Below are 123,011 nucleotides of genomic sequence, written 5' to 3'. Positions count from 1 at the left end.
AATGCTTAAGAAATGGAAGGGGTAATCTCCCAGACATTTTCAAAACCATATATGGCTCCAGGCAAACATGGCTCCAACAGGCTAAAACAAGCCTGTCTTGCCAATACTCCAGGGATGAGGCAATACACAGGTATATAATAAGACAGTCCTGCAAATGGAGTGATTTTGACCTGAGAGGGAAATCTGTTGTAAGTGTTAAATCAGTGGCTTGGACCAAGATCAGCCATTGAAACCTTCAGAGTGAATGAGACTCAAGGTAAGAATAGAAACCATGGACCTTTTGCCCCTGTAATACTGGTTGGTGCTTATTAGTCTAGCACCAAGAATAAAATAAGGACAACAAAAGAATGTTTTATTCAGATACTAATGAGGAAGGAAAGCCTTTGCTTGACATAAATGGATGTCAAGAGAAGGACAATTCTCTTTTCCTGTTTGTCCACAGGGAATGGAGAGAAAAACTCAGATACACTGAACTGAGTTAACTGAAAACTGAGAGTAATGAAAAACTTGCAAGAGAATAACCTACTTCCCTGCAGCTTAACTTATTTTGTTGAAGCATTTACACGTCAGCAAGTAGTTTATAGTAAAGTCTTTTCAATCAGCAGAAAGGGCAGAGGACAGAAAAAGGCTGAAGATGGACAAGTGGATAGGAAAATAACAAATAAAGCCTCTCTCTGTTTCTCTGTCTCTCTGTCTATCTCTTTCTCTCTCTCTGTGTGTGTGTGTGTCTGTGTCTCTCTGTTTCCCTCTCTGCCTCTATTGTCTCTTTCTGTGTGTCTGTCTTGGGTTTAGATACAAATTTTTAGCCTGGTGGTGGTGGTACATGCCTTTAGTCCCAGAGGCAGGTGGATCTCTGAGTTCAAGGCCAGACTGGTTTCAGATCTCAGAGTGAGTTCCAGGGCAGCCAAGGCTATGCAGAGAAACCCTGTCTCAAAGAGAGAGACCGAGAGAGAGATAGAGAGACAGAGACAGAGACAGAGACAGAACAGAGACAGTTCGTGAGCTGTGCAAGGGGCTGGATACTGAAACATACAAAGACAGAGAGAGGGGGGAAAGGAGGGAGGAAGGGAGGGGAGGGAGAGAGAGGGAGGGAGGGAGAGGTCATCCTTGAAACAAGAATGCCCCCCTTATTGTGCCCAGGGGCAGCTTATATAGGGATCCTTAACTGATAGCCACCCCCAGCCAAACCCACCAGAAACCACTCCCCTGCCATCAGGAACTCCTGAGGGTCTCCTGCTCAGAGCAGCTGCAAGCATTACAACTTGTTTACCAGAAATTCAGGATCTGAGGGGTTCACAGCTCCCAATAATATTCTACAGCTAGGCACTGACATAATTCATCCCACTAAAATAAATACCTTAGCAGAGTGCCTGAAATAGAGCAAACTTTCAATAAGTATTAGTCATTTTATTGTGTCGGTGGAGCTATTATAGTAACTTTATTCTACAGATGAGATACAGGCTCTGTAGGTGGTTTAGCTTCCCAAGGATTTCCAAGCAGTCAGGATTTGAATATTAATTCACAGCTATTAGTAAATTAGCCTGATCCTTCTCCTCCCCACAGGCCACGTCTAAAATACTAGGAAATTTATGCAATATAAGTTAGCATTTAAAGTTCAACAGTAGTACTTCCTTTCTTTTTAAATCTGTGGCGAGGAAGCTCCCTAGATTGCAAAATTCGGAACCTTTCTGAGCAGTGTGGTTGTCTCTCAGGACTCAAATCTCTTCCTAGTAAAGATGGAGAGAGACTAGCGGCTGAGTAAAACAGACCATTCTGATGAAAGGGTGAGTGACTCACACCTGCCATGCCCTTTCCTAGAACCTAGCTCTACTAGGTTACCTGAGCGAGGTCCAGCCCTGCCTGGACTAGTTAGATAGCCAAGTTGGATGGCTACTTTTCATGAGCACTCCCTCTCCTTTGTCTGTTCTCTTCTCTCTTTCTCTCTCTTCTCTCTCTCTCTCTCTCTCTTCCCTCTCCTCTCTCCTCTCTCTCTCTCTCTCTCTCACACACACACACACACACACGAACACACACATCCAAGAGATAAGATAAAGTTTCCATAGTGAGCTGCGAACTCCAAGTGGTCTGCCCCAACCCTTTATCTTTGCTGATTAAAATCAGTTCAGCTTGCTGGACACGGTGCGGTAGGATTCCCTGTATTTTGTTGCTCCACTCTAGGCGACAACTGCTTCGGATTAGGTGATTTCCCCCCTTCTCTTTGAGAGTAAAACTGAATTCAGGAAAGAGGGGAGGGGGAAGGCAACTGGAGTGTAACTATTTTGGAGCCTCAGGAGGGGATTGGGCACTAGCGTCGGGAGTGGGATTCTTTAAATTCTCGGCTTTCCTCTTCCAGCTCTTTACAGACGCATCGGCCCCTCCCCAGCGGGCCTCCAGAAGTTATCTTTTCTTTGGGTGCGATTCCAGAGTGGAACCTGAAGCTCTCAGGTCCCGAGAAACCAGAGCAGGAGCCAAAGCGGCTGGGCAGGGCAGGGTGCGTGGGGTCTCGATCCCGGCAGCGGGAAGGCTGAACTGGGTCCTGGGACCGCGGAGGGGAGCGTGGGCTGAGGTCGAGATTGGGACGCCCGGGGGTCCTGTTCTCCCCCTTTCCAACGTCGCTCCCCCAGCTCTGCTGACGTTGCGGCTTCCTCCGCCCCAGGCCGAGCCCTGCCGCGGCCCGCCCTCCGCCGACGGTCCCCGCCCCGTCCGCAGGGCCGCCGGAGGCTGCAGCGGAGCAACCGGGGCGCGGCGCCCTGGGCTTGGATGGCTCGGCGTGCGCTCTGAGGGCCGGACTCCAGGGGTCCGGAGTCTGGGCGCCCCGGGGGGACGCGGCGAGAAGACGCCCCGGAGGACTGAGCGGTGAGGGGGGGGGGGAGCGGTACGGAGGAGGAGGTCGGGGCGCTGGGGCGGGGGCGCAGAGGATCTAGAGCAAAGAAGCTTCCCTCCTGCGCGGGACGGGTCCCTGCCAGGCAGCTAGAGCCACGTCTCTCGCTGTGTGCGGATTCCCCGTGGGCTGTGCACCCGGGCCCGCTCGCCTGACTCCACGGTCTTCCACCCGAGAGCCCACCACCGAGCCGGGTTCCACAGCAGCTCGGAGATCAGTAGCGAATAGCGGGGACTGGATGGGCCCCCGGACTCCCGTCCTCCCGCGGGATTGGGTGGGACAGCCGAGTGTCCCATTCCTCCTGTACACCAATTATCCAGGGATGGCGGTGGTCGTGAGCGCCTTTGCTGGCTCTGCCTGTGCGACCTCGGGACCGCGAAAGCCCGGAAAGCCGGTACTGAGGCACCCCCAGCCGAAGGATTCCAGCGCCCCGGCACTTCAGCAGTACCCCCGGGTGGCTGGGTAACCTCAGCCAGAAGCTGCCTGGGTCGGCCCCGCGGGTGTGGGTGTGTGTGTGTGTGTGTGTGTGTGTGTGTGTGTGTCGGTCGGTCTGTCTTGTCTGTCTGTATGTCTTTGTATGTCTCTGTCTGTGTGTGTTTCGGAGGCGAAGGGGGTTGAATTGGGTTGGGGAGCACTGTAAGCGATGCCACATGGCATCAGAATCTGTCTGGGACTGGATCTGAACTAAGTTGTAACCTGACAAGTTTCTCATCTCTCCTTTGAGCAGCAGCAGAGTCAGTTTAGGCCAACTGGCGTTCATAATGAAACCCAATCCCTTGCTTCTAATCCAAGAAGCCAGCCTCATTTACCTGAAATTCTTTAAGTCAGGAATTGACACGTTGGTTTCTAGGGACTTCCTAGTAGATTCTTGAAATCATTTGGTGTTTATTGCTTAGTCAACGCTATATTAGTGAAGGAAGAACCTCTCCCTAGAAATATTTTCATTATCTTTTCATGTTACAGAGTTTACAACACCTTTAATAATTTCTTCAGTTTTCACATTTTCTTAATAAATGATAATATTCATGAGGGTGAAATTTTTTTAAAAAATATTTATTATTATCATTTTTAAATGATGTGCCTGCGAGGGTGTGCATGTGCATCTGAGTGCTCGCAGAGGTCAGAGGAGGACGTCAGATCTGCTGGAAGTGGGCTTATAGGCCTGTGAAGGAGCTTCCTAATATGGGAGCTGGGAACTGAAACCCTGGTCCTATACAAGAGCTAGTACCAGTTATTGAGATGAAAAAATTTGGCTAGATATATGTAGAAGCTTTCACACCATGCTACTAAAAAGAATTACAGAACATTAACATGTGTGAAAAATAATAAAACGGAGGTCACCTGACTGCTTGTGCATACTGTTTTCCTGCACAAATGTGGTCACCCCCCTCTCTCCCCGCCTTTTTTTTTTTTTAAGTGTAGTGAAGTCTATCTCAGTCCAAAAGGAGGAAGGGAGAAAAGTTGGATCTAATATGCAATGTTATCTCAGGATGGCTTAGCCAAAGCACCAGCTACTACGGGGACAGGTAGGGGTGCACCCAAGAGACAGTCCCAGCTTTCTTGGCATTTCTACAGCTGTAGTAAAGGAAAATACTTGACTAAGCAACCTAGAGAACTTTCCTTTTGGAAGAGCCATTTTACTCACTGACAGGGATATGCAATCATTTTCAGTTTCAATAATTAAGTGAAAACACTGGGCTACAGCGTACATTTTAATATCCAGACTAAAAAGAGATAGTGAAATCACCCAGTAGAAGAATTTTTTTTTTTTTTTAGACAAAGTACCTTGAGGAGGAGGGAAATTGGCAAAAGGAAACAACCTAGGTCTTTGCATGCTCAGGATTTTTAGGTTCTCATCCTGGTCCTGCTGGGTGAAGAAGGGTTCACATTTCTCCCCAGGTTAAGGCCTGGTGAAGAGAGAGACAACATACAGGAAGAGTTAGGTTTGCCAGGTGAAGTTGGTATCGTCTTAGGGAGCAAACACTTGTGTATGTGTCTACTTTAGTATTCCTTAGCAGTCGTTCACAAATCTGCTAGTATGGCCCATTTCAGTGAGATAAGAGGTGTGTCTGATGCAGAAGGTTCTAGCGCTGTCCTGGCTGGACCTGGGTTTATCCCTGAGAAAGTTCTTAGCTTCACAGGAATTTTGTACTGCCTTATTATAGAACATGATTTCAGTCTCTGTGACAGTTTTAAGACCTGTGAAAATGCATTCTGGCATGAAACAAAGCTTTATTGTTTTCTTACTTCTTTATATTATTTGTGATAGACAATTTTGCTACTTATTTCTCCTTGTCTTGGTTCCTTTGTGCTCATGAGAGGAAGCACATAATTCTTAATATTATGATTTTAACAAGTGGAGGAAAAGGAGGGGAATAATTTTGGTTAATGCATCGATAAACTTTGTTTTCAAAACAGTTAAAGAAATGATTGGAAGACTGATTGATTACAGCCTACTTTAAACATTTTTTTCAGTCATTAGGATGTCTCAGTCCTAAATATAGTAAATATTTTAACATGTCTTCCCCTTCCGTTGTCCTTGGTTGTGTTTGGGGCAGGCCTTTCGGGGAGAACTGGGGCCTATGATGGTGGGAACTGCACCAATGGAAGCTTCACTCCATTCTTGAGAGGGGCTGGGTGTTCGCCATTCTGAAGGAGGGAAAGATACCTGAAAAGTTTCTGTGTCCGACAACCCTATTGAAAGGATGTCCGACTTGGGGCAGGACAGTCCTATACTATAGTTAGTGCCTTGAGATTTTCTCATACTGGAATTACATTATCTCTTCCTATTGTGATTTGTAGACTAAACCCCCCTGGAGGTCACTAAATTACTAGCAGATGTTTGGCCTGCACAACCCAAATCTGTGTACCTGTATACATGGTGGACATGGGAATGAAGCCAGCGTCTATACCCAGGGTACTCACAGGGGAAATTATCTTCCCATAAACTTCACATGATGAATTAGAGTCAGAGTGGGAAGCAGGGGTCAGAATGCCAGACTCCCGAGACATTGTATGCAGCTGTTTGCTGGTAGCAAAGACTGGAAATGAATGTTTCCCAAATCCTTCTCCACTGTCCCATTCTAAATGGAAATTCTCTTTGAAAATTAAACCCATTTTTCAAAGAAAATATTTCCTATGTGTATGATAAAAAATGTAGCACACAGGTCATTTCTCGATGCTCTTTGGTGATTCAGAGCTCAGTGCTTATGTGGAAGAGTGATTTGAGTAGGGACGGTGATAACATTTCAGAAATAGAAGAAAACCAGCAAAGTGTTGGGCAATGGGATAAAATTGGGCCATTACTTTAATTGCGTTAACTACTAAACTCTCCTCTTAAAATTCATAAGCATTTCTCAGCTTAAAGGACAGGCAATGTCCCTTGATAGATCAGGACAGCTTCCTGCAACTTAATGTTTTCAAATAGCCAATACTCTCTTGCATTTTGCTCAATGGGTCCTAATTCACATTTTAGCCTCGTGGAGATGGAGCGTGAGGTAGGGCGTGCATCTTGTCTTCAGTTTAGTAGATGGAAATCCTGAAGGTAGGAAACTCAATCAGTCATTTTATAGGTCATCTGTGACATACCTTAAGTTGAAAGAGACAAGCATAAATCGCACACATAATGTTCCTTCGTCCTCGGTACCTCCCGGTTCACATGCTAAAGGCTCACATTTCAGTTATCTATAAAATTGCTTTCTAATATTTTGTAGTTACTGCCCATGAACTGTCTGTCAGCTCCTGGAATGCTCGTGGACTTCTTAGGCTTCTGCAACTGTTTAGAGATCCGCTTTTGTCCTCAAGCCTGTCCTCTTCCGCCCCCCTCCCCACTCCCATCTCAGCTTGGTAAGGACCTCACTGCCAGGCCTCTTCTCCTGCCTGCAGACCCCTGGGCCGCATTCTCAATTCTTGTGAACTAGCTTTGGTCTCCAGCTGGCCTTGTTGTGCTATCAGTAGTGTTGTTAATTGCCACAGAGGAGAACCAGGGCCCGGCAGCCTGTTGAAGGGTTGAAACTCTGGGTCTTCTTTCAGATGCCCACAGAACATAAACCTGCCGGAGAAGACAGATTCTCAGAGTCTGTTAGGGTCAGAAGAAGAAAGAGGGTGGTTTTTAGTTGGAAAGAGAAGAAAAAGATTGCTGAGGCCATCTGTTTATTTTTTCTGAACGGAGGCATTCGTTCAGTTCTTTAACTCAAGGAATAACCACTGAATTTAATGTGGGTTAAGATCGTCCCTGGGTTTCCTTCTGCGTGTTTCAGTGCTCTGGGGATCATCTAGAAACATGATCTCAGGAGAAATGTTGAGCTGTTCTGAAAGGAGCTGAACTTCTATGCTCAGTATGATGTGTAAGTTCTGATAATGAGCAAGATATGCTTCAGTGTTTTGTACTTGAGAATATTATTAGATGAGTCATTATTAGGCGAGTGAAAATCTTGTTATAAAATGTAATAAATAAACGGGTTACTAGCTGTGTACATGGGTGCTGGGAAATCTGAACTCAGGTCCTTTTGCTTCTGTGGATGTTGTCCTGAGTCCTCTCCCAGACCTCATTAGCTTTAATTAGACATATGACATGTCTGCTGTGGGCTATTAGCATGAGCCTTGTCCTGGACAGAGTCAGAAGGCGCTTGCCACTAATATATATATACCTGCATACCCAAACAAACCTTTTGGGGGCTTATTTGTAGAGAGCGACTGTCCTGCTCAATTATTGTGGGATATACAAAGCAGAATATGAAGACCTTTTGGCGTGGTAGTGATGCAGAGGCAGGAGAATTGCCTTGAGTTCCAGGCCTGAGCATGCAGTGAGCGCAACGTCTTCCGGGGCTATATAGCAAGAACCCATCTCAAAAAGTCAAAATTAAACACAAAGATAAAAGACTTTTAAAAAAAAAACGAATCGGCCCCAGTCAATTTAAAGAGCTATCTATCATTTGACTCTGCTTGAGATAGTCACGGCATACACGCATGCCATAGGGTTGTAAAGCCGTATTTGTTGATCAGCTCAGGTGTTTACATTTTTTTCATGTGTGAGAACAGTAGGTGTGTAATGCATAGGATACTAATGGGCATGTAGCACACTGGCACATATGGAAGCTACTCTGGGAAAGTGGAACCAGCATCTTATAAATCCTAAAAAGAATTTGTGACGCGATTGTGCTCACCAATTTGTGTGTCTCGATGAAGTCTCAGGTGATGGTGCTGGCTTTCCTGTTCCTGGGGCTGCTAGAAAACGAGTGTGTTTGCTGACAACTCTGGGGTTCGTAAACACAGCAGTTTTCAGATTATGTCTTTAATGCAATAGAGATTGCTCCCTTTCGGAATGACCAAGAGAAATGGCAGAGGTCTCTTCTAGACTGGGCTATAGAACACAGTTCTAAAGCCACTTATGTCCAGAGGCTGCCAGTGACAAGAAAGCCAAGAGCAGAAGTCACTGATATAGGTCAAACATAGTCTGTGCCAAGCTTCACTCCAAACCAGCACGCACAAATCAGATCCGGAGTGAAATCAGATCCCAGGGCACAATGCTAACTCTAAGTTGCTTTATTGTTTGACTATATCTATTGGTGAATTTCTAGAATTCCGTGCATTCTCTGGAGAACCTTTCTTCTAGCAGGTTAGTGACATCATTAGGAGGTGTAGGAGGGTAAGGGGCTCCTTTCTCCAGGCCAGGGACAAATCAGGCAGGGGCCAGTGCGGGCCGCTGGTAATCACCTCTGCCTGTGTTTCGACTTCTCTTAAGCCTATGGGAGGGGCCCAGGCAGGACGGAAAAAAGGAGTCTGAGGGGGGTAAACTGGACAAGCTGTTTCCTCCGTCTTCCCCTAGGGAAAGACAAGGGGAAACAGCCACGAGGCAGCAGGAGGGTGTTTCTGCTGATGACAGCGAGGCTTGCTTAGTATTTTTGTGTCCTTTAGGATGATTTGGGAGGCCATTGAGGTGTCCTGGAAAGGTTATACAGCGTGGGCAAGATGGGTGCTGAGGGACTCTGGGGCCATGACTTCTTGAAAATCATAGAAAAGAAAAATGAATTATTTATAGGAAAGTAAGAGAAATGATCAGCTTCACTATTTTAAGTGAAAGGTTTTTGCTGGCTACAGTTTTTCCGTAACATTTTTACTAGAGCCTGGTATCAACTGGCTGGTTAAATTAATCCTGGTTGTGTAAGGGTTTTAGAAACCTTCATTCGGCAGATGCCGTGGAATCCTATGCTTTAGTTTCTTCCTCAAAGAACTATTTTTTTCCTTCATATTTAAAAGAAGTTAAAGTAACATTTTAATTATTAACAAATGTTAACTGGTAGACACATTGCATAATCACTGCCACAGTCAAATCGTCTTTGTATCCATCTTTGTCATGGTATTTCTCAGCTCTCTTAATTTCTTGTGTTTTTTTTTTCCAGTTGTTTTTAAGAGTCTTAGCACCAGACTCCACTGCTTCATGTGGACTTTTATTTACGGGTTTTAAAACTTTCTCTAACTCCATCTCTAAGGGGAGACTTTTGTTGTTCTGATGTTGTTTGTGTTTTGATAGATAGGCTCTCATGTAGCCCAAAGTGGCCTGGAGCCTGCTGGGAAGCAGACAATGACCTTGAATGTCTGAGCCTCTTGCTCAGCTCCCACGAGCTTGGGGTTACAGGCACATGCCACCATGGCCAGGTTTTATCTCCACCTTGTGCACCGTAGACTCAGATGGGTAGAGGGAAGAATCTCACTGGTCACATGAGCAGTGTGGGGTCTTCACCGTTCTTGTGGTCACAAGAGAGAAGTTGCCAATGCCAGAAAGGAGCTCTGGAAATTTTACATAGGAATGTTCATTTAAGACCAGAAGAGGGGGTCAGATCCTCCAGTAACTTAGGTACAGATGGTTGTGAGCTACTGTGTAGTTTTGGGGAACCAAACCCAGGTCTTCTGGAAAAGGGAGACAGTACCTCTTACCACCCCGGAGCCATCACTTCAGCCCACTTGAAGGGTTTTCTTAACAGCAGTATTTATGGTTAAAAACAAACAAAAACCCAATAATAGTTTTTAGAAACTGTCAAGTTTTTTCATTTTAAGAAGATAATTCAAAAGTATTGATTCCATGGTTTCTGGGTAAAGTTAAGATGGGATTTTTATGTGTGTGGGTTTTTTTTTTCCCCTACAGAAAGTGGAAAATATGCAGTCAGCTGAGATGAGCCCAGTTTGGGGATGCTGTGGGCTAAAGGAGGTCCGTGTCTTAGACAGTTGCTCTAAGTGCTGACACAGTGTTAGAGCCTGTGTGTGCCAGTTTTCACTTCTCAAGGGAAGTTGATTCGTGGAATCACTGAAGACCCTCAATTATCTTACTTCAGAATGTCTTCTTTTTGTCTCTCTCCAGTTTTATTACTTTTTGTCTTTCTCTGCTTACCTGATGTCTTTCAGAACTTAAAGTCTTTTCCCAGCAGACTCTAAGGACTGACCTACTGACTTATTCAACTGTCCCATTACTCTTTCTTATACACTAGTTTGAAATGTCCAGATCTGTCTCCCCCACCCAAAGAAATTAGTTATTTTGGGGGTCACATTCTGATCCATTTGTTATCTTTAGATCCTAAAGCTTTTCAGCATGAAAATGTGTGATTTAGTGTGATTTACATAGAATTACTCTATAGATGTTAATGAAAAGTAGCCCGAGTTTTAAAAGTACAGTTTCATTTCAACATGTTAAATTTCATTCTTGCAGTTTGAGGTCATTGGCCCTCTTCCAATATCTCTCTGTTGGGGACCGTGTGTAGGCAGTGAGTATTTGAGTATTTACCTTACTGAATTGCCTGGAGTGTCAAGCCCCTCCCCTCAGGGCAGCAGGGCCAGCAGCGCTGGAAAGAGGTCATAAAGTAAATCATTTTTTCTGAGACTGCACATTTTTATTTTCTGTGATTGGTAAAGCCTCATACCGTTGGTTCAGTGACTGCAAATATGAGAAGAGATGGATTTGTGTCATTTGGGAAAGAAAACTCTGATGTCTAACTTTGTCCAGTGCGCTTCTGAACTTGGACAGTCAGATGAAAGAACATTAGACCTGCGTGATAGGAACTTCGGAAGGACTTAGTTCTTAGCAAGTATTTGCCAGCTTCTTTTGTGCTTGAGGGCATGTCTGGGTGTGGCAGCAACAGGGGAAGGCATGCCAAATAGATATGATGTGGCTCATGGCCTTGAGGAATTTAAAATCTGCTTGGCTTTGAGACTGACTCTGAAGCTTAATGAGATCAGCTAAACAGTGAGCCGAGCACCAGGGCCACAGGAAGGAAGGGACTGGAGAAGATGACGGGACAGAGGGATAACAGCTGTGAAGGGAATAAGGACCTGGGCATGGAAGGGGTTTTTTCACAACAAAGGGAGGGTAGGACGCTGTTGCAGGCTGGCAGGCTAAGGAGCAAAGTACAGGAAAAGGAGGGGAGCAGAAATGGAATGGCCGAGTTGCAGCTTCCTAGCTCCCTGTATGTCTTTCTGCCTTCTCCCTTCCCCTCAGATGCTTTTCAGTGTTTCCATGCATATGTTGTGTGTGTGTGTGTGTGAAATGTATGTGTGTGTATATGTGTTGCTCTATAGTGTGCATATGGAGGTCGGAGTGTGGCGCTACACGTGATCCTTTCCTTACACTTTGGAACCACATGTCTCTTCCTGGCTGTTTGTTACTGCGCATGCCTGCACTTCTCCTGGTTCCAGCTCCCAGCTCATTGGCAGAGCACTGGGAATGTAGATGATTGCTGCAAGCCTGGATTTTTATGCGATACAGACACAGGACCTCAAACTTGGGCAGCAAGACCATTGAGCCATTTTCCCAGTCCTGCCGTACGTACTTTTCAAAGATCTGTGCTTGATGCTGTAGGCGGGACAGATGGCTAAGCCTTCGAGTCCCAGCAGTTTGTCCCTGAATAGGTGAGATCTGCTTCACATCCCTTTGGGATCCAGAGAGGACCGAGGTACAATGTGAGGAGGAGAGATGACTATAGATGTTAAAAATGCTCCATATGCATAGAATTAATCATTAGTGTATAACAGAGACAGTTCAATCTGTGTGCATTCTTACTTAACCCCTTTAGGGCCCAGTTCAGGTACCACTTCCTTACTGTGTCTGTCCTTCCTCACCCCCGCTGAGTGCAGTGTCTGTCTCCCGCTTGCCTGGACCTGTATGTGCGATTCTCCACGCAGCCATAGACAGCCAGGCCACAGAGGGCCTTCAGGTATAGGGGTTCTCTCCATTTCCTGAAAGGATCTTGTGCCGTTCTTCTTAGTGTGGCCTGCGCTGTGCCTTCTTTCTATTTGAGGTTGGAGAGAACAATGGAGTCTTAGGGTTTCTATTGCTGTGACAAAACACCATGACCAAAACAACATGGGGAGGAAAGGGTTTATTTCTTTTGCAGCTTGTAACCTATCATCTAGGGAAGTCAGCGTAGGAACTTGTAAACAGGAGCTGATGCAGAGGCCATGGAGGGATGCTGCTTACTGACTTCTCATGGCTTGCTCAGCCTGCTTTCTTATAGCACCCAGGATTACCAACCCAAGGTTGGCATTGCCCACAGTGAACTGGGGCCTCCCCCATCAATCTTTAGTCAAGAGAATGGATTACAGGCTTGCCCACAGGTCAACCTGGTGGAACATTTTCTTAGTTGAAGTTCGATTTCTAAAAAAAAAAAAAATAGCTCTAACTTGTGTCAAGTCGACATAGAACTAGCCAACATGAATAGGAAGATAGCTTTATTGGGAGTGCATCTGCAGTGGATACTCTGATATGTCCCTGTCCACTTTTTAGGTGACAAAGAGAGAGCTGAATGCTTTGGGGAAGGGGCAAAACGTGAGGTGTCCATTGTAAGGGTTTACTGATGAGTAAACCCAGTAGGAGATGAATGAGCAGATAGGTCTGCAGCGCTCAGTAAGAGAAATTGCTGTCTCCTGGCTTATGGCTAAGGATTGAGTTTCCTTAAGCTGTTGAGGAAGCTGGAAATATCCCTCAGACAATGCAAGTTACTAGTGAAGATTAATGAGAAGATGTAGACAAATGGTGGTTTCGAATGATGAAAGTGTCCCCTCCCCACAAGTCACTTAGAAAACCAGTGTCCTCATGGATTGAAGTGGCTGGTTCTGGCTTGCTTGTGGAGTGGGAGAATGTGACACTTGTCTTTCATGCAAGAGCAGGACAGGGAGTAGGTGTCACCGAAAGAGTCAGGTACCTCAAAAAGCTGTCAACTTGAAAGGATCCCAATGGTCCTTTGTCCACTTACCTCTCTTCATGTAACTGGGGCAGTTTTCTGGCCTCACATAAATTTGAGACAAGACATGAGAAGAACGCCTGAAAAGGAGTCTTCTCCAACACAGGCAAAAAGAATTCAGTCAGGTTTGACTAAAAGAAGTAGCTGAGGGAAGTAGAGACAGGATGGAAATGCTAAGGAGAGCATGGAGACTTAGGAAGAAAAGTTTACACAAGAGATTAGGGTTAGGAAGGACATAGAACGATGCTAACATTGTCAGCATAGGATGCTAAAGACATCTCAAAGGACAACTGACACATGAAAATGAGGACACAGACACCAAGTCCAACATTCCTGACCTTGTACACTGACATAAATATTCAACATTTGGCTGTTCCGCTCTGAATTGGACTGTTTCTCTTCCTCTTTCCTCTCTCCCCTCCTCCTCTTTCTCTTCCCTTGACCCTCTCTCTACTTTCCTCTTCTAGTCAGAACTTTCAGGTAACTACCTGCCATATTCAGTCACAGCTCTGGGAGCCTTGCTCATATTATCACACGTGATACATCTTTTGTACGACCCTGTGGCGTGTATATGCTTACCCCTTCCTTCTAGGTAGGGAACTGAATTGTAATGTCTGTGGGAGCTCGTTTTTAATCCTGTACATCTAGGTCATTCATTCATCCTGTCTTCCACATTCCTTGCCTCAAAAACGTGTTTCCCAATAGTAACTTAGCTATAAATATCATACATGTGTGTTAGCACAGTCTAACAGCAAGACAGAAGAAGTGGTAGAGGGTATAATTCCCTAGATGAAAAAGCTAGTCCTCCCTTAATTTAAATCTTAAAATTAGTAATACTAACAAACCCTCTCTACTAAACAATTAAAAATGGTAATTATCACTGGAAATAGGGCTAAAGGGACTGTCTTTAAATTTCAAAATAGAATGATGTGAATAAAAGCAATTATACCGAGATCATCCAGCAGAGAGCCCATTGCCTCTGGGCTGTATTAAACCTATATAATGAGCCAGGTGTTTTTAAAAAAGACCCAAGGAGACTCATGAAACCCCTCTGTAGGATGTGGGGAAATGAGGGCATTCTGGAAGTGCTCATGAGCACACCAGGCTTGGTGGTGGTGTTGACAGGCTTATGGGTAAAGCTAGTCCAGTCACAAGGCGGCCTGGGATGGGACTTAGAGGAACTCTTGGGAGGACACTGCCTGCACACAGTTCTAGTGAAGTCTGGTGATGACACCACCGAGCAGCCCTGGAGATTCCAGCATTGTGGTACGTTTTACCCCCACGTGGTTTGTTTTGATAGTCAAAGAAAGATTTTTATTGGTTCTTTCTTTAGCGTTCTATTTAGGTAGCTGTAGAGTTATATAAATAGTTATCTCTGAGTATTTAAAGGCTTACATCTTGACACACAATTAAATTCATCCATTCAGTAAATCCTTGCTGAATGTTTCCTGAATATTAAACACTCTCTCCCCCAATTCCAGCCATGCTGGCCTCCTGGCTGTCTCTGATGTACTTCTCCCACCCCTATGATATTCTAATAACATGTGAAGATGCCCTGGGAGGGTTTTCAATAGTGCAAGGCTTGATCTGAATTGTGACTGGCTAGGATCCAGCGTCTATGTTGAGAATAACTAAGGGAGGGAATAATTGAAGCCTGGGTGACTGTTTTGAAAGCTCTTGCAGGTAAAGTTTGGTGTGGGCTGAGCTGTTACAGCAGTGTTCGAACTGGGAAGACTTGAAGAAAGAGCGAACATTTGCTGACAGTTTAGTTCCAAAAAGAAAGATATGAACAGGGAGAAGGGAGTTTGGCCTGGATTTGCCACAGGGTTGGTTGGAATAGGAGATGGGGGTAGGTGAGGTGGGGTATGTCTGAGCAGGCAGTTCTATGTCTTTGGGTTAATTACATGGATGGGCCATTGTTTTACAAAGAGAATCTGTGGTATTTTGTGTTTGATGATGATTCACAGGAGGATGTTTGCAAAGTACAAAAAAGAAAGTACATGGAATTTTGAGGGAACTATAATCTGGAAGAAAAAAATCTAAAAAATAAAAAATAAGTACATGTAAAGATATTTTAGAATATGAAAAGGCAGCAGAGGAGGCAAATTTATTATTGATAACTATTTGAGGACTGGAGGTGGGGAAAGGATTGTTTGAGATGGCTGAGAGGATGGAGGTGCTTACCTCTAAGCCTGCCAGTCTGGGGCCCACATGCTGGAAGGAGAGAACAGATTCCTGTAGGGTGTCTTCTGACCTCCACGCTCACACTGTGGTGTGTGCATGCTCCCCCAGTAGATAAATAAACTTTAAGGTTTCTCATGGCCAAAGTATTGGGACACAATGCTCATAATTCTAGTGAGACTGTAAATGATTCCACCAAAGGGGTAAAAAAGAAACAGGATGTGAGTTTGGAAGTCCCTGTAATACCGTTCAAGTCACTGACTCTTTAGATGGACAGTGAAATTTATTATAATCATAGTTTTGTTGAACATAATCACTAGGTAGAGGTACTGGGGAAGAGGAAAGGCATAGGAAGCAAGCTTCCAGAGACGCCAAGGACAAACTTCCAGGTGTTCCCTCCATTGTGGGGCCATGTGCAGTGCTGCTGGCTGGGTAAGTGCACCTGAGCCTTGTTGCCTTTCTTACTCAAGTCATCTATGCATGCCACACCTGTTTGCTGATGCCAGCTACTCAAACCCCACACCCACCCTTACAGTGCAGATGGCTGATTAAGTAGTATCATTTGGCCACAAAACCTATACAAAAACAAACCTTATCAGGGAGAATAATCCAGGATCACAGAGCTGTCTCCCGTGGGCTGCTCCAAGGTCAGGCCTGAAGTCTGGCTTCTCTCCTGATTGTGTGAGGTTGAAGTAGCTGGGGCCTGGGGAGGTAACCCTTTCCTGGTCTGCTAGGCTGTTTTGTTTTGTTTTGTTAGAGGATACACTTGCAGGATCCAATCTCAGAAGTGATACACTGTACATACCCCAGTTTTGCATCATTTCAAGACATATGCAGCAAAATTCATGAGTGACCCAGAGACGCAAGATTCATGAGTGACGCAAGAGAGGTTAGATGTGTTTCACAACAGTTCCTTGAAAATCTGCGATGGACTCTGACTCATCCATAGGATTTTGCAAATTCTGGTCTAGAAGAAGAGAGAGCTGACCTACAGATATGTGTGGCATTGGCTGGGTTCCGGGAAGAGACCAGAAGATAGAAATGGAGTATGGAAATTGGTGGTTAGTCCTACAGCCGACTCCATCAGGACCTCTGTTTTGACAAAGTAGAGCAGTGTGGGATGTGAAACTGGGTGTAGAAGACCCAAGAACGGAGCGCATTGAGGGTGATTTCAAATAACCAGAATGAGGAAGCGTGGAATGGAAGATGAACTTAGGTTTAGCTAATGTATGTTCTCATTGATAGGAAGTAGAAAATTTGTTTTCATTAAATGTCCCATCTCTAAAAAGTAAAATTTCACACACAGACACACCCTCTCTTTGAGACAGTCTCCCTACATAGCCCAGACTGGCCTCGAACTCACAGAGGCCCTCCTGCCTCAACATCTGACTGGGACTACTGTTTCCTCATTTAGGGTCTTGTTCTGTGTAGGTGCAAACATTTCAGCAGTGTTTTCCTATAAGCTACAACTGATGAAACAGCATTAGATTTGAAAGCTTCTTTTTTCCTGTAGTCCCAAGGTTGTCAGCATGCACTTGAAGAGAAAGTGCTGTCTTGGAATCAACTGTTGGCTTTATATTTGTCAAAATATTTGGCTGTTAGGGCCTTGAAGAAACTGAAGATTTTTTTTTTAAATAAACAATGTGCTGCACCTATTTTGGGAGTAAAGTTCTCTGGTTTTGTGATGGCCCATTTCCTTGTGGGGTCATGGTGCACTTCCTCCCATTGGGCTGACTTTGATAATCTCCTCGAGAAGATAATGGTGGCTGCATTCTCTGATCTCTTTCTGACTCCTGCACATCCTTTGAATGCTTCAAATGTATCAGCCAATTAAAGCATCACGGAAACCCTGCGGGAAACAGGCGCATAGGTGAGGATATGATAATGTTAGGATTCAAATCCAAACAGATCCTCAGCTCCTCTGACTTAGGCGTTGATTATGTTAAAACACCACAGAACAAGCATTTTATGGATATATAGGTCCATTTAATTTCACATCAACAAGTTGAAGAATCAAGATAGCATTTTTAGCACATCTTAAATGAAGTAGGTCTAGAAAGTTTGAAGCAAACCATATTGGCCCCCATGAGGGCTCTCTTAGCTTCTTCTCAGCCTTCATAAATCTATGGGAGGGAGGAAGTTTTTCCTGTAGTTTTCTTGAACATTTCGTGGCTAAATTAAACAGGTGTTTGAAACTGTAAGATTAAACTTTAGCCCTTGACTTCCTTATTGCTCTTTTCTGACCTTTATTTTGAGTCTGCAATGCTGTAAGATTGCACATGGACTCAGCTCTTGCTGAGAAATCCAGAGCTGACCCTTTGAACTCTTCTACGAACATCTTTAGTTGTCATTTACAGAACCTTGAAAAAATAGATTATGACTTTTCTTCTGTGGCTAGGAACGATAGTTAAAGAAGTTGCTTTGGACTGAGGGAGAGCAAGTATTCACCTTGAGTGCCAGACAGTCATGCAGGTACTGCAGTTCACAAAACCCCACAGGTGCCCATTTCTTTGCTTTCTATCCCGTAGGTGTTTGGGATAGGGTGTAGTGATTAGTTTTCAGTACCTGACCAAGACTGCTTAAGGAAGGGAGGAAGGAAGGGTTCACTGTGGTTCGTGGTCTAAAGGTGAGGTCAGTCTGCCATGAGGGGGAGACATGGCGGGCAGGGGACAGCTGTGGCCACAGTGGTAGGAGTGTGAGCCAGCTCATCACATTGTGTGCACATTTGGGAAGCAGGGAGAGATGGATGCTGGTGGTGTTGAGCTTTCTCTCCTCTTTTCCTTTTTCTTTTGTCTAAGACCCATGGAAGATGTTGACGTCATTCAGACTTACTTGGTTCTTACCTCATCCCTTAAACCTTTTTGAAACACCTTATAGACAGAACCAGGAGTGCTTTTCTATGGTTATTTAAAATCTAGGCATGTGAGATTAACTATATCACAATAGGTATAGTTTCCTGTTTACTTGTGCGCTCGATGCCAAGCATGGAGTTCTGAGTTTAGCAGCTGCTGGCTGTGCAGCAGAATGAAATGACTTATGTATCATCCTTATTCCCATCACGGAAAGGGAGGTGATTTCCCAGATCTGGGTCACAGTGCATTGAAATGTATAATAGCCATCAATTGTGACATTTAAAAAATTCAGGATATAAACAAATTTTAATTTACTTTGCACGTAATATTATAATAAAAATGGCAAAAGTACCTTTGGGTCTTCTGCTGCAAGACCATTACTAAGAAAGGCAGTTAAACCTGTAGAGTGCACCAGTCAGAAGACCATGTTAGACTGCTGAGCACACTACAATTTACTCGTACTGTTCCTGGGAAGGTGTAATCCCTATAATTTTACTTCTGCCTGCTTTGTAAGTAAATTCAATGCCCAGCAGTGTCCTTACTGTGTTCCCCTGCTTCCGCCTTGAGCTCTTTGCCACCACAGAAGTGATAAGGATTTTGCTTTCTTTTCACATTTTAAGCGGTAATCACTCTTTCAAAGGCTGTCTTTAATTTTATGTAATTAGTAATATTAGTTAATTAATGGGTGTGTATGTACACGTGGGAGAGCAGAAATGAGTGTGCTCATCTATGTGTGCACATGCAGAAGCTAGAGTTTTCTCTTGGGGAGTTTTTCCTCTCTCTTCATTTTATTTATTCATTTGTTTGCTGGTATTGTGTTGAGACAGAGTCGCTCACTGAACCTGGAGCACCCATTTTGGTTAAGAGCGTCTGGCCAGTGAGTCCTAGAATTTCTGGGTCTACATCCTGTTAGTGCTGGGGTTATAGGAACACATTACCCTGGGCTCTGGGGATTCAAGCTTAACTTCATGTGTGCAGAGCAAACACTTACACATTACATTGGACCATCTTTTCAGTTCCCAGATCTGGATCCTATTTTTTTTTTGTTTTGAATTTTTTAATTTTACATACTAGCCCCAGTTCCTTCTCCCTCCCCATCTCCTGCCCTCCTCCTTTCACGCCTCAGAAAAGGTAAGGCCTCCCTTGGGGAGTCAACAAAGTCTGGTACACCAAGGTGAAGCAGGACCAACCCCCTCCCTCTTGTATAAGGCTGAGCAACGTATCTCATGGTAGGCAATAGGCTCCAGAAAACTAGTTCATGCACCCAGGATAAGTCCTGGTCCCACTGCCAGGCTCCCCCACAACAGATCAAGCCACATAGCTGTCACCCACATTCAGAGGGCTTAGTTTGGTCCCATGCAGGATCCTTAGCTGTCAGTCCAGAGTCCGTGAACTCTCACTAGCTTGGGTCAGCTGTCTCTGGTTTTTCCCAATCATGACCAGATCTGGATCTTAACAGTTCTCAGCTTTACAGCCATATGTATCAGACAGACTTCAACTAAATCTTACATATGGGTTGGTAGCTACTGAATCACCTACTCAGCTGGTCTCTGGTAAATAAATGGGTGATGGAGGCTTCAAATTTACATTAGAAAATCATCTTTAGACAAAATTTAGAAGAATTACTAGTCTCACCAAAGAGAGTTGATAGAGGAAAGCGGACTTCAGGTTACCTGCTAGAGATCCTACCAGGAGGCAGGGGTCAGAATGTGTTTTGATTGGAAAAGGCTACACTTAAAACCTAAACTGAAGCGTCGCTGGTGTGTGATGATGTCAAACACCATTATTACCTTCCGTGTGGTTTTGCTGTGTGGGCCCAGGGTTATAATTACTCCTTTAGGAACGTGTCTGACTCTAAAGGGTTCCAAATGCGGTCATTTCATATTGTGGAGTTTCGTGTGAAAATGGCTCTGAGGGGAGGTATGGTTCACTTTACCCTTAAATAAGAAATAGTAACTTCGCTCAGTGAATGAAGCTTTCAGGTTTGGCTAAGAGTGCATGGCTTTTCTTTTTCTGTTTGACTGCAGGGGCTCCACACACTGGGGAACATAACAGCAGGGATGATTATATGGTACCCAAACCATGTTTTCTTAGGATTTGACATAGTTAAGAGGAAGGGTAGATTTATTTCACTACAAAAATTTATGAGACATTTAAGGTTTTACTGGATGTTGAAGATTTGTTTTTCAGAGATTATTTTAAATATCTATTTACTAAAGCAGAAATTTAGAAAAAAAAGTAATAAGAACTTTTAAAAAATGTACATTCCCTTAATTAAACTAAGTGTGAAGAAGTACACAGGGATGGCAGCAAGATGTCCCCCAGGCATGTGGGAGGAGGTCTCTCTGAGGCTCATGCCCAAAATGGAAGGCAAAAGAATGTGTATCTCTGCTTGGCATGTGTTAGGGCTCTCCGCCTGGTCCATCACAGTTGGCCTAGAAGCGTATCGGAAATGTATCAAGGGAGGGAACTTGGAGTGGATGGAAGTGTGATCAAGGAAGGGGCTCAGCACTGACCTCCTCAGTGCTCAAGTTTCTAGAGCACTGAGGATACCAACAGCCAAGACCTTCTGCCGATGGAAATGGACAGACCAGCCTGGCATGCGTTAAAGTGCTCTGATCGTGAACTAGTTCCTCGACCCAGGGCAAACCAGAGCAGCTGCCGTGGGCAGAGAGTAGTGCATCTGGGTAGCAGGAGCTGTGAAGGGAATGTCCATGTGGATCATTTCAGCTTTAAAAACTGTTCTTGATGCAGGGCGGTGGTGGCGCACGCCTTTAATCCCAACACTAGAGAGGCAGAGGCAGGCTGATCTCTATGAGTTTGAGGCCAGCCTGGTCTATAGAGTAAGTTCCAGGACAGCCAAGGCTACACAGAGAAACCCCATCTCGAAAACAAACAAACAAAGAAACAAAAATCATTCTTGAAGACCAGGAAGGCATCTGGGACGGATGCTGGCAGTGTAACCTCCTCCCAAGTGCAGTAAGGACAAGTTGGCCCAGACCCTGGGCCCTTCCTGTTGTTTTTGTTCTGTTGAATTCTTTAATTGCCAGGCAAGCATCTTATCATTTTACTTCACGTCCATCTTCTGTGGAGCCGGAAACATTTCACAATCTGCTAGAAGGTCAGCGCATTCATTTACTTAAATACATATGTGGTATTGATAAAACAGTAGGTACTATCTCATTTCCCAGAATTAGCTGAGATGCATGTGACAGTGACTGAGCCAAGGCTTCAGACCCCACAGAGCACTGTCACTGGCTGTGGCAGTGACAGCAAATGTCGCCCCAGCCTCCATGTACCCCTTCCATGATCTAAACTGTTACTGGAAAATAGCTTCCCAGCCGTGCTGCGTTTCCCAGCCCCTGTTGCGTCACAGAGCCTGAACATTTACTGTATGTCCACCAGAACTGACTTGCCTTGGGAAGTAAGCAAACTTCCGGTTATGGTCTACTTATCTGCTACTCTTTTTTTTTTTTTTTTGGAGGCAAAAAACAACCCAAGCTAAACACAGAAGAGATGATGATTGTGGTATGTCCTTGTGGCACCTTAATGGACACTTTGGGAAACATTGAGAATGCTCAGTGAGACAGTGGCTTAGGAAAAGCATCAGTGCATTTAGAACCTTCCCTGTGAGTGATGTGCTTTGTTTGTATCCGTGCTGCACGGAAGACGTGGGAGCACATTGTGCTACATTTTAGTTCAGTGGCTGATGAGCCTGGTGGTCTTGCCCTGGCCAGTTGACAACTTTCTCATTTTTTTTTTTTTTTTGCCTGTGAAAAATGCAGTTTCTTTCCTATCTTTTGCTGATAGGTTAATATAGTCCTAAGTGGCTGGAACTTTTCATCTTTTATTAAAAATAAGTACTTATTGAGCTCTCCCTCCCTGTCAGGTTCTAGGCTAAGGGCATCACCTACACTTATTCACCCCATGAAATAGGTACCACCCTGTAAAGGAGGGAATGGAGGCTTTGAGAATCAAGTCAGCTGATCAAAACCAGCAGAGAGCACAGCGGGCATTTGCACTGGTGTCTACACAAGTCCCCAGTCTGCACAGTTAATCACTGTGCTGTGCTCCTAAGAGATTTGGCACCTATGAGGGGTTTGAATCCGTTTTCATTTGGGCTGTGTTTCACTTTCTTTCTGTTCTATCAACTGTACTCAGCCTTTTCCAAAGCATGAGAAGGTGAAAGGGCTTTTGGGGTACCATGTGCTTTATTCTGTACATAGTCGCTCACTGCTTGGTTCTCAGTTCTTTATGACATTCCTTCCATGCTTTATGTAAAGTTAGCAGAAGTGAAGCTTCCGATTTAAAATGTTTTGAAAAATCTGTTCCATTTAAAAAGCAAAAACCTTGGTTTAGGGTTTAAGTTCTAGTTCTGCTTCTGGAATGTATTCATTTATGGAGGCAAACAATGCTTCTTTGCCACATTGTTATTGTAACGTTAAAGATCCGATATGGGAAAGCCATTTTGATCCCAGCTCCACAGTTTCTGTGTTAGCAGTCATAGCAGCTGTGGTGGATTATTGGAACCAGGATTCAGCAGAATGATTGGGCTGTGTGGCATTGTGAAGAGCTGCTTAAGATAATTATAACTGGCTGGGCTTGACCGTGATACTGAACTGGGCTGCAGCTGGTGGCTGGCATCCCAGCGCTATCTGAAGTATCTTGTAGCAACAGTGATTCTTAAATTACTACAGTGTATCTACTGAGTAAGCAAAGACATAGGAATGTTTTAGTGATGTGTGTTGTGTGGGAAGAAAAGAATGAGGAAGACAGCTGAATTCTGCAAGGCAGTAGACTTTGTGGAGAAGAGGAAAGAAAAGCAGGAAAATTAGTCTCATGAGACCGTTCAGAAACACCCCGAGGATGGAAGTCTGGGTAAGTGATGCGCTAACGGGCAAAGCTGCTAAGTGTGTCTGGTCATTTTGCCAAATTAAAATGCCCCGTTCTGGAACTAGGCCAGAGGTTCCAGTGAGCAATCAGCTCCGCTGTCTCTGCAAGAGTGAGCTAGGGTGGGGATCTCTTGAGAAATCATCTCTAGATGTCTCCAAGTCCAGACTTGTGCATTGGAGGATGGAGGAGAAGGGGTGATGGGAGAATGAAGGTTCTAAACGCATTAATGCTTTCCCTAAGCCATTGTCTCACTGAGCATTCTCAGTGTCTCCCAAAGTGTCCGTTAAGGTGCCACAATGACAGATACCACAATCAACATCTTTTCTATGTTCATCTAGGGTTGTTTTGTTTTTAAACTCTGAGACTTGACTAAGTAGCCCAGATACGCTATTGTGGTTGCAGCCTTTCCTAATGTCTATTGAAATAAGTACGTGAAATTGGTCTACAACAGGCCTGCTTTGGGTCCACTTTAAATGATCTTGGAAAGCGCGCCTTTTAGTTTTAAAGTGTTCACACAGGGTGGCTAGGGTGGACCCCTGATGGAAAAATCCAAAGACTGGAAATGGCATTTTGTCTGCTAGAATTTGCTAGACATTTACAACTGATGAATGGGAACCAGGTGTCCTGTAGGTTAAATCAAGTTTGAGGCAGACTTCGGTTTCATTTTGTTTTAAAACATCACATTAAGGTTACTAAAGTTTCTAGACCTGGGTGTTTTCTCCTATTACTTTCCTGGCGAGATTTTTTTTCTCTTTCTTTTCCCTTCTTTCTTTTTTCTTCCCTCCCTCCCTCCCTCCCTCCCTCCCTCCCTCCCTCTCTCTTTCTCTCTCTATTTCTCTATTTCTCTCTCTCTTTCTCTCTCTTTCTCTCTCTCTATTTCTCTCTCTCCTTCTCTCTCTCTTTCTCTCTCTCTATTTCTCTCTCTCTATTTCTCTCTCTATTTCTCTCTCTATTTCTCTCTCTCTATTTCTCTCTCTCTCTCTCTCTCTCTCTCTCTCTCTCTCTCTCTCTCTCTCTCTCTCTGTCTCTTTCTTAATGGAAAGTTTTAAACTTGCCTTGGCTTCATATAAGGAAGAACAGGATTTCTTCTTGCTCATTTTAGTGGTGAGACTTTACCAACTCCCAAGCTGGAATTTAGTTCTGAGGTGGCGTCTGAATAATCAGGCGCCAGATTCAGTGCTGAGCTCCACATGTGCAGAGAGCATTCCCGGCTTCTGGGAGACTAGATGTGTAGACAGCTGAACCCGGCTAGCGTGTTCATTTGTGCCAGCCTAGGAGTAGCTGTGGGTAGGTAAAGGAAGGTCTTGTTAACTGGGAGAATGGTGGGAACCCGGCATATTGTGTGAGACATTAGGAAGGCAACGTGTAATTTGTGGCCGGTAAATGCCAGGCCCTTGCTCCTTAGCCCATCCGTTGATGTGTTTTGTGCAGATGTCTGTGGGTTCTGCACTGGCCTGAGTGATTTTCCCAGCAGGCTTTAAAGTGTAGCAAACCCCAGCCTTTCTGCTCTTCTGCCCTCTGATGAATGAGGAGAAGTACCCGAGGAAACTTCCAAAATGTTTGCAGAAGGAGATAGCATCCAGAGTCTTGATTGGGCTCTGTCTGTTTCTGGAACCTCTTTTATTGTTTGGGCAGATGCAGGCAAGTCTGGAATAACTGGAGGCATTGCGGCAAAAGTGGCCGGGGTCACAGGATGAGTTTGGTTGAGTAGGATATGTCCACCCACAGTCTTTCAGGACTCTAGGATAAATAGCCTCTGCTATCTCAGTGAACTGCCTGGGTATGCTAGGTAGTATGTGGTGTGCAACAGGGAAGAGGAAGCAGCAAATAAAACCTACCAGGCTTTGTCATCTTGAGGGAATGTTTGTACCAAAACTTGAGATGGAAAATTTCTGGTCTCTACATAATCTTTCCCTCTCCCCAGTAGCCTGAGTCACCCCATTCCTGCTGTACCATGTTCTGAAAAACCCAGCCTTTGAGAGAATCGGAACTGTGTGCATATGGGGCCAATTAAAAAAGAGCTTCCAACCTGTCCTCACCCGGGATGCTTGATTTCCCCACTCAGCTAATTGCACTGATGACAGCATCCTCTCTTGATTTTGAAGGTTCATATACACACGTGCTTTAAAAAAAAATGCTAGCAGTATTGTTCTCTTGAGGGAAGCAAAAGGCAGTCCCCTGGTGGGGGCGGGATGAGCATTCCTTTACTCCACTCACTTCTGCGTTGCCAGAGACTACACCCTCCTCTCTGTAACCACAGAAGACTGTTTCTTTTGGCTGGGTCTTCTGACCTTGGAGGATCTAGCCAGCCGCCTCGAAGCGTTGGGTGCTAGACATAATACTGCCAGAGCCCAGGAGTCATTTCTCTCTTATAGATCTGGTTTAGTATGACTATATTCATGTTTTTCTATTCATCAGAAATTCTGTTCTTGACCTTAAAACGCGTCACCAAACCCCTGCCATGACGTTTTCTCATATATGTATTTATATTCTAAGAACACGAAAGAATTAAAAACTACCCAAATAAGAAAGCCACAAGCGACGCCACGCTCTGCTCCGTGGGAGGCGGAGCAAGTTGAGAATGTGGATTGGATTTGGTATCACAGTTTAATTTTTCTCTCATCTGTCTGGGATGAGGCCATTTTTCCTTGGAAAAAAAATTCACTTGGGTTCACCATCAGCTTTTCCTTTTAATAATTGAAAACCACTGTTCATTATTTACGTAAAAGGTTTTTTTTTTTTTTTTTTTTTTTTTTTTTTTTTTTTTTTTTTTTTTCTTTCTGGCCTGCTTTCTCTAACCTTTCCCCTCATAAGAATTTTTGGAATTCCCTGACTTTTTCTCTGAGGGATTTTATGCCTGCTTTATCCCAGATGTGGGACATAGACCATGCTGAGGATGTGTGTGTGTGTGTGTGTGTGTGTGTGTGTGTGTGTCTTTTTTCCTTTGTGCATGTGTGTGCTTCTGTTTGAAGGTTGTTCTTTTTTGCTAGGGCACAAATATGCCCCTGGGGGGGAAGAAAGCGCTATAAAGAACAACTAGATAAGGAAATATGTGAGCCTGTTTCAATTATCTAACTTCCTGAGTGGCACCAAATTCCTATATGCAAAATGAAAAATCATACAGAGGTTGGAAATAACGAGGGGAAAGAGCATCCACTAGTCATCCAGTCTTTCCATACAGAGATTTTCTTTTCTGGGTGAAGACATGTCAACTTCCCAGTCCCAGAGCCCTGAGTCTGCACTTTGGGGGAGCTGACGTCAGTCCAGGGAGCTGTGGGCAGATTCTTCTGTCTTCTCTAGCTCACCTTCTGCTGCCACAAAGAGAATGGTCAACCTTGCTGAAACTGTTTTGTCCACACAGGCTCCCACAGACATGCTGATCCCAATGCCTGGTTCGGAGTATAAAATGTAAAGATGAGGAACATCATTGTGGCGAAGAGGGCTGGATTAAGAAACACAGGATTTTCCCCATTTCTCAATTCCTTCTCAGATTTCCAGAAGACAGATGGTTTACCACAGCCTTTTGGTTATTGTGGTTTACATATTAATGTCTAAAATACTATAAAAATCTCAACTTTTCTTCCTGATAATTTATGAGAAAAACATCGTATTTTTCCCTTCTCCATAAGTCCATACTTGTGTTTTCTTGATGAATTCCATCTGCTAGAGTGTGCTTATGTCTATAAAATCATACCTCACTGGGTTCTAGCAAGTTTCTCCCTAATTTAACTTTTTGCCGCCTGTTAAAAATTCATAAGATTACTTTCCCAATGTTTAGAGGAAGTTAGATAGCTGTCTGCTGTGCACTTCCACCAGGCATGACTGACAAACTCTATCCTGTGTGTCTCCTGTAGGATCGTTCGAAGATGGTTTGGCTGCCTTGGAGCTTTGGAGATCTGATGTCACGATGAGGACTCACACACGGGGTGCCCCCAGTGTGTTTTTCATATATTTGCTTTGCTTTGTGTCAGCCTACATTACTGACGAGAACCCGGAAGTTATGATTCCCTTCACCAATGCCAACTATGACAGCCACCCGATGTTGTACTTCTCCCGGAGAGAGGTGGCAGAGCTCCAGCTAAGGGCTGCCAGTTCCCATGAGCACATCGCTGCTCGGCTCACGGAGGCTGTGCACACCATGCTGTCTAACCCCCTGGAGTACCTCCCTCCCTGGGATCACAAGGAGTACAGTGCTCGCTGGAATGAGATCTACGGGAATAACCTGGGTGCCTTGGCAATGTTCTGCGTGCTGTATCCTGAGAACATTGAAGCTCGAGACATGGCCAAAGACTACATGGAAAGGATGGCAGCGCAGCCTAGTTGGTAGATTTTTGTCTTTTCCTTCTTACTGTGTTAACCTTGTGGCTTAAAGGAATGATTCAAGTGGTAAGGATCTATTTCTGGTGGTAGGATGATTGCCTAGCATGCATGTGTATGAAGTCCTGGGGTTGGTCCTGCCACCAAGTAAGCCAGGGGTGGTGTTACATGCCTTGAAACCCAACAGAAGAGATGGAGATAGAGGAGCGGAAAGTCAAGGTCATCTTTAGCTGTGCAGTAATGTGAGCCTGGTCTTTTGACACTTGAGCTTCTGTCTCAATTTAAGGAAGGAAGGAAGGATATCTAACAGTTTCCAAAGACCTAACATGCCTAACATGTTTCAATTTAGGAGCATGTTGAAAGGCAGCTTAACCAAAGGTATGCTGTGGGGGGGGGGGGGTGCAGAATTGAGCAACCAGTATCATCTTAATAGCTGAGAGTTCTTTCTGCATTGTTTAACATACATTTACAGTTACGGATAGAGTCATACTCTGAGGAATGCATCCTAAGTGATTTTTGACCTTGCGTGACTATCATGGAATACATTTACATAAACCTAGGTGTCATTTATATAGGATGTAGCTTATTGCTTCTAGGGCCAAGATGAGCAAATAATGTAAAATGAATTCAAGCACAAGACACGTGTTAAACCTAGGAGGCTGCTGCCTGCATAGCACAGCATTCATGTCCATGGTTAGTTTTGTATGTAAGTGGAAGGAGTACCCTCTAAAATAACAGTGGAATTATATTTCATAAACCCATAAATCAGTATCATAGTTGCTTATCAGACATTGTGCCCTATACACAGTTATATTGCTACCTTTTTTATGATTGACAGTGTCCTAGGCTTCTTTACACCAGCAGCCCCATGAACATGTGAGCAAAGAGCTCTTTGTGCTGATGTTAGGGTGGCTATAGGGTCACTAGGCACAAGGACTTTTCAGCGTGGTTGTGATCCTGCGCATGCTCTTTCTTGGAGCAGAACACCACTTACATGATACATGACTGTTTCTTATTGTTTCCTATTGGGCTTTTGATTGACCCCTCACATTGACTGAAATGTTTTGCCTATAAGGCGTTTCAGTCAATTAGCATTTATGTGCACTTTGTGATAATCAGGAGATAAAAGTCATTGTGATGGGATTGACTGGCAATTTATAAACAAGATTCTATTTAAGAGTCAGCAGAGGACCCAACCCTGTGGGAAAGCGAGTGCTACAGTACACACGTGTGAAGAATTCCGCTAATCTCATGGTTTACTCTTCAGGAGTTTAAGATTCAAGAGCCAACTTCCCGTTTCCTTTTGGTTACTTAAATTTGTTTATAATTCATGTTTCTATCTATCTGCTTTTTAAAAGATAAGGTTTGAGCTGACCAAACTGGGATTCTGTAGGTATTTTTTTTCCCAAACTCTAGCTTAATACACGTTCATAGCTCAGTTGCTAACAATGCTTACAAATTGTATGAAACATGGTCCTAAAACTATGTAAGCTGCCACTTGTCATATGCTTGGAGAGGACTAGTTTTAAAGGCTTAGGGACATCGGTAGCAGTCCCGTGGGTGAGTGTATCTTACATGAAACACATCTTGGTGTGACAGAAGAGGAGTAGCAATTTTCAGTCCCATGATAACTGTCTGACGTCTCATAGTGGACAAAATTATGGAGGAACAGTGGTATAGTAATTTGTAAAATTATGTAGTTATTCTATAAATGCATGTGATCATTCTGAAGCTCATGATATTTTAGGTTGGACCAAGCATTTTGTTGTGACTTGTCCCAAACATAGACCTTAGCTGTGTGTGTCATGTGTTCTGACTTAGAGTCACCCACATCAGACTGCATTCCAGTTCTGACACCAAGAAAGAAAATGAAATATGTTTGAAAACTTGCCTGATAATCTGAGCAACGATATGACATTATCAAATGTGACAGTAACTTAATGTTATACTAGGTAGAACAAAAAGCAATCCCTTTTTATCTCTGTTTGCTCCATTATAGCCTTTGTGCTGTCCATAGATGCTAGTACCTGTGAAATGCCCCAGAAAAACAGTTACTGCAAAAAGCCTGTTTCATCACACAACAGACTAAGAGATTAAAAAATGTCTTTGTATTGAAATTTTTAAACACAAATATAACAGTGTTAGTAAAATTATATAAGGCCAGTGCAGTTTCATAGTATACATATCTGGGTGTATGTATTTAATGAGCGGACACTTTCACTAGTATTAAATACCTTCTCTGACAAAAAAGGAAAATAAATAATTTCAAGTACAAATTTTAGCATTCACATAGTCTCTGGAAGTACAGATTGATTTACCGATCGGCAGAGTTGGGAAGAGATCTCCTAACTAACTGTGCTGTTACCCGGTGACCAAAGCCAGTCTGTCATTTAGTAGGCTGAACTGAACTTAGTAGGCCTGCTTTCTCTTGATCAGGCTAAGCTGGGGTTAGAAATTGAAAGTGAACTTTGATATCTGGGTTTTAGTTATAGATAATTGATCCCTTTCTTGTGGTCTTTAATGCTTTTATAGAAATGTTGACTACTTACAAATAGCCTCATTCAACCCTAGACTCTTACACATTCATTTAGGTGTGTGGTTAAACATCATTTTATGCAACTTAAAACATGACTGAATATTTTTATATTCCAGGTACCTTTCCTTAATTCTGTTTAATTCTGTACTTCATTATATACAAAAAGTGTACTGTGAGAGTTGTCATTGTCTTAGTTCGGATATAGTATGCACCTATCCATTTCAGAAAAATAAAGACTGGCTGTATTTAAAAATCAATAACAAATATCACAGAATTAAAAATCCCTACGATGGCTTCATATGTAGAATATATTTTCTATTTTCCTTAAAGAGCATTTCTACTCTTTTGAAAACTGACTACATTATATTTTTTTCACCTAATCAACTGACACTTTGAGCATCTACTGTGCTAGTGATATGGATTCAGCGTTGAAGAAATGGCCCAGTATTTTTTTAGTTTGTTCCTAGGATGAGGAATCTTACAGTGGGTGCTTCTGAGCATGCGGATAATGCAGTAAGGTTTTCATTCATGACTTATGGGAGCAGCAGTGCAAAGGGGCCAATTCTGGAGTCATTCTGCCCACATCCTGAGCTCTGTATCGCTTCAGATAAGTTTCTCAGTTTGAGCCTTAGCAACGCTGGCGTGTAACATTACAGCAGTAGCGTGTCTACCACAGAGGGTCATTAGTAGGATTAAGTGAGGCAACCAGTACATAGTCCTCTGAAAGTTCTTGTCATGTAACAAGGCTGGAAGAATAATGACAGCTGGTGCTAATTATTGCCTCTGCTGTTTCACCTAGGACATAGGCCCTGATTGGTGTATAAGAGTTATTTATAGATTTTTAAGAAGGAAATAGGTTTTTTGTTTTTGTTTTTTGGGTTTTATTTTTGTTCAAAGATTTTTATCACCATTTTTCAAGTTGTTCTCCATTTGCCTTTGACAATGCTCCTTTAAAACAGGCAACATTTGACCTCTGGGATCCTTTGTGTGTGCAAGAACCTAGTGGTAAGGCTGTGATGGAGGGCTTGCGGGAAAGTAATAACGGGGTATCTTTGGTTCAGTGTTAAAGCTGTGGTACTTTCCTGGCAAGCGGCAATGTGAAGGAAGAGTTTACTTTGACTCATAGTCTGAGGGTACAGCTCATCATGATGAGGAAGTCAGGAATCAGCAGCTGGTCACAGATGATGGCTGCCATGGTCAGCTAGCCTCTTCCCTTGTATGCAATCTTGAGCCTTCGCCCCGAATGGTGCCACTACTTTTTTAAGGGTAGGTCTTCCCGTGTCAGTGGACCTAATCAAGAGAATCCCTCACAAGCGGTCCAGAGGCTCATCTCGTTGAGGCTGTTAAACTGACAACATAAACCATCATATTTATTGAATCCATTGTATGTTAGTAAAGAGATTTGAAGGTTCACATCCATAGAGTGACTTTAGAATTTCAGCCATGGTGGCACTCACCTTTAGTCCTAGCACTTGAAAGGCAGATTTGGACAGATCTGAGTCTAAGGCCAACCTGGTCTACAGAGCAAGTTCCAGGGCAGCCAGGGCTACACAGAGAAAACCTGTCTCAAAATAACAACAGCAACAGTAAAAAAGAATTCGGTCCCTGCAGCCACTGTGAAAAGTTAAATTGAAAATGTGATGTAACTGCATATTTCTACCACCTATACTAACTATGCAGTGGAAAGGGAATCTGAAAGACTGCCGATGGCAGGGTGGTTGAGAAATGTGTATAATTCTGTGGGTCTCCACACCTGGGCACCACAGGAAGATGCACTTGCTTGTGTGTTCTCTCTGTCTGTGTGCAGGCAACCACATCCTTCCCAGGAAGTCTTTCCTGTTTTCTTGTTTTTGTTAATGCCAAGGTTGTGTGTATCTTACTTTTAAACCTGATTAATTAAAACAAGTTATTTCAAGCCTTTGAGATGGCTCAGAGGTCAATGCGTTTTCACCAAGCCTGATGACCTGAACTCTGAAGTCCACATGGTGGAAAGAGAGAACTGATTCTCACAAGTTGTCCTTTGACCTCCACATGTATGCCAAGGCATGGACATACATGCACACACACAAATTTAAACAAAATATGATTTAAGAGCCATGGAAGTACTATACATAAAATATTTTTTTCCGTCAAGAATTTAAATTCAAGCCAAGAAGATAATACTTTAAAAAGTGTGTCATAGAAATTTTACATGGATTTCCATAAAGATCAATTCAGAGAGACTTTAGGGGTAGCACATATTACTCTATCTTTCTTAAGAGTTCCTTAATGTGTGTGCGGTTTTGTTTGCTTACTTGTGCTTGCCTGTGCTGTGCCTTCACCTCCACAACTTTTTGCCCAAATTAAAGACACATAATACAAGACTCAAACTGAAGGGCGCTGAGGGAGATGGCAGTGCAGAGCTGGGAAAAGGATTGGGAGAGGAATGTCGCTAAGACACGTCACACCGTGACCACGCGTGACTCACAAGAGGACCCTGAGATTGATTTGTTTTATTTATTTATTTGGCAACAAGATGAGAGGCTTCCTTAGTTTTGAAGTTTAGAGTGTCCATGAATATAAAAAAATCAGGTCAGTTGCTCTGTAAAAGAACAATTATTCCTGACCCAGAGTTCATAAAGAACCTTCTAGATTTTCACAAAGACTCAGTACTCTCATAAACATCCTTTGACGTGTGTATCCTTTGACAGCTCCTCCTTTGCTGAGCTGTGTTGATGCTTTTCACGCAGCACTGGGCAGAGAACAGGAACTATGTTGTTTGGTGCATGCATAGGTTCCCTTCATGGAGGCTGCCCTGAGCAAATTTCACTAAAACCTGTAGGGATGGAGGAGGAGGAATGGAGTAGATGCATGATTTCGCCAGCCATGTTTTCCCCTGGGCTAGTTGAATTCTTTAGTAGACTTTTTCGTACGATAGAAAATGAAATGCCAGGCGGCATCCCTTCGTGTCATGTGTCTCATTAAGTCTTAGGCTGATGGATTGCTCTGACCTTGATCTGTTCAGTTATATGTATCTGGTGGTCTAGAAATTGAAGCGAATCAGACAAAAGGCTCACTCGCTTATTGGAGTCCACCAATGTCTAGTCACTTCAGAGAAGTGTGAGTTTACCATGTTCCACTTAATCATACGTGGAGATGGATGCATTGAAAAGAGATTTAAAATACGATTGTAACGGAGGGGATTTACTCAAGTCAAAGTCAATAGCTGGGAAGCATCCAGTGTGCACTTCCCAGGAGTGGGATTTTTTTTTGGGGGGGGGGGGTTCCTCGTAACTTGTCAACCCAGGGAAAACGGGCCTGACACATTCATCTCGGAGGAGATCTGTCCTCTGCCCTGGCTCTGCTGTTTGTAATTAACCACATGTCCTCTGGCCGATTTTATAGCTGCTGTAAACATGGTTTTTCATCTGTAAAATGTAGATGGCTCTTTGCGGCCATGGTGGTTCATGATGGGGACGAAGCAATGCACAGAAAACTCTTGAGATTATGTAATTGGCACTTGGTTTTGCTAAACATTTGCTATTTGTGGTATATAGGAAGATGTCACACTACAACACTGTCAAGCCTTGGGTGCACAGTATTCCATTTTAACCACTCTGGAGTCGGGTTTTTGAGGAGAATTTGTTGTGAATCCCTCTCCCTTATAGTATTTTTCTTCTTTATCATGAGACAGAAAATAAAACACAGAGAAAAGAAATGACTTCACTCTTGTGTTGGAGCCAGTTGGCTACAGGGGATCGGGAGAACTGGGAAGGGAAAGAACAAAAGTTGAACTTTTGGACAGAGAAGTCGTTGTACTTTTTTTTTCCTTCTACAACAGATTATTAAATCCTTGCTTATAGATGACAAGCTTCTGACATCTTAGGGTGTACTTGTAAAATAATATAGAACACCTAAATGGAAAAAATAAAAAGCTCTGTCGCCCTGAAATGAACCAGTCGGTGTCATTGCTCTGTGTACCAAGATGCACTGTGGGGCCTGTCTTAGCCCTTGCCTGCCGGGCTCCAAATGCAACTCCTTGCAGCGGCTTCTAGGGCCTTTTCCTTTTTTAAACTGCAGCCTAAGGCTGAGGATCAAAAGCGGGAGGGAGTAGCTGGGCCCCAACGCTTGGAGCCACAGCCCTGTGAGGGAAAAGATAGGTTTTCCTCTCATGACCTTCCAGTGAGAACGGCAGGGAGGTTTGCCCAGCAGACACCTGGAATCCATTAAAGCGGACTGGTGGAAACAAATGCCGGGCTGTCAGAAACCCAGCCTCCGGTGTTGGCTTTTTCTCATTCATGGTTTTCTTCTCCCTTGCCCTTCCCCCTCACTCTTTCCACCACTCTCTTTCCTGTTTCTTACATTTCTGTGACAGCTTTCTCATTTGGTGTAGGCTTAGATCGTTAGAAGCTGAGGGCAGATGGCTCTGAGTCAGTCACGTTCGTCAGCTTCTTTAAAGTTTACAGCATCTCGAGCAGTAGGACCCCGGACATTGGACAGTCCCTTCTTGACCAGCATTTAGTGAGCAGGTTGCTGCTGACCAGCATCACTACAGGTGGATCTGGAGGCCACAGGGGACCCCCAAGCTGCGGAAGAAGCCCAGTCAGGTTGGCAGGTGAAGGCGAGCTGAGCATCCTTGGAGAAGAGCTGAGCTTGTGTGAAGTCACCCTCTCCCTATGTATAGGATGATGCTCAGCTCCCCTAAGTTCTTGGTGCCCAGTCACCCTGAATGCTAAACTGTTCTCCATCTATTTCAAATGCAGGTGAGGATAAAGCTGTTTCAGTAATCCTCTTTCTACCCAAGTTTAAGATATTTGATGGTAGCTGTAATCACACTCACTTGGAAAGAAATACAAAGTTACTTTTCTCTGTAGGACTTGTTGTTTAATGTTAAATTCTTTTCTCCATCCTACCCTCCCTTTAAATGCAATATGGGTTTTCTGAATTGCCACAGGAGTTGGGCTTAGGGCCAGAAGAAGCTACCTTCCTTTTGTAATGGAGTCACTCACTTTGTACATACAGCACAGGTGACGTTCATATAAAATTCTGCACTGTCTTTACATAAAGATTTAAAGCATATCTTTAAATGTTTTCTAACACAGTTTTGACAAACTTGATGTTTGGATTTTATGCATTCCTTATTTCCCATCTTGAGGGAAAAATGTTAGTTGGCAGGTACTGAATATATCTGTAATGACACTTCACAGAGATCTTTAAAAAGTGCAGTGAAAATTAAACACTAGGTTTACCTATTGGATGAAATGAGAACTCTGTTCTGACATTGTGGCCTTGCCGTTAGTGCAGTCTTATAATGCTAAATGGATATTTGTAATAACTGCTGAGGTTGGTGATGTTACAGGTGTGTTCATTGGATCTGTTGATAATGGTACAAGTGTGCTCTTGGATCTATTGCTGATGTTGCTGATGTCTTTATGGGATCTGTTGGTAATGGTACAGGTGTGCTCATTGGATCTGCTAATGATGGTACAGGTGTGCTCATTGGATCTGCTAATGATGGTACAGGTGTGCTCATTGGATCTGTTGATAATGGTACAGGTGTGCTCATTCGATCTGCTAATGATGGTACAGGTGTGCTCATTGGATCTGTTGATAATGGTACAGATGTGCTCATTGGGTCGGTTGATAATGGTACAGGTGTGCTCATTGGGTCGGTTGATAATGGTACAGGTGTGCTCATTGGATCTGCTAATGATGGTACAGGTGTGCTCATTGGATCTGTTGATAATGGTACAGGTGTGCTCATTGGATCTGCTAATGATGGTACAGGTGTGCTCATTGGATTTGTTGATAATGGTACAGGTGTGCACATTGGGTCGGTTGATAATGGTACAGGTGTGCTCATTGGATCGTTTGAAAATGGTACAGGTGTGCTCATTGGATCTCTTGATAGTGGTACATATGTATTAATCGAATCTCTTGATAATGCTACAGGTGTGCTCATTGGTTCTGTTATAATGATAACAGGTGTGTTAACTGACTCTCTTGATAATAGATCTTTGGAAAGCCAGGTAGTTCATTTTCTCTTTGGCATCTTCAAATTGGTCTTTAACTTTTCAAGTTCTAAGGCTTTCTCAATTAAGGCGGCACATTTTAACTATGCTTAACAGCCTCGTCCATCCTTTCTTTTTCTTTTAATGTGCTGTCTTTGAACGGCAGGAAGATACACAGTCTCCCGCATACATACACCTGTGATCTAGAAAGTACGTTTGTATATGACGGCCTGTGTGAGTGTACCAGAAAAAGAGAAGCTTGTTAGTGACTGCAACATTCATCAAGGAGGGGAACGAACACCACCATTGGGATCCCAAGGGTGGGGAAAGGCTGAGACAAAGTATGACTGTTTCAGCATTTGGTCCTTCAGAAGACAGGACCCAGCACTCCTCCCTGCTGCTGACTCCCTGACTTGTGTAGTCGCCCATGTGATTCTGAGGTCCCCTGAGATTTACGTGATTAAGGAGAAGCTTGTGAAGAATGGGCCTGGGAAGCTGGTGACAGACTGTACCTACGTGAGATAGAGAGTGTAGGAAGAGAGTCAGCTGATGGGAGAGAGACGATACTTCACTTTTTTATGCCCTTTTTATGGCAGTATCTGTTTCTTGTGTCTACTCAATCTGCCTCATTTGCCTGTATCACCGTATGGCAGATGACTGTTTGCCCCTCGCCCTGCTGTCACAAGGGCACATGGGTGCTGCAGATTAGATCTGAGCTAACCACTAAGGCTCACATGGAGGAGGCCCTCACACAGTAGCACTGTGGGGAGTACTGAACACATCAGGAAGTAGAGCCTTGCTAGTTGGAGGAAATCTCATGGGGCATACTCAGGAAGGCTACCCTGGAACTCCAGCCCCTTCCTCACTGTTTCCACCTGCCAGGGCACGAGCCTTACACTGTACCGTATAGTCTCCACCATCATGTTCTCCCTCTCCAGAGGTCAAGACAGTGGGGCTGGTGACTGACTGTAAGCTGAAGCTGTGAGCTGATTATTTCCTTTGCATGAGGTGATGTCAGGTATTTCATCATCCTGTAGAGAGCTGACAGTTAAACCTTCGATGAATACCTTCGTGTTTATTGTTGTTAGGCCTCCACACTACAGCCCACGCTGCTGCTTACAAATTCACAGTCTTCCACTCGTCTCCTGCTGCGCTCTGCCCACGCCTGTTTTCCCTCTTCCTCCCATTGTTCTTCCTGGACTCTCGAATGCAGTTTGTTGAGGTCGGTTCTGTGGCTATTGAATGAAGGTGAATTGCCACCCTCACCACAAAATGTGTTCATCCGGAAAGAGCAGCTTTTCTGTCTTCTTCTGACTTTTAAGCATTTTGTAATTTTATTAATTTTATTGTTTTAGTGACTATCATGTTGTTTCTCCTGAAACAGCTTGCACTGCCATCTTCTAGTATGACCTGGGCCTGAGCAATAAGTTTTCTACTTGCAGAAAGCCAGACTCACCCATATCTTTACTTCCAAGACTATCAGACTCCACGACTAGACTTAACTGCTTCCTTCGTGATGTGTATCCATCTCCTGCAGCTCTCTTGAGTGTTTTGTTTTGTTTGTTTGTTTGTTTTAATTCAGCACACTGGTTGTGCTAAGAACTAGAGCACACATTTGGTTGTTTCATCCTGAGTGTCTGTCCCAAAGAAACTCCTTTCCAGAAACCTCTGGGCTCTGCCTCTACCCTGACAGTGCCTTCAGATGCTCTGTAGGACATCTCACCTGAAGTATAGCTTTGGTGGATGTGCCAGTCTTCCTCATTGGCCTGTCCACTTGCAGAGGGCCCAGAGGACCTAACATAGTGAACCTGCTGCAGACACCTCTAAGCGACACTGAAGGAACAAGTGACTTGGCTCCGAATGGGTGACTGGTTTGCCAAGAGCAGAAATCCCGAGGCTTCGTGCAGCTGGGAATGTAATTTGGAAACTTGCACACTGTGACTGCTCGTGTATATTTGGCCCCACTTTCACTCTGAAGGCACAGCTGACACCAGTCTTTGGTCTAGTCTGTCACCTGGGATCCCAGAAACAGAGGTGGCAGGACTGTCAGGATTTGCTCTCACTCACTCCTTCTCCCCAGGGTCTCGGGTTCCCCGAGACCCTTTGCAATGCTCTTCTCCCAGGGTTCTCTCTTCCCGAACCCTTGAGCCTTGGAGAACTTCATCTTATATGTGTTCCCATGGCAAAGCTTTAAAACCACCACCTCCTGCCTTTGAAAAGAATGTTTAGGGTGTTCCAAAGAAGGAGGTTCTACATCATTGTAGTGAAGGCCTAGGACTACAGAACCAGACAGGGGTCCAAGCTCTGGCACCTTGAGCCTATTACTTAGCTTTTCAGATCAGTTCCTATTCTGTAAATTTGAAGATAAATAATATGTTTATCTTATATTGTAGTTTAAAGGATTCAATTAGTTAATGAAACACTATTGTTGCAAGTATGTTCTTCCCAATTGAAATAACTGACCAAATTGTAACATACTCTGCAGAAGGCTCCAAGGCTGTAGGATGGTTAAAAAAAAAAAAAAAAAGGTCGCATGTGCCAGAGAACAAAAACTTGGAAGAGTTTTGAGGTCCCTACCCAGCAGCATAAAGCAGAGTCAACAGTTGCTGTGGGTAGATGCAGAGATGTTCACACTGGAGCTACATAGAGAACTTGAGGGCCTGTGGGCCTGTGTGTAGAGTGCCAAGGACTGACTCTCTCTCTCTCTCTCTGTGTGTGTGTGTAGAGCCAGGGACTCTCTCTCTCTCTGTGTGTATGTTTGTGTGTGTAGAGTTCCAAAGACACTCTCTCTCTCTCTCTCTCTCTCTCTCTCTCTCTCTCTCTCTCTCTCTCTCTCTCTCTCTCTCTCTCTCTCTCTCTCTCTTTCTCTCTCTCTCTGTCTCTCTCTCTCTCTGTCTCTCGCTGTGTGTGTAGAGCTCTAGAGACTGTGTGTATGTGTGTGTGGTGCAGAGTGCCAGGGACCTGTTTGTCTGTATGAAGCACTCCAGGATTGTGCATCTGTGTGGAGAGCTCCGGGGACTGTGGGTGAGTGTGGAGATCTCTGGGGACTGTGGGTGAGTGTGGAGAGCTCTGGGGACTGTGGGTGAGTGTGGAGATCTCCGGGACTGTGGAGCTGCAGATAGAGCCCCAAGGAATCATCACATCACCCATGTTTGGGTGAGCTTTCTGGTGTTGCAGCAGCTGCTTCTGAGTCATCCATGCTCCTGCTATTGACCCCAACAGCAGCTCATTGGCTCACCAATTTGGAAATAGGTGCAATCATTAGTTTGTTGTGGACCCCCTTTTGGGGATGAGTTGATCTGTTGGCTTGCTCCAGGGAAACTATCACATCACAACTGTGTGACGCGAAGCTGTATGTTACTGTGAGCTCTGTTCCCTTGCTTGTATGTTTATTCTTTTACAAATTAATGCCAACAAAGACAATTTTATTTGTAATAAATACATTATTTCATGTAAGTTAATCGCAACACACTCAATTTTAAGCATTTTGCTAAGTAGCGAAGATAAACATATGCACAAGTTGCACATCTGTCTTGCCTAAGGTTCTTAGATTTTAACAGAAGAGAGAAGCTAATAGACAGTATTGATGCAGATGACAATATCATCAGCCAAGTTCAAGACGTGCTTGGCTGAGGCCTGAAGCCAAGGGGCAAGACTTTCTAACTGGGACAAGAACAAAAATCAAGTGACAGAAGGAGAGAGCCATGCTTGAATGTCCCAGGCAAAAGCAACTGGATGCCTAGTAGCCTGGCAATGCAAGAAAGCAATGCAAGGATGCTTTTAAGGAACTGAAAATTTACAACAGGAAGGAGGGTTCTTCTGTGAGGTTTAGAGTCTGGAAGCAGCTGCTGTAAGACCCAATGCACCAACCATGTGAAGGAGGTGGGACTCTTCTTAAGGGCACTGTGAGGCCCTAGAAGGGTTTAACAGGATGGTGACATGATCCGATGTGTGTACGGGTGACATTTTCACTGCAAAATAAAAACGCCAAATGAACAATATGTGGCAGCTATAATACAAGTCAAAAACTGGGGATCCCAGTCACAGCCCCCCTGTCAGGGGGAGGGGAAGAGACAGACAGCAAGAGCGAGATCCTTCTACAGTCATCTCACCCTGCTTCTGCCTAGTTCAGTGAAGGTGAAATCTTTGCACACTTTGTTTTGCGGTGGGGGAGTGGGGATGAGCTGTCTCACTATTTTCTAGTTTCATCTTGAACTTCTGGAGTGATTCTTCTCCATTAGCCATTAAGTACCGCCATTGCAGGTGCGAGCCACAACATCCGGCTTCTGTCTGCTCCTTTTCTGAGGTGTGAACGTGTGAGTTGGGTAGGTGCTGAGGATGTAAGAGGGCTTTGCAGACCAGCGTTCCACCTCTGAGCTGCACTCAGCCCCATCTTTGCTCATTTTTAACGCTGTACCCTTCATTTGCTTTCCACTTTGTGGAAGAACTTGGACTCTTTGCCCTGCCTACCTTCTCACAGTCTGAACCTTGCAGACTCCACACCATGGTGGTTCAGTGCACAACTCCACTAGACGCTGTGGCTTGACCCAGTTCAGCTCTGATCTTGCAGATGCATGGTCAGTCTTACGTTCTGAGACAGAATTGGTGTTTTTTCATGTAGCAATCTGTGTTTTAGGTACAGTCTCTGCTCACATATAGGAGTAGGAGAGAGGTCAAGCTGGAAAGTGTTAGACCTTTCTGAGTTTATTCAGATAAAATCCTCGTATCCCATGATAAGAAGTTAACATTGATGAGAAAGGATAGTTATATCTGAGAACCACAGGGGGCAAAGAATTTATGTTTCAGATGCTGGAGGAATGAGAGGGCTCATCACTGAGCTTATAATACTTGGAACTGTTGGAGTATTCTGAGAAGAGGCTTTGGATATACTGAGCTTTAAGGTGCCTGTGGACTCTCAAGACATTGCCAAGTTCACCTCCTCAGACTTTATTTTCAGTACGTCGATTTGCCAGCGTGTATGTTGCAATTGTGTGTGTGTGTGTGTGTGTGTGTGTGTGTGTGTGCATGTTCTGTTTCAGCATGCATAGATAGAATTGTCACCAGGAAACATTATGAAATAGGAAATGTTCCTTTAAATATAATAGGCATTTTTTTGTGGATGGTGAAAAATATTTAGAAGGGAAGTTCAAAGGTCTGGGCTGTGGATGCACCGTGACTAGCTGTTCAATATTCTGCCTTGACTTCCCCACAGTGGTGGACTATAACCTGGAACTGTGTGCTCAAATAATCCCTTGCTACCCTAAGTTGCTTTTTAAAAAAAGGTTTGTTTATTGATTTTATCTGAGTGCTCTATCTGCATGTACACCAGAAGAGGGCACCAGATCCCGCTCACTATGGATAGTTAGGAGCCACTGTGTGGTTGCTGGGATTGAACTCAAGACCTCTGGAAGAGCTGCCAGCCCCCTAAGTTGCTTTTTGTTGGGTATTTTATCACAGCAATACAAATATAACCAATACAGAATTTTTGCCCTAAGAAGAAAAACATCTATCAATTTGGTTACAATTTTGCTGTAATCAGAATTGAGCTTTGTTGCTTCTCATTGTCTTGTGCTTTTTTTTTCATGTTAGTGGATCACACATTAAAGCATATAGGATGATAGCCAAATGTTAGGCAGCACATGAAGAAAGAATGGAGCAGGTTTTAGAGAGCTGCAGTGTCAGACTCTTTAAGTCATGTTCGTTCCTGCTCTAAGAGTAGATGAATTGCTTACACAGCAGATATGCATTCTCTCACAGTTTGGGAGTGGGGACTCTGAGGACAAGGTATGTCAGAGGATTGCTTCCTCCTGCAGGATCTGAAGGAGAAGGCCTCTCTTGTCATTCTCTCGGGTGGCTACAGAAAATCATGACAATAAACACGTCTTGCCTCACATTCTTGCACAGGTCCATTGTCTTAAAAACAATTCTTACATCTTCCTAATTGCAGTGCAGCTCATTTTGTAGGTATATTAAGGCTTAATGAGTTTTATATTGTGTTTGCATTTTGTTTAACTATTCAGGGTTTACTTAGTGTTTTTGTTGCCTGGACACTTGGGTGATTGGTTGCATCATCCATACGCGGGTCTCATGTTTTACATAATATTTCAATGTACATTACAGACATATAATACACGAAATAATATCCTTTAGAACAGCTATGCACAAGATAAACATGATGGATTTATACACTGGAACCAGATTATGACTAACTGAGAACTCATTGGCCTAGGCATGCGTATTTTAACAAGGCAAAAGCTATTGGCAACTGAACCATTCTATGTACTATTTTTCAACTTTATACAACTCAAAATGGTTTTAGTAGGGTTGTATTCCTCTACTGTAGGGTAGGATTTCTTTCCTTATTAATTTTTTGTAGCATTTTTACCCCTTGTTCATGGTTCTCTTCCTCCACTGTCAACATGATGATATTATGTCTCTCTGCTTCTGCTCCATTGCTCCATCTCCTAACCACTACCAGAGGTTCTTTGCCTTTAAGGACCCATGCACATAACAATCTTTACTAACTTCCATCACACAGTCCTTTAGCACATCTGTAAAAAATCATTTTTGCCTTGAAGATATAGTGTCGTGATATGTCCTCTGCTACTTTTAATTGCTAAGCCATCTCTCCTGTGCAGATAAACATTTAAAAAGAAAAAGAAAAAAAAGAATACTATTAACAACAAATCTTGGCACAGATGTGGGGAAAGGGAAACCCATATTTATTTATTATGTATAGCTAACTAACAAAAATTATCACCTATGTTGACTAAATAATAATTGAAATACCTAAGATCCTTTATTCTAAGCATTTGTGTTAATAGTAGTTATATAAATGAAATAAACAGTTTCCATGACTTGAATTATGCCCCCCCCCCAAAATTTCATGCTAAAGATCATGCCCTCATGTGGACAGTTTTGAAGATGTGATTATGTTAGAGGTAGTTAGATGTAGATGAGGTTATGTGTGTGGGCCCCTCATAATGGGATTAATGCCCTTATGAGAACAGACACTTGAGTGCTCGCTCTTAACCTGATGCATCTATTCAGAAGCTCAGGAAAAACCTTGTGAGAACACAGAGAGATGGGGGAAGGGGGTGTCCAGGATCCACCCATCAAGGAGACAGGTCTCAGGAACACCTCATCATGACGACTCACTGACCTCAGACTTTGTTTGCCTGAAGAACACTGAGAAGTTACATTTCTGCTGTTGAAACCATTTGTTACAACAGCCCAAGCTAGACCACGCTAGGAAAATCTATATATGTTCTGTGAGCCTTCAAATGCTAAATATTGGTATTTTCCAGATAATTATATTCTATCTACTATCTACATCGATGAAAACTATATGAAAAAAGAATCTGAGTAGTTTTGACATTTTAAAATCAAATCTAGAAAATACATACACCAACATTATTGTCAGACTTCTTTTTATCACTATGTAATCAAGTAATTTGTCAAATCTGAAGCAATACAAACTTCATAGATTGTCTGCTACTGTCTAATGTATGTGATGGGTAATTCAGAAAGCATTTATGATGGTACAAAGTGGTCTACAAATAAAATCATTATAATAAAAATTGATCTTATTAGGATGTTAATTTTGGAAAGATACTTGTGCCTTTTTTCTTCCTTTCTTTTTCTTGAACCCAGGGCTCACATATGCCAGGAAAGCATTCTACCTTTGAGCTCCAGTGATAGAAATAAAGACTTAAAGGAAAAAATTAATAAGTACTTTGTGAAAGGGGAGGTGCTGGTTTCACATTCTTACAAACCTTGCTCGTCTGCTTTCTCAGCTGATGTGCATGAGAAAAACGTAGCTTCACAGCCGTGTGCTTGAAAAGGATTTGGGTAATCTCTTCAGATATTTGTGGATATTTGTCTTTGCTACTACACTAAAACTAGTTCTGTAAAAATTAGTGGCAGTATGGAATCCACAGGTGGCGGCGTTAGGAATAGGTGGAGAACCTCTGCTTTAAGGTCGCAGCGTCAGGGAGGTGGAAGAAAATTGATAAATGCTATAGGGTGAAAGAAAATGTATAAATGTCTGCTTATTTTCTTAACAATTCCCCCACTTAATTAGACTTTTCCATAAACTGATTAGCTACTGCCCAGATCACACCGAATAAGAGATATCTTCTTGTTGCATCCATGGGCCAAAAACAAAATTCTTTTAGTTTCTATGACCATAAAAGTACAGTTTTATTGCTGGTCTCTGTAGCTGCGGCTGGATAAGACTATTAGGGGAAGGATTTCGATAAACGTCTACAGCTATCATGGGCCAGCTTTGAAAATGATGCTGGGATGACAGTGCCGTCAAGTTTATAGGCATGCTTTGTTGGGTGGGAAACTGCTTGAACCGAACAAACTAGAATGCCCAGGACCTAGAAAACATGAGAGAAATTAGCCCTGCAATATTTTACAAAGGTTGGGAATTATATCCCATGTTCGATTTGTAACAATAGAGTAACTGCTTACACAGGTATGTAAGGACTCGACCGGTGCTAGCAAGCTACTGACAACAGCGCTGTTGCCGCTAGGTGTAGACACTGCTCTTTATAGATACATCGTTATATGATACGATGACACAGAGTTGGGCACAAATAACGTGGCCTGCCAGTCTCGCCAGTCACTTGTTCCCCACTCCCTGACAATGGCATAGCCTTACGCTTTGTTTTGTTTCTAGAAGCAGGAATGTTTTTCCAAGCATTACAATGCTGGCAAGCTGAATGGCCACAGAAGGGCATCATTTTTTTAATATGAGCAAATGAATAAGAAACATCAGACTTTGTCTTTTCAGTACCAGGCTGTGGTACCAGGACAGCTAATCGGAATGATGAGATTACTGTACATGCAAAGAGATCCTGCCAAATGCCTGGTTTCATAAAGACCACATAATTGTTGTAAGCAGTGTGGCCTGGTTTCGGACATCAGTTCCTTCATTTTTCCTTGCTTTCCAAAACCACTTATTAAGAGTTGTCTGTGTGCCACACACAATTCTCTGGTCGGGGATCCCATTGTGAATGGAATAGAAAAAAGACCCCTTTTAAGACCTGAATTCTCCTATGGGACACACACATGTGCACGTGCACACACACATAATCAGAAAAACAAGGGGAGGGGGTGGAACTTCATTTCAGAGGAGCATTGAAACTCTGACAGGGCGGCCAGGTCACTTCTCCTCATCTCTGAGTCAGTCACATCAGTGTCTTATCCACTCCTCCTTCACGGTGTTGACCTTGTTCTGTCCAGACTGCGATGATGTAGGCTACCATACTTCATGTTAGTCGGCTGAGGAAAGTGAGATCAACGTGCCTATTCATCTGTTTTGACAAGGCACCCAAAAGATCAGCATGTAGGAAGGGGGGGGGGCTTGCCATTGCATGTTCTGTTCTTTATATGCCTGAGTGTTTTTCATCTACCTCTCATTAAGAATGGAAAATCTAAAGAAAAAAAAAACCATCCTAAAAGTCTCAGTGTAACCAGAAGCCTGGGAGGAGAGAGGCGTGTTAACTCTGTCACCTGCATGTAAGACTGGCTCTGGAATCTAAGGTCCATTATGGGTCCTTAGCCCTCTTGGTTTATCTCTGCATTTGTCCCCTTTGTGAAGATGGATGAACGTCGTGAGGCTTGCACTCAGCTGTGGATTATTTTCTTTACAGGTTGGTAAAAGATGCTCCTTGGGATGAAGTCCCGCTTGCCCACTCCCTGGTGGGTTTTGCCACTGCCTATGACTTCTTATACAACTACCTGAGCAAGACACAACAGGAGACATTTCTTGAAGTGATTGCCAATGCCTCAAGCTACATGTACGAAACTTCGTACAGAAGAGGATGGGGGTTCCAGTACCTTCACAACCATCAGCCCACCAACTGCATGGCCTTACTCACGGGGAGCCTCGTTCTGATGAACCAAGGTGTGTGTGATGCTAACAGAGCCAGGGAGGGCCTTGCCTGAGCCCGTGTCAGTCAGAGCTGCCATGATGGAAGCATGAGCATTTTTTTCTGACTATTCTTAGGAACATGTTTATTCTTGCATCCTAATTAAGCCACAGATGAAGTAGTATCCAGGGCTTCTCTTGGGTTACTAAGGACACATAATATCTTACATTTCAGCTAGTAATACTAGCCTGCAGGTTTTCTAATGCTGGCCAATAACTGTCCCAAACCACACCCCTGCAACACGGGATTAGTGAGGAGCTTTCATTCTTTTAGGGAATTCTGACAGTAGGAGATTGTCAACATGGAATAAATGGAAGATTTAATAGCTTTCAAATTTGAAATGCATATTCCCAGCATGCACAAGCATGAACCAAATACAGCTGTCACCCCCATCACACACACACACACACACACACACACACACACACACACACACACACAAAGAACCCGTCAGAACACCTAGCCTAGATAATTTGGGTCAGAGTTGGAAGCAGTTTTCATGGTCCAGTAGTTACTTTGTGTAATACATAACATTACTTCTATGACTCTAATTTAGTTTTGACCCCCGTTGAAATTCATGGCTAAGACTTTATTTAAGGAAAACATTAATAAAATCACAGTAAATGATTAAATATCTAAAATATCATTGGAGCTTGGAGATCTAGAATAATTTAAGGCCTATTCATGTTGCCTATACGTAGCATTTTATATGGCTGGAAATGTACCTTAGTGGTAGGGTCTCCTAGCATGTGTAAGCCTTTAGGTTCAGTCTCAAAAATAAAAGAAGACAGGAGAGAAAGAAGGAAAAAAAAATGAGAGAAAAAGAATTAATTAATTAACATTTTACAGATTATCCAACAAGAACTTGCTGTACTCAGCTTTCTTTCTGTTTTATTGGTCAACCATCGCTTTTAGTTAAGTCTCAGGAAAAGCTTCTACTGACAACTTGAATCTTGTCCTGGATGACTTGTTTTGCAGTCTGCAGAGTACTTTGGTAGACACTGTCAGGAGAGATAGCTATTGAAAGAACAAAAAGGGAGCCAGGTAGTGTGATATCTACAAAGCCACAGCCAGGCTTTAATCGTTTGTCTATCTGGCTGGAGATAGAGGACACAGGGAAGGAAAGGAACTGTGGCTTTAGGGACTGGTGATGAGAAAGGGTAGGTGACTGCTGGAAAGTGGGGATCTGGGTGGTAGCAAGAGCCAGACTACTACTAATTGTCACCTCTATAACAAAGTGTGAGAGTAGGATGGTCCTTAGGGACTGAGGGACATGGCTTAGCTTGGGACCCAAGTCACCGCTGACCCTACCAACTAGCCCATTGCCCATCAGCCTGTGGTAGTGTGGTCATACAGACATGACACACATGCTTGTGGAGTAAGGCACAGGCTCCACCCATCTTAGAAGCTCACGCTTATCCTGGCGTAGGGTGCTTTTGAAATGAGCCACCCAAGCAAGGATGGCATCGAGCCTTGGTTCAGACCAGAGTTCTGTTCATTCTGAGTCAGGTGCCCAAGGTCTCGCATAAGCCAGCTTTTCTGTGGATTGGGGACAGCAAGGGGTAACTGGCTTGTGGAAAGGACTAAGTCAGGTTCTGTTCAGTGCTGTGTAGATTGTAACATAAAGAAGTATTGTTACCTAAGTGCAAGAATTCTCTAGAAAGTCCATGTTTCTCCATCCAAAAATTGTATAAGTAGTCTTCAGTGGGAAAATCAAACAGTGTGGTCATGTGAAGGAATGCTTGAACATGGCTGTGCACCTTGCCCTTGACCACCTCAGGATTCCCAGCTGATTCGTCTCACTATTAGATTTCGACCTGGAATCTGAACGCGCAGAAGGACTAGAGTCGCCTTCTGTGATGGGACAAATTGAGAGAAGTATCTTTAGCATTTATAGCACTCTTTTAAGGTTACTGTGAACATGCGAAGTTTGGCCAAGTGATAAACTTCCAAAAAACCTTTCTAAGAAGTTTTTAGGGAAACTTTCCGAAGTTAAATGCAAGTTGTGATATGAGGTAGGTGTCACTTTAGTCTGATTAAAAATTGGGAAATTCCTTGATCCTCACTTGCTTAGTTAATAAGCGGCCTGTATTCAGAAATGTCTTAGCCTTTATCATGGAACTTACTACAAACTGGAACAGGCTGTCATTTATCATGGTGACAATCTGGGAGTATTGCACAATGTGATTTCTAATAATAAAAGCTGCTCGGATGGCTTGCGGAGATTTGTTTGGCCATGTTTTTTTCCATGTTCTGCTTCAGCCCCTAGTCCTTGTTTTTCTTCTTCAGGGTACCTCCAAGAGGCCTACCTGTGGACCAAGCAAGTTCTGACCATCATGGAGAAGTCTCTGGTCTTGCTGCGAGAGGTGACGGATGGCTCGCTCTATGAAGGAGTGGCGTACGGCAGCTACACCACTAGATCGCTGTTCCAGTACATGTTTCTCGTTCAGAGGCACTTTGACATCAACCACTTTGGCCATCCGTGGTTGAAACAACACTTTGCCTTCATGTACAGGACCATCTTACCAGGTACAACGAAGAGGGAGAAACATTACACCATTTTGACTGTGACCGACCATGACCTAGAATAGACAAAGACATGAGCCACCCAGGAGGGCTTGTCTACTGAGGTGAAAGTTTCTTTTTCATCAAAAGAAAAATTTAAGAGCTACATAGAAATCAAACATTTTTGGAGCTAGCACAAAAATTTGCTAGTTTCGGTATTATAAAAATTGGAACTTTAGTTATATATTTAAACTTGATAGCCATAAACTCATTTTCATGAACCTAAACAACATAATTGCACTTCAGTTTCTTTTCTGAGGTCCAAGCTTAGGTCGATGGTAGATTTGGGATTTAGTTTTTTAATTCAAACGCTACAGACTTGAAATGAATGGTAGATTTGATATATATTTTGTATTTGAAGCTTAGTATTTTCTTTGAGTGTTTCATTGAGCCAAGGTGTAGTTCAGTGGTAGAATGCTAGCTAAACATACATAAGACCCTGGTTTTAATGAAATTTTAACACTTTTTTTAAATAAAAAAGGAATAAAACCACAGTGAAATACCATGATGTACATATCTCCTTAAATATTGTATTAGAGTAAATGGCACAGAATATACAGAACGAAACAATAAAATGATATAAAACTTTAGTCACAGCTGGGTGGTGGTGGTGCACGCCTTTAATTGCAGCACTCAGGAGGCAGAGGCTGGCAGATATCTGTGAGTTCAAGGCCAGCCTGGTCTAAAATAGCTAGTTCCAGGACAGGCTCCAAAACTACAAAGAAACTCTGTCTCAAAAACCACACACACACACACACACACACACACACACACACACACACACAAAATCAAAAAACTTTAGTTACATGCTGCTCTGCCATTGTGTTCCTAATTATTTATATGATTTGATAACTTACTCATTTCTAAGACATCTTTATCATCCTCCTGGTTTCTAAAACAGGACTAAGATCAGAAAATTTAGAAGGTAAATTTTTGATGATTCTGATGGTAATTTTCTAATTTCTTTTTTGTTGTATGATAAAAATAAAAACAAACAAACAAAAAACCCACAAACAAAAACCCCAGAGCCTTGACAAAAAGCATCTTACAAAAGAAGAAAAATTTGGCTTATAATTAACAATTATAAATAATAATTATTTGGGCTTATAATAATCCCAGAGGGAACAGTGGCAGAAAAGACATGGCAAGAGGGTAGGAAGGTGTGATGGTGGGAGGGTGATGCTGGCTGACCTCATTGCATCAGCACACAGGAACCAGAGAGGGAGAGAGGAAACTGGGCAGGGCTAAAGCCTCAGTGTCTTCCGTGTCCCGGCATCATACTTCTTCTAGCAATACTTCACTTCCTAAAAGTCCTATCACTACTGTCCCAAACAGTGATACCAGCTGGGGACTGAGTGTTTGAACACAGGAGTCTAAGGTGAACATTTCATATTGAAACTGTAACAGTTCTGATTGTCAGCTTGGTATAATGGTAAGGAAGTCTCACTGAGGGATTATCTAAATTAGGATGGTGTATGGGAAGGTCTGTGGCAGTTTGTCTTGATTACATTATTTGCTCCCGGTGGGTGGCATCATCCTCTAGGAAGGGGATTCTGAACTGCATGAGTAGAGGAAGCTAGCTGAACGCTAGTATACACACATCAATTCACTAATTCACTGCTCTCTGCTCCTGACTGTGGAGTGTGTTGTGACTAGCGGCTTTGAGTTCCTGCCTTTTTCTGCAAACAGTAGGGTATAACCAAAAAGTGTGATCCAAATAAGCACTTTCTCTATTACCTTCCCTTTGTCAGGGAACTGTAACACAGCAACAGGAAGTAAAACTAAGACAGTGATCCTAAGATACAACCAAGAATCCGGTGTTTAAACCTTTTCACTCTGCGTGTGTGTGTATAGACATTCTCCTTTATAGATGAGTCATGCACAAACCAATACACCATGGAGGTGGCTCAGGGGGCAAAATACTTGTCGTGTAGCTTTGAAGACCTGAGTTTGACTTGAATTCCTAGAACCCATGTTAAGCTAGAGGCAGCAGCATGCATCTGTGATGACAACACTTATATGGAGAGATGGGATAACGCTTTGGAAAGCTGTGGGCCAACTAGCCTGGTACACACAGGGGTGAGCAGCAAGAGATCGTGCCTAAAACAGGGTGGACCATGAGAACTGACACCTGAGATTGTCCTCTGACCTCCACATGAACCCCATTTCATGTGCACATCTGCACACACACAAAGATAAAAATACAACTGCATAACGAATGACCACCTAAAGATTCAATTTAGTTGCACCCTGGGAACGTTACTGTTTATTTTTAGACCAAGAAAAGAAGTATATTTTGATGTTCTTTTTGATAATCAAGGATTGTCTAGAGTAGGAAACCTTGAGGAGGTTCCCGTGTTTGTGATTTGAGCTGAGATCACACAGCGAGCCCTCTCAGGGATTGGGGCTGTTGTAAGCACATGTGTGGTCATCTCCCAAGGGAAAACAGTAAGAATGCATTTAGGAGGGGACTTAGCTATTTGTGCTTATTAATGCAACATACTACTGAACATCTCTGAGCCAGGCATTGTAATAGGCAATTTGAGATTTAAAGAGGAGTGTGTCCTCTGATTTTAAAGAACTTGTAGTATGAGTTTTGATTGTCATATTTTATAAAATAACTATGTTAGAAGATTGCTTATAAAGCTATTGGAAATCAAATTATTAGCTATAAATATTCATGATAACATTTTCAAAAAAATTCTGTTTTTATTCTATTCTTTCAACCTATTCTCAACTCCACCCCTTCTCTCCCTTCTCCCTCCCCCTCCCTCTCTGCTATGGTTGATATTATAGTAATAGTTATTGTCATCTGGCATAGGGTTTTCTTCCTTTCTGCTCAATGATATCTGAATTTGCTTTTGATTTTCTTCCCAAACTCCAGTAATGGTACCTGTCTTCATGATCCATGCATTTTTTTTTTTGTTTTTCTCCTTTAAATAATGGCAGTATATGCTAGCAGAAGCGTTTTGGGGATTCAGTTTTTGTCATCACACTTATAAGCAAAGTAAGTTTTACTTTATTGGAAGCCTATGAAATCGAAGCACCCTACTTTCTTATCTCGGCCTAGAATGCAAGTTAACCTGCAGAAAATCATAGTGCCATCCCAGCTTCAGGACCACACCTGCAGAAGGTGGTGTCTGTCCTAGATGCAGGCCTCATCATTCATAGCACGACCTCTAGAGAGTGAGGAAGGGGCGGCATGTACATGCTAAGACGTGTGACACATCTCTTACCAGCCACGGGTTGTTGCGTAACAGATCCAAGCTTGTACGCAGTGGAAGACTTTCCGGGCAGTTATGGCAAATTAGATTGGCATAGCATACACACATCACAGTTTTGTTTACTTTTGTCTAAGACAAACTGTTGGCTGTAATTTCAAAACAAGCTTGATGAGCATCGTTTGGATCTTTATAGGGATATACAGTTTTAAACTCAATCTTCTCGAACTTCTCTCTGCAGGGTTTCAAAGAACCGTGGCCATTGCAGACTCCAATTACAACTGGTTTTATGGTCCTGAAAGCCAATTGGTGTTCCTGGATAAATTCGTCATGCGTAATGGCAGTGGAAACTGGCTAGCTGACCAGATCAGAAAGAACCGTGTGGTAGAAGGTCCAGGCACACCATCCAAAGGGCAGCGCTGGTGCACTCTACACACAGAATTTCTTTGGTATGACATGTTGAGCTGGCTTTCCAGTGAAATGGTTCCCGGGTTCATGCTATGCACTGTTTTTCTATAAAACGAGCAAACAAAAAAACCCTTCGCATAAGTAGCTACATCTTTAATTTAACTCTTATCGATGTCTAAGCCTCTGTTAGGAACAGATGGATATCCAAGTACCACCTGCGCTCTTGGTTTTCTTTTAGTAGAGGTGTCCTAAGCTTGGGCTGTTGCACAGGTGAACCTGCTTTTCTTAGATTTTATGTCATTCATTTTTAAATAGTTGAAGGAGAAAACTCACAGTTTTGACCAGATTACTCTGATGGTCACATCCCCCGCCCCCCGCAAAAGTAGTCAAATCGTTTGTTTTGTCTTGGTAAATAGAGCATTATAATCCTCTAATGACATGGCCTTTCCCGAGTTTCGCAGCTGTTCAAAAGTGTGCACAGTGTTTGACTGTTTCACTTTGATAATAAAAAGACCATGTAATTCTTTTTGTTGTAATCTTTTAAGCCTAGAAGGAGCTTGCCCCCTCTTTTTTTAAGTGTTGCCAAGTATGTTGGCCTCAAATAAGTTAAAACCAAGATGGCAGTTAATGGTTGAGTTTTTCAAAGCTATTGAAATTTGCATTTAGCCCCCATATTAGCTTTCTGTAGAATTTTTTTTGACTTTTTTTCTCCCCCAACCCTGACGTTTAAACAAGGAGAAAAATTATCAAAGCAGGAGCTACCTAGCATTTAACTGGCATTGTGGAACTCTTTTCACAGAGGAATTAGAAATATTAGCTCCTCCAAGGTATATGCAGTAATTACATGATTGTATTCTCACCCATAAAAAGGCATCCAAGACAGTTCTAGAAAGCTAGCTGTAGGAGTTCGATTAATGCTGCATCTAAAGTTTAAATATGCCCCTGTAAGAATATTTAAACCTATCAAGAGCTGAGAAAATGGTCATTCAGCTTTCTGTATATTTGTTGTTACCTTAATTAAGCAAATATTCTACTAGACCTCAGTACAGAGAGGACTTCTGATGTCCTGATACTGAGACTCCAGAAATCGAGAAAGCCAAACACCAGTAAGACCAACTGAACCGCAGGTGACTTGTTCACTAAGCAAAAGTATGTATGAGCTAGAAGTGAGTTCACATCTTCTTAGAGCAGCAGATCACATGATCTTATCAAGGCAGTTGTCCTAGGTTGTGAAAATAATCATCTTTGTGCTTAACATCTGCAGCATTGTGTGTTAAGTATCATTCATATTTCACTAATGAACATTAAGCATGAATAAAAATATGTCACGTTTTATCTCAGAAGTATGGCATCATCTTCAAATTAAACAAAGCAACCCCTTTGGTTCTGGGCTCAGCAGTAGGCACAGTTTCAAATGTGCCAATATTAGTTTCTTGTAATTTGACCAGTTTCCACTTTTTGGTATGCTATTCACAGTGAGTCGTGTCTGCACTGTGAAGTTCTCCCCTGATTTACAGTTTTAGAGGAGAAGAGTCTACGAGAGGCACAGATTCCAGACTGAGCATAGGCCTAGTCAAGCAGCTCTTCTTTGGTGCAGGTCCAACAGAATGTTAGGATCCACAGCCTAATGTGGCGTTCTCTAGAATAGGATTCTGCTGACCACAATTTTGATGGATTTTTAAAAAATCTATGAGCCCCAGTAGTTTGGGTGGCAACTCTGAAATAGCCAAGTGAAAAAGATCCAAGAAGAGGTTAGTACAGAAGTTGTTTCCTACTCCAGCCCGGGATCACAGGTTACACAGTGTGTTGTTCCTTTCAAGTCGCTAGTGCTCGCCCTTGTACATGCTGATCTATGAGTGTTTTGTGACAGGTCCCTGACATGCTGCCCTGCTCTGGGTGGCATTTGTAGATTGCATTTTGCTGCCACATTGCCATGTGGCATCATAATTCTAGACAGTTCTTTTTACTTCCATCAAAAAACCGTTTAATTTTGAAACACTTCATCCCTTCAGGTATGATGCCAGCTTGAAGTCAGTTCCACCTCCGGATTTTGGCACCCCAACACTGCATTACTTTGAAGACTGGGGTGTTGTGACTTACGGAAGTGCATTACCTGCAGAAATTAATAGATCGTTCCTCTCCTTCAAGTCGGGAAAACTTGGGGGACGTGCAATATATGACATTGTCCACAGAAACAAATATAAAGACTGGATCAAAGGGTGGAGAAATTTCAATGCAGGACATGAGCATCCTGACCAAAACTCGTTCACTTTCGCCCCCAATGGCGTGCCTTTCATTACCGAGGCCCTCTACGGGCCCAAGTACACCTTCTTCAACAACGTGCTCATGTTTGCTCCAGCTGTGGCGAAGAGTTGCTTTTCTCCCTGGGAGGGTCAGGTCACAGAAGACTGTTCATCCAAATGGTCAAAGTACAAGCATGACCTGGCAGCCAGCTGTCAGGGGAGAGTAGTCGCAGCAGCAGAGAAAGATGGTGTGGTTTTTATCCGGGGAGAAGGCATAGGCGCTTACAACCCCCTGCTCCACCTGAAGAACATTCAGCGGAATCTGATCCTCCTACACCCCCAGCTCCTCCTCCTTGTTGACCAGATACACCTGGGAGAGGAGAGCCCCCTGGAGACAGCAGCGAGTTTCTTCCACAATGTGGATGTGCCTTTTGAGGAGACAGTAGTGGACGGGGTCCATGGAGCTTTCATCCGGCAGCGAGATGATCTCTATAAAATGTACTGGATGGATGATACTGGTTATAGTGAGAAGGCAACCTTCGCCTCGGTGACATATCCTCGGGGCTATCCCTACAATGGGACGAATTATGTGAATGTTACCATGCACCTGCGAAGTCCCATCACCAGGGCAGCTTACCTCTTCATAGGGCCATCTGTGGATGTCCAGAGCTTCAGCATCCATGGAGACGCTCAGCGGCTGGATGTTTTTGTAACTACCAATGAACATGCCTATGCCACTTACCTGTGGACAGGTGAGAGCCCAGGGCAGTCTGCGTTTGCACAGGTCATTGCAGATCATCAGAAAATTCTGTTTGACCGGAGTTCAGCCATCAAGAGCCCCACTGTCCCTGAAGTGAAAGATTATGCTGCTATTGTGGAACACAACCTGCAGCATTTTAAGCCAGTGTTCCGGCTGCTCGAGAAGCAGATCCTGTCGCGAGTCCAGAACACAGCCAGCTTTAGGAAGACTGCTGAGCGGCTACTGAGGTTTTCTGATAAGAGACAGACGGAGGAAGCCATCGACAGGATTTTTGCTATTTCCCAGCGACAGCAGCAGCAGCAAGGCAAGTCAAAGAAAAGCCGAAGGGCAGGCAAGCGTTACAAGTTTGTGGATGCCGTCCCTGATATTTTTGCACAGATTGAAGTCAATGAGAAGAAAGTTCGACAGAAAGCCCAGATTTTGGCGCAGAAAGAACTGCCCATAGATGAAGATGAAGAAATGAAAGACCTTTTGGATTTTGCCGATGTCACCTATGAAAAACAGAAAAATGGGGGTTCCATGAAAGGTGGCTTTGGACAGATGCGGATGGTGACATCAAGCCGCAATAGAGCCCCATCACTGTCGGCCTCGTACACCAGACTCTTCTTGATTCTGAACATTGCCATCTTCTTTGTCATGTTGGCAATGCAGCTGACTTATTTCCAGAGGGCTCAGAGCCTCCATGGCCAGAGGTGTCTTTATGCAGTCCTCCTAGTAGATAGCTGTGTCTTACTGTGGCTATATTCTTCCTGTTCACAAACTCAATGCTAGCACCAAAGCCGTGAGCATTTACATCACTAGAGTTCATGCAAAAAAAAAAAAAGAAAATATTTTTCTGAATTTGTTATCATTTCTCCCCCAGATGTATTGGCACAACTTTAAGGGAGGATGTTGTCACACAAGAATGCAGAACTGTGGAGAACAGCCTTGGCTGTCCCCTAGCATTTCCGTGAGTGTTTGGCTTTGCTGAGTGACCAGTTCTTATTAGAGACAAAATGCCTGTTCTTTATGTCATATTTCTCTTAATATAAACAAAAATGATTTATACAGAATTGGGTTTTATTATCATTAATTTAATGCTCTTAGAAGCTTCCAGGTACTGTGTTATGGAACATACTGAGGCACATAATTAATTCCAAGCAATACAAGCTTTTAAAATATGAATAATGTTATCCTAGGACCTGGAAGCTGTTCAAATAACATGATAAAACGATGGCATAAGATTGTAAAGGAACTGAAAGCCTTTTTCATGAAAACATGTGCAAATGAACATTTCTTTGATGTTGGTCAAGTCATGGATGTGATTTGTGACTTTATACCTTCATTGGCTTTTTGATAAATAACATAATGACAGGTAATTTCATATTATCTTTCCTTTCTATGCAAAATATTTATAGACCCAATCAATAGATAAAGTTTTCAAAATAAACTATTTTATATCTTGAATCTCAATACCAAAGAACATGGGCCTAAAGTTTTGGTGTGATTCTTTTGTTTTTATTAGAAAGCTTTCTGCGAGTTTATTTTGCTAAATAAACCAATCATTACTATGACTCCCCCCCCCCCCCCCCCCGTGTGCTTCTTCTTGTGTTCTTTTAAATTCAAAGTGTACTTGCTTTTTCCAAATTCTTCCAAGAGAGGTCTTCATTGGGGTATGCATTCATTAAACTTTCTTATTTTTGAGAAACAAAATTTCACTGTGTATATTTTTCCCGTTTAAGCATATTTTAAACATTTAACACAGAATCTGAATTCTGGTTACCTAAGTAAAACAATGTTTCTGTAATTATGTGCAGTCAAGTCCTCAGGTGCTAACAGCTGCATGGAATGCTGGATATGTAGTCAACTTTCTACCTGAGCAGAAGAAAATGTTACACTTGGACCAAAAGCATAAATCACCTTACACATAATATATTTGAGTCTGATATATTTCTCCCTTGAAAATGGGGACTGTATTAGGCATATATTGTAGGATAAGGACATGTTCACTGATTTATGGAGCTAAAAATAATAGCAGGTACGTCTCTTTCCAGGCCTTTATGTTCATAGGAACATCAGTAAGCATCAAAGACGAACCCAGAGGAACTCCTGTGAGTACCTTTTTGTGGTTCTAACTCAAATATTTTACACAAGGAAAACTTAAATTTGACTTTGAGCATTGCTACCCTTTTTATACTCAAAAGCCTAGAAACTGGCTTCTGAGGAAGTAGTTTGTCCCTCTCAGGGGACGTCTCTAGGGAGGGTGTCGTTACACACTGTTTAATGAATAATGTTTTCAGAAGAATAATGCTTCCGTTTGTCTTTCATGCTTGCTCTTACTGGGATTTATACTTGCTTTGTGTGACAGATTCTCCGTTTACTTAACCTCATTCAACATTCCTCTCTTCTCCTCTTTCTCATTCAAAAAGATGAATTGTCTGAAATGATAAAAAAGGGGACTTAAAAGGGGGGGGGGTGGTTACTCTTTGAGGTTTACCAAGAAAACCTGACCTCAGCTCTGAAGCACAGGCATGGTTTGTAACAAAGATGGAAAGTCCATGTGAAAGCCAAATCTAGCTTTCCTTTTAACTTAATAATAAATTAAGGCTGACCTTGACAATATATTAGTCCCCTTTGCATGCTGGTTAACCAGAACACGCCCTCACTTTTGAAGTAATTTTTAAAAATATGTTAATATTGCGTCGCTTCACTTTTCCCTCTCCTAATGAATGGGGCATTCTTTGGCATTTCATTTTAAAAGAACTTCTTGGTCGGTTTCTTAAGTGACCAAGTAAAAGGTTGTGCTAAAACGAATCAGATCTCTTCATAATGGGGCATGTTTTATATCAGGCATAGTGTCTATTTGGGTCAAATTAAAGAACTCTTTGTATCTTCAATTCAACCAGGCAATGCTAGAGCCCTTTTGAAACTGAGCAGTCACTATGGACTCTGTCTCAGGGCTGCTCACAGTGAAAGGAATGTTTCGTTTGTGGCTAATCTATGAGCTGTTGTTCAGGACCGAGCAGGACTTTGGGTCCCAGCCTCCAAGGAAATATGAGCATCATTAGCAGAGAGTGAATGCAACATATTACTGTGTTTATAGATGATTAGCTTTTAAGCATCCATGGTGATTCTGTAAAAATATTTTTTGATATAATTGTTAAAGTCACCAGGCATAACTGGTGCACACCTTTAATCCCAGCACTCTGGAAGCAGAGGCATATGGATCTCTGAGTTCAAGGCCAGACTGGTCTATACAGTGAATTCCAGAACAGCCAGGGATATGTAAAGAGAACTTGTCTTAAAAAGGAAAAAAAGTTGAAAGTCAGGCTAGAGAGATAGCCTGGTTTGTAAAGCACTTGCTGTTCACATAAGGACCTGAGTTTGAATCCCAAGTAGACTTAAAAGCTATACACAGTGGCCTGTGCATCTATAACTAACTCCCATACAGAGGAGGGAGAAATGGGTGAATCCCTGGAGTTTGCCAGCCACCTCTAGTCTAGCCAAAAGGGTGAGCTCCAGGTCCAGTAAAGAGACCCTGTACTAAAATCCAAGTGGAAGGCAATACAACAACATTACCTTGTGGCCTTGGAACGCTTATGCATGAGTATGTATCCCACACAGACACACTAATAATTTTTAAAGTACATGTGTTAGAACTATAAAACAAGACTGGTGCAGGATGGTTAAGGGGAAGTGGATGGGAACAAGATTCACACCCTCATTGAGTGAAGCATAGACTTGGGTTATACCTCTGAGTTTGACCCCAACGCTTAAAAACAGGTAGATTATAAGGTTTCAGTCAGAAGTCTCTTGATAGTAGCCCCAGCTGTTACAATGTAGATGACAGCTGTTAGCTTAGCATTCTACAACACCGGAGAATAGAGAGGATATATTGGTCATTAAAACATTGCTAAGAAGCCGGGTGGTGGTGGTGCACACTTTTTAATCCCAGCACTTGGGAGGAAGAGGCAGGCAGATTGATCTCTGTGAGTTCAAGGCCAGCCCTGATCTACAAGAGTTAGTTCCAGGAAAGTCTCCAACTCCAAAGCTACAGAGAAACCCTGTCTCCAAAAAACAAAACAAAACAAAATGAAACCAACCAACAAACAAAAACCGAAAACCAAAACAAACAAAAAAAGGGACAAGCATTGCTAAGGACTTTGGCCTTTATTCTGTAGTGAGGGGTCCTTAACCTTTTGATGACTCAGTATATCTTAGGGATATGCTATAGACCCATGACTGAGAAAGCATTGAAGAATTTTTATGATATGGAAATTGTATATGGAAGATGACTTCACACACCCTCCTGTTTTAAAAACTTGAAGTGACTTTGATATGCTCCACATCTTCATGTGATTTCTGCTAATTTCATGTAATGCTATAGATTGAGCAAACTATAAACAATATATGTCCTTTGACTCACAGTCTGCCAGTTGGAAAGTCAGAGATCCTGATGCCACATACCATGAGGACTTTCTTGTTGCAACAGGACATGGCCAAAGCTAGCACATGGAGAAAAGAGATGGAACAAACTGGGGAAAAGGGTCACACGGCATCTTTGCTAAACTAACCTACTTGAGGAGGCTCATTCTTCTCAAGGCCATCATGGTGGCAGTAATACTTCAGCAAGTGTTTTGGAGGGAATGTTCAAACCATACCCCTCCGTTTTCCATATTCACACTCTAGGGGGCAATCCACTCTGGCTGGAATTCATTATAAGCTTTGGGAAGACACAAAAGAATTTTCTTTTTAAATGACAAGACCTGCGTTATAGAAAGGCAATATGGCTTCAATGTAGATGTACCAAGTGGGAGGGTTAGAGGTTATTTCCATAGTCTAAGTAGGAGACAATTAGCTCTTTGACAGCTCACAGTCAAAATGTGAGACTGAATGCCTTTAAAAAAAAACATATGTACTTTGTGGGAGTGTTGGCCTAAGGATGAGTCAAGGTTAGTCTTGGTGTGCCTGAGTCCTGCCTGTATACATCAATATAGCTTCTTGAATGTGTATGCCTCACTCGCCTGGCTATCCCTTAACCCCAGGAAATTTTACAGATTGTCCTATCGTTTCCCTTTTCTGGCTGCTTTTTCCAGGGATTAAACTTTGATTGGCATTTCTGGAGTATTAAGTGGGTAGTAGAGAGTGAAGAAAGAAAGATACTGGAAAGGTAGACCAGGTTAACTAATACAAGGGCTGAGAGATGGCTTAGTGGTTAAGAGCACTTATTGCTCTTGTAGAGGACCCAGATTAAGTTCCCAGCAGTCACAGAAAGGCTCACAACAGTCTCAGCACCAGTTCTTAGAGATCCAGCTTCCTCATCTGGCCTCTGTGGGCACCAGGTACATATTCAGTACACATACATACATACGAGCAAAACCCAGACTCCTAAAAATAAATCTATTTTTAAGGCACAGTGTCACATGGCTTTAATCCCAGCACTCAGGAGACAGAGGCAGGCAGATCTCTGTGAGTTCAAGGCCAGCCTGGTCTACAAAGTGAGTTCCAGGACAGCTAGGACTGTTGCACAGAGAAACCCTGTCTTCAAAAACCACAAGAGACAGAGGAGTGTGTGTGTGTGTGTGTGTGTGTGTGTGTGTGTGTGTGAGAGAGAGAGAGAGAGAGAGAGAGAGAGAGAGAGAGAGAGAGAGAGGAAAGAAGACCACAAGAATGCCACTCCCCAGCCTGCCTTTAGAGACTGGTGTGGGGAGGTATCTGTGATAGATGTCTCTGAGCTTTCAGTGGTAAGGCCCCAAAAAGAGTACTAATGATTTGGAATTAAGGTAGATTGTCTTGATCCAAGAGCTTCTAAAAAGCATTTCAGGCAAACGTGGTGCATTCCAAATGAAACAATGAGCAATAGTTTGGGCTTATAGGAGTCATTGTCTGAACAAAAAATTTGAAACGATGGGTACTCCCTGTTTCTTCCTAAGAAATAGATAATGGGATGTGGAAAAAGCATTTTTGTGAACAAGAAACATTTTGACTTATCTCTGCTGCCTTTCAGTCTGTCGCTCACCACTGTTGGGTCAGCGTGAGGAACTCCCAGGAAAGGCTTACCCTTTGCCTTTCTGTTTAAACACCTGCACCTCATTCTCCAAGGAGTGCATCTTACTGACTAAAGAATAAACTCAAGTCACTTATTGGAATTTTGAGAATTCTTTTATTTATTAATTTATTTATTATTTTTCTAGACAAGGTTTCACTGTGTGTTGCCCTGGATGACCAGGAACTCACTCTGTAGATCAGGCTGGCCTCGAACTCACAGAGACCTACCTGCCTCTGCCTCCTGAGTGCTAGGATTAAAGGCATACATCCCCATTGCCTGGTGAGAATTCTTAAAGAATTTTTAAAATCAAAGTTGGAAACTGGATTTCATGATATTGCTGAATACTGCCCTTGTGAGACTCATACTTAGAAAACTCAAAGAGCTCTCCTTTATAATGAATTCCATGTGTGTGTGCATGCGCACAGAGCTGCCCACGTGTGTAGGTGGGAGGACTAGTAGAAGGTATTGAATTTCCTCTTCCACCCTGTGCCCCCTCCCCTAGGCATCCGACTCAGGTTGCTGAGCCATCTCATCAGCTGACCAAGGGATCTCAATAGTAGTCATCTGTAGAAGGAGCGGCGGGCTGTGTCCCGCCACCCAGCTAGCTTTACCCAAAATAATTACACGGAAACTGTATTCTTTTAAAACACTGCCTGGCCCATTATCTGTAGCCTCTTATTGGTTAATTCTCACATCTTCCTTTAACCCATATTTAGTAATCTGTGTAGCACTATGAGGTGTGGCTTACCAGGAGAGATCTTAACCTGCGTCCATCTCAGAGAGGAGAATCATGGTGACTCACTATGGCGACTGCCTGAAGCGTCTCCCCAACTCTCCCAGAATTCTGTTCTGTCTACTCCACCTACCTAATTTTCTGTCTCTTAAAGGGCCAAGGCAGTTTTCTTTATTAATTAACCAATGAAAGTAACATAGACAGATAACTCTCCTCCATCAGTCATCCCTCTGTCTCTCGCAAGAGACTGCAGTCCCTCAGAGAAGAGACGGCAGTTCTTACAGTGCCTGGCCTCTGTTACACTTTTCATTCATACAATGCCCGCCGATGTGAAAGACTGAAGGAAGGACTGACCGAGTGCATGGAGTAACAGTGAGCATAGTCCCAGAAGACTTCAGCATCAACCTTGCTGTAAACTGAATGTGTCTCACACCCAAATTCACATGTTGCAGCTGAATCCTCAGTGTGATGGTTAGGGAATGGGGCTTTGGGCAGATGATAAAGTCATGAGGGTGGCCCGACCTCTTGTGTAGAAGTTAGTCCTATAAAAGAGACTCTGGACAAGTCCCTTGACTCTTCTACTATGAGCGTTGACAGAGGAAAGACAGCCACTTATGAACCCCCACACTGGTCCCAAGCTTTGAACCCCCACACTGGTCCCAAGCTTCCAGTTCCTTTCAGGAACTTGAGCTTCACAGCCTCCAGAACTTGTTTAAAGTCCATATTTTTGTTAGAGGGGCTGAATCAATGAAGAGCTGAATTTCTTGTCATAAACGTTGCTAATCATTCACAGAGAGGCCCTACGAAGTGTCCAAATGGATCCTGGAGCTGACTCAACATGATCAGGAATTGCCACACTGCAAGCCCTGGAGCCCTGAAACTCCGTCTCCATGACAACGTGCACGTGAGAGACAGACGGGCACAAGCGGATGCCTCAACGCTGCCACAGGTGGAATGATGCTGAGTGGACGAGAATGTCCAGATGCCAGAGCACAACCTAAAATAACATTTCACCTGTGTGGGGTGTTGGAAACCACCCACTGCTGCCAAACATCAGGAGCTGCCTGGACAAGTACCTCTGGGATTCCAGACTTGTGCAATCCCGAAAGCGTGGCCAGCTGGTACCCTCAGACTCCTGGAGAACACAGGTCAATGTGCCGTGGGTGTGGAGAAGTGGGCAGCCGCCTGGCAGGCAGGGTTGGTTGTGCGGCTGGCCTTCTCATCCCACTTGTGCGAGTTCCCGAATTTCCTGAAAAGGCCTGTGGCAAGAAGGGAGTCGGGCATACGTTACTGGTTGTTTTCTCTGCAGCTAAATGGTATTTCTGTGTCGCCCCGGGGTTTAAGGGCCTTATATTCTACCTGATGAGAGGATCTTTGTAGACTCACGACTGGGAAGTCATTTCTTATTTTAAAAAATTCATTTAGATGCCAGAGGAAGAAGTGGGGACTAAAGGATTATTTGATAATTTTGCGAAATAAGTTTGATTTTTAAAATAGTTTACAAGGTCTCCAGATGCTAGGTTTATTTTATAAAAATAGGTTAAAATTCAGAAAAGATTTGTTCAGTCCAGATCTGTATCATGATTAAGCACTCTGGGTGACAATGGTAATAACACTAACTTACTAAGTGCTGGTAGGGTACAAGGACTGCAGCCTACAGCCTCTTGTCACAAATAGGAAGCCAGGCCCAGAGACACACACCCAGAAATGACTGCAGGCTGTGGTATGAATCTCAAAATCAGTTCCAATACTTGAATTTTAATTATTTGGACTGCACAAAATACCATACAATGTATTTAAAATATTGAGCTATATATAGTTATGTGGAAAATATGAAATCATGCTTACAATGTTTTAAACTTTTAATAATGTACACCCTAACATTGAACTTTTTGGGCAAAGTAGATTATATCTTTATTAAAGATACTCTAGGGGATTTCCCCAAAGAGAAGTAACTGCTGCTATGTGCCAGAGTTTGGAAATGCAAGTGAAAGAACATCAGCGTAAATTAGACTTCTGGTTCTTTCCCCTAGTTCTAGCTTGCATTCAAACAGAGACTCATAAACTCAGACTCCAAAAAAGGACCTTTGACCTTCATAAACATAAAATCATATCTTAATCTGTTTCCATATCTTAATTTGCTACTTATTATTCTCTAGCTATTGCCCTTAAGTCATAAATGTTTGCGGTTTTCTAGTGATTGACGTGAATGGAGTCATTGTTGAAGTGTAATGCTTTGATCGCCTAATACTATATATGAAGTGCATCTGCTTAGCTCCTAAGAAGACAAGATTGGGCTGACTTCTTAATGGAAGGCATGGAGAAGCAAACAGGCCAGCCAGTTTCACACCCAGTACCTTATGCAGACAGTCTCGCATCTGTCACTCACTCTGATTTGTTAAACATAGGGTTACACAGGAGGACAATGGAAGCCACAGTCTTGTTTTGATTTGCTATTAAAAAAAAAAAACTTTTCATTGATTTTTTTCCACTTCATGGAAGTTTGGGTATTTTATTTTATTTTGTTTAATGTTTAATTCCTCATGGTCTTTCCTGGTTGTTTCTTCTTCTTCTTCTTCTTCTTCTTCTTCTTCTTCTTCTTCTTCTTCTTCTTCTTCTTCTTCTTCTTCTTCTTCTTTATTTATTCTTTGTTGCTTTCACATCATGCATCTCGACACCATTCATCTCCCTGTCCCCTTCATATCTGCTGTCTGCCTTTACAACCTCCCCACTTCTACTGCCCCAAATAAAATTCTGGTTCCTTAAGTTTTATCTTTTTAGCTGACACACAACAGTTGTACATTTGTGTAGGGCACAGCATGCTGCTACTGGGCACGTGTACGCTGTGTCATGATGATTAACCAATCAGAATTTCCAGCATCTTGGGCATTTATTATTTCCTTGCCTTGGGAGCACCCAGTTCTCTCTTCTAACATTTAAAAAATATACAATGAAATAGTATTAATCAGAGCTGCCCGCTATGGTTAGAATACCAGAGCTCACTCTGCCCATCAAACTGCAGTTTAGCATATGTTAATGTTCCCCCTTCCTCAGCCTTCTCTAACTTCTCTAATATGAGCTTTTCGACTTCTTTGTATCCGTGCTTGCCTTTGTGATCCTATCCTCAGTGGTTTCACATAATACCCTCTAGGGCTGCGTTCTTTTCTGAGTTTTCCCTTTGATGAGCTAGAACTGTGCATCACAGAATGCTAGAGTTGAAGAGGACCCTGTAGGTGACCTAGTTCAACCTTCCCACTTCAAGGCAGGGTAGGTCTCCAATGACTTTCTCTTTAATTTTCCACTGTTTATTGAGCTAACCCTAGGAAGTACCCAAAATATTCAATAAACTATGAGCATGAAAATTTGAGTGATATTTTTTTCATTAAATCAAAAGGTCCAATATTTTGCGTACCAAAACATCAGATTTTGATTCTTGATTAGCTGAGAACATCAAATGTTAACATCAGCGCCCCCTAGTTCAGCACGAGAAGAACAAAAAACCTGAACCCTCTCAGTTTTTAACATTGTGGTGCACTTCTTAGAGGCTCTCATTTTAATTCTTTTAATTCTGACCAAGACAGGGCAGAAAGGGCTGCTGTGGCTCTATAAGTGTGTGAAGATCATTCATGCCCTTCTGGCGTGAGAGGAGAGCTCTGGACAGGAAGACCCCCCACTGCTGCTGCTGGGGGGAGAGGACCACTGAGAAGAGTTCTGAGCACCCAGTCACAGACAAGGAGGAAGGTTACCAATGGAACAGTGAGAGCTTTTGACCTGTTATTCATTGGTAAATGTCTCGAGAGCAAAGCGTTTACCGACAGGCGAGTATGAGGGAGAACCTGAGCGCAGGTGCAGGCTGGGCTGAGTATTAAGGAAAGGGGTAGTTTGCTAAGAGAAGAACAGTGTGACAACACCCACAGCAGCAGTAAAGCAAGCAGAAAAGCCTGCGTTAAAGAAGAATGGAGAAGTCTAAGGGGCCATGTGCCCTGGAAAGCAAGTACATGGGATGACACAGAGTGTAGATGCTAGGCCTGGGCATTCCCTCCAAGTGCCAGTGAAGGCTTATGGAGCTTGTCCACAAGACAGCTGGAAGGATGGGGTTTCTGACTGGAAGCAATCGTCAAGTGCCTTGCTTAATCTTTCTTGCTCTGTAATTTAAGCATAAAACTGTAGTAGTATGTCTTTTTGCTTAAAATGTATTTCTTTTTTTTCTAATTGTTTTTATTAAGCTATATATTTTTCTCTGCTCCACCTCACCTTCCTCTCCCCTCTCCCTTCCTACCTTCTCCATGGTTCCCATGCTCCCAATTTACTCAAGAGATCTTGTCTTTTCTACTTCCCATACACATTAGATCCATGTATGTCTCTCTTAAGGTCCTCTTTGTTGTCTAGGTTCTCTGAGATTATGAATTATAGGCTGTTTTTTTTCTTTATGTCTAAAAGCCACTTAATGAGTACATTATTATATTTACTTTCTGGGGTCTGGGTTACCTCACTCAATGTGATGTTTTCTAGATCCATCCATTTGCCTGCAAATTTCAAGATGTCATTAATTTTTTCTGCTGTGTAGTAGTCCATTGTGTAAATGTACCACATTTTTCTTATCCATTCTTCGGTCAAGGTTGTTACATTTTAGGTTATTTCCAGGTTCTGTCTATTACGATAATACTGCCATGAACATAGGTGAGCAAATGTCCTTGTGGTACAATTGAGCATCCTTTGGCTATATACACAAATGTGATATTGCTGGGTCTTGAGGTAGGTTGTTTACTAATTTTCTGAGAAATTACCATACTGAAATCCAAAGCTGCTGTACTAGTTTAGACTCCCACCAGCCATGGAGGAGTGTCCGCTTTACCCCACATCTTCTCCAGCATAAGTTGTCATCAGTGTTTTTGACCTTGGCCATTCTTACAGGAGTAAGATGGAATCTGAGAGTTGTTTTGATTTGCATTTTTTCTGATGGCTAAGAATGTTGAGCAGTTCCTTAAGTGTCTTTCAGCCATTTTAGATTCATCTGTTGAGAGTTCTCTGTTTAGGTCTGTACCTCATTTTTTTGTTGTTGTTATTGTTGTTGTTGTCATTATCAGTCTGTAAATATTGTATAATTTCTAAAAGTGCCCCATTCTTGGCCCTATTATCAAACCATGTTTTTAAAGAGAAAATATGAAGGACAAAGCTAATCCCCAGAATCAAACAGAGGGATCCAGGAGGGAAATCATATAAACCTTGCATAATATCATACATGGTATAAGTAAAGGAGCTATTTAATTCTTGGATGTTAAATTGTTCATCATCTTGCCCTTTTAAATTATAAATTTATAATTTATATTTTAAAATTTTAAAGCTTACTTGTGGTTGAGTTGGAATAGGTGCAGTAACTGTTACCTGCCAGTAGGTGTCGTGGTGCACTTGTAATGGTGTAATCAGTTTGAATCTGATTTTAGCGTTAATCAACGAAAGATATGCTCAAATTAAAGACAATTATTTAGTGTAAATCACAGACCATGCTCTCCGTGGAAGTCTCTGACTGGTCAGCAGCCGCATGAGCACAAAGAGAGCAAGAAAGCAATGCAGAACAGAGACACCCAGGGAAGACCGTGGCCCACCTGAGCTTTCACGAGCTCCAGAAAAACTGGACCCAGAAGCCAGCCATGCAACTACGAGTGGCCAAGGTGCTCTGAGACGTTTGATGAGAAAATATGAAGGACCGCGGCTAGCGCCTAATCAGGGCCACTGTGCAGGAATTCTATACCCAAACGTATGATATGGAGCCTGATGGCAGCTGCCTAGAGCCACTGGAGACCTGAGCCCCACATTGGGCACCAACTGTAGAAGTTAGCATGATACAGGAAATAACCAAGCTAGCTGACAGATAAAACAAGTATATTCTTTTTTATTATAAGGGGAAAACTCATGAAACAGGAACAAGAAGTCCAAGTTCAGCTGTACTGCAAGGGAACCACACAGAGGGAGAGCATCTGGGCCACACACCATTTTTCTCTGGGTCACAGAAAGCCACACCCTATCTTGGTCCCACCTCTTAAAGATAATTGGTTGTCAAAGATTTCCCATAACAGCTTCTTTATATAGGCGTTTAGTGCTATGAATTTTCCTTTTAACACCGCTTTCATTGTGTCCCATAAATTTGCGTATGTTATGCAGTCAGTTTCATTGAATTTTAGAAGTCTTTAATTTCTTCCTTGACCTATTGATGATTCAGGTGAGCATTGTTTAATCTCCATGTGTTTGAGGGCTTTCTGAAATTAGTGTTGCTACTGAATTCTAATTTTAAACCTTGGTGTTCCAATAAGATACATGGGGTTATTCCAATTGTTTTGTATCTGTTGAGGTTTGCTTTGTTACCTAGTATCTTGTCAGTTTTTGAGAAGGTTCCATGAGGTGCTGAGAAGAAGGTATATTCTTTTATGTTTGGATGGAATGTCTTTTAAGTGCATTCAAATTATTACATATGTTAGTTCCCTTATTTCTCTGTTAATTTTCTGTCTGACAGACCTGTCCTGTGGTGAGAGTGGGCTGTTGAAGTCTCCCACTATTAGTGTGTGGGGTTTAATGTGTGATTTAAGCTTTAGAAGTATTTCTTTTACATATGAGAGTGTCCTTATATTTGGGACATAGATGTTCAGTATTGAGATTTCATCTTGATGGATTTTTTCCTGTGACTAATATGAAATGTCCTTCTTTGTCTCTTTTGATTGATTTTAGTTTGAAGTCTATTTTGTTAGATATTAGGATAGCTACACCAGCTTGTTTCTTAGTTCCATTTGATTAGAATTTTTTCCCAACCCTTTATTCTGAGGCAATGTCTTTGAGGTTGACGTGTATTTCTTTTATGCAGCAGAAGGATAAATTCTGTTTTTATATCTAATCTGTTAGTCTGTGTCTTTCTATAGGTGAGTTGAGCCCATTTATATTAAGGAATATTAATGACCAGTCATTACTATCTCCTGTTAATTTAGTTTTTGTTGGTGGTGATGTTATTGTGTGTGGTTTTCCCATCTTTGGGATTTGCTGCTGTGAGATCATCTGTCATCTGTGTTTTTGTGGATGTAGCCAAATTCCTTGGGTTGGAGTTTCCTTCTGATACTTTGTGTAGGGCTGGGTTTGTGACTAGCTATTGGTTAAATTTGGTTCTGTCATAAAATATCTTGTTTTGTCCTTCTATAGTGATTGAAAGTTTTGCTTGGCATAGTAGTCTGGGCTGGCATCCATGGTTTCTTAGTGTCTACATAATGCTTTACCAGGACCTTCTAGCATTCATTGTTTTGATTAAGAAGTCAGGTGTAATTCTGATAGATCTGCCTTTGTATGTTAATTGGTCTTTTTCCTTTGTGGCTCTTAATATTCTTTCTTTATTCTGTGTTTAGTGTTTTGATTATTATGTGGCAAGAGGACTTTTTTTTTGATCCAGTCTATTAGTGTTCTATAAGTTTCTTGTGTCTTCATATGCATATCTTTCTTTAGGTTGGGAAAGTTTTCTTCTATAATTTTGTTGAATATATATTCTGTGCTTTTGAGTTGGATTTTCCTTCTTTTAGCCTTATTATTGTTAGCGTTGATCTTTTCATGGTGTCCCATATTTCCTGGAAATTTTGTGTTAAGCTTTTGTTGCATTTAATGTTTTCTTTGATCAAAGAGTCTATTTCCTCTATTGTATTTTTAGTGCTTGAGATTCTCTCTTCCATCTCTTGTATTCTGCTGTTTATGCTTGCATTTGTGGTTCCTATCATTTTCTCATAATTTCCATTTCTATAAATCCATAAGTTTCTTTTTTCTTTTCTTTTTTTTTTGTTTTTTTTGAGACAGGGTTTCTCTGTATCTTTGGAGCCTGTCCTGGGACTAGCTCTTGTAGACCAGGCTGGCCTTGAACTCACAGAGATCCACCTACCTCTGCCTCCCGAGTGCTGGGATTAAAGGAGTGCACCACCACTGCCCGGCCTAAGTTTCTTTTTTCTATATTGTTTCTATTTTGGTTTTCAAGTCTTAAATCACTTCTTTCATCTGTTTGATTGCTTTTTTTGGTTTTCTTTCAAGGGATTTGTTGATGTCTTCCAATTTTTTTGTTTGCCTTTTTCTCCATTTCTTTAAGGGAATTTTTTATTTCCTCTTTAAGTGCCTCAAACATTCTCCTAAAGTTATTTTTCAGATAATTTTCTTCTGCTTTGTCTATATTTAAGTGTTTAAGACTTATTGCTGTAGACCGACTAGTTTTTGTTGGTGTCGTGTTGCTCTTCGTGGTGTTGAATATGTTCTTACCTTGTCTATCCATCTTTTCTTCTGATTGGTGTAGTTGGGTCTGTATCTCTGGTATTCATTCTTCCAGCTGCCAGTGGAGCCAAGGCTCAGATGGTTGCTCCTTGTTGTGCAGTCATGGCCATGGTTTCAGTCACCCCAGAGGTTACTCTGTGTTTCTGGAGGTCGCTCAGAGCTCCTGAGGGGGTGCTCTGCATTCCTGGAGTTGTTTGGGTCTGCTCCCACGAAGGTTGCTTGCTTGGGGCTGCTCTCTCTGAGGTTACTGCCTTGGGCCTGCTCTGGCAGAGGTCACTGGCTCTGGCCCACTTCCTTGGAGGTGGCTGATACAAGCCCATCCTGCAGAGGTCTCTGGCATGGGCCAGCTCCCTCAGTGGTGGCTCCCTTGTAACTGCTTCTGTGGAGGTCATTGCCTTGGGCCTGCTCCCCCTGAGGTCACTGCCTCAGGCCTGTTTCCACAGATGTCTCTGACTCTGGTCTGCTACTGTTGAGGTCCCTGACTTGGGCCCAGTTCCACAGAGGTCTCTGGCTTGAGCCTGCTTCCGCCTTGCTCCCCTTGGCGGTCACTGCTCCCTTATACCCGCTCCTGTGGAGGTTGCTGCCTCCTGCCTCGCGCCCACTCTGGCTGAGGTCAGTGTCTCAGGCCTGCTCCAACAGAGGTTGCTGGCTCAGGCCTGCTCCCTCAGAGGTCCCTGACTTGCACCCGTTCTGCAGAGGTCTCTGGCTTGGGCCTCAAATGTAATTCTCTACCTCAGACAGAAAATGGGTGATTCTGTATCCACAAATTGTCAGATTGAGACTCATATGCCTTAAAACTAAGACACAGAGCATAATGCATAGGTGCAATCAGCATTCCTGTGATCTTCACAGTGGTTTATAAATGTTAAGATGCCAGTACCCCTGCATTGTTCTAATTCATATTCACTCAGGCCCCAAGGATGAAAAGCATGAAAAGTGCTGTCCTGATTCATAATCATTGTCTTTGTTTGTCTTTATAGTTAAATCATAGTAATATATATATATATATATATATAAAATTTCAAAAACAGAATTTATTTTTTAGACTTTTAAAGCTGTTTAAAAATGAAATCACACTAAATGTATTTTGGAGGTTTAATTTTAACATTCAACATCATATTTTAAATATTTGTCTATATACTTTACAACTTTTCTGTTGTTTGGATATTTCTTATTTCCTCACTAGCTTTTATCAAATACCAAGTTGTTATTTTGAACAGTTTTATTTGTCAGTTGTGGACAACACTGTGCCCTGTGCTTTCATACTCTGTATCCTGTTCACGTGGGAGTAACCATCTCCAGCTCACGCATGCCCTGTTCTTAAAAAAGAGAGAGAGTTTATTTTAGTTTCACTGAAAACTCAGAGGAAAGTGATGAGATGTCCCATGTGCTCCCCGAGGCACACCGGTGCGTGGCCTTCCTGTTTTCAATAGACCCCTCCCTGTTTGCAATAGCCCCCTTCAGAAAGACCCGTTTGTTCCACAGGTTCGAACAAATGTGTCATGGCCATGCCGTATCATCCAGAATTGTTATTTCTTCCTCGTTATTTCTTTTTGCTTTTCTTCTTTTTGTTTTGTTCTCCACTCCCTCTTTGGTGCTGAGGCTTGAACCCAGAGCTTTGTGCACACTTAACACCCCCTCTGACACTGAGCTCCAGGTTCAGCCCCTGTCATCTAGAGTAGCTACAGTGTTAGGTCAGAATCAGATCAGTGTCGGCCTGGATCTCTCTCCATACTCCGTGTACTCAGCTTTCCTCCTACTCCTCATCAGACACTCATCGTTCTGCTATCTCTGCAGTAGTGCTTTTTCCAGGGGTCACAGAGCTGTACCATACAGTGAGTAACCTGTTCAGATCGGCTTCTGCCATTTAAGTGATAATACGTATACAGTTTCATTGTGCCTTTTAAATCTTGACAGCATTTTTTTTTAAAGAACTGAATAATATTCAATTGTCCGAATGTACCACAATTATTTTTCTGTTTGCTAAAGAACAGCTTGGTTGTTTGCAGTAATGGGTAATTATGACTAAAATTGCTATAATCATCTGTGCCAGACATAAATTCTTGCCTACTTTGGGTAGATACCAAAGAGTCATAAATACTGGATAATAAGGTAAGAACATTCCAGTTTTGTAAGCAACTACTAAAGCGTCTCCCAAAGGAACTGTACCATCTTTCAACCCTGGCAGCAGTGACACATCGCCATTTCTCAACAAGTTGCTGTCAGTAGAACTGGGTATTGTGAGCTACAGTGGGGTGAGATAATGAGAGTCTGGTCTATACATGAAGAAGAGAGATTCAGACTGAAGGGTAGTCCTGAGATAGAGTTAAACTGCATAGAAAGCTGTGTGGTTCCCACCAGCAACTAGGTTTTCTAGGTGGGAAAACCTAATAACGGTAACTGGCACGAAAATTCTGAAAAAGAAATGTTTGGGGGTAATATGAATATTATTGAAGATGTGAGGTAAATGCTGGATGTGCAAGTGGAAAGATTTACTAAGCAACTGGAAATGGCAGTGTGGAACTTTGGAAGAGGAGAGGGTGCGGGAGAACATTTGGGCATGTTAGCCCATAGTCTAAGGTCTAAGCTATGGTAAAGAATGACGATAAAGAACATTGAACATTTACTATGTGCCGGAACTACTACAAGTATGTTACCTCTATCAACTCATCTACTCTCCACAACCCAATGGAATGGATAAATTCGTTTTCATTCTCTACATTATAAAGCACAGGCCCAGGAAGACCCACTTGCTTTCCCAAGTTGGCACAGCTAGTGATGGAGCCAAGAAGGTATTAATCAGGTAAGGACTAAACCTCGGTAGGTAGCAATGTTAACGGTAGGAGGAGACAGAGAGCCTGAGAAGGAGACTTGGATCAACAATCAGGGATCCAGGAAGAGAGACAGAATGGAATCATTGTGGCCAAATTAGGATTAGCTTAATAAGAAAAGTACTGTAGGTGCAGGGTACTACCAAAGGAGAGTCCATACAGTCTGGCTCAGCAGTGAGCAAAATCTCTTCTATCTCCATTCATTGCTTCTGGGAAAAGACATAAAACCTACTTTTAAAAAAATCTAAAAATAAAGTACAAAAATAATTATTGTTCTCTGGTCACTTTCTACAGCTTGAGTAAAAATCCATTTCTGGATGATTGAGTTATGTGTCGTTATGGAAGGTAGTAGAAAAACAAGGGAGTGGGGGGGGGGCGCCACTGTGCTGAGTAAACAAAACAGAAGCAGACAAGCTCGAGAGGAGGAAGTCATGGGAGATCCCTGGTTCTGCCCATGCCTCAAGCTTCACCAACACCCACTGGTGAAGGTGAGTGGGAGTGGGTATTCAGGTAGCTGTTCACCTGCACCTGGAACCTTCCCATGGCTCTGTCATCTGAATGTTGCACTGTCCCTCTGTGGACAGGCTGTTACCATTTGTCCCAAAGTTGACGTTTCAAGGTACCTTCAGTTCTGAGGTAAGAGGCATGCTCAGACAAGCATGACCACTGCCAAAGGGCATGATCTGTGAGCTGAAGGAAACAGGCATAGCTCTGACTGCAAACAGTCAAGAGAAAGCCTAAATCTGTCCTTTCGTCGTTCACCCACTAACTATTCCCATGAACGTTCATCGGCCACAGACAGTGTTCTAGGAGCTACTGTAGTTGGTGTCTGTGATCATTGACAAATGAAGTCAAGCTTGATCTTCATACTTATGGAGCTCATAATCTAGTTGGGTAGATAAACAAAAAATAGTAAACATCAAACCAACTACTACAAAACTGCCACCTATAATAAAGAAACAAAGATGTAGCTAAAAAGAAGGCCCTGACCGTGAGAGACCCAGAAAAGATCACGGAAGGCACTGCTGACACTCGCCGTTCTTCACACCGTGAAGCCACAAACATGGCCCATACGCCCCCTTTCCTTTGTGGTTCGCTGAAGCCTGTGACAGCTTCTCATCAGTGTCGGTGTCTGAGCAGGGCACTTCCCTAATAAAAACTTGATAATATTTAGCATGATTTTGACAGCCAGTGATAGACAGCCTGACAGTTGATTGAAAGGCTAGGGAGTTGACAGTCGTGTTATGGGGTGATTAATGAAACAAACTTTTGTTAAGAAATGGGACCAAAGATTATATAACCAAGGAGAATGTGGCTTTGGTGGGGAAAGAGAAGAAAACAGCATTGCTAGTGTGTCTATGTTGGCTGCTATCGGTCTAGCATTGCTAGTGTGTCTATGTTGGCTGCTATCGGTCTAGCATTGCTAGTGTGTCTATGTTGGCTGCTATCGGTCTAGCATTGCTAGTGTGTCTATGTTGGCTGCTATCGGTCTAGCATTGCTAGTGTGTCTATGTTGGCTGCTATCGGTCTAGCATTGCTAGTGTGTCTATGTTGGCTGCTATCGGTCTAGCATTGCTAGTGTGTCTATGTTGGCTGCTATCGGTCTAGCATTGCTAGTGTGTCTATGTTGGCTGCTATCGGTCTAGCATTGCTAGTGTGTCTATGTTGGCTGCTATCGGTCTAGCATTGCTAGTGTGTCTATGTTGGCTGCTATCGGTTAGGCTCTGGCAAGGCAACACAAGCTCAAAGGGTAATTTACAAACAATCCAGAAAGGATCAGAGCTATTTCAGAAATTGGAGCTTTGAAAAATACAAATCCTCACAGGTTTTATAAACTCCAAACACGAAGACAGAGATTAACACATCATTGAAAGACAAAGTCTATTAAATTAACTGTGGATAAGATGAAATTAAAAGTGTGGCCTCTAGACCTATTGTTAACATCTCTTGATAAGCAAGGCACTTCAAGACTGACAATATCAAAGTATTCTACTGGATAAATACTCAGGAAAAAGATGAAATTAGGTGTGACTTTTCCACAGAAGATTATAGACCCAAGTAGGTTCATTTTACCAATAATGGCAGTGGGGGTGAACGGGAGTGATTTAGGCACAGAAAGCAAAAGAATATAATAGATCCAGGAAGTAGCTTTCCAAAACCAAATGCAAACATTGGCAATCATACTTGACTGGAATCAAAGAGATAAAATGCTTATTAACTTCAAAAGGGATTATAGTTGGGAAATCATAAGCTCAAGTTGACATTTGTTGCTTTAACATTACACAAATAACATATTGGACCAAGAAAATTGCTTAATTTACCAGGAATGCAGTATGTAGCCAGGAAGATCTTCAAGAAACTAGAAGATACAGACTCAAGAAAGGCTTATATATTTAAGAATCAGTTTGGAAATGCACAGGCCAGTCTGTGCTTAACACCCAGCTTCCATTTTCTCCTGTTAGGATGGAGTGGTTGCTGTGGAAGTTACAGTCTACTCACTGTACACTTTTTGCAGAAATGAGATTCATCTATTATTATCAGTTTACAGATATGTCAACCCATAGGAACCACATGAAGATGTGACATATTGTCGGGGTGACCATACTCTATCTGACGGCTCTGGGCTATGAGCACCACACTGTGACCAGTGTGGATATTGTTGTCTAGGGAAGGAAATGAGTGAGACAGAAACCAGAGACTGGAACAAACCACAGCATGAGACCCTCAGGAGTGCCTGATGTCCGGGGAGTGGTTTCTGGGGGGCTTGCAGCTGAGATTTAGGGTGTGGCCATTAGTCAAGGGAAGGCTCTATATAAACTGCCCTAGAACACAATAAAGGAGGCATTTGGGCATTCTTGGTGTTACCCATGTCTTCTGTGTGTGTTTATTTCAATCTCCAACCCCTTGCTCAACTCACAAACTGTACCTGTATCATAGCACATGTCACATAGAACAGACATTGCGCTACAAATTGTCAAGATGGCTGTGTTAAGAGGTGCCTTAGTACGGGGTACTTGGATCACATCTGTGAGGCTGTTTCTGGTGAAGATTGGCAAGTAGGTGAGTGAACTGAATTGGGAAGATCTGTCCTAAGCACTGGCAGCTCCATCCAATAGGCTGGGAGCCTGGGAGATAAACAAAAAAGTCCCAGAAGAGAGAACCTAGCCAGTTTGCCTCCTCAATGCTCCTGGGGCAGTGTACTATTGCTGCTGTAGTAGTCTGTGCATGGTAAAAAGGTCCAGCACTTCTGGATTTGAAAGTTTTCCAAAACTCACCAATCCTTGGGCCTGAAAACCAACCAGTCCCTTAGCCTGAAAATCCACCAATCCCTGGGTTTTAAATCCCACCAATCCCTGGGCTTGGCTTGCAGTCTCACCAATCCCTACCCTGAAAATATCCACTTGAAAATGTTTCCCCAGGAAGCCTGTATAAGTTTGTCTCCTACTCAGTTCCCTGCTGCTTCTCTTTGAGCAGAGGCAGCCACCCTCTTGTGTCTGTCCCAATAAATCTTCTCTGAGATTTGCGGTGTAGTGTGACTCTGTGGTATTCCTTGCTCCTGATTGTCAGAATACCTTTTGTGCTGAAGTTGTACTCCAGAGGGATTCTGTGCTGCAAGAGGAATGTGTGAATTTGATGAAGAACAGAGTCTGACCATAGGTTGTCTTTCGACTAGCTCAGACTGTCTTTATTTACACAGCTTCTAATGCATTCAAGCATGAGAAGGTTCAAGCCCTTTCTATTTAGTCATTTTCCAAGAATCATTAACACTTATTCATGTTACTTTCTCTTCTTTTTTTCTCACTTTCTTGATATCATTGACCTTTACCCCAGATCATTATAATGCAGCCAAATGTTTGTATGTAGCTAGGTACATCTTATTCATACTGTGGTCTAACTGCCAGAAAACATGTGGTTACAGAGTAAGAAATTTCAGCCCTGTGATTAGTTCCTAACAATATGAAATCAGCTGATGCCTAGGATATCATTTTCAAGTGTATGCCAGTTTCGAAATAAACGTTTATGTGGATTACAGTTATAATCCTATTCTTTAAAAGTTCTCAAAATAGTAATGATTAATACCTAACTCTTTTTTATTGATTTTTATTGAGCTCTACAGTTTTCTCTGCTCCCCTCCCTACCTCTCCCCTCCAACCCTCCCCCAAGGTCCCCATGCTTCCATTTCACTCAGGAGATCTTGTCTTTTTCTACTTTCTACTTCCCATGTAGATTAGATCTATGTAAGTCTCTCTTAGTGTCCTCATTGTTGTCTAAGTTCTTTGGGGTTGTGATTTGTAGGTTGGTTTTCTTTGCTTTATGTTTAAAAACCACTTATGAGTGAGTATATGTGATAATTGTCTTTCTGTGTCTGGGTTACCTTACTCAAAATAATGTTTTCTAGCTCCATCCATTTGCCTGAAAAATTCAAGATGTCATTATTTGTTTCTGCTGTGTAGTACTCCATTGTGTAAATGTCCCACATTTTCCTTATCCATTCTTCAGTCGAGGGGCATCTAGGTTGTTTTCAGGTTTTGGCTATGACAAACAATGCTGATATGAACAGAGTTGAGCACATGTCCTTGTGGCACGATTGAGCATCCTTTGGATATGTATCCAAAAGTGATATTACTGGGTCTTGAGGAAGGTTGTTTCCTAATTTTTTGAGAAATCGCCACACTGACATCCAAAAGAGCTGTATCAGCTTTCATTCCCACCAGCAATGCAGAAGTGTTCCCTTTTCCCCACAACCTTTCCAGCATAAGTTGTCATCAATGTTTTTGATCTTGGCCATTCTTACAGGTGTAAGATAAAATCTCAGAGTCATTTTGATTTGCATTTCTCTGATGACTAAAGATGTTGAACATTTCCGTAAGTGTCTTTCAGCCATTTTAGATTCCTCTGTTGAGGAATTCTCTGTTTAGGTTTGTACTCCATTTTTTATTCGATTATTTGTGTTTTTGATGACCAATTTCTTGAGTTCTTTATATATTGTAGAGATCAGACCTCTGTCTGATGTGGGGTTAGTGAGGATCTTTTCCTATTCTGTAGGCTGTTGTTTTGTCTTATTGACCATGTCCTTTACTTTACAGAATCTTTTCAGTTCCAGGAGGTCCCATTTATTAATTGCTTGTCTCAGTGCCTGCACTGCTGGGGTTATATTTAGGAAATGGTCTTCTGTGCCAATGCGTTCAAGTGTATTTCCCACTTTCTCTTCTATAAGGCTTAGTGTGGCTGGCTTTATGTTGAGGTCTTTGATCCATTCGGACATGAGTTTTGTGCATGGTGATAGATATGGGTCTATTTTCATTTTTCTACATGTTGATATCCCGTTATGCCAGCACCATATGTTAAATATGCTTTCTTTTTTTCATTTGATATTTTTTGCTTCTTTGTCAAAAACCAGGTGTTTGAAGGTGTGTGGATTAATATCCAGGTCTTCTATTTGGTTCCACTAGTCTTCCTCCTGTCTGTTCTTATGCCAATACCAGGCTGTTTTCACTACTGTAGCTCTGTACTAGAGTTTGTGATGCCTCCAGAAGTTCTTTTATTGTACAGGATTGTTTCAGCTATCTTGGGTTTTTTTTTGTTTTGTTTTGTTTTTTGCACTTTTCCATATAAAGTTGAGTACCGTTCTTTCAAGATCTGTGAAGAATTTTGCTGGGATTTTGATGGGCACTGCAGTGAATCTGTAGATTGCTTTTGGTAAGATTGCCATTTTTACTATTTTGATTCTGCCTACCCAAGAGCATGGGAGATCTTTCCACTTTCTGGGTGTCTTCTTCAATTTCTTTCTTCAAAGATTTAAAGTTCTTGTTATACAAGTCTTCTATTTGTTTGGTAAGAGTTACTCTGAGATAGTTTATGCTATGTGTGGCTATTGTGAACGGTATTGTTTTTCTGATTTCTTCCCCAGCCTTTTTTATTATCTGTGTACAGGAGGGCTACTGATTTTTTGAGTTACTCTTGTATCCTTCTACATTGCTGAAAATACCTAACTCTTTAACTGTTCGGCAATTTTTCCTGGCAATTTCCACATGTTCTTTTCTTTTAAGGGAACTAGAAGTTTTAGATTCCTTTATTGATATTTTGACATTGGAAAAATATCTAAGTTTTTATGTCTGGAGCCAGAGAAATTTCTGACCTTTCATGTCCTATATAATTTCCTTATATATTCCTATAAGTTTTTAATGTCATCTTTTAAGAAACCGTTTTCCAAGTACTTAAGTTTTTGGAATATATACATCTCCTTTTAGAATTGAATAAGCAATAATTATTAACCCTAGTGAGCTCCTCTTCCTTACTCAGGATGTCTGCAAAGGCAGCCAGGGGTGACCAGAAAGACCAGTTTCTGTAACAGATCAGAGAAATTTCATTTTTCTATAAAAGCTTTTGTTCTCTATAAACTCAGGCACAAACATAAATAGCAAAACAAAACTAAGAGTCACCATAAGAATAAACACAGTAAAAAGTAGAGAGGCCTAAAGCCCATGAGCTCCCTAGGATCAGCTCAGGGGTCTGCAGTATTGCTTCCACAAGTCCTTGACAAATGAATGGGACTCTCCAAAGGGCCTTGCCATCTAAGGAGCTCCATTTGCAGGACATTTAAGTGCCTTTTCCAGGGATGACACCAAGGCTTCCTTCACTTTCCCCTTAGAGATGGACCACTTACATAGGGGGAAACTTCTCTCCTCAGAGCTATAACACTTCCAGTGGGGAGGCCTTTCCCTCAGAGCTGCAACACTTGTATTGGGGAAAAACTTTCTCTTCATAGTGTACCACTACCTGCAGACACCAGATTTTACCTTCTTCAGTTTGGACACAGGCTTGCGCCAACAGCTCCTTGGGGGTGGGTACTCTTAGGCCTTTGGCTCCAGACTGGGCTGCATTTTTTATCTCTCTTTCAGACTTCTCCAACTGAGTAGCACCTGGTTTCCCTGCCTGACCACTCTACAGCAGGCCATTGTGGCATCAATCAGCCTCTGAGCCTGGAAGCCAATCTAATAAGCTTATATTCATACTATTATTGAATTGGTTAATGAATTAATTAATTCAGTTGGAGGAGGGGCTGACAATTAATTGCAGCAAAAATATGTTTGAAACCAAGTCCTCAATTAAATAACAACTCATACTATTGGTTACATCCTGTGGATGTCCTTAGGGTTTCTACTGTGCGATAAAGCACCATGAGCAAAAGCAGCTCGGGAAGGGAAAGATTTATTCTCCCTACAATTCTCAGGTTATACTTTTTCACTGACAGAAGTCAGACCAGGAACTTAAGGCAGGAACCTGGAGGCAGGAACTGAATCAGAGCCCATGGAGAGTCCTGCTTACTCCTTTGCTCCCATGGCTTGCTCAGCTTTACAGATTTGTATACAAGCAATCTGATGGAGGCGCTTGCTCAGTTATGGTTTCTCCTCCCAGTTAACCCTTGCTTGTGTCAAACTGAAAAAAAAAAAAAACAATAAAAAACCCAGGATTTAGAGCATGGGGAAGCAATAGAAATGCTAAATTTCAAGGTCGTGTGGGAGTCAGAGACCACAAAGCTGAAGTTTTAGAAATAAATGCATGAAGCCACAAAGATTGGGTGTTGGTGTTGTTACACTGTATAGCCTAACCTTTCCAACCCAGAAGGACTCCTTTTGAGGATCTGATACTTGAGGTATGAGAAAGAAGCAATATAGAGAAAATTCCAGGCAGAGGAAGGTTTATTCCCAAAGTTATCAAGGCAGAAAGGGGTTCACTGTGTTGTTTTTGATGCCTTAGAAGAAGAAGGAGTGAACCCCAGAGGTACAGATGATAGAGAGATGCTAGATAAACCATACACAACTAAAGATAGAAAGATGGAAAACATTCAGAATAGGCAATGGAGAAAAAAATGGATAAATGCTTGTCAAGAGGCCCTGATAATGTGGAGGGTAAGTTTGAGAGAGGCGAGAAATGGAAATGACCATCAAGTTCCATTGAACTCTTTTATGTGATGAAAATGCTTTATGTCAATGGTGGTGATGGAAGGTTCAATTGTGGGAACATAGTAAAATGTGGGCATATACACTTTAAGTAGATGGACTATATAATATAGGAATTATGCCTCCATCTCAATAATCTTCAGATATGTTTCATATTTTCATGCATATTAAATGAACCCAAGCTCACTAATATGGATAGAGACATTCTCTTTAACATTAGGGGTTTCATAGCAAATATATCAGAAATCATCCTTGGGAGTGTTCTGAGCTCTCTCGTGAGGCTAGTGGACTGCAGTGAGAAGCAGCTTCCTGCAAGACAGATGCAAACGGCTTTCAGATTCATAGTCTGTGGTTTCCTGCAAGTTTCTGTTGCTTTCTTTACCCGGAAATGGTGCTGATTTGAAAGTCATTCCTGATATTACTTATGAAAGTTGAGAAACAAAATACACAAAGAAAGTCAAACACACAACCATTTGTTTTGTGGTGTGTGAACACAAGAATACAAGAATCTTCCATTTGTTTCTGGGAAGACTGTTCAGATCATAGATTTTCCACAATCCTTTTAAATAATGCTATTTTATGTGAGTCTACTTTCACTCTTAGTTTAATTTCTGAGCAGTATTCTCTAGAATACTGCTGGGAGCCAGGCGATGGTGGCGCACGCCTTTAATCCCAGCACTCGGGAGGCAGAGGCAGGCGGATCTCTGTGAGTTCGAGACCAGCCTGGTCTACAGAGCTAGTTCCAGGACAGGCTCCAAAGCCACAGAGAAATCCTGTTTTGAAAAACCAATAAATAAATAAATAAATAAAAATAAAAAAATAAAAATAAATAAAAATAAATAGAATACTGCTGGGTATAGAGGACTGGACATTCAAAAGAATTCATTCAAAAGACCCAGAATTAAAACCACTCACAGAGCCAGAGGTGTTCTGGGAGAAACTTCTGGCAGAACCAGAACCCTCCAAAGCTGTAGAAACTTGTGAGTCTAGCATGATCATCAGAGCCTGGGAGTTCGTGATGTGTGAACACAGAGGAAGCAAATCTTGTGAGCAGAAGTGGGGGCAGAAGTGGGGGCAGGGTGGGAATGGTGTTCAGAGACTGACTCAACACTGTGTTGTTATAACTCAGTGTTTCTGAGCAGAAGTTCAAGTAAATGTTCTGGTCTATGAAGCCCTGACCTGACTTTCCACCTGCACCTTTGTTCTCAAAATGTGCCACCTTGGTTCTCACCTTTAACATTCAGTTCATTGCTCTGGTCTTCTTTACAGCCAAGCTCCCTTGCATTCAAGGACCATTGAGCGTATATTAATGGTTATCTCCTCACAGGACTTTCAGAATACTTCCGGTCATTCCATTTTTCTCCCTCCATATAATCTTTAGAACCACATTTTCTGTGTTTGTTCTGCTTTACTATTTAGGGGCGGCTTGAGACATTTCGATTTTGTGTTGTATCTAACAGTATCAACCACTTCCTATAGGACCCCAGCATAGCCTGTATGCTTATTAATCATTTTAATGAATGACTGACTGGAGACAAATGAATTAATGAATTAATAAGTTAATGTAGTTGGCAAAAGAAGCAGGCAGATTTATGTGGGAAAGAAAAACTGAAATCGGATTCTTGAATGACGAATGTCAGAGAATAGGAAGTTGCTTGTCATCTCCATTAAACAAAAGAATGAGAACAGATGATAGAGCATAGAGTCGCTAGCCCTAGTGAGGCTTCTTTTTATACCACCCTTGAGTTTCAGTGCTATGTTAGAGTCACTGGTGGTAGTGGGTATGTATAGCTAGGAAAGCAAGTGAACTAAGCAAAGAATGTTTCCTGACCCATTTCAAAAATTCCCTTTAGTATAATCTATTAATACTTACCAAATTAAGCAAAGCCAGCCTAGTATGGGTACCAAGAGCAGCCAGTTTTCTGTGAGTTCTCCACTCAAACTCTAGGTGGATGCCCTCCTTGTGGTCAGCTAAGGAGCGCATGAATTATTTAGGGTAATGCATGGTCATCAAGCGCCTGCACACATCCCTTGGTCTAGCTGAGCACACACATGGAGCTTTAAATAATGTGCAATGATGGTAATTGTTGGATGTTCTTAGAGATGTAGTGTAAGATGTAACCTGTCAGATTGATGGCTCTTTCAGCTGCATGCCCAAATCCAGTTTTCTCATATACTAGTCAACTTATCACAGTAATCATGAACCAGCCATTTCTTCTTCTCTTTGAAGATGCTGAGTTTTAGAGAGTAGTAACACAGAGACGGAGCACCCAAGTTCAATGTGGTGTTCTTTCTAGTATCCTTCAGTTCATTTGGGAGCTGTGAAAAATAGGGTTAGTGCCACAGTCTTGATTACCGTTATTATCAGAAAAACTGTCATGTGAAGAGTGAAGACAGAACATTCTAGATGTGGGGGGTTTCACCTAATTCCTGGTCAGTCTTTACTTTAACTAGAGTCTGTTTGGGTTTTCATTGTTGCTTTGTAAAGCCCTGGTTGCTCTGGAACTCCAGATATAGTCTAGGTTGGCTTTGAACTTACAGAGATCCATCTGCCTCTATAGACCAGGCTGGTTTTGAACTCACAGAGATCTACCTGCCTCTGCCTCTCCAGTGCTGTGATTAGTACCACCAACTCCAGTCTCTCAGTGTTTTTTGAGTAGCCATACACCCTCCCCTGTGCTGATGGTCTGTGGTCATGAAGCAATCATTTGACATCCCTGGAGGTACAGACACTGTTGTGGCATGCCTGTGAAAGATATCCATTATACTAAAAAGTTAATTAACAGTACATTCAGCCTTTGGGGATATCGGAGAGAGAAAGTGGGGGGTCAGCAAAAACTAACCTAGCACCTCTATACTGGAGGGGGAGCATCATCCTCAAGAATTAGAATTTGACTTCATTTGCAGTTTTGCTATTGTCCAGCTTTTGAAGAAAAATGAGTAAGTGTGCCTCTGCTTCCTGTAAATGGCATGATTTTTGTAATTGGGTGTTAGCTTAGGAATTAGGATTGCAACAATAGGAGGGAATTCAATAGCTTTTTTGTTTTGATCAGCTGGCTACATTGTAAGAGGTCATGTTGGTTTGGAGCAAACAGAGTTGCTCTGGTAGAGTTCCAGAGCTGATGGAACGGTGTGACCAGGACCCTCTGCTCTGTCCTTTGCCTCTTGGATCCTGGAAGACTGGCTAGGGGCCGAGAGATAAATGAATAAAGGACAGGCACAGAGACAGCCATGGGATGCAGCTGAGATCAGGTGGGGGTCTCCCCAAATTTTAGCTTGTATATTAGGGCGAGGGGTTAGACGGGAAAGTCACCTCTGTAGGCCAGCATTCACAGCTTGTAAACTTCCAGGAGAAAGCTGCACTCTCTGATCAACTGCTTATAAACACGCATACTCAGACTCCGAAGGAAAGCCTTACCAATACACTTAACCCTGACCCGTACGGGTAATGGCTTTGCAAATTTACCATAGATCAATTAGTCTAGGAGTCCTCAATAGGCTGCCCATGTCAACAAACAGTCATTCACATCTCTCACTCAGGGCTTCCTCTGCTCCCTACAGTCTTTGAATGTGGACTGGGATCCCTGGAAGTCAAGGATCTAGGGGCGTATTCATGGGCCCATGTCAGAGCTATTTTGGTTGAAAAGAAAAGTGAAACCCAGAAAGGGCTGAGAAGCCCTCTTCCCTTTCTAAAGTTGCTTCAAAGCAGAGTGTAAAGTCCCAGACCCGGTTCACTCAACCCTCCCGACCCACAGAGCAGAACTGAAGCTTCTGGACCCAGCGGGGTGCCCAGGGTGAACAGAATCCATGGAGAAATTAAAGGCAGTGCTGGAATTGCAGAGCAAGCACAGCAGCGCCCTGGGCTACGGTTTGGTGACCCTGTTGACGGTGGGTGGGGAGAAAATCTTCTCCCAGGTGGTGTTCAAGTGTCCCTGCAACGCTACCTGGAACCTGCCCTATGGCCTGGTGTTCCTGTTGGTTCCAGCGCTCGCACTCTTTCTCTTGGGCTACGCGCTGAACACGCGCACCTGGCGCCTGCTGACCGGCTGCTGCACCCTGAGCACGAGTTCCAGCTCCAGGTCGCACAGCGCATTGACATGCTTGCAGATCAGCCTGGCCGCCTCGCTCGCGCCCCTCACCTGGGTGGCGGTGGCGCTGCTAGGGGGCTCCTTCTACGAGTGTGCTGTCAGCGGGAGCGTGCCCATGGCGAAGTATCTGTGCAGAAACCTCAACGGCAACTGCACTACCAAACTACCGAAGGTTCCTTGCAACAAACAGGAGGCAGAGATGCAGGATATCCTGAATCAGCTCAAGGCTCAGTCTCAGGTCAGACTCTGGGCACGGTGGGGACGCGTAAAGAGGAGAGGAAGAAGTTGGTAGATTTTTCTGTTGACCAGCAACAGTGAATATTTAAATAGCAGGGAAAGGGAGAGGAGGCATTCATCCAGGAGCTGGCGCTGTAGGAGCCAGAAAAGCGCACCTGGACTGGTAACTTCTGCATTGTTCTCTAGTGTTCCCTCCCACTGTGCAGCAAATACTCAGGCCAGGTGAAGTTGCACAATCCAAAAGAAACTATAAGGAAGCATTTCTACAATAGATCCCGTCTTGCCAGGCCCAAACCCACCACCCACACAACCCACGGACGTAGGAAGGCCTGGGGCTCTTTAGAACGGATGCTCCTTTCTCTGGATCCGCAAAACCCCGTGTTTTCAGTTCTAGGGCACTTGACATGACTTAGACTCTAGTTGACTTTTCAAGACAGTAGTTATGTTAACGTACTGGGGTGGGGGGGGCGCGGATTGTTACTAACACTCGTTATTCTAAAGAGCTTAAGACACGACTTGGGAGCTAGTGACTAGTTGAGACTTTATCCCAGGCTTTTTAATTTTTCTAATGTCAAAGGTGACTAAGTTGCCATCCTGTTGTGTTTTCTGTAGGTGATAGGCTGGATTCTAATAGCGGTCATCATCATTGTACTTCTGGTTGTGACGTCTATCATTCGATGCTGTTCTCCAATTAGTTATCTGCACCTAAAATTCTGGGAAATATATTCTCAGAAGGAAGAGCAGATTCTTCAAACTGAAGCTACAGAGCATGCGACCCAGTTGGCAAAAGAGAATGTTAAGTGTTTCTTTGAATGCACAAATCCGAAGGATTGCTACACCCCAAGCAGTAAAGCCTGGGAGAAAATCTCTGCGCTGTACACTTTTAATCCCAAGAACCAGTTCTACAGCCTGCTGCACAAGTACGTTAATAGAAAGGAGATGGAGATGAGTGACCTTCTCTGCTCTAGGGAAGGAGATACAGTGGTCGCTGCCCTTAGCTTTGTAGATGCCTCTGGTATGGCCAAGACTGATGGGATGTGATCTTACAAATGAGCAGGAGAAAAAATTATTTTGAATTGTTGCTTCATATAAAAAAATACACATTGGTATGTTTTATGACTGCTTGCTTTCTTCCAAATTGTGAGACTTTTAGATCTGAAATTGTAACACATGTTTAGCTTTTTTCTTTTATTAATTGTTAAACAAAACTGAAGGAAAATAATCTACCCAAAATGACAATCTAGGTTAAAGTGTTATATCTTTATTCCAGGTTTGTGTCAAATAAAAGCCATCGGTGAAGGAACAATTGAACACATCCTTCTGTTACATTATCTGACATTAATTTCAAGGTTGGGATTTTGTTGTTGTTTGCAAAGACAAAGTATTAGTATTCTAACACTCGTGACATTATAGCTTGCTTTGTGCTATAGTGGAGAGCACACTTTCTAGTCAAGCTTACTTCAAATACTATGAAATTTATGACTCGGATATGGTTTCTGTATGAAAATTAATCATGAAAAGGAAAACTAGGCAGTGATATTTTTTGCTTTTTAGGTCAAAGACTGGGTGTGGTAGACTCAGGAGGCAGAAGTAAGGAGGTCCCTGGATTTGAGGCCACCCCAAATTCCAGACCTCAAACAAAACAAAATAAAACAAACAAAAAAGATTTGCCAGTCTGTGCTGCATTTTTAAGGTCAAAGGCATGATAAATTTAAACTGCACACATCAAAAAGAAGCTGAGGGTTGATGGGATGGCTCAGTGCTTAAGAGCTTTTGAAGCTCTTGTAGGGGATCCAGCTTCAGTGCCCAGCACCTATATATTGGCTCAATATAACTTTAGTTCTAGGGCTCTGATGCCACCTTCTGAGCTCTTTAGACCTTGTACCACTGTGGTATACATACATGCATGCAGGCAAAAGACCTATCCATATAAAACAAAAATAAAACTTTTAATTAAGAGAGACAGGGTAGTATTATGATCCCCCTCGCACGTCTAGTTATCATACATTTTCAAAGGAGTAGGGAAGCAAGATAAAAGCCATGTCATCCAAATAATAATAAAAAAATACAACCATGATCTGGTTTAGAGCAGGAGAATTAGGGGGTTGGGAGAACCTGTGAGAAGCTGGAGTGTAAAGTAGCAGGTGAGCAGAGACTTTCAGTCAGGTGGCAGTGTGTGGAAGGCTGAGGTGGGAGGAATTTAGCACTGCCGAGGTCATAAAGACACCTGGGAAATCAAGGAGGGGACAAATTGTGCAGGATCTTAGAACTCAGATTTGGTTTGCTGCTTATTAGTGTATATTTATATATGCCTCTGTGTGTGTGTGTGTGTGTGTGTGTGTGTGTGTGCGTGCACGCGTGGCCGCGTGTGCATGCATGTGTGTGTGAGTGTGTTTGTATGTGGGCATGCATGCATTTGTGTATGTGTGTGTATGTGCACGCATGCATGAAGGTGCGTGGTTGATCAGCAGTTATGATTCACCAGACTAGCTTTAATATATATAATTCAGTTTTAATAAAGGAAAGGAAAGGGAACTTACAAATCCAAGGTTCCAGCGAGGAGCGCAGGAAAAAAAAAAAAAACAGGCGGGCTGGCCGCAGGCCAGCAAGATTTTATAAGTCAATATTAGCCTAAGGGGGACACGCCTTTAGACGAAGGGGGATATGCCTTACGAAACAAGGTGATTGGCTAGGCTTCCCCTTTATCTCCCCCTTTTGTCTAAATAAGACAGAACCAAACCAAATACAACTATATTCAATAGGAACAAATAATAAATATAAAATTACAAACAACAAATAATATTAAGCAAGAAACATATAACAAAAGTTTTACTAAACATTCTTTTTCAAGGAGTCTAAGTAATGTAGAGGGTAACTACAATTATCTAATCTTCAACCCCATCAAAGATCTGAGAAGGGAAGTAATATTACTTAAGCAGCCAGGAAGTACAAACGAGAAACTTCCAAAATGTGCAACAAATGACAGAGACAACTGACTACCTGGGCAATCACCCAAAGTTTCATTTTGCAATGTTGAAGCAACCAACTTTGGCTAAGGCCTAACACAACTGACATAACATTTTTCAAAGGCATGGAACTTTTTGTAGAACTATCCTACCCTGTCTTGGCAAGATAAGACAATCCTGCTTTATCCACTTATGGATATTCTGTATCTTTGTCAGTAGTTGAGGTATGGGCTTTTCTTTGCCCAAAGGCCAGTTCTGCCAAGAAGAAGACAAGCTCCCAGTGGAGTGCCTTTGGTGCTCACCATTCTCTCGGGCGTAGAGCGGTGTTGCCAGGAGTGATTGTCTCATAAGAACAAAACTCTAGGTTAGATTAAAAGCCATTTTCTACAGCTCTTCAAAGAGGTTGACGATTATACTATCTATACTAAATATAATTTCTATGTATCTAAAAAACCTGAATATCCTAAATATAAATATGTCAAACATATATGACTATTGATATACAATTCTCGATACCTATCTAACTTGGAGACTAAGAGAATAAACAACTGTGCAATAAATGAGGACAATATCTCCAAATGTAAACAATGTCATTACATAAATAATATCAGAGGTAGAAATGTACATTGCAATATGATAAATATCTCACTATAACAATTGTTTTAAACAGAGGTAGAAGCACATTCTCATACAATAGAGGTGGAAGCATACTCATATACAATGTTCAATATACAAGAATCAACACCAATGCAATTTTCTAAAAACAATAATTCACAAATACCAATCATCCCATCAAACCAGGTAATCCCCCCCTTTTTTTAAACACCCCTGAGTCCATATAATACCTCCCCCATCCCCTCAACCCTATACCAACTACTAAATGATGTGCCTAAACCTGAGGGCAAACTCTGTTGGGAGAGGGGGCATTGTCCTCTAAGAAACTAATAGGCCAGGCTGTGTTTAAAAGAATGCTATTTGTGTGTTGTTATTTCGGGGCATAAGCTAGCCAGTGGCCGAGAGCTGGGTGGCGGGATGCAGCCCACCGCCCCTCACTACACATGCATGCATATCTGTGTCTGCATGTGTGCAGGATGCATACATTTGTGTGTGTGCATTATATTTGCATGTGTGTACATATGTATGTTCACACATGCACGGAAGTAAAGGTGGTGGAGGCAAATGCAGTCGTCTCCCAAGTAGAAACTGAGAGGATTGAACTTTATGGCATTGTTGGGGATTGAAACAGGGAAAGTGTGTATTGTCCATAGGCAGGCTGGAGTGTTGATGGGCAGGAAGGGAACACTGTGAAAGCAGCTACAGGCAGAATCCTGCTCCTCGACACTGGAAGATCTTTCAGGAACACTGGCCGTTTATTAGCTTGTAGTTTCTGCCTGTCCCCCAAATTTATGGCTACCTTTTGTATTTTTAAACACGTGGGATCTCTAAAGTATAAGCGTTTATCAGATTTAGCCCTCTTTCTCCCCTGGCAAGTTCTGTGTCAGCATCTGCTTGCCCTTTTTTCATTCAACAGAACTTGTCATCAGGGATGGATATCCTGTTGTGGATGTAACGGGCAACTCGACAGCTTTTCCCTTCCCTAGGAGATGTGTTTCTGAAGTCATGCCATTTCTAGTTTCGCTTTTCTTCCTTTGTTTCAACTTTCAGATTTGCTTTGTGTGTTCATCTTAATTACATTTTCCCCATTGTTTGCTTGTGTTCCACCTTTTCTTGTAGAATTTAGAAAGTTTTGGAAAAATTTAAGATCAAAACATTATAATGGAAGAAAACTATGAGATAAAATACCTCATTCCTTTGTAACGTGTGCTTCTCAGAGGGAGCCTTATATCAGTATCACACTATCACCTTTGAAATGCTGATCTGTGTTTGGTTGGAAGCATCCCCCTAGCCACTGGTACCCCTATACCCAAAGAGTCTGGAATGTTTGGATTAAGGCTTCATCTAAGCCCCTGGCATCCATATATCCAAAAAGTCTGGAATGTTTGGGTGGAAAGTTCCATCTCGGAACCCCTTCCCCTTGAAGTTGCTCAGCCCAGACTCCACCTCTGAGAAAACCTGCCAAAGGGTGACCCCTACTCAGAGATGCTCAAGACCACTCCAGCAGGGTATTTAAACTGCTCCCCTCCCCCCAGAACAAACACGTGGTTACCCAGTCTTCCTTCCCCATCTCCTCTCTGAGGGCCTAGAAGGCCACCTGGGAGCACTGGCATCCTTTAAACTTGGGCTTTTTCTAATTCGGTTTGATTTAGTCTGATTTGCATTATTGTGCTGGTGGAGTGGTTTATTGGGACTCAAAAACTATTCAATCTGCAGCTCTTTCTACACAATATAATCTCACCTCATCAGTATACTACAGTTCTCCTCAACAAAAAGTTGCTGTGTAATTCTTTGGGTTAGCAGTATGGGCTTTCTTATTTTATAGACACATTTGCAAACACACACATGCTCATAAAATGCATAAACACTAAATTATCAAATGTGGTTACTTCTGGAAGCTAAGATTGATGTAGAAAATTGAAAAAAAATTCTTAGCTGTGTGGTGGTGACATACACCTTTAATCCCAGCAGTGGGTAGGCAGAGACAGGCAGATTTCTGAGTTTGAGGCCAGCCTGATCTACTGAGTGCATTCTAGGACAGTCAAGTCTACACAGAGAAACACTGTCTTGAAAAAACAAAACAAAATGAAAAAAGGAGGGGGGAGGGAGGGAAGGAGGGAGGGAGGGAGAGAAAGGGAAAAATCCTTATGCACTTTTGGTCTTTGAATCTGTGGTTAACTGTGCAATTAGAAAAGATTCAGAGTTCTGCGTAGTTTCTAAGGCATGTAGCCAACAAAGCAGTTTTACATCTATAACCTAGGTCTATTTTTGGCAAGTTTGTGGGATACCCACAAAACTTGTTATTCACATTCAGGATGGAGGACTTGAAAGTTAGATAGGATGAGCGTATAAGGTCATATGGGCAGCGAAGGTAAAACTGTAGCAGGGACTGACCTTAGGGTGGGTTAGTGTGGCTCTTGGGCTGTGTTCATTACCAACTCTCAAGTTCCCTTCTTAGCCATGTGCTTCTGCGAGCAGAGATGCAGATGTTCTCAGTAAGGACCAATACTTTACATTTAATTCTGAAACACAACAGCTAAGGTAGCTCAGACAACTTTGAATAAATATCAGGTGACCAAGACACAATAGGATTATTTCATGGTGAGAACATGACCATTGTCATTGGTCTACAGCATGGACCTGAGACACATTTCCTGATTTGCTGTGTGTTTACTTCCTTAACAGATGAACTCTCATTATCACCTAGCTGTATGCTCTTCTGAAACTTTAATCTCAGGCGAGATACAGGAGAGAGGTTATGTGGTTAAAACCTGCTGAAAGACATTTATTATTGCCAGAGACCACTCTCCATTGTGATGAGCACTAGGCAAGATTACACAGTTTAGACACTGTAGATTAAGCATGGTCTCCATCCAAAGCCACGGCTGAAAATATCAACGGTCTATGAACTGCAAGTCCCTAGGAAACACCTGATGGTACAACCCAGCCCCAAATGCCTCTGACTTAACATCGTCTGGGAAAACCTGTTTCACAATATCCTTCATCTTATCTACCAGGTGTCTTGTGGTAAATAATTCTCTATAAGACAAAGGGCAGCGTAATCCTCTTCGGGACAGCCTCTGCCGCAACCCGCTGCTGTTTATTTTGTCAGCTGCCAACTGTAGCAGTCTCCCTAAGAGGTCACTGTTTCTCTGTTTCTGTTGCTTTGACTTTGATGGAGATCCAAACTGTTGATACCAGCACATCGAGGCTGAGCTCCTCCGGCAGGTGAGGAAGAGACTGCTGCTCAGTTTCCAAAACAGGAAGCTGAATTTGTGGCTCCTGGGCAAAAGAGGGACTTGCAGGTCATGGCTGTCACTGGCAAAAAATCTGAGAACTTCATACAGCTTTTTATGGAAATAGATTTCCAGACATTGGGCCGTAGAAGCGGTGTGTGTGTGTGTGTGTGTGTGTGTGTGTGTGTTTGTGTATTTGTGTGTGTGTGTGTGTGTGTGTGTGTAAACTGATAGCATTTGAAGATTGGAAGAAGTGAAACTACTAGTTGGTTAGTCAATGTTCAGAACTGGGCGGCTTTCACGGGGCTGAGGATTTCAGTACTTAAGCAAAAGGGTTGGTGAGCAACTTGGATAGGTTTCCATTTAGTTCCAGTTTGGGTCTTGTTGCTGAATAAACCCTGGCCAGCAGCAACTTAGAGGAGGAAAGGAATTATCTGGTGCACACTTCTACATCACAATTCATGATAAAGGGATGCCAGGGCAGAAGCTGGAGGCAGAGACCATGAGGGAGTGAGTGCTGCTTGCTGGCTTGCTTCCTCTTATTTGCTCAACCTGTTTTATTGTACATCCCAGGCCTACTTGCCTAGGGTGGCACCGCCTACAGTGGGCGGGGCCCACTTATTACGTTAGTTAAAAAAATCAGGGCAATTCCTAAATTGAGGCTCCCTACTCAGGTGATTCTACTTTGTGCCAAGTTATCATTGAAACTGACCATCATAAGCAGCTTGAGATTAATAGTACTTTTTCTTCTTCTTCCTTCTAGACAGGGCTTTTCTGTGTAGCCCTGGCTACCTTGGAACTCCCAATCTGGCTTCAAACTCAAAGATCTGCCTGCCTCTGCCTCCCTAGTGCTGGTATTCAAGGTTTGCAACCATCATGCCTGGCCTCATATGCCAGAAGCAAAGACCTGTATTCGTATCCCACTGGCTGGGATACTCATAACACTTTCTATGTGCTCAAATTAGAAACTAGACACCTTTATTTTTATTCGAATGGAGAGTTTGTATCTGCATATGCTCAGGGCTGATGCATCTCCAGATTTAGTAAACAGAACCAGAGTCCTTTGTCTTGTCACTGAAGAAATTTAACCGGCACCCCCACACACACCCGCTTCCAGTTGTCTCATATATGATCTCCGGTTTAATCCGGCATCTGACTATTCTCCCATGCCTGTTATCACCAGAATGTGAGGCTGTGAGGCTTGGCCACACTTCTCTACTCCATTAATTCTGCTTTCTCTGGTTACTTTGTTGCCATGTTCGGAACTCAATATTTACCTACTATTATGTTTAATACTGTACCAATATGGGATTTAGAATCCCCATGGAAACAAAGCACAGGACACATGAAAGAGTTTCTAGAACTGGATCAACTGCAGTGGGAACCTCAACTGTGGGTATGGCCTTTGCATGAGCCGAGGCTCCAGACTGAGTAATGTAGATGGAGTGGCTGAGGCTATGTCCTGCCACCCGGCTAGCTTTACATCCGAAATAATTACATGGAAACTATATTCATTTAAACACTGCCTTGGCCCATTAGTTTCAACCTCTTATTCACATCTTGACTAACTCATATTTAGTAATCTGTGTAGCACCACAAGGTGGTCGCTTACCAGGAGAGATCTTAACCTGCGCCAAGGCACAGTTTCTTTATTAACCAATGAAATTAACACATAGACACTCCTCCATCAGAGTAAAAGGGAAACTGAACACCAGCATTTACAGTCTCTGTTCTTGACTGTGAATACAAGATAATCAGCTGCTTCAAGTTCCTGACGCCTAACTTCCACGCTGGACTGACAGTCAAACCAAGCTTTTGCTGTCCTTACCTTAACTTGCTTTTTCACGCATTCTGCCACAGTTATGACTAATGTGCCTATCTATGTAAGCCTCCTGCAGAATGGTGGAAGCTGGCAAGAAATGAAATTTCTGGGCCATTGATGAGGCTGTTATCAACTCTGGTGGAGCAAAGAATAGAGAGATGTCGTTTGCATTGGGTCTTCCCACCCCTGAGTTCCTGGGGGATAATGTACCATGCTGGAGGCTAAGAACAGCAGGTTGTGTTGCTGGAGAGAACACTGACCTGGAAGTACTATTGTTTTACAGGTAATACACTGGATAGCAGCCTTTGTTGATAGAACAATGTCTTACCAGATGAGATGCAGGCTCCACAAATGCAATTCTGAAACAATGAAAAAATAAAAATTAGGGAGCAGGGATGCCTGACTTACTTGGTAACTTATGGACAGCATTAAAACACATTTAAAAACCTAATTGTTGTAAGAATTAGTGGCCATCATGGTGTCCATCTGGCTAATATCAGACTCCAGAGAAACCCCTCGAAAATATTTTGAGCCCATGATCCCTGAACAAGATAGAATTCAGAAGTTCTTTGAATTTCTTTGTCTAGTTGCCAACTTAATTCCAAAATAACTTCTCTTCTCCCATGACTGACTCTTCCCTCCCCTCCCCTCCCCTCCTCTCCCTGTCCCCTTCCCTCTCCTCTGCTTCTCTCTTCTCTCCCTGTTCCCTTCTGTCTCTTTCTCTCTTCTCCCTTTCCCCTCTCTTCCCCTCACCTCCCCTGTTCTCTCCTCCCCTCCTCTTCCTATCCCTTCTTGCCCCTCCCCTCTTTTCTCTTCCCCTCCTCTTCCTTGCCCCTCTCCCCCTCCTCTCCCTGTCCCCTCCCCTTCCCTCCTCTCCCTGTCCTCTCTCTCTCCTTTCCAGATGGAGATGTAAGTCACAGTCTACTCCTTGTCCTAAGGTCACAATGACAAACTGAGGCACAATTCCACTAAAACTCACTCCAGGGGACCAATGACTTTATTGGACTTCCTCACAGAACATAAGTGAGCGGCTATTTACAGGGGTGTGGGGATTACTCCCCAAACCAGCCACACCTGGAAAGCCTTAACCTGCATGGAAGGGGGCTTCCCCACAGCTGGCATAAATTGGGGTGACTTGTCTTCCCCGGCATGCATATGTGTATTCTAGGTATGTGTCTAGCCTCCACCTCAGTCCAGAGCAGAGCTGCCAGTTGATAGGGAGCAGCTGAGCACTCAGATGCTTGCAGGGGTGAGGAAGGGAGGGTGTGGGTAGCATGGAGTGGGGAGGGAAACTCATCTCATAGTCATGGGGTTGCCATGTGTCCAGGCTTCTTCAAAGACACTTAAATGCACTCAGAAAGAGGGCAGAGCATGAAATCAAATCTATATGTGTTTCTTCTTAAAAATCAAAACAACTCTAATCTCTTGCTGGGTTTCCAGCTCTGCCCAGGACTTCTTGATGGAGCAACTGTTATTGGATTAATATGCAAGCTCAGACAACAGACTTTAATGGGGTCACATTTCATTTTAACTTTTCAGTCTGCTTGCCTCTGACCTTACTAGCAGGATTCCACAGGCTCATTGGCATGCCCATTCCAGCTAGTGGTTGCCCACTTCTTCTTGCAGATGGTGAAGCTGTTTAAAAATATTGTTTTCTTCAATGCTGGAGCTTCAGTACTCCTGTCCTAATTTGAGATCTGACATTGACCTTCTCTTCTCCTTCCCTGTGTCCTTGCCCTCTTGGAGTCAGGCCAGAGGTAAAGTCTCGATACTTTCTGGTAACTCTGCCTTAAAAAATGATTGCTCTTCCTGTGGGAAAAAAAAAAAGAATCAAAATAGAGTAAATGATCCCTGCCAATAACAGGGTGTCAAAAGAGGAACTTGCAAAGAAAACTGTTGCTTGAAAGGATATAGTCAGTAATGACAAAAATCAAATCAAAAGGTGCTTTTCCAGTGGCATGAAATAGCCAAAGACAAAGAGAGAAGAAAAGGAAGCATGGTCTGGAGGATGCTGCAGGGACAAGCAGGTGCTTACTGTCCCAGCAGACCCGAGGAGTTGGGGAGTCGGAACCCCAGGCCAGAGTGGGGCCATGAGTTACATGATTACACCACAGAGTCTGTAAACCCTCTCAGGAATGAACAGCATCTGGCTTCTAGCAGTGGTGCTGGACTGCCATTTCGAGTGAAAAAGAATCTTCCTCAGAAATTGTCACCTGTCACCTGTCACCACTCCGCTCAACTGAGAGCTGAGGGTGGAAATTTCAGCCTCAGGTGTGTTTAGAAAGTATTTCCAGCCAAGGAGAGTGCCACATCCACGGCTGTGTCACCTGTGTGACAAAATGCCTCTCAGGTGGTGGCCGTTTCAAAATGAAAGGCTCACGCTTCCCGGAGCTCCCCCCCCCCCCCGTGGCTCCCTGGCAGTCTGCTCCAGTTGTGGTGCCTGATCAGCCTCAACGACCTCGTTCACTTTGCTCCTTGCGATGGTTCTTTGCATTGGCTCTGCTATCTTCTTCTTATGTCCTATTTTTCTCTTGCAAAATACTTAATCTGTTCAAGGAGCCAGGAAACATTCCCAACGGCTCCTTGAATACGGAGGAACTGATGCATCAGTCCCCTCCCTTGATTCAGGCCATTAATGTTATGATTTAGACACTGGCTCACTCTCTGGGGGAATTTATGGATACCCTAGAATAAAAAGAGCTCATGGTAATAGAAGATGGGTAAATTATGAAGGAAAACGTATGGAGTGACATGAGTCTATGGAGAGTCTATGGAGAGGCTAGCCAGAATGAGAAACCCCTGGTTCATTTTAGATAGGAAAGAAAGGCAGGTTATTCTTGACAATATGAATCCAGCCATTCAATATTGGAGCAAACCCTGGGGTGGAATCCTGAAGAATAGTGTTTGGGTTACCTTGAGGGCAAATATGATTTAGGGCCATGAGAAAGTTAGCAGTTGGTTAATGGTGTGAGGCAAATTTCAAAGAAAAGCTCTGCCCACTTGGCCCTGACCACAAGACATGCTGAGAATAATCAACTGCCTGTAATCATTTTTTATATGTAAGCTTTTGTGTCTGCCAACTTCCTTCTGTAATCTCATAAAAGTAATGCTTGAATTTTAGTAAATTTGCAGCAGATTCAAACCTCATTAGAGTTGTGTCTGCCTGTCATTCGCCGAATCCCGGGTTCTCCTTAGCCTTCACCCCTGTTCTCCCTCTGTCTTTGATCTCCAAGAGAGTCGGTCCGTGGCAGGAGAGTGGCAGGAATAGTTGGAAGGACAGACATGAGTAAATGGGAATTAGGTTGAAACTCACGTGCTTTTTTTATTGTTGTTGTTGTCCCCCCCCCCACACACACACCATGCTTCTAAAATGCTAGCCCTTTCCCTGTGTTCTCTAGGCAGATTTTCTAGCTCGACTGACCAAATGAAAAGATTTTAATAAAATTACACAATATGAAATTCATATTTATCTCTGTTGAAATACATAATCACCTATTTTCTTATTTTATTCACTATAAGGAGATAGCTGGAGCATTCAAGGTGGCTCCATGGGAAAATGTGTTTGCTGCTAAATCTGACAACCTGAGTCTTATTTCTCAGTTCCTAGATGGAGGGAAGACAGATTAACTGATGAAAGTTGTCTTCCAACCCCCACACTATCACGATGACCCCTGCACATGTGCACAGGTGCATACATGAGCACACATACAAGTACCCACAATAAATTAATGTAATTTTAAATTTTAAAATAAGTAGATAGCCAAGAAACTCCAGAGACTTGAGAAAAGACAGATGCTAAAACAAACAGGAAAAAAAGTTACTGGAAGTAACAGAAACAACCCATTTTAAACAAAACTTAAAAAAACCTATTGTTAATGACTTCAAGGTTATAAAAGGAACACATACACACATATAAATGAACATAAAATTTGTTCAAAACATTCAAAGAACAAAAGAATACTTAGAAACCAACAAGATGGTAACAGATGGAATCAAGTATATTAAAGACAAGCTTAGGGGGTAGAAATCCCTTGATATAGCTGATCAAGATAAATAGAAAAGCAAGAATACTGAAGAAAATCAGGGGACCCCTCCAGGAGCCCAATGTCCTTCTGATATGATTCTGGAAGGAATCAGGGAAATAGGAGAAGGTGTCATTAAATAAATCAGTTGCAAGTTTTCTCCAAATGGCAGGAGAAGGATACATACCCAGGTGGAGGATACATGGTACAGTGTCAGGGCATCAAGGTGATGGGAAAAGTCCTCAGTTATACCAGACCAAAAGAAGGGACTGAGGATAAGGGCTCAAAAAGCTCTGTGTTCTTAAAAGCGACTGGGAAGTGGGTGCTATTATTTTCACAAGCATTATCTTCTCTTCATTCTAACCACCAGCAGATCACACAGTCTTCTAAAACAACAAAGTATGCTAGTAAAGGCAAGAACTACAGCAAAGAAACAAGGGGCTCCATGGAAGACAGAGGGGGAAGTCCTACAGATAATAATTGAAAGGAGATGTCTTAAAGGAATTACAGGGCAAAAATCATTCTACCCATAGGATTAGTCCAGACAGAGGGCCTGAGACAGGAAAGAAGAACAATAATGTTTGTTGGGAAACCACTGAGATCTCATTCAAGTCATTTGTAGTGGCGTTAAAATGCATCCTAAAGTCCTTGAAATTCTCTCCTGAAAGAGGTAGACATCAGTGCTCTCTCTCACATGTGTGTTGGTCTGAAGAACTCAGTTAAAATGAGGAGGAAAGTGTAAAAGAGATGACAAGGTCTCCAAACCCCCCTCTAATAAAGGAGACAGGGCCAACAACTTTCCCTGTGTGTGCTGTTGAGGTGGAGATTATGTGTGAGAAAAGTCATCTTTCCTATGCAAGCGCTGAAAAATAGTGCCTCCCACAAAAATCTTAACAAAAGACAAATGTGGGTATTATGCATTCAGAAACATTGTAAACAGCAGAAGAATTGGCTTGATATGGTAGGCAGGAGGTACTGGTACCCCACAGGGAATCATGGTGAAAGCAGCAGTCATGGAGGTCAGGAAGGGAGAGGAAGAGGCACGTGGCTTATAGTCTTATCTTGGTCCATAAACTATTTTCATAAATTCATCTTAAAGAGCAAATAAAAAAAGAAGCAGTGTTGTTTGTAAAAAATACCCACTGAAAGATATGGAAGAATCAGGAAGGATGTCAGTGCTCCCATCGCTACTTGACATCTTCTGCAATGCCCAAGGCTCTTCAAAGGGGCTTCTGGAATGGCCGATGTATCTATAGAACAGAAATTAGCCTCAGCTGAAGATTCCCCATGTGCTCCTGGAGGAGAAGCTTGTAGTGTGCTGAGTTCCAGTGACTCTGTAACCAGCTTTAACATTTTGTGGTGGTGGTTTCCTCTATGGATTAAGGTTTGAAAACCTAATCTGTTTCTTGTTCTGGATAACACTGCTCAAAACCTTTAAAGCAGAAGCTAGTGTATTTACAGAACGTTAACCACATATTCATTCTATGACCACAGTGTTAGAGGTCAGGAAAGACCAGTGACGCAATGGGTACACAAAGAGTCAAGGCATGCACCTGTCAGAGAAATAGACTGTTCGTTCTCAGGGAGCAGCATCACATGGCATGGATTAAGTAAGGCAAGACATGCACTGACTAAGAATTAAGAGAAGCATTCTGAGAGAAGGCATGAGACCTGAGCACGGGGGACACTTTTAGAAGCTTGCTTGTTTACCTGTTTACCAGAGGAGGAGCATTTCACAGCCTGGGAAAGTCAAGGAGGTAGGGTGAACCCTATGCATTCAGCAATCAACCTCTCTCAGCCTTGCAGTGCCACTAGGTACAGAACTAGAGAAAAGTCAGGGAGTGGGCAACTTCATTTGTCACATAATGGATTAATGCTTTCCGGTGGACAATGGAGGAGCAGAAAAGAAGTTGCTGATACTATCAGATAAGTCAGATATAGATGGACCAATCTCGTGAAGGATTTTTTTCAAAACTATTACTATTATGGAAACATAGAAAAATAGAACACTATAATTAGCCCACCATAAACATAGATTTAACAATTGCTAATGTGTCTCAACTCTCCTTAGTATTTTTAAACAAGGACTTTTAAAGTGAAGATTCAAGAGCAAACAAAAGCAAAATAATAATGGTAACAATAAAACACAAATCCTGCTTACAATCAAGTCCCATGTCCACATGCCATCTTCAACAATCATCAGTGTATTGTCTATCTTATCTGCAATGCCACTGTTTTCTCTGCTGCTAGGTTATTTGCAGGCATGTCTTCAACATCATTTCATCTGTGAATGTGTGTGTGTGTGTGTGTGTGTGTGTGTGTGTATGTGTGTGTGTACTTCAATAATATATTCTCAAAGGACACCAAAACTCACACCACCATCGTTGCATCTGAGAAGCAGTAACTCTCTAACATCCTAGAACACATTTTAGTCTGTGTGTGTTGTCATGAAGGTATCAGTCATTTGAATTGTGATTCGTATAAAGATTGTATATTAAAACTTGGAATACTCCTTAAATGTCTTTTTGTTTGTTTGATCAATCATTTATTATGGGTACTTAATGCATTGTTTTTAAATTTCTACATTGTGGTAGAATTTCTATAACATGAGATTTATAATCTTGGTCGTCTTTTAAGTACATATTTCAATAGCACTAATTTTATTCAGAGTGAACTTTCTTCTAATGCCTAGACTGCAGTTTCTTCTAATGTTCCCGAGGTCCAACCATATGTTAACATGTGTCAGAATGCCCTTCCTCCCTTTCATGGTAAGTAAAAGTTCTTATGGATATGGCCAAGATACTAAAATACACACATTTAACATTCATCCAGTGATGGACACTTAAACTGTTTCCACATGTTGGCTGTAACAAACAATGCTGCTATGAACATGAGCGCACAAAGATCATTTTAAGACTGCTTTCAAGTGTTCTAATAGCTAACCAGCAGTGAACATGATGGATGATAGGTAATCCTCTTGTGAACTTGCTAAGGAGCCAGCACAGTGTGTACCACAAAAGACACATCATTTACATTCTTACTAAAGGCTCACAAGATTTGGTCTTTCCATTCCAAAACTGGTTACCGGCTGTTTCTGTTGTGTGCACGTGTGTGATGACTGCATGCCTAGGGAAATGTATATGCTCGGATTCCATGCACGTGAATGTAGAGGCCAGCGGTTGACATCTGGTGCCACTTTCCACCTTAAGGGTGTCACTACACTCAGTATTTTTATTTTTATATTATTATTTTGTTTTGTCTTTCAAGACAAGGTTTCTCTGTGTATCTCTGGCTGTCCTGGAACTTTGTGAACCAAAACTCAAACTCACAGAGATCCGCCTGCCTCTGTCTCCCTGAATGCTGGGATTAAAAGTGTGCATCATCATCACCAAGCTACACTCAATATTTTTATATGGGTGTTAGGGATCCAAACTAAGGCCCTCATACTTTTGTGACAAGAGCAAGTAGTTTACTGACTGACCATCTCCCTATCTCCTCAAAGAGTAATTTTTTAAAAAGTGTTATTAATTTAATCCTCCGTGCTTATGACATACATTTTACCTATTTTGTTACTTAACATATTATAAAAATCATCATAATAGTAATATAATATAATATAATATTCCATTTTGTACCTATGTTGTAGTTTGTTTAATGTATTGATAAATGTAGGGCTCAGGGCATCTTGGTACACACCAGCCATTTGGCTACACTGATGCCATGCCAAAGCTCAATAGATACCAACCAGAAAGTAGGCCTGAGTTTTCTGTTTAGCCTAAAGCAACACCTGACTCCAGGAAAGACCACAAATTGGGATCACCCAGACACCACCCAGGAACAGACCAATCAGCATCCAAAGGGGAAAATACCTAACATTGCAACCACTGTAGAAAGAATCACCCACTGTCCCTTAGTCTTGCACACTCCTATCCCCTTTCACCCAGACACCCCTAGACAAATGTCAGCCAATCGGAGTCCTGAACCTTAAAAATCTCTCATCTCTATCTCTGCTATGATAAAAACCCCACCCTAACTGAGCTCAAGGCTCTCTGATCATGCCAATGCATTGGACATATGGAGAGTCTAAGTTCAAACTTGAATAAAGGTTCTTTGATTTTATATATAGGATTCGGTTTCTGTGGTGGTCTTTTGGGGGTCTCCACAATTTGGGCATAACAATAAACATTTGTTTACATTTATTCTTAATTGGCACAAATTAATGAAGTACATGTACATTAATATTTTGCCATTTTTTACATTTATTCACTCTGCTATGAATAAATATTAAGAAAAGTGCAAATGTCTTAGTTTTCCAAAATTATTTAATCCATTTCTATGGAATACTCTATCTTAAACTACAAGTTGGGCATAATGGTACATACCTTAATCTTAGAACTTGGGTGGTAGAAGTAGAAGGATCTCTGTGAGTTCGAGCTCCAGGATAACCAAGACTGTTTAATGAAACCTTGTCTTGAAAAAAAAAAATAAGTAAACAAACAAAAACCCCACAAAACTACTATCTCACATAACATAATTAACAAGATGATGGCTAGTTTTCAGAAAGGGTGGGGAACAGAGAGCCTTTATCCTACTGATAGTGACCAAGGCTAGCAGTGACCTCATGCAGGAAGGACTTCCAGGTATCACAAAGATCTTACCAACTGAAAAGAAAGATGTTTTACTCAATCCCCAAGATTTCTTTTCATTTAAAACTTTTATCTTTACAGCCTTTTCCCATATAATGTCCTCTATTGAAGAATTGGAAAGAATTTTCTAATCACATGGTCCATCCACATGTCTCCAAACATTTGTGAGAAATATTTTTGCATTTCAAAGTTAGTGTTATGAGGAATATCATCAAGACTTGGGTCAACTGTGATAAACACCACAGCAGCCCATTTGGGGGACTTTGGCCCCCATTTGTTCATTTTTGAGTTAACATTGTCCTGAGGGGCTCCACCCACCAACTGCTTACAACAACATATAAGGCAGTTTTCAACCAGTTGATTGGATTAGAAAGAATGTTTTGAATTAGAGTTCTTTCTAATTGAAATGCAAAGTGATTTAGGCAGACAGATGTAGATGAGTGGCAGGCTGGCTGCCTTCCTGCCCAACTCCTGCATGGCTAGCTTTACACCCGAAATAACAACACACAAATTGTATTCTTTTAAACACTGCCTGACCCATTAATTTCAGCCTCTTATTGGCTAATTCTCACATCTTGCTTTAACTCATATTTAGTAATCTGTGTGCATCATGAGGTGGTGGCTTACCGAGAAAATTCTAACCTGCGTCCATCTTGGAGAGAAGAGCTATGGCATCTGCCTCACTGCCTTCTTCCTCCAAGCTTTCTGTTCTGTCTACTCCGCCTATCTAAATTCTGCCTATCAAAAAGCCAAGGCAGTTTCTTTATTAACCAATGAAAGTAACACATATACAGAAGACCCACCTACATCAGACATAGACAGCACAGCTGCAGCTTGGGAGGTGTCTACTAGCAGTTTAAGATGAGGATCTTCTCTTCCAGTTTTTACACACTTTGTGGCAATGACAGCTGTCACTGCACTGCCTGGGGTGTAACACAGTGGTAAGATGCTTGCTTAGCAAGTACAAGGCCTTGGACTCAACCCTTAGCATGGCTACATCAATAAGTCACCAAAATTGTCTTTGAGCTATTTTGTTTCTTGGCTCCAGATTTTTGTACAGATTTCTTTGGGAGTATTTTCTTTTTTTTTCCTTCCCTTCCCCTCCCTTCCCTTCCCTTCCCTTCCCTTCTCTTTTCTTTTCTTTCATTTTTTCTTTCCTTTTTCTTTCCTTACTTCTTTTCTTCCTTCCTTTCTTCCTTTCTTTCTTACTAGTATTATATTTACAACTTTAGAACAATGCCATTGTATGGTTTGGAGAGGAAACATCCCCTGTAAAGATTAATATGTTGGTTTGGTTCCCATCTAGTGGTGTTATTGAGAGGTGATTGACTTATGAAGGTGCTGACTTAATTGATATATTGTGTTGCTGAGTCCATAGCTCAACAGATTTGATGGAGGAGTGTCTATGTGTTACTTTCATTATTAATAAAGATACTGCCTTGGCCCTTTAAGAGACAGAAAATTAGGTAGGCGGAATAGACAGAACAGAATTGTGGGAAAAAGGAAGCAGAGTTGGGGAGATGCTTCAGGCAGTCGCCATATACAGTTGCCATGCTTCTCCTGGTAAGCCACCCCTCGTGGTGCTGTATAAATTACTAAATATGGGTTAAAGCAAGATATGAGAATCAACCAATAAGAAGCTACAGATAACGGGCCAAGGGCCAGGCAGTATTTAAAAGAATACAGTTTCCGTGTAATTATTTTGAGTAAAGCTAGCTGGGTGGTTGGACACAGCCCACCGTTCCTTCTACACAGATTTTTAGAAGATGAGCCTATTTAAAGAAAGCAAGTCACTGTAATTTTGAGAATTAGGTCTTATCCTTGGTCTCCCATTCATATTTATCATTACATTTCTGTCTGTCTTTCTCTCTCTTGCACACCCCCCACACACACTTTCTCTCTTTCTCTTCTCTCCCCTCACCTTCCTAGCTGTCATCAGTGAGCAGCTTTATCCCCTTATATCTTTCATGCCCTTCTTTTATGGTATATCCACTCCCCACAGATCTAGAAACAGAACCAACAAACACACATTGAACTCTCAGAAACTGAGAGACCAGTTACCCTTTGCTCCTATAAGTTGTTTGTCACAGTGACCAAAGCTAAAGCCGTTGTATAATTCTTCATTGTCTCAGTTGCATTGCTTTCTGTAGCTTTCTTCAGAGATCCTCACTTCCTATTGTTTTAAGTGTTTCCATAATGCAGGAGACACTGAGAAAAAATCATAGCTACAACTGATATGTGCTTAGAAGATCTCCTTCAGACAGCACTCGCCACCACGCTGCTGCATCCATTTCCTTCAGATGGGAAATTGTGTCCATGATCAATGGAGACTCTCAGGTAGGCAGGCCCAGTAAAGATACCATCCTGGTTGTGTGGGTACCAAAGTAGAGAATCACTCAGTGGAACACAGGTATATGTATTTCTCCCATCTCTCAACGTGTGTGTGGATTTCAATATGAAGACAGTTTGCTGCTTTGGGGATGTTAGAGCCAAGACCACGAGCCTTCTTTCACAGCAGTGTATGTTCACACACCTTCAGCTCACCTCCATCTGCCTAAAGACCTTGAATCTTGTCATCCATTCCATGACCGCTCAGTGTCATGGAACCTTTTCCAGGAGGAGTTCTGAGTTATCCTGTGATCTGAATCCCCCCTTGTCTTTCTCCTCACGACTGCTTCAGCCGGTACTCTCCCTCATGTCTATTTTCAAATGCCCACATTCCTATGACAATAAAAGGACAAACAGCAGAACTTTAGACAGAATACCCCATCTCTTTCCATTTACAGCCAGTTTCCTTTAAAGAAAATAGAATCTCACCTCCCTCTGATGCCTCCAGCTACTATAAAGAGCATCCTGCATCCGTCAATGTTCTGAAGTGCTTTGAGGCAAGGAGTTTCTCATTACCAATTCCAACATCTTTTTTTTTCTGGTCAAATTCTTTTGAGTCTTCAGTGGTGTCTGATGTCAGGGCTTTTGAGGCAGAAGAGTACCTTGGCAGATCAGGGTCAAGAAAGCCACAGGGACCATACCACTCAACAGATCTCACTCAAGAGATTTATTGGGGGAGAGGGGTGAGCGAAAGGCCACCTCTGAGTGGGGACAAAAAGAGATGGGGAAAGAGAGAGACTGAGACAGAGAGAGACAGAGAAACAGAGAGATACAGAGACAGGCAGAGAGAGGACTGTGGTGGGGGAGGTTGGGGACTGGTAATGGCTAGGCTGCTGGCGCTGAAGGTGGGCTGGGGGGGGGGCAGACCTGGTTCCTAACAACTAATACTTCTGATGACTCTTGTGTGACTTGACCTCATGCTCCCATCATGCCTCTCTCTGCATGTCTGACTAGAGTCTTAGCCTTCTGAGGGTCATTCTTTCGTTATTGCCTCTTAAATGGTGGCAAACTTAAATGAGGAAAGATGGTGCTGGGTTTAAGGGAAAACAAGAAATCATCTCACATCTATTTTTGGGGGAAGGCCTTGCAACTTTTTTCATGGTTTGGACTCCCTCCTTTTTGATGTGGATCCCGCATCCAGAGCAGTCCAGCTGCCTGATGCGTGGTATCCACGACAGAGCACTCTTTCTATATTCAGACATTTGACAAATACAATTTTGTTTTAGCTCTGTCTGTGTTTTCAATAGTGATGTGATATTTGTGGACTTCTCAGATCACAATGGTTGTCTGTCAGCTGATGGTTTCCATAGATACTCTTGCTTGACTGTTGATCATGTTCAGCTAAAATTCTGTCAGGCTTGTAGACAGAGGAACTGCAATAACTAGACAGATTTTTTTCCTCATTTTTTTTATTAAAGATTTCCATCTCCTTCCCTCCTCCTCCCCCTTCCCTACCCTCCCTTCCACCCATACCCCCTCTCCACCCCTCTCCAAGACAAAGAGCCATCAGGGTTCCCTTCACTATGTTAAGTCCAAGGTCCTCCCAGCTCCCCCTAAGTCCAGGAAGGTGAGTAACCAAACTGACAAGGCTCACAGTGAGCCCGTCCATGCTGTAGAGTTAATGTTCATTGCCATTGTCCTTGGTTTCTCAGTCCTCCTCCACCGTCAGCTACATTCAGAGAGTCCGGTTTGGCCCCCTGTTCCATCAGTCCCATTCCAACTGGACTTGGTGGTCTCCCGTTAGATCTGTCCCACCGTCTCAATCATTCTAGGGTTGGCAGAGACTTGACTCTAGAGGGGTTCCCAGGTGTCCAGGAAGACGCCCCCAGCTAGGTCCTTGGGCAGCTGAGGAGAGGGTGCCAGAAATGTACAGATCCTATTGCCATACTCATGAATATCTTGCATATCACCATAGAACCTTCACCTGGCATTGGATGGAGAAAATGACAGAGCCCCACATAGGAGCACCGGACTGAGCTCCCAAGGTCCCGATGAGGAGCAAAAGGAGGGAGATCATGAGCAAGGAAGTCAGGACCGTGAGGAGTGCGTTTACCCATTGAGACGGTGGGACAGATCTAACGGTAGACAGATTTTTTTTAATGAAATATGGGAGCTGGGGAGATGGCTCAGTGCATAAAGTGTTTATTATATACACATGAAGACAGGAGTTCAAATTCATAGAACTCACATAAACATTGGACAGGCATGGAGGCCTGCCAGTGATTCCAAAACTCAGAAAGCAGAGGCAGAGCAAGCTGGTTAGCTAGACTAGCATCCTTGAGCTCTGGGTTCCATTGAGAGTTCCTGCTTCAATGGATAAGGTGGGGAGTGATTAGGCAAGACGCCCGGTGTCAATCTCAGGCTCCCACAGACACGCATACACATGCAAACTGCATACACACACATGCATACCACACACAGATACACACAAGAAAAGAAACTTGCAAGTGAAGTAAGCAAATTTGTCTTTTTCTTAAGTGTTTTTAGAAGGTCTCTTGCTATACCAGGGTCCATGGCAGGGGAAATTACTGTGTATTATTGAGAAGATGTTAATTAGCTTCCATAGCTGGGGTGATGAGGCAGCGAAATATCACGACTACCCAGAATTTACAACCCCAGCAGAATTCTCGCCTATGACAGTGAATAAATAATAGCTATACTCAGCATTAGTATGTTAGGAAATATTTAACAGATATTTTTTGTTTGTGTAAAAAATGACAGACATTTGCTGAGCCAGTCTCTTTGGTTGTGCCATCTTCACTGTTATGCACGTTATGGACTTGCTTTTCCATGTTTCTACTGGGGCCTTCATGGTCAAGTCATCAGGGAACTTTCCACTCATTCCCACAGCCCAACTGCTGAAGGGGCCTGGACTTCCAATAGCTAAATGAGGGAAGCAGGGAACTCAAGAAGATGAGAAATAAGAGCTTAAAGTGCCAGAGAAGATTGCACCACACACCCCGTCCCTCCTACCCCATCCCACCCATATCACTACCCCACCCATGCCCCGTCCTGCTCCACAGCTGCACACCATAAACAGGCCCTCTAGGAAAGAGCACTGACAGCATCCTGAAGGTCATCTGGAAACACCTATCTGCATCTTTTCTTTGGCTTTGCAACGATGGTTAAGTGTTCTTTCCTAAACCTGGGACAAATGGCTGAGGTGCCTATTGAACATATCAAAGAAAACCTGTCACCAGCATCTTTCAATATTGACCTATTACAAGGCCCTCCAAACTGACCTATTACAGGGCCCTCCAAACTGGCATACCCTGCCCTCTACCCTTGCTATGCCCCAAGTTCGGACCCCCCAAACATCACCACAAGACCGTATCTGATGCAAAAGCAAAGAGTCTTTATTGCGAGTTAACTCAGGTCCCTCCGTCTGTTGGAAGTGGCCGCAGCAGCAATGGCAAATAGCAGCAACAGGAAAAGTGCAAGAGAGCCCCCAGTGGCAAAAAATGGAGAGGGTTAATTCCAAGCCTTTGGGTTTGTGATTGGCTGCCCCGCAGTGGGTTGCGGGGTGGGGAGGGGAGCAGGAAGAGGATTTCTAGACCAGAGATGAATTCCCAACTGCCAGTAATCGCCTGATGGGAAGTACAAGCTTCTAGGCGCTCAGCGATTGGTCCACTTTCCCTGAACAGGGATTGGCTGGTTTTGTGTCAGAGGCAGAGGTGGCTCTGATTTGATTCTGGGGCCAAATAGTGTTTCTTTGGTTCTTTTTACCTTTTGGGCTGTAATTTTTGGACGAGGGCAAATATCCTCGATATGCTCTGAATCTAGGGGTTTAAGGCGTTCTTTTGGTTCTGGTTTCAGGGTCTGGGGATTTTTCTCTGGCTTTAGGTTCAGGGATAAAATGTCTTTTCCCCAGGCTCTGGTACTGTTTTCAGGGTGTGTTCTTTTCCCTGGATCTGAACTGGGAGCCAGGCTGATTGGGGGTTGTGGTGCTAGGGCTACTGACTCACTGAATCTGGGGGAGCCTGGGGCTCTCACCCTGAACTTCTTTAGCCCAAGGGCTGGGCTGCCCTTTCCCTAGCTGCCCTTCCCTTATAATCCAACTATTTTGGATACCCAGGCCTTTTAGGCCTCCTGGCTGCTGCATCTGGTTCTCTTCTCTCTCCTTCCCCATTTCCCCTCCCGTCTCCTCATGTGGATCAAGGTCATGACCGCTCTGGACGGTCCCAGATGTCCCTGTCTCTGTCTATGGTCTCTCACACGTCTATAATAAACTTCCTCCTCTGCCACACCTAGGATCTGTCATGTCTTTTCCTCTTTATTTTTTTCACTATATTAAGAATCCATTTTGATCATAGTTTAAGGGTCAAGCTAAAGGGTTTTGTGAAATGGAAACATAATAAAAAGCCTGTAGCTCGGTCAAAAAACTTCCTGTATCCCTTCACCACAACAATGGAACTTCCCACAATAGTGAAAACACACTCTGAGAACAGGGACACAGGTGCCACCCTCATTTATTGTTTTTCTGGGTCATCTCTTAGATCTGCTGTGTCATTCTTTTCTGGCTTTCCAGATCAGTGGAAGGAGACTCACTGAATGTTCAACTTTGAATTTGTGCAGCCCATGGCAACTGCAAGACACATGTCATTACTGAAGACTTACTGGTGATTATTGTGGCATTTCTTTCCATTTAGTTAAATGAATTCAGATTTTAAAAACCAAAGCTGTTAAACATCACTAATTATAAATTTATCATTTTGGAAGGACTACATGTTACTTTAAACTCTATTGAGTTATTTAAGCTCAATTAGATTAAATTCATTGAACTGATATGTGCTAAGGTAGATTTCTAAAGACTATATCAGAAAGGAATATAAACTGTTCATGCTTATATATAGCATGAACAATGCTATACATGTAGCATTATATATATGAAATTTATTACTAAAATGAACATTACTGATTTCTTTATACTTATTTAATGTGGGTACAGGAAAATTTTAAATTATCTGAAACATTATGCTTGAAATCTCAGTACTTGGAAATTTGAGACAGGAGAATCAGGACTGCAGCGCAGACTGGGTAATATGACATCTAATTAAAGAGAAGCCGAGGAAGAGGAGGAAGAAGCAGGGGGATATAAGCCAATATTTAAGTGGCTTTCAGGGGTCTCTCAGTGATCATGATGAAGCAGTGACCACAGAGAAGTCGTGCTCTAGGTATAGGGCTCAACTTTGATAGCATAAATTCAATTCCAAGATACATCTCTCTCTCTCTCCAGGTTTATGAAGTAAAAAAAAAATGATGCTTATCTTGATGTCATCACTAGTTCTATATGTAGTATCCATGAGAATATCAGATAAAGCTGCCCTCAGGGTGGTGGGTTTGATGACTGGGTTGGCAGAACAAAAGAGATGACCTAGTCAAATAAGGGCACATTCCAGGGTCCAGAACGTATTCAAAGGACCTAGAGTGTGCTGCTTTAAAGCGAAAAACTTTCAGATTTGATCTCATGGCTTTCACCAATCAAATGTCATGAGACACTAATGATATTTGCTCAATATTAGCTATCTCCAAATAAGAGAAAGTAAGATTAAAAGGTAAATGAGTTAAAACTTAATAAGGTTTAATGCTTCAGAACTGGCATCCAGATAAATAGGTGGCCTTGGTGATTATAACTAGGGAGTGGTTGAAGCCATAGGCCAAGACAATATATGAGAAAAAGCATATTCGTCATCTATAAAAACTAAAGTGTTGCAAATATATATATATATATATATATATATATGTGTGTGTGTGTGTGTGTGTGTGTGTGTGTGTGTGTGTGTGTATGTATGTATGTATATAATTGTTTTCTTTTCTTTTTGTTTTTTTGAGACAGTTTCTCTGTGTAGTCTTGGCTGTTCTAGAACTTGCTCTGCAGACCAGGCTGGCCTCAAACTCACAGAGATCTACATACCTCTGCTTCATGATTGCTAGGAATAAAGGCATGCACCATTTCCTGGCTGAGTCTCTCTCTCTCTAATGCTGTATCATGTTATCCATTTTATTTTCTATTGAAAAGAGATAATCCCCTAATGGTGGTGCTTCTTTTTTCCCTATTGCCACGGGTAATTGGATGGCTAGACTAGCTGAGGATGGATTGAGTAATATGCGGAATTCATGCTTGCTGTTTTATAAGGAGTTATTTGCATTTGGAATCACAAAATTGTGTGATACACAGCAAGCTTATTAGCCCATCAAAGCCCATGCCATCAGGCAATGCATAACTTCTGCGGCTGTGTGTTTAGCTAGTACTCGCTGGTCAGCTAACCACTCATGGCTCTCTACATGCTAGTCTTCATTTTTTCCGTCTATATTTTTTCTCGTCCAGCTTTTTTAGAAAAGTTATTCCAATTTCTGTCACACTGTCGCCTTTTAGTCTGTCTTGCAAGAATGTAACTTCAGCAGCCAAATGAACCTAGGAAAGAAAAAAAAAACAGGCTTGGGTCATTTAAAAAAACAGTTTTTTCAAAATCTATTTTTTCCTGTCTTTCTCTTTTGATAAGAAACATCTGTTTTGTGAATAGAGAACCGTGAACTGTGTTCTCCAAAGATATCTGGACCACACATCAGCAGTATGGTGTGAGCACTGGAGGAAGGCTGAACCGTCCTACCCATCTCAGAAAGAATGCAAATTTCTGACTCAGAGATAGACCTCACTCTGGGTCCCTGGCCAAGCGGAACTTCAGAGGAGAAATGGGTCTTTATAGGATTCCTCTCAAGCTGACTTGCCATAAAACATTCTGTCATTAGCGAAACAATATAATCGCTTATTCTAACAACATTTAGCAATTGCCTATGGCCTTGAGAGCTTTGAAAAATACTGACTAAATACATTATAAATATAAGATTAGATATTGAATTACAGGCATGCATATTTGATGGCCGGGCCTACTTTTCCACTTGAAAGCATTTCCCATTTCCCAGACAATGAAGTAAACCCAAGGGCTTACTTCTCTATTCATTAAAACGTGTTCATGTAAGAGCAGCATGGTATTGCTGACCTATTTTCAATAGAGTATCTGATCAGAGTTATTTTTAGTCATTGGGATAAAGAAGATAAATAAGTGAGGGGAGCTGGTAGAAGAGAGTAGTAAGTGAAGAGCTCCTGGGTCTAGCCAGCAATTAATTAATATTTATTGAGCCTTACCTGACTCACCCCTCCCAGATAAAGAACTCCTAGGCAATGAACCTGGATTTTCTAATCCACAGGCCTCCAAATGTCAGATCATCTGGCTCATAAAGAGTGCAAAGTCCTTGCCTCATGATACCCACTGCCTTAGTTACGGTTTCTATTGCTGGGAAGAGACACCATGGCCGCAGCAATTCTTATAAAGGACAGCATTTAACTGGGGTGGTGGCTTACAGTTCAGAGGTTCAGTCTATTATCATCATAGCGGGACATGGGGGCGAGCAGGCACACATGGTGCTGGAGAAGTAGCTGAGAGTCCTACGTCTTGCAGGCAACAGGAAATAGACTGTGTGTCACACTGGATAAAGCTTGAGCAAAGGAGACCTCAAAGCCTGCCCCCACAATGACACACTTCCTCTAACAAGGCCACACCTAATCCAACAAAGCTACTTCTCCTAATAGTTCTATAGTCTTTTTGAGGGTCAATTAAATTCAAACTACCACATTCTACTCCCTGAATCCCATAAACTTGTAATAGTATCATAATGCAAAATGCATTTAGTTCAACTTCAAAAGTTCCCAAGTCTATCACAGTCTCAACAATGTTTAAAAGCCCAAAGTTTAAAGTCTCTTCTGAGATTCGGGTAATCTCTTAACTGTAATTCCTTATAAAAATCAAAGTCAAAAACAGATACATACTTCCAACATTCAATGGCACAGGATATACCTTACCACTCCAAAACATAGGAAAGAAAGCATAACCAGGAAATACTGGACCAAAGCAAGACTGAAAACCACTGGGCAAACTCCAATCTCAACATCTCCATATCTGATGTTAAAATGCTCTTTGGATCTCCGTTCCTATCAGCTCTATTGACTGCAACATATTTCTTTCTTTTGTTTCTACTTCTTATTAGCAGCTTTCCTCAGCAGGTATCCCTGGCTCTAGTATCTCCAAAATTTTGAGTTCTCCAAGGAAATCCAGGCTCCAACTTTACAGCTTCATGCAATGGCCTCTCTAGGCCTTCATTCAGTGATGCCCCTATCACATGCCTGGCCTCAGTGGCTTTCCTTAGTCTCAAGGGCAAATTTCATAGCTCCTTTCTCCTATTTTTAACTCCAGAACCACTTGGCCAAAGTTGCCAAGTTCTGCTGCTTTCTGGGGTTGGAATATGGTCCCCTCATTTAATTACATCGTCACTAGCTTTCTGTCTTTCACTGCCTAAAATTGAATGTCCTGAAACTTGCTCTGTAGATCAAAGTGTCCTCAAACTCAGAGATCTGCCTCTGGAGTGCTGGGATTAAAGGTGTGCACCACCACACCCAGCTCTAAGCTTTTCTTTAATTCCTTTTCACAAATTGGAAATTTAGATGGGTGGGATCTTGCCCTAGGGTCACCACTCCCTTTATTCCATTTCTTAGTCCATTTATCTCCTTGAAAACAAGATTTAGCTCTATTCTACTTTCTAGTGTCTCTTTTCCCAATCTGTACATTCTGTATTTTACTTGCTCAGCAGAGGAAGCAGGAGGTAAACTTGCCATGGTGAAAAGAGGTACTACCACGTGGTAGAGTATAGATAAGAAATATGGGTCAATTAAGATGTAAGAGCTAGTCAATTATAAGCCTAAGCTATTGAGCAAGCATTTATAAATAATAATAAATCTCTGTGTGGTTATTTGAAAGAAGGTGGTTCTGACAAAAAAAAACACCTCCATCTATAGGGCTAACTGTGTTGTGTTGGATTTTGTTAGTTTTCTTGAAATACTCTGCTTTTTGGTTTCTGTGATCCCCATCCATCACTCTCTATCGGTTTCCTTCTTCTGAATCCTCCATGTTGCTGTCCTTTGTAGTTCTGGGGTGCTCTGTTTAACTCTGTATTTTTGTTCTGTTTCCTAGAGTTCTAACCATGCTTGCCTTTCTTCCCACTACACAGAATCTCCTTAGGTATTTCTGTCAGTTCTGACACCTCATCAGTCATATTCCACAGGCACATATAAAGAAATGGGGGCAAGGCATGGCAGCAAACACCCGTAATCCCAGGACTCTGAGGCTGAGGCAGGAGGATCATGAGTTTGAGGCTGGCCTGTGCTACATGATGAGACCTTGTCTGTAAATCAATGAATAAAAAAAAGAGACAACTTCTTTCGGAAATCCTCACTGTATGTTTGTTGAACGTCTCAGCATTAGCAGGTTCAAAACTGAGCTCTCTCTTGTCAGTTTCAGCCCTCATAGTTTTGTTCTCTTGGTTAATACTGTGATTTTACTATGGGTTTGTTCTCTTGGTTAACACTGTGATTTTACTATGGGTTTGTTCAGAAACCTGAAGGCCATTTTTCAATCTTTTCTTTTTTCAATTGTGTCCCTTTCTGCCCGCTGACATCTGAGTTTTGACTGTTCTGCCCTGACAAGCACTGGTCCAGTACTTGTCAGCCTCTTGATTACTGCTGCCAGGGATGCCTTCTGGTTTTCGTTGCGGTTACCAGCATCAGCTGTATATCTGCTCTCCTCGCTCCCTCAGCATTCTCTCTTCAGTGTATACTCTCATCTGATTGACAAGGGACTGGAATTTCTAGAATGTAAATTTAAGACTCTTATTTCCTTGATTATAAACCTGCATCTGCTCTGGTACTTTCAATATAGAAGACTGAATTTCCCGGCTTGTCATGTGGATCCCTTCTTTTATCTTTAAAGAATTCAAGACTTTCTCATGGCAATCCCTCTCTTAGTCTTCATGTCAGTCCTGAACTATCTGAGTTTCTGGTTCTTTTATTTTGAGGAGGCATTGAACATTCTGTCCCTTCTACCTGAAATATTATGCTTTCCTGTTCGCTTTACGAAGGCCTTGACCTAACTCCCATCATTCCTTAGAAAGTCAGGTCAGAGTTTCTATCAAGACTGTACAGATTATCTCTTACTCCAGGTCTCCCTCTACCCCTTAATCATACTTACTTGCACATGACTTCCTAAACTAGACAGGAGATTCTCTGTATCTTGTCCATCTTTGCAGGCTCAGTCCCAGGCACCTTACGGATGCTAATTACTGTCTCAGTTAAACCAATGAATACCTTACGTGTGGAAGTCAGCCCGCACTGACCTGTACCTCCTGTACCACAAGTCCTCAGCTATTCCCCTCCCACATAGCCCCAAGGTTGGCAGCTCAGACTGCCATGCTGTGATTATATCTACAAAGAGGTCTAAGTGGCAAAGAATATTCTGGCGCTTTCACACAGTGGCCTGCAAGGCATTGACACTGTGTGAACCTGTGGGTGGCTTTTCTAGCATCAGCAAGTCTGCAGAGGCTACAGCTGAGGCTGCATGTAAACTAAGCTGCGAGAGATCCTCATCAGCCACAACTGCGGGACCTACTCCTGGGACTCTTTCCCTTTTTACTAATCAGTTTAGTGTGTGTGTGCTCTCACATATGCATGTTCCGCAGAGTGTGAAGAAAAGTCACAACCTGCAGGACTCAGCTCATTCCTTATACAGTGTGGGTTCTAAGAACTGCATTCAGGCTCTCAGGCTTAATGGCACATGCCGAGCCATCTCCCAGATTTCTTTTCTTTCTCTCCGGCAAAAGTCCTTAGTCTTCCATTTCACTTTTAAAATTTTAATACGGGACCGGACTGAGTTGCCCAGGATGGTGCTCAATTTGCTTTCTATAGCACAAACTTGGCCCTGAACCTACAATCCTGATCATCTATGGTACCCAAGGAGCTGAGCTGACAGGCTTGCAGTAACAGGCCTTGCTCAGTCCCGGACATCACACCTTTAGAGACTGTGCATTCCTTTGAGGCTGGTACACTTTGAGAACAGCACTGGATGGCTAACACGCATGACGAAGATGAGGCACGTGCTTTACCATCTCCAGGCCGCCTCGGATGACCCCACAGAGCAGGCTGCAGTAGCACAGCGCAGATCGTCCAGCAGGCAACTCTTCCACAAACTCTGCCAGAGGATTCTTGTCTAGAATCAGGGAGAATTCGTTTCGGCTTGAATTGTGACAGGCCACGCTCGGCGTGATGCCCAAATACATCTTGAAAGCAACCTGATAAAGAACGAGAAGATGACAGCATTTAGTCTCAGACCGAAGTCTATTTCCATTGCTTTGCAGCACAGCATCAAGCTTGCCAAGCTGAGGCTGCAGCCAGGGTATCTATGCTCACATTTTTCTTTGCAGTTTACTGGCCTTTTGCCATGGGAGACTCTTAAATTATTTTTTATTCTTCTAGAATATCCTACAGTGCTAGGCATTGTAGAATGATATGGTTTGTAAAAAGAAAATATTATTTCTAAAAACCCTTGGAGAAAACGCATCAACACAACATTGTGGTATATGCCACACTGATTGTGGCAGACCCTGAGATTAAGAGTTCAGAGGTTCAGGGCATATTCTACAATAGGAGGGCACTGGTCTGAGAATATGCCGTGCCATGGGGCAGATCAGACACAAGAATGAGGTTTTTGGACACAGAATTATACTGTAGATGTTGGTCTTCGAGGAGGAGCAAGATGCAGTGGTGGGAGCAACATAAATGTGTGATAATGCAATTGTCGAAAGTGTCTGCTGAGGTGTAGGACGCCAAGAACCCCGCAGCACAAAAACAGAAGAGACCTTAGACACACCTTCTGTTCTCCACAGCCTTTCCTTTCTGTCTGTCTTTGTTTTTAAGCAGATCTTAAGCAGGGCTGGGACTCACTTCTGTTTGAAACATTATTTTACATTTATTTGTTGTGTGTGTGCATGTGTGTGGTTGGCAGGCATCAGTGGACAAGGAGAAGTTGGATTCCCTGTCCCACCATGTGGGTTCTAAGGATAGAACTCAGATCCTCAGGCTTACTGGAATTCACCTTTACCCATCAGCCCTCTCTCTCACGGGCCCCACTGCTTCTTTGGAAGCACAAGTTTTGCAAATGTATAATCTGGTATTTAGAGAAGTAAAACGACAGCAAAGACTGTGGCCTTCTAGTTCCTGGTTCCTAATCCAAGGCAGTTTCACCAAACACCTAAACCCAGCTTCTAAAGCTTATTAATGGAAATTTGTCAGCTTGATGTGCTGCCATCGTTCAAAGGCCTTAATTAGCTTAATTTTAAAATTAAGAGCAGCATAAGAGAAATGGAAGCAATTTTCTTAAATTATTTATAATTTGAAGTAGAAAAATGTCCATTCATTTGCTCATTTGGTTAAATTTAATAGGCTCTTATGGAGGAGCGCCTGTCTCTCAAGGGCCTGCCACAGTGTAAACTCAGTTGTCACTTGCAAATCAAGCTACTGAATGCGTTTGCAGTCTACGTTCGACACCAGGATTAGACCTAGAACACATGAGCACCGAGCGAGCTAGCATTTGACAAGTGGACAAAGTAGGGTGCAGACGGGGCAGAGACACTTGAGACAGAAACATGTCTTGGCATGAAACACCATGCTGAGGTTCACCAAAGGTCCAAATCCACCACCTGGTGGGCAGCTGGGAGACCTGACGGCATCCTAATGTAGACTCCACGTCTGCTTTAGAAGGGTTTACTTTGTGTCAGAATGATCAAGATCTGAATCAAGAAGTCACATGAAGAGAAGTGAGGGCTCCTCTTTTTCTCTGAAAGTTCAGTTAGTTACTAGACTTCCCTCATAAATTCCCATCATCCCAATCCTAAACGGTGTTTCAAGTCTTTAGTGCAAGCCCCTTTAGGATGCCTGAACCGCTGTCTACCAAATCTTAGGGCATAGAGTAAGAGAAGAAACCTATTGTGAAATGCTGGGTTTGGAGACTGGATTGACAACAAGTCAGTCAATGGCTGAAACCCATTTCCACGAGGGCTGAGTCTCCTGCTGGAAATTTTCTGTACCATAATTTGTGTGAGAACTTTCGATTTGCAATCAAACGCCCATCAGGAGAATATTAATAGGAACCTGTGCACTTTGCTTTTCCTCTTCAGTGTTTCGGGCCTCAAGTGTCAGCATTCACCAGTAGGAGGCATTATCTGAACGTTGTTGGGAAATTAGCATTCCTAGGGAATGACATTGTTTCCTTATCTGGCTGGAGGCAGACAGAGGAGGACTGTTGTTTCAAAAGGGCTCCACCCTCCACAGCCACAGCCACAGCTGCTGTGCTAAAACCAAGGCAAACGCTCTTTCCTCTTCCCCTCTTCGTGTGTCTCCAACATGGATGCTTTTCAGAGTATTCTGAAATTCTTTCTTAACCAAAAGACGGCTATTGGCTACAGCTTCATGGCTTTGCTGACCCTGGGAAGTGAGCGTCTCTTCTCACTAGTGGCTTTTAAGTGCCCCTGCAGCACCGAGAACACAGCCTATGGGCTGGTTTTCCTCTTTGCCCCTGCCTGGGTGTTACTGATCCTTGGATTCTTTCTAAATAATAAGGCGTGGAGACTCTTCACTGGCTGCTGCATAAATCCCAAGAAAATCTTCTCCAGGAAACGCTGCTGCCGCTTCTTCTACGTCCTGGGCCACATCACACTGAGTTCATTGGTGGCTCCAGTGATGTGGCTCTCTGTGGCTTTGCTTAATGGGACGTTTTACGAATGTGCTATGAGCGGGACAAGGAGCACAAGGCTCCTGGAGATGATTTGCAAGGGCAAGCCCAAGGAGTGCGGGGAAGAGCTGTACAAAGTCTCCTGTGGCAGAAGCAGCATGGCACCCATGGACAATGAGGAGGTGAAGCTGTCCCTGCAAGCCCAGTCTCAGGTAAGGACAAATGCCACTCTTTGCTCCCAGTGTGAGCTTGGAGATTCCTCTCTGTCTTCCTGTCTGCCAGGCCAGAGTTTGAGTCTTGCTGGAATATTTTGACACTAAGTGGAAATTGAAACACGATAGAGCATTAAGACAATCTCAGGAAAAGCTTTTCAGGGACAGGATGGATCAGTAAAATTGCTGATTGGATAGTGTAGTCTCCATTTCCAAAAAGAAAATACCCTCTGGGTTATGCATATGTAAATACTTAAGTGCTCAAAACCATCTCTCCCAGTTGACTTTGTAAATAATGCAGAACGAAAAGCCACACACTGAGTGCGAAGCCCGAGCTGTAATTAAGCATTACTGCCTTCTATCGATTACTTAGTTTTCAAGCTGGTTTCTCAAAAATCACAGACACAACTTCTTCATCCACTGAAATACAGCAGAGCCAAATCAGCTTCTCCCTCTCAAAGTAGCATGTGGTGTAATTAGCGTGGAAACTTGCTTGAGTGACCACACTGGCCACTGCTACTTGTGTGTGTGGATGCTGCCGGGATCGAGAGTTTCCCAAATGAAAGAGGGACCAAGCAGTCTTTAAACAGCCTTCAGTGAAGAGTGATCATATTCCCTAGAGAGATGATGACGTTTCTCTCTATGCCGTACAGCTAAAGATGCTCTCGACATCCTTTAGAAGCTCAGAATTTGGAGCATTGTTTTACTTTCGAGAACTAATTTACAGTTTCAGCTAATCAACACAGGGAAGTAACTTGTCATTTGGCCAAGTATATGAGCACAGATCTCAATGCATAGCCCTGGCCTGGCCTTGAGATAAAGTCGATTTCCTATTTCTGAGGTCAGAAGAAGTAATAGGAGTAGATAGGAGCAATAGGAGTCACCATTTCTCACGAATGCTATTAGCACAGGCACACTATACCTTTACTGTTTTAGAAAGAACTTGCGGTTATAACAAACGCATCGAAGCAAAGGTGGCTCCTACCATCTAGAGTAGTAATAAAATCATATTCTTCATAAACTACTAAGCCAAAGAATATTCCTAAATAAACTCCTTTGTTTAATGCACAAAGCATAGGTTAGATGGAAGATGTCAGGCTTCTGAGTGCATTCCGTCTTTTGTTGAAGGAAGGTATTAATTACTAATGTTATCATAGTACAAATGACACATGGTTGACATCCACAGACACCAGGCTCCATCCAGCCAATGCCAAGTTCAAACGCTCATCACTGTGTAAGCTCGTCTTTAAATCTAAGCCCAAAGAAAATATGCACATCTGGTTATAACTTAGCTTGGCCACAATGACCTGTTGAATTTTCAGTAGAATAAGAACTTGTGGTTGAGACCTACAGGAGGATATCCGAGAGATGTGGGTGAAGGGAGATGTGGCAATAGCAGGTGCTGACTGTGAGGTTCAGATGGCAGCAAGCATCACATAGTTCAAAACAATAATTGCCCATGTGGGTGGAGGTGGAAAAGTGCATTCATTCATGGGTGGGTGGGGCAGAGCAACAAGAAACCCAGCTGGGTGACTGTTGTTCAGGATGGTGGAACGGACTAGTGGAAAGAGCTCAGCCTTGCAGTCAGCTGACTTTGAATCCTGATGCTGCCACTCCCCAGCTCTGTGGTGTAGAACTCTCAACCCCATTTTTCTCACAGTGGGGGATGGTGACACTTACTCTGGAAAGTTATTTAGAGATAATGGACATAAAGAGGCATAAAGTTTCTAGGACATTATTAAATATTTCAAGATGCAGAGAAAACTGGCAGGATTTGGGGAAAGAGACAAAAAAGGACACCATTCGGGGCTAGACGTGGCACAATCTTCTCATTCTAGTTGGAGTTCTAGGTGCTGTGAGCCTGGGAGAAGGACAAGACTAAGCAGGGAGAAACAGCCAATGCTGAGGTTGTACAGAAAGCAAGAGCCGATCTGCGCCGATCACTTAGTTTCTAACTCATCAGGATTAGCTCAGGTAGGTGTGGGGAGATAGCTTCAAACACAGGAGGCCCAGTCACAATGAAGAAGAAGAGATGCTGAAAGAAAGGAAGGTCTGAAGGAGTCAGCCACAAGTCCACCGATAGCCGAAGGAGAGCAGGAGGATGCTATGGTAGTCACTGTGCCTCACCTGCTCCCACAGGACAGAGAGAGACGCTTGCAAACGAGTGGCTAGCAGGTGGAACTCACGAGCTTCTTGCCCAGTATCATTTCTTTGGGTTCCCCCAAATATCTTCTGAGATGGGTAACATTAAAATCATAATGGAGAAAGAGGTACAGGGAACACCCATGGTGAGGAGAAAGCCACGTGTTTCGTCTGAGGAACACCAACTCAGAAATGGCACTTATGCGGGGTGAGACTCTTCTAGTAACCCCTGAGTTTGGGAACCACTGAGTTAAAGCTCATTTTGGTTCTCTTATGATCTGAGTGAACCCAATTGCAGGCTATTGCTTTTGTGCTCAGTTGAGTTCATCTGTCGAGGGTCCTTTTAACTGAAATCAAAAGATGATTTCAAGAAACTGGTTAGTTGTTCAAATATAAAATTAACCCAAATTATGAAAAGTTCAATTGGAGCAGCAAATTTAGAAGATATGTTAAGTACAGACTTTTGCCTTTAAAGTTACAACACCAATAAGAGCATTCATGTTTAGGAAAGTGCTTGCTTTTTCTAACTTTAGAAGTTAAAAACAAACAATCCTCAAATGTTGAAATGACCTGACCCTCTCCCCTTTTTATCTCTAAACATTTAGAACGGCTTTAAATTCTTAAAGTTTCTGTGTACTGCTGCAATTACTGTATTGTTTTTGCTTGTCTGTTTGTTTTCCACTATGAGCAATACACCTCAGGATCCGTAGAGTGGCTGCTGCTTTCTACAAAGTCCCATGGGAAAAGTTGGTCAGGATTGTATGAATGAGTTGATGAATGCCTGGACACCTGGCTAACAAACCGCTCGTTCATTCAAATAACAACCACGATGCATTAGAAAGAATTCTTTCTTCTCAGCCATACCATTGGAAGTGCTTTAGTAGTGAGTTATTCGGTAATCACTCTTTCCATCTGTCAGCCTTCTGGTCATTGCTCTGCATAGCAACAATGCTGAGTCAACGTCATCTTTATTTTGACTGTCAAAAAGCATTTAGAGTTAAGGTGAATAATTTGAGATGAGATGGCAGTAATGGCTGTGGTATTAACATGGTTATATACTCTCCCGGAATAGTACCCAGCTCTCTGAGATGTCATTTTGCTTTTCTGTGTCCTCAATATCTCCTTTTCCCTAAGATTCTAGGATGGTGTCTGATTTGTTCGGCATCCTTCTTCTCTCTGCTGACCACTTGCTATGCACGTTGCAAATCCAAAGTCAGCTATCTGCAGCTGAATTTTTGGAAGACGTACGCACAAAGTGAGAAGGAACAACTGGAAAACAAACTCCTGGAATGTGCCAACAAGCTGAGTGAGAGGAACCTGAAATGCTTTTTTGAAAACAAGAGGCCAGATCCCTTTCCCATGCCCTCTTTTGCTGCCTGGGAGGCGGCTTCCGAGCTACATGCATTCCACCAAGACCGGGAACACTACAGCGCTCTCCACAAGGTGGTAGATGATGGTCTCGAACAATCCCCCCAAGAGGAAGAGACAACAATGATCCTGGTGGGCTCCGCCCAGGGTCTGTGAATCGCCAACCGTCGCTGGCTCAGGAGGCCAGAGGTACACTCATTCTGAGAGTGTCCTGCTGTCTCCACAGCAACCTAAGCCTCTGCATTTTCTCACCAACAGAGCTTCTTTAGAAGATGATAACACAGGGAAAACTGTTTTAAGCGTCTGAGTGCAGGGTCTGGATGTGCTCACACTGATGCTGAGTGAGGACAAAGACAGTCTGAGTTGGTGGAGGGTTGGGCCTAGGAGGTCCGACAGTTACTGAAAGCGCTAAGATGCTAAGATTTTATGACTCAGCCCGCAGACTCTGGCATGGTATTCTGCTGCTCATTGCAAGTATCGTTTGTGAGGGAGGGGTCTGTGCACAGTGGCATCTGCAGAGTGGCCATCAGGAAGCCTTTCACAAATATATCCAACACCTTTCAAGATGGAGGAATTCTAACATTAAACATTCCTTTCCTTGGAAGAACTCCATTCTCAAAAATCACCAACTGAAAGAATATAATGTTTAAAACTCAGAGGTTTCCACATTGCTGCCAGGTTGTGGAAGTCTGACTCTGGGGCAGGGCTACCTCATGACTGCTGTATGCTAAAGGCACTTATGCCCTCACAGGCCAATTTCTAATGTCTAAAAGACAATCATATCAGTCCCACATGCA

At 42.7% G+C, this 123,011-nt stretch overlaps 4 protein-coding genes across 8 annotated transcripts in view; 3 read left to right on the top strand and 1 right to left on the bottom strand.

Annotated features, from left to right (window-relative positions):
- Positions 1-1,716: 1,716 nt before the first annotated feature.
- Positions 1,717-56,574, top strand: Dse (dermatan sulfate epimerase). Of its 5 annotated transcripts, none has more exons than XM_038340655.2 (6): positions 1,717-1,784; positions 26,891-27,359; positions 45,542-45,795; positions 48,110-48,349; positions 51,848-52,055; positions 54,027-56,574. In XM_038340655.2, exons 2-6 carry the CDS (start codon positions 26,944-26,946, stop codon positions 55,786-55,788), a joined length of 2,880 nt encoding a protein of 959 aa, XP_038196583.1. In that variant the 5' UTR covers positions 1,717-1,784; positions 26,891-26,943; the 3' UTR covers positions 55,789-56,574. The 5 variants fall into 5 exon arrangements, with proteins under 5 accessions (XP_038196583.1, XP_038196584.1, XP_038196582.1 ...); XM_038340656.2 differs by lacking the exon at positions 1,717-1,784 and adding an exon at positions 2,717-2,856; XM_038340654.2 differs by lacking the exon at positions 1,717-1,784 and adding an exon at positions 3,273-3,381.
- A 27,995-nt stretch (positions 56,575-84,569) lies between these two features.
- On the top strand, positions 84,570-86,741 carry Calhm6 (calcium homeostasis modulator family member 6). The gene is made up of 2 exons (XM_038340140.1): positions 84,570-85,185; positions 85,797-86,741. Exons 1-2 carry the CDS (start codon positions 84,667-84,669, stop codon positions 86,223-86,225), a joined length of 948 nt encoding a protein of 315 aa, XP_038196068.1. The 5' UTR covers positions 84,570-84,666; the 3' UTR covers positions 86,226-86,741.
- A 24,433-nt stretch (positions 86,742-111,174) lies between these two features.
- Positions 111,175-123,011, bottom strand: part of Trappc3l (trafficking protein particle complex subunit 3L) — a 44,133-nt gene continuing 32,296 nt past the window's right edge. Inside the window, exons 4-5 of the mRNA XM_038339665.1 lie at positions 115,869-116,054; positions 111,175-111,294 (exon numbers count right to left, since the gene is read on the bottom strand). Coding sequence (XP_038195593.1) covers positions 111,175-111,294; positions 115,869-116,054 — 306 coding nt within the window. The remainder of the gene's footprint in view (positions 111,295-115,868; positions 116,055-123,011) is intronic.
- Calhm5 (calcium homeostasis modulator family member 5) overlaps positions 118,079-123,011 on the top strand; it is a 5,007-nt gene continuing 74 nt past the window's right edge. Inside the window, exons 1-2 of the mRNA XM_038339664.2 lie at positions 118,079-118,704; positions 121,981-123,011. The exon at positions 121,981-123,011 is cut by the window's right edge and continues 74 nt beyond it. Of these exons, the coding sequence (XP_038195592.1) occupies positions 118,165-118,704; positions 121,981-122,370 (930 nt within the window). The 5' untranslated portion in view covers positions 118,079-118,164 and the 3' untranslated portion in view covers positions 122,371-123,011. The remainder of the gene's footprint in view (positions 118,705-121,980) is intronic.

This window comes from Arvicola amphibius, chromosome 8 (genome assembly GCF_903992535.2).
Source record: "Arvicola amphibius chromosome 8, mArvAmp1.2, whole genome shotgun sequence".
NCBI classification, from domain to species: domain Eukaryota; kingdom Metazoa; phylum Chordata; class Mammalia; order Rodentia; family Cricetidae; genus Arvicola; species Arvicola amphibius.
This window is presented reverse-complemented; position numbering and strand designations above follow the sequence as displayed.

Coding starts and splice junctions, on each gene's coding strand:
- Calhm6 (XM_038340140.1), top strand. CDS start 84,667: ATGGAGAAATTAAAGGCAGTGCTGGAATTGCAGAGCAAGCACAGCAGC. Junction 85,186..85,796: donor AGCTCAAGGCTCAGTCTCAG/GTCAGACTCTGG, acceptor TGTTTTCTGTAG/GTGATAGGCTGGATTCTAAT.
- Dse (XM_038340655.2), top strand. CDS start 26,944: ATGAGGACTCACACACGGGGTGCCCCCAGTGTGTTTTTCATATATTTG. Junction 27,360..45,541: donor ATGGCAGCGCAGCCTAGTTG/GTAGATTTTTGT, acceptor TTTTCTTTACAG/GTTGGTAAAAGATGCTCCTT. Junction 45,796..48,109: donor CCTCGTTCTGATGAACCAAG/GTGTGTGTGATG, acceptor TTTCTTCTTCAG/GGTACCTCCAAGAGGCCTAC.